General features: G+C 44.3%; 2 protein-coding genes across 3 annotated transcripts; one reads left to right on the top strand and one right to left on the bottom strand.

The window, feature by feature from the left end:
- Positions 1 to 46,301: 46,301 nt before the first annotated feature.
- LOC130356410 (ADP-ribosylation factor-like protein 8A) lies at positions 46,302 to 117,611 on the top strand. 2 transcript variants are annotated; one of them, XM_056557938.1, is made up of 7 exons: positions 46,302 to 46,448; positions 96,816 to 96,896; positions 97,298 to 97,371; positions 103,816 to 103,909; positions 113,343 to 113,410; positions 116,265 to 116,335; positions 116,511 to 117,611. In XM_056557938.1, the coding sequence occupies exons 1-7, from the start codon at positions 46,332 to 46,334 to the stop codon at positions 116,558 to 116,560; spliced, it is 555 nt and encodes a 184-aa protein (XP_056413913.1). In that variant the 5' UTR covers positions 46,302 to 46,331; the 3' UTR covers positions 116,561 to 117,611. The 2 variants fall into 2 exon arrangements, with proteins under 2 accessions (XP_056413913.1, XP_056413912.1); XM_056557937.1 differs by lacking the exon at positions 46,302 to 46,448 and adding an exon at positions 87,929 to 88,436.
- Positions 117,612 to 131,297: 13,686 nt separating this feature from the next.
- On the bottom strand, positions 131,298 to 136,919 carry LOC130357932 (G-protein coupled receptor 37-like 1). Its single transcript, XM_056560688.1, has 2 exons — positions 136,120 to 136,919; positions 131,298 to 132,377 (listed from the first exon to the last, which is right to left on the bottom strand). Exons 1-2 carry the CDS (start codon positions 136,873 to 136,875, stop codon positions 131,604 to 131,606), a joined length of 1,530 nt encoding a protein of 509 aa, XP_056416663.1. The 5' UTR covers positions 136,876 to 136,919; the 3' UTR covers positions 131,298 to 131,603.
- Between the last annotated feature and the right edge of the window lie 7,260 nt (positions 136,920 to 144,179).

The following is a 144,179-nucleotide window of genomic DNA, read 5'->3' as shown; positions in this document are numbered from 1 at the left end:
GTCATTACGCACAGAGCGAACTCGCTCTGTGCAGTAATGATAGCGGGGTGCCGCAGCGGTGATCCCGGGGGACCCCAGTAGCGGGACCGCGGCATCTGACATCTTATCCCCTATCCTTTGGATAGGGGATAAGATGTCTAGGGGCGGGGTACCCCTTTAAGCTTTGACCACCATAATGAATTAGCTTTAGTCAATTCTCGGTCCTCACTTGCCTCTGCGGTTTGCTGCCATGGTATCTGTGGCTCTTCACTTTTCTTGAGCTCCACACAAACTTCCAATCCTGTCGCCCCTTTCAACATTGCTCTTTTGCTGCAAATATAAAGGCAACTATATAATATCCCCTAAAATAATAATAGTTAACATGGTGCATAGTTCCTCCACATTATGACATTCAGAAGTGGATATTGGTTTCAATACTTTAAATAGAACCTGTTGCCAAACCCAAAAAATTTGATTGTATTCTAAATGTTTTTTTTTTTTTTTTTGCCCATTGTGTAATATATAAAAAACAAACCTTTACTCGCCTTCACCGCTCCTTTGGTACCTCTGGTGTCCTGCTTCGGTCCCTGCTGCTGTCCTCGTCCTGCTTCTGGGCATCCACAGAATTTATTTTCAGTTTCTTGATACATCCTTCTGTTTCTGTGATATGTGGGTTTACAGTTTGTCAGGAAATCAGGTAGATGGGTGTGATCAGGTGATGGACAGAATTATACAGGGGACGTGAAATATTTTACATTGAGTGGCGTGAATATCTAATACACACCCCCTGTTAGACAAGCTATAAACGTACATATCTCGGGAATAGGAGGGTATATGAAGAGAGTGTAAAAGGTTGTGGAATCAGGGCACCCTAAGCTATTTAATGATTGCAATATCTTTTTGGGGTTAACTGCTGGTGCATCCTATGTCCAGTCTTGATAACTGAACCTTTGTTTTTGGCTTCCTCCACATGGCAGACCTTGTTGGAGTTCACATGCAATGCAATGTATTTAGACTCTCACTTTTTTCACATTTTGTTCTTATGGTGCCTTGTACTAAAATAAAAAAAATCATGTTTTCTCCCATCATTCCGCAATCAATACCCCACAATGAGAATGTAAAAACTGTTATGTTTGATATTTATTAAAAAAAAATACACTTGAAATGCTGCCTGAAATTTTGCTCCGGGAACCTCCCATTTATCTTGATCATCTCTGAGATGTCTCTACACCTTGTTTGAAGTCACCTGTGGTAAATTCAGTTGACTGGACAGGATTTGGAAAAAGATACTCCTGTTTATGGCTATCAGAGCAAAACAAGTAGGGAATAACAGCATGTAGATCTCAGAGACAGGGTTGTGTTGAGCCACAAATCTGGAGAAGGATACTAATAATTTATGCTGCTTCAAAAGTACCCAAGAGCACAGTGGCCTCCATAATTCTTAAATTAAATAAGTCTGAAACAAACAGGACTCTTTCTAGAGCTGGGCACCCCACCAAACTAAGTAATTAGGGGAGTAGGCCTTTAGTAAGAGAGGTAACCAAGAACCCAATGGTCACTTATGATCAGAAACTTAAAGGAGTAGTCCGGCACGCACTTTTCTTATTTCATCCGAAAAAAAAGGAAACAAACTTTCTCTTACCTGCCGACGAGCCCCCGGAGCTCCGGTACACTCCGGTACAGGTGTTCGGTCACCAGGCTGTTTTCTTCTTACTTCCTGTTAGCCTGGCGCGTCACACGGAGCTTTAGCCTATTACCGGCCGCAGCGATGTCCCACCTCGGCCGGTGATAGGCTGAAGCTCCGTGTGACGTGCCGGGCTAACAGGAAGTAAGAAGCAAACAGCCCGGCGACCGAACACCTGTATCGGAGTGTACCGGGGGTCGTTGGCAGGTAAGAGAGTTTTTTGGTTTTTTTTGCAGCCCGGACCGGATAAAATAAGAAAAGTGCGAGCTGGACTACTCCTTTAAAGGTTATAGGGGTTATCCACCATAAAGTGATTTTAGTATGTACCTGCCAGACAGTAATAGCCATGCTTAGGAAGGATCCATGCTTGTCTTGGGGTTAAATGTTGTGAGATTACCATAAAGCTGAGTCTATTTTTTTTGTGTATTTCCTATTGGAGTTCGTTGTCTCAAACTACAAATCCCAAAGTTCCTTGTTTGCACAAGTGGAAAGAAATCAAAATGGAATTTTATCAAGCGCCAGACATCTCCAGTGGTGGGTTCACAAGACTTGGAAACCAGATTAATAAAATGTAATTTATTGAATGCACATAACGCGTTTCTGGCCTGGAATGGGCGCTTCGTCAGGACAAGGTGCTGATACAAAGGTTGCGAAGTACTGACAATATATGCACACAGAGATTCATTACAAACAGAGATTTCATCAATTAAGATTAGGATATTCACAAACAACTGTTAAGTGAATGACGTAACTACCCTAAAGTTAAAAGGCAGATAGTAGCCACTACACATGTTAAAAACACATACATTTTAGTACTGAGGAGGTTAATATACATATTTCAAAGAATAGGTGACATAGAGTGTAAGAATATAATATGGTATAAAAGATCCCCATTGAGGAGAACGCAACTCCTCATGTATTCAGTGGAGTAGCGCAAGTACCGGAGAGTGTAGTGAGCGCTATATAGTAGGATCGTGGTTCAAAAAGGGCGGAGCAACGGACTGATATTTAGCAGGACCGAAAGGTTTTAATGCTTGTGAATACTATAAGTGATATAACTATAGTTTGTGTGCATATGACCCATGATCACCGCTGACAGCGTTGGCCGTAAGCGCAGCGGCAAGCAATGATATCAGTGTTCATGCAGGGAGCGCTACAGAGCGGTAGGAGAGGCCAATGGGGCGAAGCTATATTGATGCTCCAGGCTGGTATGCGCTTTTAACGAGGCCTTACATGGAGGGATTATTGTCCGAACAGGCCAATATCACGCTTTGTTATAGGGCCAGCTATCATCTGCCTCAACAACTGGTTAACCCCTTAAGGACCCAGGGCGTATGGGTACGCCCTGGCTCCCTGGTACTTAAGGACCCAGGGCATACCTGTACGCCCGTGGGAATTTCAGTTCCTGCCGGGCGGGAACTGGACCGAGATGACTGCTGATATCTATCAGCAAACATCCTGTGCAAATGCTCCCCATGTCGGCAATCAATTCAGACCGGCGATCTGTGGCGATTCCGGGTCATACGGGTCTCCAGTGACCCGGAAAATAAGGGGGATCTGGAGTGTCCAAGACACCCACGATCCCCCCTAAAGGGATAGGAGTGAGGTGGCAGGGGTGCCACCCCTCCTATCCCTACTATTGGTCGGTCAGAAGCGACCGACCAATAGCAGATTGGGGGCGGGGGAGTTAAAGTTCGGTTCTGTCCACCCACAGTAGTGCGGGCAGAACAGGGGAACTGTCCTGTGACCGGCGCCGGAGGTCATTTATCATCGACGGCGACGATCGGTGGCGGCAGCGGGCAGCGATGACGTGCAGCTGGCTCCCTGGTGCAGACTATGGAAGCCGGTAAGTAGCCTAGCAACATCTGGAGGGCTACAGTTTGGAGACCGCTATACAGTGGTCTCTAAACTGTAGCCCTCCAGACATTGCAAAACTAGAACTCTCAGCATGCCCAGACAGCTGTTTATTGTTTGGGCATGCTGGGATTTGTAGTTTTGCAACATCTGGGGGGGGCCACAGTTTGAAGATCACTGTGCGGTGGTTTCTAAACCGTGGTCCTCTAAATTTTGCAAAACTACAACTCCCAGCATGCACGAACAGCAAACAGCTGTCTCGTCATGCTGGGAGTTGTAGTTGTGTACCTCCAGCTGTTGTATAACTACATCTCCCAACATGCACTTTGGCGATCAGTACATGCTGGGAGTTGTAGTTTTGCAACAGCTGGAGGCACACTGGTTGGAAAATACTGAGTTAGGTAACAGAACTTAACACTGGAGGTTTTCCAAACAGTGTTCCTCCAGCTGTTGCACAAAAGTACAACTCCCAGCATAAACGGTCTGTCAGTGCATGTTGGGAATTGTAGTTTAGCAACAGCTGGAGGTTTGCCTTCCTCCCCCCCCCCCCCCCCAAATGTACAGGGTACATTTACACGGGCGGGTTTAAAGTGAGTTTTCCGCTTCAAGTTTGAGCTGCGGCAAATTTTCCGCCACAGCGCAAACTCCTAGCAGGAAACTCACCGTGAACCCCCCACCAGTGTGAATGTTCCCTAAAAACACTACACTACACTAACACATAATAAAGGGTAAAACACTACATATACACCCCCCTTACACTGTCTCCCCCCCCCCCCAATAAAAATGAAAAAGGTATCGTACGGAAGTGTTTCCAAAATGGAGTATCCAGCTGTTGCAACACAACAACTCCCAGCATTTCTGGACAGTCACTGACTGTCCAGGCATACTGGGAGTTTAGCAACAGCTGGAGGCACCCTGTTTGGGAATCACTGCCATAGAATACCCCTATGTCCACCCCTATTCAATCCCTAATTTAGTCCTCAAATGCGCATGTGCTCTCTCACTTTGGAGCCCTGTCGTATTTCCAGGAAACAGTTTAGGGCCACATATGGGGTATTTCTGTACTTGGGAGAAATTGCGTTACAAATTTTGGGGGCCTTTTTTTTCTCCTTTTACCCCTTATGAAAAGGAAAAGTTGGGGTCTACACCAGCCTGTTAGTGTGAAAAAAAAACAAAAAACATTCCACTACCATGCTGGTGTTGTCCCATACTTTTTATTTTCACAAGAGGTAAAAGGAAGAAAAGACCCCCAAAATTTGTAATGCAATTTCTCCTGAGTACGGAAATACCCCATATGTGGGCGTAGAATGCTCTGCGGACGCACAACAAGGCTCAGTAGTGAGAGCTCACTATGTACATTTGAGGCCTAAATTGGTGATTTGCACAGGGGTGGCTAATTTTACAGCGGTTCTGACATGAATGCAAAAAAATAAATACCCACATGTGACCCCATTTTGGAAACTACACCCCTCAAGGAATGTAACAAGGGGTATAGTGAGCCTTAACCCCTTAAGGACCGAGCTATTTTATACCTTAAGGACCGGAGCAATTTTTGCAATTCTGACCACTGTCACTTTAAACATTAATAACTCTGGAATGCTTTTAGTTATCATTCTGATTCCGAGATTGTTTTTTCGTGACATATTCTACTTTAACTTAGTGGTAAAATTTTATGGTAACTTGCATCCTTTCTTGGTGAAAAATCCCAAAATTTGATGAAAAAAATGAAAATTTTGCATTTTTCTAACTTTGAAGCTCTCTGCTTGTAAGGAAAATGGATATTCAAAATATATTTTTGTTGGGTTCACATATACAATATGTCTACTTTATGTTTGCATCATAAAATTTATGAGTTTTTACTTTTGGAAGACACCATAGGGCTTCAAAGTTCAGCAGCAATTTTGACATTTTTCACAAAATTTTCAAACTCACTATTTTTCAGGGACCAGTTCAGTTTTGAAGTGGATTTGAAGGGTCTTCATATTAGAAATACACCATAAAAGACCCCACTATAAAAACTACACCCCCTAAAGTATTCAAAAAAACATTCAGTAAGTGTATTAACCCTTTAGGTGTTTCACAGGAATAGTAGCAAAGTGAAGGAGAAAATTCAAAATCTTCATTTTTTACACTCGCATGTTCTTGTAGACCCAATTTTTGAATTTTTGCAAGGGATAAAAAGGAGAAAATTTTTACTTGTATTTGAAACCCAATTTCTCTCGAGTAAGCACATACCTCATATGTCTATGTTAATTGTTCGGCGGGCGCAGTAGAGGGCTCAGAAGGGAAGGAGCGACAAATGGTTTTTGGGGGGCATGCCGCATTTAGGAAGCCCCTATGGTGCCAGGACAGCAAAAAAAAACACATGGCATACCATTTTGGAAACTAGACCCCTCAGGGAACGTAACAAGGGGTAAAGTGAACCTTAATACCCTACAGGTGATTCACGACTTTTGCATATGTAAAAAAAATATTTATTTTTTTTACCTAAAATGCTTGGTTTCCCAAAAATTTTACATTTTTAAAAAGGGTAATAGCAGAAAATACCCCCCAAAATTTGAAGCCCAATTTCTCCCGATACAGAAAACACCTTGCATGGGGGTGAAAAGTTCTCTGCTGGCGCACTACAGGTCTCAGAAGAGAAGGAGTCACATTTGGCTTTTTGAAAGCAAATTTTGCTCTGGGGGCATGCCGCATTTAGCAAGCCCCTATGGTGCCAGAACAGCAAAAAAAAACACATGGCATACCATTTTGGAAACTAGACCCCTCGGGGAACGTAACAAGGGGTAACGTGAACCTTAATGCCCTACAGGTGTTTCACAACTTTTGCATATGTAAAAAAAAAAAATTTTTTTTTACCTAAAATGCTTGTTTTCCCAAAATGTTTACATTTTTAAAAAGGGTAATAGCGGAAAATACCCCCCAAAATTTGAAGCCCAATTTCTCCCGATTCAGAAAACACCCCATATGGGGGTGAAAAGTGCTCTGCTGGCGCACTACAGGTCTCAGAAGAGAAGGAGTAACATTTGGCTTTTTGAAAGCAAATTTTGCTCTGGGGGCATGCCGCATTTAGGAAGCCCCTATGGTGCCAGAACAGCAAAAAAAAAAACACATGGCATACCATTTTGGAAACTAGACCCCTCGGGGAACGTAACAAGGGGTAATGTGAACCTTAATACCCTACAGGTGTTTCACGACTTTTGCATATGTAAAAAAATATATATTTTTTTTACCTAAAATGCTTGGTTTCCCAAAATTTTTACAATTTTAAAAAGGGTAATAGCAGAAAATACCCCCCAAAATTTGAAGCCCAATTTCTCCCGATTCAGAAAACACCCCATATGGGTGTGAAAAGTGCTCTGCTGGCGCACTACAGGTCTCAGAAGAGAAGGAGTCACATTTGGCTTTTTGAAAGCGAATTTTGCTCTGGGGGCATGCCGCATTTAGGAAGCCCCTATGGTGCCAGGACAGCAAAAAAAAAACACATGGCATACCATTTTGGAAACTAGACCCCTCGGGGAACGTAACAAGGGGTAATTTGAACCTTAATGCCCTACAGGTGTTTCACGACTTTTGCATATGTAAAAAAAATATATTTTTTTTACCTAAAATGCTTGTTTTCCCAAAAATTTTACATTTTTTAAAAGGGTAATAGCAGAAAATACCCCCAAAAATTTGAAGCCCAATTTCTCCCGAGTACGGCGATACCCCATATGTGACCCTAAACTGTTGCCTTGAAATACGACAGGGCTCCAAAGTGAGAGCGCCATGCGCATTTGAGGCCTAAATTAGGGACTTGCATAGGGGTGGACATAGGGGTATTCTACGCCAGTGATTCCCAAACAGGGTGCCTCCAGCTGTTGTAAAACTCCCAGCATGCCTGGACAGTCAACGGCTATCTGGCAATACTGGGAGCAGTTGTTTTGCAACAGCTGGAGGCTCCGTTTTGGAAACAGTGGCGTACCAGACGTTTTTCATTTTTATTGGGGAGGGGGGTTGTATAGGGGTATGTGTATATGTAGTGTTTTTTACTTTTTATTTTATTTTGTGTTAGTGTAGTGTAGTGTTTTTAGGGTACAGTCGCACGGGCGGGGGTTCAAAGTAGTTTCTCGCTGGCAGTTTGAGCTACGGCATAAAATTTGACGCAGCTCAAACTTGCAGCCGGATACTTACTGTAATCCTCCGCCCATGTGAGTGTACCCTGTACGTTCACATTGGGGGGGGGGACATCCAGCTGTTGCAAAACTACAACTCCCAGCATGTACGGTCTATCAGTGCATGCTGGGAGTTGTAGTTTTGCAACCGCTGGAGGCTCCGTTTTGGAAACAGTGGCGTACCAGACGTTTTTCATTTTTATTGGGGAGGGGGGCTGTGTAGGGGTATGTGTATATGTAGTGTTTTTTACTTTTTATTTTATTGTGTGTTAGTGTAGTGTAGTGTTTTTAGGGTACAGTCACACGGGCGGGGGTTCACAGTAGTTTCTCGCTGGCAGTTTGAGCTACGGCAGAAATTTTGCCGCACCTCAAACTTGCAGCCGGATACTTACTGTAATCCTCCGCCCATGTGAGAGTGTACCCTGTACATTCACATTGGGGGGGGGGGGGGGGGGGACATCCAGCTGTTGCATAACTACAACTCCCAGCATGTACGGTCTATCAGTGCATGCTGGGAGTTGTAGTTTTGCAACAGCTGGAGGCACACTGTTTGTGAAACACCGAGTTTGGTAACAAACTCAGTGTTTTGCAACCAGTGTGCCTTCAGCTGTTGCAAAAGCTACAACCCCCAGCATGTACGGACAGCGGAAGGGCATGCTGGGTGTTGTAGTTATGCAACAGCTGGAGGCATACTACTTTGGCTGGGGATGCTGGGGATTGTAGTTATGCAACAGCTGGAGACACACTGGTTTGCTACTTAACTCAGTGTGCCTTCAGCTGTTGCAAAACTACAACTCTCAGCAGTCACCGACAGCCAACGGGCATGCTGGGAGTTGTAGTTATGCAACCACCAGATGCACCACTACAACTCCCAGCATGCACTTTAGCTGATTGTGCAAGCTGGGAGTTGTAGTTACACAACAGCTGAAGGTACACTTTTACATAGAAAGAATGTGCCTCCAGCTGTTGCAAAACTACAAGTCCCAGCATGCCCATAATGGCATGCTGGGAGTTGTGGTGGTCTGCCTCCTGCTGTTGCATAACTACAGCTCCCAGCATGCCCTTTTTGCATGCTGGGAGCTGTTGCTAAGCAACAGCAGGAGGCTGTCACTCACCTCCAACGATCCTCGCCGCACAGGTCAGTCCCTCGTCGTCTCCGCCGCCGCCGCTGCTCCTGGGGCCCCGATCCCAACAGGGGCGCCGGGGATCGGGGTCCCCAGCACCCGGGGTGCACGTCCCGCACCCGCTCACGTCCTCCGGAAGAGGGGCGGAGCGGGTTGCGGGAGTGACCCCCGCAGCAGGCGCCCTGATTGGTCGGCCGGTAATCCGGCCGACGAATCAGGGCGATCGTGAGGTGGCACCAATGCCACCTCACCCCTGCTGGCAATGGCTGTTCGGGGCCGTCTCTGACGGCCCCGATCAGCCAATAATTCCGGGTCACCGGGTCACTGGAGACCCGATTGACCCGGAATCCGCCGCAGATCGCTGGACTGAATTGTCCAGCGATCTGCGGCCATCGTCGACATGGGGGGGTCATAATGACCCCCCTGGGCGATATGCCCCGATGCCTGCTGAACGATTTCAGCAGGCATCGGGGACCGGCTCCGATCCAGATGGTTGCGGGAGGCCGGTAAAACACATGACGTTCTCATACGTCATGTGTCCTTAAGGACTCGGAAATGGAGACGTATGAGAACGTCATGTGTCCTTAACCCCTTCAGGACGGAGCCCATTTTGGCCTTAAGGACCGGAGCGTTTTTTGCACATCTGACCACTGTCACTTTAAACATTAATAACTCTGGAATGCTTTTAGTTATCATTCTGATTCAGAGATTGTTTTTTCGTGACATATTCTACTTTAACATAGTGGTAAATTTTTGTCGATACTTGCATCCTTTTTTGGTGAAAAATCCGTAAATTTGATGAAAAAAATGAAAATTTAGCATTTTTCTAACTTTGAAGCTTTCTGCTTGTAAGGAAAATGGATATTACGAATACATTTTTTTTTGGTTCACATATACAATATGTCTACTTTATATTTGCATCATAAAATTGATGAGTTTTTACTTTTGGAAGACACCAGAGGGCTTCAACGGTCAGCAGCAATTTTCCGATTTTTCACAAAATTTTCAAACTCAGTATTTTTCAGGGACCAGTTCAGGTTTGAAGTGGATTTGAAGGGTCTTCATATTAGAAATACCCCATAAATGACCCCATTATAAAAACTACACCCCCCAAAGTATTCAAAATGACATTCAGTCAGCGTTTTAACCCTTTAGGTGTTTCACACGAATAGCAGCAAAGTGAAGGAGAAAATTCACAATCTTCATTTTTTACACTCACATGTTCTTGTAGACCCAATTTCTGAATTTTTACAAGGGGTAAAAGGACAAAATTTTTACTTGTATTTGTAGCCCAATTTCTCTCGAGTAAGCACATACCTCATATGTCTATGTAAAGTGTTCGGCGGGCGCAGTAGAGGGCTCAGAAGGGAAGGAGCGACAAGGGGATTTTGGAGAGTACGTTTTTCTGAAATGGTTTTTGGGGGGCATGTTACCTTTAGGAAGCCCTTATGGTGCTAGAACAGCAAAAAAAAACCCACATGGCATACCATTTTGGAAACTAGACCCCTCGGGGAATGTAACATGGGATAAAGTGAACCTTAATACCCCACAGGTGTTTCACGACTTTTGCAAATGTAAAAAATAAATAAAAAATTTTACCTAAAATGCTTGTTTTCCCCCAAAAATTTTATTTTTAAAAAGGGTAATAGCAGAAAATACCCCTAAAAATTTGAAGCCCAATTTCTCCCGATTCAGAAAACACCCCATATGGGGGTGAAAAGTGCTCTGCTGGCGCACTACAGGTCTCAGAAGAGAAGGAGTCACATTTGGCTTTTTGAACGCAAATTTTGCTCTGGGGGCATGCCGCATTTAGGAAGCCCCTATGGTGCCAGGATAGCAAAAAAAAACCACATGGCATACCATTTTGGAAACTAGACCCCTCGGGGAACGTAACAAGGGGTTAAGTGAACCTTTATACCCCACAGGTGTTTCACGACTTTTGCATATGTAAAAAAATTTTTTTTTTTTTACCTAAAATGCTTGTTTTCCCAAAAATTTTAAATTTTTAAAAAGGGTAAAAGCAGAAAATACCCCCCAAAATTTGTAACACAATTTCTCCCGAGTACGGCGATACCCCATATGTGACCCTAAACTGTTGCCTTGAAATACGACAGGGCTCCAAAGTGAGAGCGCCATGCGCATTTGAGGCCTAAATTAGGGACTTGCATAGGGGTGGACATAGGGGTATTCTACGCCAGTGATTCCCAAACAGGGTGCCTCCAGCTGTTGCAAAACTCCCAGCATGCCTGGACAGTCAACGGCTGTCCGACAATACTGGGAGTTGTTTTGCAACAGCTGGAGGCTCCGTTCTGGAAACAGTGGTGTACCAGACGTTTTTCATTTTTATTGGGGAGGGGAGGGGGGCTGTGTAGGGGTATGTGTATATGTAGTGTTTTTTACTTTTTATTTTATTTTTTGTGTTAGTGTAGTGTAGTGTTTTTAGGGTACAGTCGCACGGGCGGGGGTTCACAGTAGTTTCTCGCTGGCAATTTGAGCTGCAGCAGAAAGTTTGCGGCAGCTCAAATTTGCAGCCCGATACTTACTGTAAGCCTCCGCCCATGTGAGTGTACCCTGTACGTTCACATTTGGGGGGGACATCCAGCTGTTGCATAACTACAACTCCCAGCATGCCCGTTGGCTGTCGGTGACTGCTGAGAGTTGCAGTTTTGTAACAACTGTAGGCACACTGGTTATGTATCACTGAGTTTGTGACCTAACTCAGTGTTTCACAACCAGTGTGCCTCCAGCTGTTGCAAAACTACAACTCCCAGCATGTACGGTGCATGGTGTACGGTGACTGCTGAGAGTTGTAGTTTGCAACAGCTGGAGGCACACCGGTCGTGAAACACTGAGTTAGGTAAAAAAAAACTCTGAGTTTCACAACCAGTGTGCTTTCAGCTGTTGCAAAACTACAACTCTCAGCAGTCACCGACAGCCAACGGGCATGCTGGGAGTTGTAGTTATGCAACCAGCAGATGCACCACTACAACTCCCAGCATGCACTTTAGCTGTTTGTGCAAGCTGGGAGTTGTAGTTATACAACAGCTGAAGGTACACTTTTCCATAGAAAGAATGTGCCTCCAGCTGTTGCAAAACCATAAGTCCCAGCATGCCCATAAGGGAATGCTGGGAGTTGTGGTGGTCTGCCTCCTGCTGTTGCATAACTACAGCTCCCAGCATGCCCTTTTTGCATGCTGGGAGCTGTTGCTAAGCAACAGCAGGAGGCTGTCACTCACCTCCAACGATCCAGACGCTGCAGGTCAGTCCCGCCGCCGCAGCTGCTCCTGGGGCCCCGATCCCAACAGGGGCGCCGGGGATCGGGGTCCCCAGCACCGGGGGTCGTCTTCCCGCACCCGCTCACGTCCTCCGGAAGAGGGGCGGAGCGGGTGCGGGAGTGACACCCGCAGCAGGCGCCCTGATTGGTCGGCCGGTAATCCGGCCGACGAATCAGGGCGATCGTGAGGTGGCACCAGTGCCACCTCACCCCTGCAGGCTCTGGCTGTTCGGGCCCCGAACAGCCAGTAATTCCGGGTCACCGGGTCACTGGAGACCCGATTGACCCGGAATCGCCGCAGATCGCTGGACTGAATTGTCCAGCGATCTGCGGCGATCGCCGACATGGGGGGGCATAATGACCCCCCTGGGCGATATGCCGGGATGCCTGCTGAACGATTTCAGCAGGCATCCGGCTCCGGTCCCCAACCGGCTAGCGGTGGGGGCCGGAATTCCCACGGGCGTATGGATACGCCCTCGGTCCTTAAGGACTCGGGATTCAGGGCGTATCCATACGCCCTATGTCCTGAAGAGGTTAAGGGGTTAAACGGGTACTCCCGTGGAAAACTTTTTTTTTTTTAAATCAACTGGTGCCAGAAAGTTAAACAGATTTGTAAATCACTTCTATTAAAAAATCTTAATCCTTCCAGTACTTTTTAAAAGCTGTATACTAAAGAGATATCCAAAAAAGAAATGCATTTCCTCTGATTTCATGACCACAGTGCTCTCTGCTGACCTCTGCTGTCCATTTTAGGAACTGTCCAGAGCAGAGGAAAATCCCTTGGGGTGTTAAGGCTCACTGTAACACTTGTTATGTTCCTTGAGGGGTGTAGTTTCCAAAATAGTATTCAATTTTTATTTTTTTTTGCTGTTCTGGCACTACAGGGGCTTCCTAGATGTGACGTGTCCCCCAAAAACCATTTCAGCAAAATTTGCTTTCCAAAAGCCAAATGTGGCTCCTTCTCTTCTGAGCATTGTAGTGCACCCGCAGTGCACTTGACATCCACACATGGGGTATTTCCATACTCAGAAGAGATGGGGTTACAAATTTTGGGGGACATTTTCTCTTATTATCCCTTGTAAAAATGTGGGGGAAAACCAGCATTTTAGTGAAAAAAAAAATTCATTTACACATCCAACTTTAACAAAAAGTCATCAAACACCTGTGGGGTGTTAAGGTTCACTGGACCCCTTGTTACGTTCCTTGAGGGGTATAGCTTCCAAAATAGTATGCCATGTGGTTTATTTTTCTTTGCTGTTCTGGCACCATAGGGGCTTCCTAAATGTGACATGCCCAAACCATTTCAGAAAAACTCACTCTCCAAAATGCCACTGACGCTCCTTCCCTTCTGAGCCCTCTAGTGCATCCGCCGAACACTTGACATACACATATGAGATATTTCCTTACTCGTGAGAAATGAGGTTACAAATTTTAGGGTGATTTCTCTCCTTTTACATCTTATAAAAATTAAAAAGCTGGGTCTACAAGAACATGCGAGAGTAAAAAATGAAGATTTTGAATTTTTTCCTTCACCTTGCTGGTATTCCTGTGAAACACCTAAAGGGTTGACACACTTACTGAATGTCATTTTGAATACTTTAAAGGGGTACAGTTTTTATAATGGGGTCATTTATGGGGTATTTCTAATATGAAGGCCCTTCAGATCCACTTCAAAACTGAACAGGTCCCTGAAAAATTCTGATTTTTAAAAATGTTTTAAAAATTGGAAAAATCGATGCTGAACTTTGAAGCCCTCTGATGTCTTCCAAAATTAAAAACATGTCAATTTTATGATGCAATCATAAAGTAGACATACTGTATATGTGAATCATCATATAATTTATTTGGGATATCCATTTTCCTTATAAGCAGAGAGCTTCAAATAAAAAAATAAAAAATGCTACATTTTCAATTTTTTCATAAAATTTTAGAATTTTTCACCAAGAAATGATGCAAGTATCGACAAAATCTCACCACTAACATAAAGTAGAATATGTCACGAAAAAACAATCTCGGAATCAGAATGAAAAGTAAAAGCATCTAAGAGTTATTAATGCTTAAAGTGACGGTGGTCAGATGTGCAAAAAATGGCTGGGTCCTACACTGAAAATTGGCTGGGTCCTTAACCTGTTCAGGACATAGGGCGTATGCATACGCCCTGCATCCCCAGTGCTTAAGGACGTAGGGCGTATGCATACGCCCATGGGAATTCCGGTCCCCGCCGCTAGCCAGTTGTGGACCGGACCGGGATGCCTGCTGAAATCATTCAGCAGGCATACCGGCACATCGCCGAGGGGGGTCCTGAGACCCCCCCATGTCGGCGATCGGAGAAAATCGCATGTGTATTCAGACATGCGATTTTCTCCTATTTCGGGCTCATCGGGTCTCTGGTGACCCGATCACCCGGAAAATAGGATCATCCACAGTGCCGATCATCCTGAGGGATAGGAGCGAGGTTGCAGCGCTGTGATCTCCTCCTATCCCCTGCCATTAGTTAGAAATGAGTTCTGACCAATGGCAGCGCACGACAGGGGGTTGCCATGGAAACCCCCCGCTCTGCCAACCCCTGGATGTCGGGCAGAACGGTGGGAGAAGATGCCGTGGGGACCGCCGATCATCGGTGGAGATCAGCGGCACAGGTATGGAAGAGACGGTGGGGTGGGGGGGGGAGGGCTGGGGGAAGGAAGGTGGTAGTAAAGCGATCTTTACTGCTGCTCTTCTAGTGGTTGCCAAACTGCAACACCCAGCATGCCCAGACAGCCAAAGGCTGGAATTGTAGTTTTGCAACATCTGGAGGGTCACAGTTTGGAGACCACTATTACAGTGGTGCCCAAATGGTAGCCCTCCAGATGTTGCCAAACTACAACTCTCAGCATGCCTAGACTGCCCAAGCATGCTGGGATTTCTAGTTCTGTAACATCTGTCCCTTCAGATTTTGCAATTTTCATGAAAAATTTTAAAATTGCTGCTATACTTTGAAGCCCTCTAATATTTTCAAAAAGTACAAATATGTCCATTTTATGATGCCAACTAGGGATCGACAGATATCGATTTTTTAGGGCCGATACCGATAATCTGTGGAGGTTATTCCGGTATAAGTTATGGGCTATTATCATCATTGCACACAGCGTACTGCAGGACGCAGCAGGAGCCAGAAGTAGCGTGGACCCCGTCCCCAGGGAACAGGTAATTATAAAACCGGGGATGGGGGAGGCAATGGGGCGGGGCGGTGCGGTGGGGGGATGCGACACAGTGCGGTGGGGGTCGTGGGGGTGGGCCGTCACGGTGCAGGGGGAGGGGCATTATTGGATTATCAGCAAGGTAATTGCCGATACCGATAACGCCCAAAATCGTGAATATCGGCCGATAATATCGGCCAAACCGATAATCGGTCGATCCCTAATGCCAAAATAAACTAGACATATTTATGGACATTTATCAACGGGTTTAGTCAGGTTTTCTTTACTATAATTGTCGCAAAATTGTCGCAACTGCGACTACGTGATTTTTCGTGCAACATTTTGCCTGGAAAACGAGAAAAGCAAGTTTTCCAAAAATGAACTACGTAGTAATAATTTTAAAATGGACTACAGGTAGTCAGGTATTTATTAACTGCGACAGTCACAACTGCGCAAAAAAAAGTCGCAACAGGGTTAAAAATTGACTAAATTTACTCCAGCTCAAACATGGAGCAGAAAAAGCTACTACCAAAGTAAAAAAAGGAAAAATTGCTTACGTGAAAGAAAATTATCAACAGGCTGAAACCAGTTGATAAATAAGTCACACATAAGCAAAAAAAAAAAAAAGTAAGGAAAAAATTACTAAAAAAAAAGAATACATAAACAAACATTGATAAATGTCCCTCATTGTATGTGTGAATCAATATAACATTTATTTGAAATATCAATTTTCCTTACAAGCAGAGAGCTTCAAAGTTAGAAAAATGCTAACATTTTCCAAATTTTCATGAACTATTGGGATTTTTCACCAAGCAAGCATGCAAGTAACAACGAAAATTTACCACTAACATAAAGTAGAATATGTCACGAAAAAACTATCTCAGAATCAGAATATTCGGTAAAAGCATCTCAGAGTTATTAATGCATAAAGTGACAGTGGTCAGAATTGTGAAAAAGGGCTGCGTCCTTTAGGTGAAAATGAGCTGCGTCCTTAAGGGGTTAAGGTGAAAATGGGCTGAGTCCTTAAGTGGGTGGTTCTGACCGCAGGGACCTGGTGTGTTCCTTGGTCCCTTGGCCAATTAGCAGACCGTGGCTGCATGGTTTTCTAATCCACCAGGCCTCCTACCATGCATGCTTTGGGCGTTTCCTGTAGGTTCACTAGACCTTCACAGACCAGCAGCAGTCTCTGTTCCCCTTTCTAAGGGCGTGATGTTGGTCTGCTAATGGCATGTTTATGGCACACCGTAGGTGCTACGACTGTTTTCCATACCGTCGGACTTTTGCTATGTCTGTTGTTTTTTCGTGGCCACGGTCTTGGTACCTCACTACTATTGTGAGGTAGCCGTCTTGTGTCCCTACATATGTTATGGTCACTCTACACATATAGTGCCCACCTCCCCTCCTTTGGTGGGGTGTACCTCGGGCCTTCCTGTGGTTTTGTTTCCACAGGTCTCCTGCGATTGAGCACCTCTGTCCCACCATGGTACCTAATTGGGCAACACTGTATGTTCTGGGGCCCCCCCTATGCCTCCAGGTCTCCTACCTTTTTTCCTATGCTGGGTGCCTCAGTCGTCTGCTCTACTGCCTTAGACTGTGGCCAGGGTGGCTCAGTTACCACAGCTTTAGGCCTTTTTTTCCACAGGGTCCAGGGTTTCGCCCCAATGGGGTGTACCACCCAAGGTTGTATGTTGATACGTGTGCTCCTTACTTGCATTCATGCTCACATTTTTGCTATGTTCACCCAGTTCTTTAACCCATGCCACAGGGTTGTGTGTGCTTCACCACAGGCGGTGTTTGCAGGCTCCTACAGTACCTGGTGTGCTTGGCAATCCCCTTTCCTCAGGAGGTACAGTTATCAGGGGGCTTGACACGGTCTGTGCCGGTGTTTTCAATCTCGACTGCCCCTGGTTTTATCCCCTCCAGTAGGGGGTCTATTTTGCGGAGCATTCTTTACTACCAAGCTGGAGCCATCTCTTTTTCCCCCTACATAGGTGGGGTGCCTTGGGTGGGTCCTTGGTTTGCTGAACGCAATCATAAGAGCATTCACCAGCTTTGTCTGTGTGCTCTGCCCACTCTTGCGGCCTGGCACTCCCCCGTTTTCTTGGTAATCTTCTGCTGCTTATGCCGGCTGGGCTCTCTCCTCTGCTGGAGGAGTTTATGCATTCATGTATGACTCAGCAACACGTTTGGCCACCATCTGTTGTCTTGATACTGCCATTGCTTTTCTCTTTCCTTGGTGCAGTCTCCCTGACAGGGTGTGTTCATCCTTCCCTTTGTCAAGGTCAGTTACGCCACGCTGACGCAACAGTTTTCTGTGTAACCTTCATGTGGCCAAGACCTGGGGTCCCAGCTGGGTTCCCTCTGTCTCCCCCTCTGTTCCTGTCCTGTTGAGATGTTGCTTCAGATTACTCTGGTCCATTTGGACCACTGGGTCCAAGACCGGTTACTCTCCTAGACTGCTGTGGCGTGCCTTATTTTCTGGTTGGCCCTCCTGTTTCTTTGGGCCTTAGTGACAGTGGAGGTCTCGGGCATGTGTAGAGGTCCTGCCCAGACTTCTTCGCGATCACATTTATGGGGCGGTCTTTCCGTAGCGCACTTCTTCTGTCTCGGCACAGATGTTGGTCTCCTAGAGCGTTTCGCGGATGTTGGGTTTCCTTACCCTTTGGATGTAAGTCTTCCAGGAGACTCGAGAACATCCAATTCCCATGTCGGCCGCTCCGATGTTCCAGAATTCTCCTTTTCAGTGTCTTCCATTCCTTTCTTGGCCGTTTATTCTTCCATGTCCGTCCTTCAGGTGACTCAGGAATCTCCATCTCCCATGTCTGTCACTCCCTTGTTCCGGGATGGCCCTTTTCTGGACATTCCGCTCTTTCTTGGCCATTGTTCCCTTCCATCTTTTCCTTCGGGGTCCATGTTCTCTCGAGATGGAGGGCGTTCCGGTCATCTGGATTACACCAGTTTAGGTATGTCCTCCCAGGTGCTCGCGGCGAGCTCCTGGATAGGGTTTTTGGGTCTGCAGATGTTCCTATCTTTGATCTTCCGCACCAGGCCTCTCTAGAGCCGGTTTCTGTCTCTTTTATCCGGTGATTTTTGGGCCTCCACCTCCTGTGCTCGTCTTCTGCTCAGGCGTACATTGCTCTCCCGGGATTCTTCCGCTATGTTCTCTTTTATCTGTTGACTCTTGATGGTGTTCTTTTGTGGCTTCGTTTTAAATTTTTGTTTCCCAGCTGGGGTAGCCCTCTCTCTGATTCTGTATTCCTTAGAGTTGATCCTCCTTCTGGGATGGTTCCGGCCCGTCTGGCTTCCTAGTTGACTTTTCTTGTCTCTCTATGAGGACCATAGGTTTATAGTCTCTGCGACGGATGGTCCCTTCCTTTGGCATCCCAGTCCATCTACATGGACGGGGGATCTTCCACAAGCTCTGTTTCTAGGCCTCGGTTTTCTCTGGCCTGGGGTCTTGTCCGCAGACCTTAAGGTTGAGAAGGGGATCGGTCTCGGGACTGATTCCCTTTCTCTGGTGATTGTTCTTCCCACCCTAGGGGACTGCTTTGGTATGTCCCATCAGTATAGGTGTCCCCCAATGAAGAGCGACCAAGAAAAGCAGATTTTATGTACTCACCGGAAAATCTCTTCCTTGTAGCCTTCATTGGGGGACACCTCACCCACTCATTTCTTCATTTTTTGTCCGGATACTCTTTTCTGGTTCTTGTTTTTTTTTTTATCCGGGATTCTTTTCTAGGGTCCTTCGGACATATTTCTTTGTGACAAAACTGATTACCTCACTTCCAGTGGGTGGGTATATCCTGCTGGGAGGAGCCTACTTTTTTTTCCTAGTGTCAGCGCCTCCTAGTGGCAATAGCATATACCCATCAGTATAGGTGTCCCCCAATGAAGGCTACGAGAAAGAGATTTTACGGTGAGTACAAAAAAATCTGCTTATTTCCTGATTCTGCACTTAATACCCCACAATGAGAATGTAAAAACAAGATGTTATAAATCTTTGCTAAATTATAAAAAAAAAGGGAAAACTAAAATCTTGCATTTAAATAAGTATTTAGACCCTTTACTCAGTACTTAGTTAACGCACCTTTGGCAGCGATTACAGCCTCCAGTCTTCTTGGGTATGATGCCACAAGGTTTGCATACCTGGATCTTGGGATTTTCTGCCATTCTTCTCTGTAGATCATCTCAGGCTCTGTCAGGTTGGATGAGGACCATCAGTAAACAGCCATTTTCAGGATCACTCCAGAAATATTCGAATGGGTTCAAATCAGGGCTCTGGGTGGGCCACTCAAGGGCATTCACAGAGTTGTCCCTAAGCCACTTTTGTATTGCCTTGTCTGTGTGCTTAAGGTCATTGTCTTGTTAGAAGATGAACCCTTGCCCTAGTCTGAGGTCCAGAAGGCTCTAGATCAGGTTTTTATAAAAAAAAAAAATATCTCCATACTTTACCTCAAGTCATACTTTGCCATCAGCTTTACATCATCCTAGACCAGTTTTTCTATCCCAGACAATAGAAAATACCCCCACAGCATGATGCTGCTGCCAACCATGCTTTACTGTATAGTATTAGGCAGGTGATGAGCAGTGCCTAGTTTCCTCCAGGCCGGGCACTGAGAATTGAGGTCAAACAGTTTCTTATTTCATCAGATCAGGAGATGCTGTTATTTTTAACAGCATACAAAATGTTTTTTTCCAGGTCAGTGCGGCCAAGACATTACATCACCCTTCAGGTGTTCAGAGGGAGCTTGTCTTTGCTTCAATGGGTGGAGCGGCCGCTGGGTGGGAGATCATTCTGCAAGAATTTGCAACAGCTGGAGGCACCCTGGTCAGAAAACAGTGGTTTACTGCATTGAAGGCAGCACAGGTTTCTTACTGGGTGGGATGGCTGATGTGTGGGAGGAAGAAAAATGACCTCACACTTACAAACAAGGAACTATGCACATGGAAAGAGGAAAGAAAAAGAGACACACAGGCGCTCCTGGTGAAGTACGACAAGCAATATTGAAATAGTACAGGATAAGGACACTCACCCTGTGACAATGCGCTAAGAGCACAACATCTAATCGCACGTGTATTATAAACTGAGGTCCTTCAGCTTGGTTCCTCCCGATCCAGGATGCCTTCTGGTTCGGTAATAGTGAGCACAAGTGGAAAAAAACGAAAGTGGAACTTTATCAAGCGCCAGATCTCTCCCAGTGGTGGGTTCACAAGACTTGGAAACCAGATTAATAAAATTTAATTTATTGACAGCACATATCAACGCGTTTCTGGCCTGGAATGGGCCCCTCATCAGGACAAAGTGCTGATACAAGGTTGTGAAGTACTGACAATATATGCACACAGAGATTCATTACAAACAGAGATTTCATCAATTAACCACTTAGGGACCCAGGGCGTACAGGTACGCCCTGGTACTTAAGGACCCGGGGCAAACCTGTACACCCCAGGAGCGCTGCTATTGGCTGGATGATCGTCCGACCAATAGCAGCAAGCAGGGGAGGACTTAACATCGCCTTCTCGCAGCTCTGCTAGCCCACAGAGTTCAGTCAGCGGGAAGAGCTGTGAGAAGGAGCCAGAGACCCCCCCCCCCCCCCTGTGAAGATCTAAGCCCCTCAGGGCTGAAGAAGTGTCCTTTTGTCAGGGTGAGTTTGTGAGCAGGGACAGGTAGGAGGTCAAAAATAGAAAAAAAAAAATGTTTTTTCCCCCCTGACCCCCTAATAGGTCCTCAAGGGTCCGCCGCAGTTTTTCCAGCGTGACCCGGGCCCTATTAGGGGTTCAGGGCGCTGCATTTGGCCCCCCATTTTTATTTTATTTTTGGCCGCAGTGTTTTTTTCGTTTTTTTCTTATAACGGTGTGTGACTTATTATTACACACCGTTCTATAAAGTATACACCAAACACACACACACACTACATACTTGGCGACTCAGGAATCCGGATTGACACGGACAGACCCTGAAATAGACTATTTTAGTTATTTTTTCAGTGACAGCTTTGTCTATCATATGGTGGAGCAAACAAACTTGTAAGCCTAGCAGTTCATTGTCCACAACCCTGATTAGTTTTTGGCTAGGTCCAATGAATGATATGCCTTCAGTGCAGCCGAAATGAGGACATTTTGGGGCCTCGTGCTGCATATGGGCCTGGTCAAAAAAAACAGTGTCAGGCAGTACTGATAATGTGGCATGTCCCCACCCCCCCCCCCAACCCCCCCCCCCGGAGTGATCCCAACTATGACCGGCTTTACAAAGTGAGGCCGGTCATAGAACACTTTGGGGCCAAATTTTTGAAGGCCTACGTACCCTTCAGGGAGCTCTCGGTAGATGAGTCTCTTATCAGTTTTAAAGGGGAGATTCATCTTCCGCCAGTATATTCCCTCGAAGCGGGCGCAGTATGGTGTGAAACTCTACAAACTTTGTGAGAGTACCTCCAGGTACACTTATATGTTTAGAGTATATTAGGGACAAGATTCCCGTATTGAACCCCCAGAATTTCCCCCCACTCTGGGATATAGCGGGAAAATCGTTTGGAACCTTGTGCACACATTGCTGGATAAGGGTTACCACCTTTATGTTGACAACTTTTATACCAGCATCCCTCTGTTCACATCCCTTGCTGCCAGATCCACGTCCGCTTGTGGGACCGTGCAGAAGAACCAGATAGGCCTCCCACTAAATTCGATCCAGACACCTATGCCCAAGGGTGAGTCCCGTGCCCTTACCCATGAAAACCTGTTGCTGATCAGGTATAAGGATAAGAGGGATGTCCTTATGCTGACCACAATTCATGGGAACGGCAGCTCACCTGTCCCGGTGCGAGGTACCACAACAATGGTATTCTGGACTACAATCGGTAGGTATATGGGGGGGAGTTGATCTCTCTGATCAAATCCTCAAGCCATACAATGCCATGCGCAAAACACGGATATGGTACCAAAACAGTTGCGGTCTACTTGGTACAGGTTTCCATGTACAACTCTTTTGTACTGTCCCAGTACGCTGGCAACACAGGGACAAACCTTCAGTTCCAAGAAGAAGTCCCAAAGGCCCTGATCTTTGGCGATCGGGAAAGAGCAGGGCGGCGTTCCCAAGGAACTAAAGTTATAGGTGAAGTCCCCCGCACTGGAAAGAAAAGACCATCCCAGAAAAAATGCAGAGTGTGTCACAGGAGGGGGATACGGAAGGACACCACCACTCAATGTGACAATTGCCCTGATCATCCGGGTCTCTGCATTAAAAACTGCTTCAGGGAGTATCACACTTCCATGCAGTACTAAATTTTCCATTTTCATTTTAATTTCCCATAATTTGACCCAATGTACCAAGTCCAGAGTACATTCCAAGTTTTAACCCCATAAACCACTAAATTGCCCCAAAAAATGTTTCATCAAAAAAAAAAAAAAATAAACTGATAAGACCTCTGGGGGTATTTTTCCCAAAAATGGGTCATGGGTCACTTTTGCCTAAAATGCGCAGCACTCTCTTTCCACCTGAGCGGGGTGCGCATTTGAGGCAACAGGTTAGGGACGGCCACACACATCACATTCCCAGAATGATTCAGAGCACAGGGTTTGGGGTGGGCATATTTTTTAGTTTTGGCTATGCTCTGGGTCATCATTCTGGAAACATAACCTGTTTTATGATTTCACGTCCCACAGTACCCCATCTTAGTCATTTACCCCATGTAACGCTCCTTGAGGGGGGGAGGGGGGGGGGGCCTGCTGTTCTGGCTCCATAGGCAGCTATGTAGAAGCTCAAGGCCCCTGACTGCGCTCCTGCTCTTCTGTGACTGGTGTGCACCCAAAGAGCTGTTTACTAGGGATCGGGTGCGGTGGGTGGTGCGATGGGGGCGGGGCATTATTGGATTATCGGCAAGTTAATTGCCGATACCGATAACGCCCAAAATCGGGAATATCGGCCGATAATATCGGCCAGGCCGATAATCGGTTGATCCCTACTGTTTACGCCCAGATATGAGGTATGTCCTTACTCCAAAGAAATGTACTTACAAATTTATGGTGAGATTTTCTCCTGTTACCACTTGTGATTTGGGGTAACCCCAGCATTTTAGTGTAAAAAATCTAATTTTTCCTTTTCACATCCCACTTTAATGAACATTTAACATTTATGTTAAGGCTCACTGTACCCCTTGTTACGTGCCTTGAGGGGTGACTTTGCTGTTCTGGCATCATAGGGGCTTTCTAAATGCGACATGCCCCCCCATTTCAGCAAAATTTGCAAATGTGACTCCTTCTCTTCTGAGCATTGTGGTGCACCCACAGTGCACTTGACGTTCACACGTGGGGTATTTTCATACTCAGAAAAGATGGGGTTACAAATTTTGGGGGGCATTTTCTCCTATTACCCCTTGTATAAATGTAAAATTTGGGGGAAAAAATTAATTTTGGTGAAAAAAAATAAAAAAATAATTTACACATCCAAAGTCGTCAAACACCTGTGGGGTGTTAAGGCTCACTTTAACCCTTGTTACGTTCCTTGAGGGGTGTAGTTTCCAAAATAGTATGCCTTGTGTTTTTTTTTTTTTTTGGTTGCTATGGGCAACTGGGCAATATTTCCTTTGCACAGTCTTTGATAAATCTCCCCCAATGTGTTTGGGACAGAGCATCTGCTTTTCTTTGCACTTTGCTTGCTCTGTGCTCCACTGAAAACTTAAAGCGTACCTTTCATATCTCGGAAAAAGAATAATGCGTATATACAGTGCCTCACATGTGAGTCCTCCCCTCACATTTTTGTAAATATTTTATTACATCTTTAATGTGGCAGCACTAAAGAAATGACACCGTGTACAGTGTAAAGTAGTGAGTGCACGGCCTGTATATCAGTGTTTAATGATGTGTCCCCTCAAACTCAACACACAGTCTTTAAAGGGGTACTCCGCCCCTAGATATCTTATTCCCTATCCAAGGATAGGGGATAAGATGTCTGATCGCGGGGGACCCGCTGCTGGGGACCCACACGAGTCATCAGCTCTGTGGAGCTAAGTTTGCTCCTTAGCTGATGACTCATAATACAGGGTCGGCGGTTCATGACGTCAATGCTCCGCCCCTCGTGATGTCACACCCCACCAACCTTAATGCAAGTCTATGGGAGGGGCGGATCCATGACATCACAAACCGCCGGCCCCTATATCGTGAGTCATCAGACACAGAGCAAACTTAGCTCCGTAGAGTTGATGACTCGGGGGACTGCAGGAGAGATCATGGGGTGGTCCCCCGCGATCAGACATCTTATCCCCTATCCTTGGATAGGGGATAAGATGTCTAGGGGCGGAGTACCCCTTTAAAGTCTAAACCTTGGCAACAAAAGTGAGTACACCCCTAAGTGGAAATGTCCAAATATGGCCCAATTAGCCATTTTCCCTCCCCAGTGTCATGTGACTTGTCAGTGTTACAAGGTCTCAGGTGTGAATGGGGAGCAGGTGTCCTAAATTTTGTGTTATCTCTCTCAAACTCTCTAATACTGGTCACTGGAAGTTCAACATGGCACCTCATGGCAAATAACAAACAAAAAAAGAATTGTTGCTCTACATAGAGGTGACCTAGGCTATAAAAAGATTTCCAAGATGCTGAAACTGAGCTGCAGCATGGTGGGCAAGACCATAAAGGTCTGGCTTCTCTCAGAATAGGCCTCACTATGGTAGACCAGAAAAGTTGAGTGCATGTGCTCAGCATCATATCTAAAAGGTTGTCTTTGGGAAATAGATATATGATAGCTGACTGCATTGTTGCAGAGGTTGAATGGGTGAGGGGGGGGGGGGGTCAGCTTTTCAATGCTCAAGCCATATGCCGCCCACTGCATCAATTGGTCCGCAGCTCAATAGAAAGCTTCTTCTAAAGATGAAGCACAAGAAAGCCTAAAGACAAGCAGACTTAGCATGTGGATAAGCATGTGGATTACAAAAACTATATCCTGTGGTCGGATGAGACGGATAAATTTATTTGGTTCAGATAGTGTCAAGTGTGTGTGGCGGCAACCAGGTGAGGAGTACAAAGACAAGTGTGTCCTGCCTACAGTCAAGCGTTATGTTGGGAGTGTCATGGTCTGGGGCTTTATAAGTGATGCTGGCACTGAGCAGCTTCAGTTCATTGAGGCAACCATAAGTGCCAACATGTCCTGTAGCATACAGAATCATGACATCATCCCCTTCTTTTGGAGACTGGACCACGGCAGTATTCCATCATGATACCGATCCCAAAAACAACTCCAGGACGACCACTGCCATGCTGAAGAAGCTGATGGTAACCGTGATGGACTGGCCAAGCATGTCTCCAGACCTGAACCCTATTGAGCATCTGTGAGGCATCCTCAAACGGAATGTGGGGGAAGCGCAATTTCTCTAACATTCACCAGCTCTGTGATATCACAGAGGAATGGGAATGGATTCCAGTGACAACCTGGGAAGTTCTGGTGAATTCCATGCACAAAAGGCTTGAAGCAGAGCTGGAAAATAATAGTAGTCACACAAAATATTGACACTTTTGGCCCAATCTGGACATTTCCACTTTTGTCATTGCCAAAGTTTAACCCCTTAAGGACCAGGCCATTTTACACCTTAGGACCAGAGCGTTTTTTGCACATCTGACCACTGTCACTTTAAACATTAATAACTCTGGAATGCTTTTAGTTATCATTCTGATTCCGAGATTGTTTTTTCGTGACATATTCTACTTTAACATAGTGGTAACATTTTGTGGTAACTTGCATCCTGTCTTGGTGAAAAATCCCAAAATTTTGTGAAAAATTTGAAAATTTGGCATTTTTCTAACTTTGAAGCTTTCTGCTTGTAAGGAAAATGGATATTCAAAATAATTTTTTTTATTCACATTTCCAATATATCTACTTTATGTTTGCATCATAAAATTGACGTGTTTTTACTTTTGGAAGACACCAGAGGGCTTCAAAGTTCAGCAGCAATTTTCCAATTTTTCACAAAATTTTGAACCTCGCTTTTTTTCAGGGACCAGTTCAGGTTTGAAGTGGATTTGAAGGGTCTTCATATTAGAAATACCCCACAAATGACCCCATTATAAAAACTACCCCCCCCCCCAAAGTATTCAAAATGACAATCAGTAAGTGTTTTAACCCTTTAGGTGTTTCACAGGACTAGCAGCAAAGTGAAGGAGAAAATTCGCAATCTCCATTTTTTACACTCGCATGTTCTTGTAAACCCAATTTTTGAAGTTTTACAAGGGGTAAAAGGAGAAAATGTATACTTATATTTGCAGCCCAATTTCTCTCGAGTAAGGACATACCTCATATGTCTATGTAAATTGTTCGGCGGGCGCAGTAGAGGGCTCAGAAGCGAAGGAGCGACAAGGGGATTTTGGAGAGTACGTTTTTCAGAAATGGTTTTTGGGGGGCATGTTGCATTTAGGAAGCCCCTATGGTGCCAGAACAGCATAAAAAATAACCACATGGCATACCATTTTGGAAACTAGACCCCTTGAGGAACATAACAAGGAATAAAGTGAGCCTTAATACCCCACAGGGGTTTCACGACTTTTACATATGTAAAAAAAAGATATATTTTTTTCACTAAAATGCGTGTTTCCCCCCAAATTTCACATTTTTGCAAGGGTTAATAGCAGAAAATACCCCCCAAAATTTGTAACCCCATCTCTTCTGAGTATGGAGGTACCCCATAAGTTGACCTGAAGTGCACTACGGGCAAACTACAATGCTCAGAAGAGGAGGAGCACCATTGAGCTTTTGGAAAGAGAATTTGTTTGGAATGGTAGTCAGGGGCCATGTGCATTTACTATACCCCTTGTTACGTTCCGTGAGGGGTGTCGTTTCCAAAATGGGGTCACATGTGGGTATTTATTTTTTTGGGTTTATGTCAGAACCGCTGTAAAATCAGCCACCCCTGTGCAAATCACCAATTTAGGCCTCAAATGTACATGGTGCGCTCTCATTCCTGAGCCTTGTTGTGCGTCTGCAGAGCATTTTACGCCCACATATGGGGTATTTCCGTACTCAGGAGAAATTGCGTTACAAATTTTGGTGGTCTTTTTTTCCTATTACCTCCCGTGAAAATAAAAAGTAAAGGACAACACCAGCATGTTAGTGTAAAAAAAATTATTTTTTTTTACACTAACAGGCTGGTGTAGACCCCAACTTTTCTTTTTCATAAGGGGTAAAAGGAAAAAAGCCCACAAAATTAGTAGTGCAATTTCTCCTGAGTACAGAGATACCCCATATGTGGCACTAAACTGTTTCCTTGAAATACGACAGGGCTCTGAAGTGAGAGAGCGCCATGCGCATTTGAGGACTAAATTAGGGATTGCACAGGGGTGGACATAGGGGTATTCTACGCCAGTGATTCCCAAACAGGGTGCCTCCAGCTGTTGCTAAACTACCAGCATGCCTGGACAGTCAGTGGTTGTCCGGAAATGCTGTGAGTTGTTGTTTTGCAACAGCTGGAGGCTCTGTTTTGGAAACACTGCCGTACAATACGTTTTTTATTTTTATTGGGGGGACAGTGTAAGGGGGTGTAAATGTAGTGTTTTACCCTTTATTATGTGTTAGTGTAGAGTAGTGTAGTGTTTTTAGGGTACGTTCACACTGGCGGAGGTTTACAGTGAATTTGCGCTTCGGCGAAAAATTTGCCGCAGCTCATACTTGAAGCAGAAAACTTACTGTAAACCCGCCAGTGTGAATGTACCCTGTACGTTCACATGGGGGGGGCAAACCTCCAGCTGTTTCAAAACTACAACTCCCTGCATGTACTGACAGACCGTGCATGCTGGGAGTTGTACTTTTGCAACAGCTGGAGGCACACTGGTTGGAAAACCTTCAGTTTGGTTGGAAAATACTGAGTTAGGTAACAGAACCTAACTGAAGGTTTTCCAACCAGTGTGCCTCCAGCTGTTGCAAAACTTCAACTCCCAGCATGTACTGATCGCCGAAAGGCATGCTGGGAGATGTAGTTATGCAACAGCTGGAGGGATCACAACTACAACTCCCAGCATGCAGAGACAGCTGTTTGCTGTTTAGGCATGCTGGGAGTTGCAGTTTTGCAACATCTGGAGAGCTATAGTTTAGAGACCACTGCACAGTGGTCTCCAAACTGTGGACCTCCAGATGTTGCAAAACTACAACTCCCAGCATGCCCAGACAGCAAACTGCTGTGTGGGCATGCTGTGAGTTGTAGTTTTACAAGATCTGGAGGTGCACAGTATAGAGATCACTTTGCAGTGGTCTCAAACTGTAGACCTCCAGCTGTTGCAAAACTGCAACTCCCAGCAAGCCTAAACAGCTCTCTGGGCTTGCTGGGAGTTGTAGTTTTGCAACATCTGGAGGGTTACAGTTTAGAGACCACTATAGTGGTTTCAGACTGTAGCCCTCCAGATGTTGCTAAGTAACTCACCATCTTCCGTCGGATCCAGGAAGCTGCGTCGCCGTTCTCTTCTTCCGCCGATCGTCGCCTGCTGCCGCCGCTGATCGTCGCCCGCTGCCGTTGCCGATGGGTAAGTGCATCTTCGGTACGGGTCCCTGTCGGTTTCCCCGTCATTACCCCGCCTATTGTGGGTGGGCAGAACGGGGAAACCGAAAGTAAACCCCTCCGCCCCCGATCTGCTATTGGTGGTCGCGTCTAGACCCCCCTGGGCATTTGCGCGGGGTGCCTACTGATAGATATCAGCAGTCACCCCGGCCCGGCCCGGTCCCCGCCCGGCGGGGCCCGAAATTCCCACGGGCATACAGGTACGCCCTTGGTCCTTAAGTACCAGGGAGCAAAGGTGTACCTGTACGCCCTTGGTCCTTAAGGGGTTAAACATGAATGGCTCTGCGTTAAAGGGGTACTCCCGTGGAAAACTTTTTTTTTTAAATCAACTGGTGCCAGAAAGTTAAACAGATTTGTAAATCACTTCTATTAAAAAAATCTTAATCCTTCAAGTACTTTTTAGGGCCCCGTGTCATAGCGGGTCGGGCCCGGCCTCTAACAACGGCCGGGACCCGTGGCTAAAAGCGCACGGCAGTGATCGCGGTGCAGCGCGCTATTAACCCTTTAGACGCGGCGTTCAAAGTTGAACGCTGCGTTTAAAGTGAAACCATGCTGGTTAGTTCAGGGGGCTGTTCGGGATGTCCGCGGCGAAATCGCGGCATCCCGAACAGCTGTTAGACACAAGGAGAGTCTCCTACCTGCCTCCTGGTGTCCGATCGCCGAATGACTGCTCAGTGCCTGAGATCCAGGCATGAGCAGTCAAGCGGCAGAATCATCGATCACTGGTTTCCTATGGGAGCTATAACACTGCAAAAAAAAAAAAGTGAAAAAAAAATGAATAAAGATCATTTAGCACCTCCCCTATTAAAAGTTTGAATCACCCCCCTTTTCCCATTTAAAAAAAAAAAGTGTAAATAAAAATATGTGGTATCGCCGCGTGCAGAAATGTCCGAATTGTAAAAATATATTGTTAATTAAACCGCACGGTCAATGGCGTACACGCAAAAAAATTCCAAAGTCCAAAATTGTGTATTTTTGGTCACTTTTTATATCATGAAAAAAATGAATAAAAAGTGATCAACAAGTCAGATCAATACAAAAAGGGTACCGCTAAAAGTTTCAGATCACGGCGCAAAAAATGAGCCCTCATACCGACCCATACACAGTAAAATAAAAAAAGTTATAGGGGTCAGAAGATGACAATTTTAAATGTACCACAAAATAAGTAGGGTATCATTTTAATCGTATGGACCTACAGAATAAAGAGAATGTGTCATTTTTACCGAAAAATTTACTGGGTAAAAACAGAAGCCCCCAAAAGATACAAAAAGGAGATTTTTGTTTACTTACCGTAAAATCTCTCTTTCTCGGAGGATCCATTGGGGGACACAGACTGTGGGTGTATGCTGCTGTCTCTAGGAGGTGTGACACTATGGTAATAAAAAAAGGCGGCTCCTCCCAGCAGGATATACCCGCCTTCAGGCCCTGAGCTAATCAGTTTAAGTTCCAGAGCAATAGGAGGAGACCAACAGGTCATGAAAAACCCCAAACTGTCCGAGAACCAGAAGAAAAAAACATAACTGAACACACCCTCGGACAGAGAACCAAAGGAAACCCCAAAAAGGGCGGGAGCTGTGTCCCCCAATGGATCCTCCGAGAAAGAGATTTTAAGGTAAGTAAACAAAAATCTCCTTTTCTCTATCGGCTCCATTGGGGGACACAGACCTTGGGACGTACCAAAGCCGTCCCTTGGGTGGGCAGATAAGCAATCAGGCAGACGGCCGATCCACTGCCGCCTGCAACACTTTACGACCCAGACTGGCATCAGCCGATGCGAAAGTATGAACTCGGTAGAACCTCAAAAAAAGTGTGCAAAGACGACACGGTAGCAGCCTTGCAAATCTGCGAGGCCGAGGCTCTATTCTGGAGAGCCCAGGATGCCCCAACAGAACGGGAAGAAAAAGCCACATCCCTGAAAGGAGGAATCTTCCCCTTACAGCAATAGGCTTCCGAAATGGCAGACCAAATCCACCAAGAAATGGTGGCCTTGGAAGCAGGTTGTCCCTTGCGACGACCTTCTGTAAGGACGAAAAAGGGATCACACTACATCCAGCTTGTGTACTAAGCGATCCTTAGAATGAGAAGGAACAGGACAAAAAGACGGGAGGACAATGTCCTCATTGAGATGAAAGGCCGAAACCACCTTAGGCAAAAAGGAAGGATCTGGCCGGAAAACCAACCTTGTCCTGGTGAATCACCAGAAACGGAGAACGGCAGGAGAGAGCTGCCAATTCAGACACCCTCCGGATGGAGGTGATAGCAACAAGAAACGCCACTTTCCAGAAAAGGAGGCGGAGAGACACCTCTCTAAGGGGCTCAAAGGGTGCACCCTGGAGGGCACTCAGAACCAAATTCAAGTCCCAAGGGGGAGAGGGTGACTGATAAGGAGGAACAGCATGCGCTACTCCTTGAAGGAAGGTCCGGACATGAGAATTAGAAGCCAGGGGCCGCTGGAAAAGAATAGCAAGGGCCGAAACCTGACCTTTAACCCCTTAAGGACGCAGACCATTTTTACCTCTAGGACGAAGCCCTTTTTTTGCAAATCTGACCACTGTCACTTTAAACATTAATAACTCTGGAATGCTTTTACTTATCATTCTGATTCTGAGATAGTTTTTTCGTGACATATTCTACTTTAACATAGTGGTAATTTTTTTGTGGTAACTTGCATCCTTTCTTGGTGAAAAATCCCCAAATTTTATGAAAAAAATTTAAAATTTAGCATTTTTCTAACTTTGAAGCTCTCTGTTTGTAAGGAAAATGGATATTCCAAATAATAATTTTTTTTTGGATTCACATATACAATATGTCTACTTTATGATTGCATCATAAAATTGACGAGTTTTTACTTTTGGAAGACACCAGAGGGCTTCAAAGTTCAGCAGCAATTTTCCAATTTTTCACAAAATTTTCTAACTCACTATTTTTCAGGGACCAGTTCAGGATTGAAGTGGATTTGAAGGGTCTTCATATTAAAAATACCCCATAAAGGACCCCATTATAAAAACTGCACCCCCCCCCCCCAAAGTATTCAAAATGACATTCAGTAAGTGTTTTAACCCTTTAGGTGTTTCACAGGAAAAGCAGCAAAGTGAAGGAGAAAATTCAAAATCTTAATTTTTTACACTCTCTTGTTCTTGTAGACCAAATTTTTGAATTTTTACAAGGGGTGAAAGGAGAAAATGTATACTTGTATGTGTAACCCAATTTCTCTCTAGTAAGCACATACCTCATATGTCTATGTAAAGTGTTCGGCGGGCGCAGTAGAGGGCTCAGAAGCGAAGGAGCGACAAGGGGATTTTGAAGAGTAAGTTTTTCTGAAATGGTTTTTGGGGGGCATGTCGCATTTAGGAAGCCCCTATGGTGCCAGAACAGCAAAAAAAAAAAAAAAAAAACACATGGCATACCATTTTGGAAACTAGACCCATTGAGGAACATAACAAGGAATAAAGTGAGCCTTAATACCCCACAGGTGTTGCACTACTTTTGCATATGTAAAAAAAAAATGTTTTTTTTCACTAAAATGTTGGTTTTCCCCCAAATTTCAAATTTTTTAAAGGGTTAATAGCAGAAAAGACCCCCCAAAATTAGTAACCCCTTCTCTTCTGAGTATGGAAGTACCCCATAAGTGGACCTGAAGTGCACTGCGGACGAACTACAATGCTCAGAAGAGAAGGAGTCATATTTGGCTTTTTGAGAGCAAATTTTGCTCGGGCGGCTTGTTGCATTTAGGAAGCCCCTATGGTGTCAGGACAGCAAAAAAAAAACACATGGCATACCATTTTGGAAACTAGACCCCTTGAGGAACGTAACAAGGGATAAAGTGAGCCTTAATACCCCATAGGTGTTTCACGACTTTTGCATATGTAAAAAAAAAATATTTTTTTTACTAAAATGTGGGTTTCCCCCAAAATGTCACACTTTTGCACGGGTTAATAGCAGAAAAGACCCCCCAAAATTTGTAACCCCATCTCTTCTGAGTGTGGAGGTACCCCATAAGTGGCCCTGAAGTGCACTGCGGGCGAACTACAATGCTCAGAAGAGAAGGCATCATATTTGGCTTTTGGAGAGCAAATTTTGCTCGGGGGGCATGTCGCATTTAGGAAGCCCCTATTGTGCCAGGACAGCAAAAAATAACCACATGGCATACCATTTTGGAAACTACACCCCTCACAGAATGTAATGAGGGGTACAGTGAGCATTTACCCCCCACTGGTGTCTGACAGATCTTTGGAACAGTGGGCTGTGCAACATTTTTCATTTTCACGGACCACTGTTCCAAAGACACCTGTGGGGTGTAAATTCTCACTGCACCCCTTATTACATTCCGTGAGGGGTGTAGTTTCCAAAATGGGGTCACATGTGGGTGTGTTTTTTTTTTTTGCATTTGTCAGAACCGCTGTAACAATCAGCCACTCCTGTGCAAATCACCTCAAATGTACATGGCGCACTCTCCCTTCTGGGCCTTGTTGTGCGCCCCCAGAGCACTTTGCGCCCACATATGGTGTATCTCCGTACTCGGGAGAAATTGCTTTACAAATTTTGGGGGGGCGTTTTTCCCTTTTACCTCTTGTGAAAATGATAAGTATAGGGCAACACCAGCATGTTAGTGTAAAAATGTTTTTTTTTTTACACTAACAAGCTGTGTAGACCCCAACTGTTCCTTTTCATAAGGGGTAAAAGGAGAAAAAAAAACAACATTTGTTAGGCAATTTCTCCCGAGTACGGCGATACCCCGTATGCGACCCTATTTTGTTGCCTTGAAATACAACAGGGCTCCAAAGTAAGAGCGCCATGCGCATTTGAGGCCTGAATTAGGGACTTGCATAGGGGTGGACATAGGGGTATTCTATGCCAGTGATTCCCAAACAGGGTGCCTCCAGCTGTTGTAAAACTCCCAGCATGCTTGGACAGTCAATTGCTGTCCAGAAATGCTGGGAGTATTTGTTTTGCAACAGCTGGAGGCTCCATCTTAGAAACACTGCCATACAATACGCTTTTCATTTTTATTGGGAAAGGGGGGTGGTAGGGGGGGCAGTGTACGTGTGTATATGTAGTGTTTTACCCTTTATTTTAGGTTAGTGTAGTGTTTTTAGGTTACATTCACACTGGAGGCAGATTACACTGAGTCTCCTGCTAGGAGTTTGAGCTGCGGCGTAAAATTTGCCGCAGCTCAAACTTGAAGCGGGGAACTCACTGTAATATGCTGCCAGTGTGAATGTAGCCTGTACATTCACATGGGAGGGGGGGTCAAAACTACAACTCCCAGCATGCACTGATAGACCATACATGCTGGGAGTTGTAGTTTTGCAACAGCTGGAGGCACACTGGTTAGAAAACCTTGAGTTAGGTTCTATGACCTAACCCAGTATTTTCCAACCAGTGTGCCTCCAGCTGTTGCAAAACTACAACTCCCAGAATGTACTGATTGCGGAAGGGCATGCTGGGAGATGTAGTTATGCCACGGCTGGAGGCACGCAAGTACAACTCCCAGCATGCCAAGACAGCCTTATGCTGTTCCTGAATGCTGGGAGTTGTAGTTTTGCAAGATTTAGAGGGGTTTAGGTTGTAAATCACTGTCCAGTGGTCTCAAAACTGTGGCCCTCCAGATGTTGCAAAACTACAACTCGCAGCATGCTCAGACAGCAAACTGCTGTCTGGGCATGCTCAGAGTTCTAGTTTTGCAACATCTGGAGGGCTACAGTTTGAGACCACTGCATAGTGATCTACAACCTGAACCCCTCTAAATATTGCAAAACTACAAGTTCCAGCATGCCCACACAGCAAACAGCGGGGGAACCGAACTTTAACCCCCCCCCCCCCCCCCTCCCTCGGTCTGCTATCGGTCGGTCGCTCGGCCGACCAATAGCAGGGATAGGAGGGGTGGCACCCCTGCCACCAAACGCCTATCCCTTCAGGGGGATCGAGGGTGTCTCGGACACCCCCGATCCCTCTTATTTTCTGGGTCACCAGTGACCAGTTTGACCCGGAATCGCACAGATCGCAGGTCTGAATTGACCTGCGATTTGCGCCCATCAGGGTCATGGGGGGGTCTCAGGACCCCCCTCGGTGATGTGCCGGGATGCCTGCTGTTAGATAACAGCAGTCATCCCGGCCCAATCACCGATACCGGTGATGTGGCGCTCCCGGTACCCCGCGACGTACATGTACATCGCCGTGCGCCAAGTGACACTTTTGCGGCGCCGTACATGTACGTCACTCGTCGTGAAGGGGTTAAGGGAACTGAGAAACAACCCCAGTTTCAAACCCGACTGAAAAAAGGAGAGAAGAGAACCGAGAAGGTTACAGGGGATAAGTCCTGAGCTTCACACCAACGAAAATAAGACCGCCAAGTACGGTGGTAAATTCTTGTGGAGGAGGGCTTACGAGCCCTGAGTATGGTGTGAATGACTTGGGAAGAGAACCCGCAGGCCCTCAAAGCCACGGTCTCAACCGCCACGCCATCAAATGCAGCGACTGTAAATTGGGGTGGCAAAGAGGACCCTGAGAGAGCAAGTCCAGACGGAGCGGAAGGCGCAGTGGAGCATCGTCCAAGAGCCTGACTACGTTGGCGTACCACGACCTTCGGGGCCAATCTGGAGCTACCAGAATGGAGGGGACGTCCTCTGTTTTGAGCTTCCTCAGAACCCTGGGAAGGAGCAGAAGGGGAGGGAACAGATAGGGTAGGGCAAACCCCGCCCAAGGAAACACTAGGGCGTCCACGGCCAGAGCCTGAGGGTCCCGGGACTTGGACACATAAGGAAGGATCTTCCGATTGTGCCAGGACGCGAAGAGGTCCACGTCCGGAATGCCCCAGAGGTCGCAGAGTTGTGCGAAGGTCTCTAGATGTAGAGACCACTCGCTGGGGTCGGGTGAGGACCGACTGAGGAAGTCCGCTTCCCAGTTGACCACTCCCGGAATGTGAATCGCCGAAATGGCCGAAACATTGCTTTCCGCCCAGATGAGAATCTTGGTCTCCTCGGCCATGGCTGCCGAACTGCGAGTGCCGCCTTGTCGATTTGTGTACACCACGGCCATGGCGTTGTCTGGACGCGGACAGGACGGGACTGAAGCCGGGACTCCCAATGAAGAAGACAAAGAGGAATTGCCCGTAGTTACAATATGTTTATCGGAAGAAGGGCCTCTCAGGGAGACCAGAGTCTCTGAACCGTCCAATCCCTGAACACACCGCCCCAGCCCGACAGGCTGGCATCCGTTGTAACTACCTGCCAGTAAAGGCGAAGAAATGACCGCCCTTGGAGAAGAAGGGGGGAGCGGAGCCACCAGAGCAGAGACTGACGGACCCTGCGAGGAAGAACAATCTGACGATCGAGGGACAGAGGAGACCTGTCCCATCGAGAGAGAATCGCCAGTTGAAGGGGGGCGGTAATGAAACTGGGCAAAGGGTACGGGCTCCATAGTTGCCACCATCCGACCCAGGACTTCCATACAAGTGCGGATGGGGACTGAGACCTGGGTCCGAAGGGAGCGGACCCCCGACAGAAGCACCAGACGTTTGTCCGGCGGGAGGCAAATTCGGGCAGAGGCCGTCTCAAAGCGAAGTCCCAAGAAGGTTAGAGACTGGGTAGGACAGAGGACTGACTTGTCCTGGTTGACCATCCACCCGAAGCGATCCAGAGTGTGGAGAGTGACGTCCACATTCTCCAGAGTCTGGGCTCTGGTTGGAGCCTTGATGAGAAGGTCGTCCAGGTAGGGTATCACCGAGACTCCCCTCGACCGTAACGGGCCCATCACTGGCGCAAGGATCTTGGTAAAGACCCGAGGAGCCGTGGCCAGACCAAAGGGGAGGGCTACGAATTGAAAATGCCCCTCCGGAACCGCAAAGCGGAGGTACCGATGATGGTCTGGAAATATTGGCACATGGAGGTAGGCATCTTTGATGTCCACCGATGAAAGAAACTCCCCTTGTTCCAGGACGCCACCACCGAACGGAGAGATTCCATTCGGAAGTGGCGGATAAGAAGATGACGGTTGAGACGTTTGAGGTCTAGGATTGGTCGCACAGAACCGTCCTTCTTGGGAACCACAAAAATATTGGAATAGAAACCCCGAAACCGTTCCCCTGGAGGAACGGGAACGATAACCCCTTGAAGAAACAGAGACTGGAGAGCCTCTCGAAATTGCTTCACCAGAAAAGGAGACCGGGGGGCCCGGGATCGAAAAAAAGCGATCCCTCAGAAGGGAGGCAAATTCAATTCGGTAACCGTTGGACACCACATCCCTGACCCAATGGTCCTGAATGTGTGAGGTCCAGATGTCTTGAAAAAGTAAAAGACGACCTCCCACCCGAGAAAAAAAACTTCATGCAGAAGTGGGTTTGCGGTTGCCTGATTTGGGCACAAAACGGCCAGACCGGTTGGAGTCCGACTTCCAAGACGGGCGCGCCCGAAATGAGGGAGCCTTCTTGTCCCGCGAAGGCGCCTGCCCGGACCCTTTGCTGGAGCCAAAGGTCCGAAGGACCGAAAGGAAGAGGACTTCCTTTGGGAAGTTGGGCGAGCCTTATTTTGAGGCAACAAGGAAATCTTACCTCCCGTCGCTTCAGAGATAATCTCATCAAGGCGCTTGCCAAAAAGACGGCCACCCATAAAACAAAGCTCAGTGAGAGATCCGCATTCCAAGCTTTAAGCCACATAGAGCGGCGGAGAGCCGCTAGGTGACCCACAACAAAGGCAGAACAACGGGCTGGCTGCATGGAAGCTGCGCACAGGAAGTCCCCAGCTTTAGAGCATTGGAGAGCCAGAGCAGATAGATCTTCTGGGGGGGATCCTGCTAAGATATCCTGATGGAGCTTTTGGCACCACTCCGACAGGGCCTTGGACACCCATGTCGAGGCGAAGATGGGAAGAAGAGAAGAGCCAGCTGCTTCAGAGGCAAACTTCCCTAAGGATTCTACCTTCTTGTCCGTGGAATCCTTGAAGGCAGCGGCATCTGCTAGTGGCAGTGTAGTCGCCTTAGAGATCTGGGAGATTGGTGGATCCACTGAGGGAGGGGAACCACCTTAATGACAAAGTCCTTGTCAAATGGACAACGTTCTTGAATCGTCTTGATTCCCGAGAACCTCTTGTCTGGATGTTTCCATGCATTTTCCAGAATGCCGTCAAAGTCAGCGTGAGAGCTGAACCTTGGAGGTACTAGCTTAGCATGATGAAAGGATACTCCTGGAGTGACATCCGAAGATCCTGGGTCCTCTAAGTGAAAGGTGTCTCTTATGGCTGTCACTAATGAGTTCACCGTTTCAACTGAATCCGAGCGGTCCTCTGAGTCAGATGCCGGCTCAGAAGCCTCGTCCGCCAGTTCACCAGGAGAATGTGAGAGGCAATCCTGGAGGGGGGGGCAACCCTGACCAGGTACGCGGCTCTGGCGTGGCAGAGCGGCGACTCCGAGAATTTCCTCTGGAGGAGCGACGTTTGTGCCCAGATGACAGGGGGGGGCGGGACCCATGGGGGGGGAACACCCACATCTATCTGAAGACTCAATGGAAGAGTCAGACGAGGCACCCCTAGTAAGCTTGGAGAGCGTGAAGTATGTGGAGACGAGGAGCGGGCCCTCTCAGAGGCCCTGCGCAAGGAAGGCCCCTTCAAGGAGGACACCACTTCCCGGGAGGCGTCAGCCACCGAACGGGAGACTTGGGTCAAGTCAGCCATATACTGGGTCAGGGAAGAAACCAAGGCTGGTGGAGCAGCTGAATCCACCGGAACCGAAAGGGCATTAGGGGGTATTGGGGGGTCTGGGGGAGCAGTGGAGCAGGCAGGGCAAGTGGGCTCAGTAGAGCCAGGCATCTTGGTATTACAGTGCTTACAGACAAAATGAGTCACTGACGTAACAGGTTTCTGTTTAGAGGGAGGAACAGCTCTGGGTACAAACATAATGAGAAAAGAGACAGGAACTTTCTCACCCTGGTCTGTGACCCCTGGCAGCTGCAGTGAGGAGAACTCGACTCCGTGCAGCTAGAAATTAAGAAACAGGCCAGCCAATAGAGAGAGAGGGGCGTGCCTGAAGCAGAGGCATAAACTAATCGGCCCCTCCTAACCGAAAATCGTGCCCACGGCGCTGATTGGAGGCTACTTCGCGCCTCTGAAGAGCTCCGACAGCCCTGTGGGCGGAGCTATAGACTGGCCGAGAAGAAGCTGTAATGGCGCCCGCTCCTTGTCCCGAGCGCACATGTCAGCCGCATATGCGCTCGGGGAAATAGAGCGGGCAGCCTACACGACGGCAGAGACTGCCGGAGAAAGTGAAAATAAGCCAGTGCTGAGAGCGCCCGGCCCGTACCAGCGCCACGGCTGTGAGCCGCATATAAGGCGCTGCGGACATAGCCGCAAGTAACCACCACACACACATACAGTGAAGTGCCCAATGTAAAACATAGATGACATGCCCCCTAAGATGCCACTGCTCCCCCAGAATAAAAATCCAGCCCCTGTATAAGCCAGCCCCATAACCTGAAAGGTGGGCCAAAAACAGGGGGTTTCCAGAGGTTGCAAGTCCAGTACCTAAGGAGAAAAGGGGGAAAGTACTTACCTCAGTCAGAAGAACTTACCTACTGGAGTCTTCAGTGAAGTCTTCAGTCAGCTTTAGTTACCTGCATCACGCCTGGCTGTTATGCGCGAGCGAGGCGAGCAGGGAAATAGGGGGACCCGGACCCATGAGGTACCAACCCAGGCGCTGACCGTTGGCGAGGGGGGTGAACAGTGCATATACGCAATGTCTGTGCCCCCTTACTCGCAATGGGGAAACAGGGAACCGGAGTCCCTGAGTCCCCACCTGAAAACAGGAAAGAAAAAGGAATAAAAAAAACTAACCCGTCCCTATACTAGGAAAATAAAAAATCAGAAGACCTGGTCTGGAGAATTCCAGACCATGCCCACCTCCTTCAGACACTAAGCTTAAACTGATTAGCTCAGAGCCTGAAGGTGGGTATATCTTGCTGGGAGGAGCCGCCTTTTTTTATTACCATAGTGTCACACCTCCTAGAGACAGCAGCATACACCCATGGTCTGTGTCCCCCAATGGAGCCGATAGAGAAATGGCTTTTTTTTTTTCAATTTTTTCTCAAAATGATTTTTTTTTCTGTTTCGCCATAGATTTTTGGGTAAAATGACTAATGTCACTGCAAAGTAGAATTGGTGGCGCAAAAAATAAGCCATCATATGGATTTTTAGGTGCAAAATTGAAAGGGTTGTGATTTTTTAAAGGTAAGGAGGAAAAAACTAAAGTGCAAAAATGGAAAACCCCCTGGTCCTTAAGGCGTTATGTTATTGTCACATGAATGTTGTCACATGAAAATATATAATAAAATATTTACAAAAATGTGAGGTGAGGACTCACTGTGAGATACTATACATGTCCCAGTTCATGGCATCACCAACACTAATTCTATATATATATATATTTTTTTTTAAATTTAACTCCTTAACGACGCCGGACACATATTTATGCCCTGCGCCGACTCTAGCAACCGAGTCGGTCCCGGTGGCCATCAACGCCCAGGACCTGCGGTTAATACCGGACATCACCGATCGCGGTGATGCCCGGTATTAACCCTTCAGACGCGGCGATCAAAGTTGACTGCCATGTCTGAAGTGAAACTGAAAGCATCCCGGCAGCTCAGTCGGGCTGTTCGGGACCGCTGTGGTGAAAACGTGGCATCCCGAACAGCTTGCAGGACACCTGCCTGCTGCGTGTCCAATCCGTGCCTGAGATCCAGGCAGGAGCAGTCGAGTGGCGATAACACTGATCAGTGCCATGTTAATGCATGGCAGTGATCAGTGTAGGAAATCACTGGGGGCTATAACATTGCAAAAAAAAAAAAGTTAAAAAAGTGTTAATAAATGTGATTTAACCCTTTCCCTAATTAAAGTCAGAATCGCCCCCCTTTTCCCATAAAAAAAAACAAAAAAAAAACGATGTAAATAAAAATAACTATAAAACATATGTGGTATCGCCGCGTGCGTAAATGTCCAAACTATGAAAATATATCGTTAATTAAACCGCACGGTCAATGGCGTACACGTAAAAAAAAATCCAAAGTTCAAAATAGCATATTTTTGGTCACTTTTTAAAACATTAAAAAATGAATAAAAAGAGATTAAAAAGTCTGATCAAAACACAAATGGTACCCATAAAAACTTCAGATCACAGCGCAAAAAATTAGCCCTCATAGATCCCCATATGCCGAAAAATTTAAAAAAGTTATAGGGGTCAGAAGAGGACATTTTTAAACGATTACATTTTCCTGCATGTAGTTATGATTTTTTCCAGAAGTACGACAAAATAAAACCTATATGAGTAGGGTATCATTTTAACCGTATGGACCTACAGAATAATGATAAGGTGTCATTTTTACCGAAATATGTACTGCGTAGAAACGGAAGCCCCCAAAATTACAAAATGGCGTTTTTCCTTTAATTTTGTCGCACAATGATTTTTTCTTCCGTTTCGCTGTGGATTTTTCGGTAAAATGACTGATGTCACTGCAAAGTAGAATAGGTGGCGCAAAAAATAAGCCATAATATCAATTTTTAGGTGGAAAATTTAAAGGGTTATGATTTTTAAAAAGTAAGGAAGAAAAAACGAAAATGCAAAAAACTGAAAAACACTAATCCTTAAGGGGGTTAAGTTTATTTAATATTTATAAAGAAAAGTGTATTATGGGGGCTGCCATTACCAGAGCAAGTGTGCTGACGTCACTTTACGACACCAGCACACTTGCTCTACGGCAATGCAAGTACATAGAGAAGTACAGACGCAGAGCGTTTACTTACATTATGTCATTCTGGAGTATGCGCTTGATCATGCGCACAGGAGAGCGTCTGGTAGTTTTCCTTTAGTCCCCCTGCAGGCTCTGTATGGAGGATTTGCAGAGTACAGGGGAAAGAAAAGCTAGGGGGAGCTGGTGGCCATTTTACTGAGGTCCAGGAACCACCACTATGATCAGAGCGACACTTCCAGACATGAGGAAGGCTCAGGACTCACCTCACTGACTGCTGCTGCCCATGGAACTTGTCTGAGAGAGGCCGGGAGAGCAGGGTGGGGAGACTCGAAACAGCCCCAGGCAGTGTTATAGGACCGAGAGAGGGAGGGACTTGAAACAGATGCAGGCTGTAACGACCAAGAGAGAGGGGAGACTGGACTAGGTGTTTGCTGACAGTGATGGAAGAATCTGTACCAGCATACACACTCAGCTCTGCTGTGTTTAGGTTGTACATATCCATCTCTTGCAGGTAAAGGATCCTCCCTGGTGGTGAGGGCTGCCTATAGTCTGGTGGTAGGGGGTGAGCTGACAGTGATGGAAGAATCTGTACCAGCATACACACTCAGCTCTGCTGTGTTTAGGTTGTACATATCCATCTCTTGCAGGTAAAGGATCCTCCCTGGTGTTGAGGGCTGCCTATAGTCTGGTGGTAGGGGGTGAGCTGACAGTGATGGAAGAATCTGTACCAGCATACACACTCAGCTCTGCTGTGTTTAGGTTGTACATATCCATCTCTTGCAGGTAAAGGATCCTCCCTGGTGGTGAGGGCTGCCTATAGTCTGGTGATAGGGGGTGAGCTGACAGTGATGGAAGAATCTGTACCAGCATACACACTCAGCTCTGCTGTGTTTAGGTTGTACGTATCCAGCTCTTGCAGGTAAAGGCTCCTCCCTGGTGGTGAGGGCTGCCTATAGTCTGGTGATAGTGGGTGAGCGGACAGTGATGGAAGAATCTGTACCAGCATACACACTCAGCTCTGCTGTGTTTAGGTTGTACATATCCATCTATTGCAGGTAAAGGATCCTCCCTGGTGTTGAGGGCTGCCTATAGTCTGGTGATAGGGGGTGAGCGGACAGTGATGGAAGAATCTGTACCAGCATACACACTCAGCTCTGCTGTATTTAGGTTGTACATATCCAGCTCTTGCAGGTAAAGGATCCTCCCTGGTGTTGAGGGCTGCCTATAGTCTGGTGATAGGGGGTGAGCTGACAGTGATGGAAGAATCTGTACCAGGATACACACTCAGCTCTGCTGTGTTTAGGTTGTACATATCCATCTATTGCAGGTAAAGGATCCTCCCTGGTGTTGAGGGCTGCCTATAGTCTGGTGATAGGGGGTGAGCTGACAGTGATGGAAGAATCTGTACCAGCATACACACTCAGCTCTGCTGTGTTTAGGTTGTACGTATCCAGCTCTTGCAGGTAAAGGCTCCTCCCTGGTGGTGAGGGCTGCCTATAGTCTGGTGATAGGGGGTGAGCTGACAGTGATGGAAGAATCTGTACTAGCATACACACTCAGCTCTGCTGTGTTTAGGTTGTACGTATCCAGCTCTTGCAGGTAAAGGCTCCTCCCTGGTGGTGAGGGCTGCCTATAGTCTGGTGATAGGGGGTGAGCTGACAGTGATGGAAGAATCTGTACCAGCATACACACTCAGCTCTGCTGTATTTAGGTTGTACATATCCAGCTCTTGCAGGTAAAGGCTCCTCCCTGGTGGTGAGGGCTGCCTATAGTCTGGTGATAGTGGGTGAGCGGACAGTGATGGAAGAATCTGTACCAGCATACACACTCAGCTCTGCTGTGTTTAGGTTGTACATATCCATCTATTGCAGGTAAAGGATCCTCCCTGGTGTTGAGGGCTGCCTATAGTCTGGTGATAGGGGGTGAGCTGACAGTGATGGAAGAATCTGTACCAGGATACACACTCAGCTCTGCTGTGTTTAGGTTGTACATATCCATCTATTGCAGGTAAAGGATCCTCCCTGGTGTTGAGGGCTGCCTATAGTCTGGTGATAGGGGGTGAGCTGACAGTGATGGAAGAATCTGTACCAGCATACACACTCAGCTCTGCTGTGTTTAGGTTGTACATATCCATCTGTTGCAGGTAAAGGCTCCTCCCTGGTGGTGAGGGCTGCCTATAGTCTGGTGATAGGGGGTGAGCTGACAGTGATGGAAGAATCTGTACCAGCATACACACTCAGCTCTGCTGTGTTTAGGTTGTACATATCCATCTATTGCAGGTAAAGGATCCTCCCTGGTGTTGAGGGCTGCCTATAGTCTGGTGATAGTGGGTGAGCGGACAGTGATGGAAGAATCTGTACCAGCATACACACTCAGCTCTGCTGTGTTTAGGTTGTACATATCCATCTATTGCAGGTAAAGGATCCTCCCTGGTGTTGAGGGCTGCCTATAGTCTGGTGATAGGGGGTGAGCGGACAGTGATGGAAGAATCTGTACCAGCATACACACTCAGCTCTGCTGTATTTAGGTTGTACATATCCAGCTCTTGCAGGTAAAGGATCCTCCCTGGTGTTGAGGGCTGCCTATAGTCTGGTGATAGGGGGTGAGCTGACAGTGATGGAAGAATCTGTACCAGGATACACACTCAGCTCTGCTGTGTTTAGGTTGTACATATCCATCTATTGCAGGTAAAGGATCCTCCCTGGTGTTGAGGGCTGCCTATAGTCTGGTGATAGGGGGTGAGCTGACAGTGATGGAAGAATCTGTACCAGCATACACACTCAGCTCTGCTGTGTTTAGGTTGTACGTATCCAGCTCTTGCAGGTAAAGGCTCCTCCCTGGTGGTGAGGGCTGCCTATAGTCTGGTGATAGGGGGTGAGCTGACAGTGATGGAAGAATCTGTACTAGCATACACACTCAGCTCTGCTGTGTTTAGGTTGTACGTATCCAGCTCTTGCAGGTAAAGGCTCCTCCCTGGTGGTGAGGGCTGCCTATAGTCTGGTGATAGGGGGTGAGCTGACAGTGATGGAAGAATCTGTACCAGCATACACACTCAGCTCTGCTGTATTTAGGTTGTACATATCCAGCTCTTGCAGGTAAAGGCTCCTCCCTGGTGGTGAGGGCTGCCTATAGTCTGGTGATAGTGGGTGAGCGGACAGTGATGGAAGAATCTGTACCAGCATACACACTCAGCTCTGCTGTGTTTAGGTTGTACATATCCATCTATTGCAGGTAAAGGATCCTCCCTGGTGTTGAGGGCTGCCTATAGTCTGGTGATAGGGGGTGAGCTGACAGTGATGGAAGAATCTGTACCAGGATACACACTCAGCTCTGCTGTGTTTAGGTTGTACATATCCATCTATTGCAGGTAAAGGATCCTCCCTGGTGTTGAGGGCTGCCTATAGTCTGGTGATAGGGGGTGAGCTGACAGTGATGGAAGAATCTGTACCAGCATACACACTCAGCTCTGCTGTGTTTAGGTTGTACATATCCATCTGTTGCAGGTAAAGGCTCCTCCCTGGTGGTGAGGGCTGCCTATAGTCTGGTGATAGGGGGTGAGCTGACAGTGATGGAAGAATCTGTACCAGCATACACACTCAGCTCTGCTGTATTTAGGTTGTACATATCCAGCTCTTGCAGGTAAAGGCTCCTCCCTGGTGGTGAGGGCTGCCTATAGTCTGGTGATAGGGGGTGAGCTGACAGTGATGGAAGAATCTGTACCAGCATACGCACTCAGCTCTGCTGTGTTTAGGTTGTACATATCCAGCTCTTGCAGGTAAAGGATCCTCCTTGGTGGTGAGGGCTGCCTATAGTCTGGTGATAGGGGGTGAGCTGACAGTGATGGAAGAATCTGTACCAGCATACACACTCAGCTCTGCTGTGTTTAGGTTGTACATATCCAGCTCTTGCAGGTAAAGGATCCTCCTTGGTGGTGAGGGCTGCCTATAGTCTGGTGGTAGGGGGTGAGCTGACAGTGATGGAAGAATCTGTACCAGCATACACACTCAGCTCTGCTGTGTTTAGGTTGTACATATCCAGCTCTTGCAGGTAAAGGATCCTCCTTGGTGGTGAGGGCTGCCTATAGTCTGGTGATAGTGGGTGAGCTGACAGTGATGGAAGAATCTGTACCAGCATACACACTCAGCTCTGCTGTGTTTAGGTTGTACATATCCATCTCTTGCAGGTAAAGGATCCTCCTTGGTGGTGAGGGCTGCCTGATAGGTGATAGGGGGTGAGCTGACAGCCGGGAGGTCGGTACAGTGTTTATGTGGCCCTGCTGGGGTGGAGAAGTGAATCACAAGTTGTGTCACACACAGCTTTTCCCAGGCTTTGTTTGACATTAAGACTCAGTTTAAAGGAAATCTGTCAGTAGTAGCACCTGCACGAAACCTGTCACACTTGTAGCGCGGGCGATGCTGATTAAAACGGTACTCACATTGTCCAGATTCGCCCGGCTGTTCCACCACAAATTGCGTTTTTCTATTTATGCTAATGAGGGCCTTGGGGCACGGGCGGAGCTCCAATCTGAGCTTGGGGCACGCTGACATCATCTTCCCCAGGCTGCTGCTCCACCCGGCTCATCAATATTCATAAATACCCTCCCTGCTCCTTTGCCCGTGTTAGTGTACGGCGCACGCGCCTCTTACTGTGTACTCCCGGAAGCAGCGTTCCCCTTGGCTTCTTACTAAAGATGGCTGCGGCAGTGAAGCCAAGGGAAACGGGAGTACACAGTAAGAGGCGCATGCGCGATACACTAATTTGGGCGAAGGAGCAGGGAGGGGTGGTTATGAATATTGATGAGCCGGGTGGAGCAGCCGCCCGGCAAAGATGATGTCAGCATGCTCCAAGCTCGGATCGGAGCCCCGCCCGTGCCCCAAGGCCCTCATTAGCATAAATAGAAGAAAACTCGATTTGCGGCGGAATGGCCGGGCGAATCTGGACAATGTGAGTACCGTTTTAATCAGCATCACCCGCACTACAAGCCCGTGTGACAGGTTTAGTGCGGGTGATACAACTGACAGATTTCCTTTAATGACTTATGGCCATGTAATGATTACAGGGTCTGACTGTCACACAGCTTTCCCAGGTTTCTGAATGGCACATGATCTGCTTAGCACTGTCAAATTTCTAGCCATTCAGGTGCCGGAAAAAGCTGGGTGTGACAGTAAGACCCTGTAATCATTACAGAGCCATGAACAATTACAGCGCCTGACTGTCAGACACAACTTTCCAATGGCTTATGAATGGCAAGGAATGTGTCAGTGCTATTCCGATCATGGCAGTTCAGAAGCTTGGGAAAGCTGTGTGTGACATTCAGACCCTATCTAATTAATCATTGCTCGTAATGATTACAGGGTCTCACTGTAACACACAGCTTTCCCAGGCTTCTGAATGTTACATGACCTGCTTAGCACTGACACATTTCTAGCTATTCAGAAGCCTGAAAAAGCTTTGTGTGACATTCAGGCTTTAATGATAATTAAATAAATAATTACAGGGTCTTACTGTCACACACCGCTTTTCCAGGCTTCTGAATGGCAGATGATCTGTTCTATAATGTCTTATCCTCCAGTCACCTCCAAACCTGCAGTCAGTATTCTAATGTTACATCACGTCTTATCCTCCAGTGACTTCCACAGCTATACTCACTATTCTGCTGTTCTATAGCATCTTATCCTCCAGTCACCTCCAAAGTTGCAGTCAGTATTCCAATGTTAAATAACGTTTTATCCTCTTGTCACCTTCAAAGCTGTACTCACTATTCCGCTGTTATATAATGGCTTATCCTCTAGTCACTTCAAGAGCTCTACTCACTGTTCTGCTTTTACATAATGTCTTAGGCTATGTTCACGTCTGAATTTCCGTGGCAGATGTTTCTGGCACGGAAATACATTTTTACGTGTCTGCAGAAAGAATGAACGTGTTCTTTCTTTCTGCGGACTCCACACGAAATGCATAACCGTATATGAGACGGCATATTCTTGTGCAGTTTGTCGGATGTCCGCACAGAGATTCTCCGTGCGGACATTCCGTATGTGTGAACATATCCTTAGTCTGCAATGACCCAGCTCTGGAGGTGACATCCAGTAGTCTGTTCTTTGCCACTCCTTGGACACCAACAAAATGGTGCACACAGTGGAACTGAAAAAACTAAAAAGCCACCCCCCCCCCACCCCCACCCTTATGCACTCAGACAAAAGAGGAAGGTAGACGAGCAAGACCAGGTTTTCAGCAGTCTATTCACAAGCTGCTTGCCTTCCCCAGATTTCTCGTGTTAGCTCCCTCTGCTGGTCAACAGTGGGAAACATGACAAGTTATTATAAAAATTTTCATATTTTGTGACAAGAAAAAATATTTAAAAAATGTAAAAACATTATTTAACCTCTAAAAAAAAAAAAATCTTTTTGGTGACACATTCCCTTTAAGACCAAGGTTGATGCCGAAATGTCCTACCGGATTTAGGCCTCGCTGCCTGCTACACCTCTTAGCCACCTCTCCTTAAGATATTTCACATCCTTCTAACAATTTTTAACAGTCTTGCCAGTTATGTTTGACGACTTGTTGTCCCTCATGCTGATATTGTGTTTTTTTTAGCTGTTTATACAAAAGATGGAAAAGCTGGTGTTGGCCAGGCCAGTGCTGATAACACATAATGTAATGCACAGAACTAGCTTAAAGGGGTACTCTGCTGCTCAGCGTTTGTAACAAACTGTTCCGAACGCTGGAGCCGCTGTGAGGTGGAAATTTGCACCCCATGCAGACTTGCGTCCGCTCCTCCCCTCAGCTCTTCGAGGGTTTCTGAAGCTAGAGCTGGGGGGGAGCGAAGGCAGAGCAGAGGGAGAAGGGAAGGTACACGCCCCCCCTCATCTCCCCTCCCGTAGGACGCAGGTCTGCACAGGAGAAAAGCCACGCCCCCCTCATCTCCCCCTCTCGGAGGACGCAAGTCTGCATGGGAGAAGGAAGCCATGCCCCCCCCCACCCCCTCCCAGAGGATGCAGGTCTGCATTGGAGAAAGAAGCCACACACCCTCACCCCCCCCCCCCTCCCGGAGGACGCAGGGCCTGGGGAATAAATCTCGGATGATTTCTATGTGTGAAAAGGGGGGGGGACTCCTGAATGACATACTGGGAGTTGTAGTCCCACAGGTTTCCTGGGGCTGCAAGGGGAGGATGAACTGCACGGGCTGGTTTCTGCTTTTTCATGGGGTATTCATTAGCCCCATAAAGAGGACATAGAAATGCATGGGGTTTGTACAGGACATGAAGATTACTGTATGAACCCTGTGCATTTCTATGTCAGCGTTCATACAGGGACGTAGAAATGCATGGGGTTCATACAGGGAAGCATAAATGCACTGGGTCCATACAGGGACGTAGAAATGAACAGGGTCTATACAGGGAAGCAGAAATGCACAGGGTTCATACAGGGACATAGAAATGCACGGGGTCTATACAGGGAAGCAGAAATGCACAGGGTTCATACAGGGACGCAGAAATGCACGGGGTCTATACAGGGAAGCAGAAATGCACGGGGTTCTTACAGGGAAGCAGAAATGCACGGGGTTCATACAGGGAAGCAGAAATGCACGGGGTTCATACAGGGAACCAGAAATGCATGGGGTTTATACGGGGAAGCAGAAATGCACTGGGTCTATACGGGGAAGCAGAAATACACAGGGTTCATACAGGGAAGCAGAAATGCACAGGGTTCATACGGGGAAGCAGAAATGCACGGGGTTCATACAGGGAAGCATACAGTAAATGCATAGGGTTCATACAGGGAAGCAGAAATGCACAGGGTCCATACAGGGACGTAGACATGCACAGGGTTCATACAGGAAAGCAGAAATGCACGGGGTTCATACAGGGAAGCAGAAATGCATGGGGTTCATACAGGGACGTAGAAATGCACAGGGTTCATGCAGAGATGCAAGGGGTTCATACAGGGAAGCAGAGATGCATGGGTTTCATACAGGGAAGCAGAAATGCACGGGGTTCATACAGGGAAGCAGAAATGCATGGGGTTCATACAGGGACGTAGAAATGCACAGGGTTCATACAGGGAAGCAGAGATGCAAGGGGTTCATACAGGGAAGCAGAGATGCACGGGTTTCATACAGGGAAGCAGAAATGCACGGGGTTCATACAGGGAAGCAGAAATGCACGGGGTTCATACAGGGAAGCAGAGATGCAAGGGGTTCATACATGGAAGCAAAGATGCAAGGGGTTCATACAGGGAAGCAGAGATGCAAGATGTTCATACAGGGAAGCAGAGATGCACGGGGTTCATACAGGGAAGCAGAAATGCACAGGGTTCATACAGGGAAGCATACAGTAAATGCACTGGGTTCATACAGGGACGCAGAAATGCACGGGGTCTATACAGGGAAGCAGAAATGCACGGGGTTAATACAGGGAAGCATACAGTAAATGCACAGGGTTCATACAGGGAAGCAGAAATGCATGGGGTTCATACAGGGAAGCAGAAATGCACGGGGTTCATACAGGGAAGCAGAAATGCACATGGTTCATACAGGGAAGCATACAGTAAATGCACGGGGTCCATACAGGGACATAGAAATGCACAGGGTTCATACAGGGAAGCAGAAATGCACGGGGTTCATACCGGGAAGCAGAAATGCACTGGGTCTATACGGGGAAGCAGAAATACACAGGGTTCATACAGGGAAGCAGAAATGCACAGGGTTCATACGGGGAAGCAGAAATGCACGGGGTTCATACAGGGAAGCATACAGTAAATGCATAGGGTTCATACAGGGAAGCAGAAAAGCACGGGGTTCATACAGGGAAGCAGAAATGCATGGGGTTCATACAGGGACGTAGAAATGCACAGGGTTCATACAGGGAAGCAGAGATGCAAGGGGTTCATACAGGGAAGCAGAGATGCAAGATGTTCATACAGGGAAGCAGAGATGCACAGGGTTCATACAGGGAAGCATACAGTAAATGCACGGGGTTCATACCGGGAAGCAGAAATGCACGGGGTTCATACAGGGAAGCAGAAATGCACGGGGTTCATACAGGGAAGCAGAAATGCACGGGGTTCATACAGGGAAGCAGAGATGCACGGGGTTCATACAGGGAAGCAGAAATGCATGGGGTTCATACAGGGACGTAGAAATGCACAGGGTTCATACAGGGAAGCAGAGATGCACGGGTTCATACCGGGAAGCAGAAATGCACGGGGTTCATACCGGGAAGCAGAAATGCACGGGGTTCATACAGGGAAGCAGAAATGCACGGGGTTCATACAGGGAAGCAGAAATGCACGGGGTTCATACAGGGAAGCAGAAATGCATGGGGTTCATACAGGGAAGCAGAAATGCACGGGGTTCATACAGGGAAGCAGAAATGCACGGGGTTCATACAGGGAAGCAGAAATGCATGGGGTTCATACAGGGAAGCAGAAATGCACAGGGTTCATACAGGGAAGCAGAGATGCAAGGGGTTCATACAGGGAAGCAGAGATGCACGGGTTTCATACAGGGAAGCAGAAATGCACGGGGTTCATACAGGGAAGCAGAAATGCACGGGGTTCATACAGGGAAGCAGAGATGCAAGATGTTCATACAGGGAAGCAGAGATGCACGGGGTTCATACAGGGAAGCAGAAATGCACAGGGTTCATACAGGGAAGCATACAGTAAATGCACGGGGTTCATACAGGGAAGCAGAAATGCATGGGGTTCATACAGGGACGTAGAAATGCACAGGGTTCATACAGGGAAGCAGAGATGCACGGGTTCATACCGGGAAGCAGAAATGCACGGGGTTCATACCGGGAAGCAGAAATGCACGGGGTTCATACAGGGAAGCAGAAATGCACGGGGTTCATACAGGGAAGCAGAAATGCACGGGGTTCATACAGGGAAGCAGAAATGCATGGGGTTCATACAGGGAAGCAGAAATGCACGGGGTTCATACAGGGAAGCAGAAATGCACGGGGTTCATACAGGGAAGCAGAAATGCATGGGGTTCATACAGGGAAGCAGAAATGCACAGGGTTCATACAGGGAAGCAGAGATGCAAGGGGTTCATACAGGGAAGCAGAGATGCACGGGTTTCATACAGGGAAGCAGAAATGCACGGGGTTCATACAGGGAAGCAGAAATGCACGGGGTTCATACAGGGAAGCAGAGATGCAAGATGTTCATACAGGGAAGCAGAGATGCACGGGGTCTATACAGGGAAGCATACAGTAAATGCACAGGGTTCATACAGGGATGCAGAAATGCACGGGGTCTATACAGGGAAGCAGAAATGCATGGGGTTAATACAGGGAAGCATACAGTAAATGCACAGGGTTCATACAGGGAAGCAGAAATGCATGGGGTTCATACAGGGAAGCAGAAATGCACGGGGTTCATACAGGGAAGCAGAAATGCATGGGGTTCATACAGGGAAGCAGAAATGCACAGGGTTCATACAGGGAAGCAGAGATGCAAGGGGTTCATACAGGGAAGCAGAGATGCACGGGTTTCATACAGGGAAGCAGAAATGCACGGGGTTCATACAGGGAAGCAGAAATGCACGGGGTTCATACAGGGAAGCAGAGATGCAAGATGTTCATACAGGGAAGCAGAGATGCACGGGGTTCATACAGGGAAGCAGAAATGCACAGGGTTCATACAGGGAAGCATACAGTAAATGCACAGGGTTCATACAGGGATGCAGAAATGCACGGGGTCTATACAGGGAAGCAGAAATGCATGGGGTTAATACAGGGAAGCATACAGTAAATGCACAGGGTTCATACAGGGAAGCAGAAATGCATGGGGTTCATACAGGGAAGCAGAAATGCACGGGGTTCATACAGGGAAACAGAAATGCACATGGTTCATACAGGGAAGCATACAGTAAATGCACGGGGTCCATACAGGGACGTAGAAATGCACAGGGTTCATACAGGGAAGCAGAAATGCACGGGGTTTATACCGGGAAGCAGAAATGCACGGGGTTCATACAGGGAAGCAGAAATGCACATGGTTCATACAGGGAAGCAGAAATGCATGGGGTTCATACCGGGAAGCAGAAATGCACGGGGTTCATACAGGGAAGCAGAAATGCACGGGGTTCATACAGGGAAGCAGAAATGCATGGGGTTCATACAGGGAAGCAGAGATGCATGGGTTTCATACAGGGAAGCAGAAATGCACGGGGTTCATACAGGGAAGCAGAGATGCAAGGGGTTCATACATGGAAGCAAAGATGCAAGGGGTTCATACAGGGAAGCAGAGATGCAAGATGTTCATACAGGGAAGCAGAGATGCACGGGGTTCATACAGGGAAGCAGAAATGCACAGGGTTCATACAGGGAAGCATACAGTAAATGCACTGGGTTCATACAGGGACGCAGAAATGCACGGGGTCTATACAGGGAAGCAGAAATGCACGGGGTTAATACAGGGAAGCATACAGTAAATGCACAGGGTTCATACAGGGAAGCAGAAATGCATGGGGTTCATACAGGGAAGCAGAAATGCACGGGGTTCATACAGGGAAGCAGAAATGCACATGGTTCATACAGGGAAGCATACAGTAAATGCACGGGGTCCATACAGGGACATAGAAATGCACAGGGTTCATACAGGGAAGCAGAAATGCACGGGGTTCATACCGGGAAGCAGAAATGCACTGGGTCTATACGGGGAAGCAGAAATACACAGGGTTCATACAGGGAAGCAGAAATGCACAGGGTTCATACGGGGAAGCAGAAATGCACGGGGTTCATACAGGGAAGCATACAGTAAATGCATAGGGTTCATACAGGGAAGCAGAAAAGCACGGGGTTCATACAGGGAAGCAGAAATGCATGGGGTTCATACAGGGACGTAGAAATGCACAGGGTTCATACAGGGAAGCAGAGATGCAAGGGGTTCATACAGGGAAGCAGAGATGCAAGATGTTCATACAGGGAAGCAGAGATGCACAGGGTTCATACAGGGAAGCATACAGTAAATGCACGGGGTTCATACCGGGAAGCAGAAATGCACGGGGTTCATACAGGGAAGCAGAAATGCACGGGGTTCATACAGGGAAGCAGAAATGCACGGGGTTCATACAGGGAAGCAGAGATGCACGGGGTTCATACAGGGAAGCAGAAATGCATGGGGTTCATACAGGGACGTAGAAATGCACAGGGTTCATACAGGGAAGCAGAGATGCACGGGTTCATACCGGGAAGCAGAAATGCACGGGGTTCATACCGGGAAGCAGAAATGCACGGGGTTCATACAGGGAAGCAGAAATGCACGGGGTTCATACAGGGAAGCAGAAATGCACGGGGTTCATACAGGGAAGCAGAAATGCATGGGGTTCATACAGGGAAGCAGAAATGCACGGGGTTCATACAGGGAAGCAGAAATGCACGGGGTTCATACAGGGAAGCAGAGATGCAAGGGGTTCATACAGGGAAGCAGAGATGCACGGGTTTCATACAGGGAAGCAGAAATGCACGGGGTTCATACAGGGAAGCAGAAATGCACGGGGTTCATACAGGGAAGCAGAGATGCAAGATGTTCATACAGGGAAGCAGAGATGCACGGGGTTCATACAGGGAAGCAGAAATGCACAGGGTTCATACAGGGAAGCATACAGTAAATGCACAGGGTTCATACAGGGATGCAGAAATGCACGGGGTCTATACAGGGAAGCAGAAATGCATGGGGTTAATACAGGGAAGCATACAGTAAATGCACAGGGTTCATACAGGGAAGCAGAAATGCATGGGGTTCATACAGGGAAGCAGAAATGCACGGGGTTCATACAGGGAAACAGAAATGCACATGGTTCATACAGGGAAGCATACAGTAAATGCACGGGGTCCATACAGGGACGTAGAAATGCACAGGGTTCATACAGGGAAGCAGAAATGCACGGGGTTTATACCGGGAAGCAGAAATGCACGGGGTTCATACAGGGAAGCAGAAATGCACATGGTTCATACAGGGAAGCAGAAATGCATGGGGTTCATACCGGGAAGCAGAAATGCACGGGGTTCATACAGGGAAGCAGAAATGAACGGGGTTCATACAGGGAAGCAGAAATGCATGGGGTTCATACAGGGAAGCAGAAATGCACGGGGTTCATACAGGGAAGCAGAGATGCACGGGTTTCATACAGGGAAGCAGAAATGCACGGGGTTCATACAGGGAAGCAGAGATGCAAGGGGTTCATACATGGAAGCAAAGATGCACGGGGTTCATACAGGGAAGCAGAAATGCACAGGGTTCATACAGGGAAGCATACAGTAAATGCACAGGGTTCATACAGGGACGCAGAAATGCACGGGGTCTATACAGGGAAGCAAAAATGCACGGGGTTAATACGGGGAAGCATACAGTAAATGCACAGGGTTCATACAGGGAAGCAGAAATGCATGGGGTTCATACAGGGAAGCAGAAATGCACGGGGTTCATACAGGGAAGCAGAAATGCACATGGTTCATACAGGGAAGCATTCAGTAAATGCACGTGGTCCATACACGGACGTAGAAATGCACAGGGTTCATACAGGGAAGCAGAAATGCACGGGGTTCATACCGGGAAGCAGAAATGCACGGGGTTCATACAGGGAAGCAGAAATGCACGGGGTTCATACAGGGAAGGAGAAATGCATGGGGTTCATACAGGGAAGCAGAGAGGCACAGGGTTCATACAGGAAAGCAGAAATGCACGGGGTTCATACAGGGAAGCAGAGATACACGGGGTTCATACAGGGAAGCAGAAATGCATGGGGTTAATACAGGGAAGCATACAGTAAATGCACAGGGTTCATACAGGGAAGCAGAAATGCATGGAGTTCATATAGGGAAGCAGAAATGCACGGGGTTCATACAGGGAAGCAGAGATACACGGGGTTCATACAGGGAAGCAGAAATGCATGGGGTTAATACAGGGAAGCATACAGTAAATGCACAGGGTTCATACAGGGAAGCAGAAATGCATGGAGTTCATATAGGGAAGCAGAAATGCACGGGGTTCATACAGGGAAGCAGAAATGCATGGGGTCCATACAGGGAAGCAGAGATGCACGGGGTTCATACAGGGAAGCAGAGATGAACGGGGTTCATACAGGGAAGCAGAGATGAACGGGGTTCATACAGGGAAGCAGAAATGCATGGAGTTCATATAGGGAAGCAGAAATGCATGGGGTTCATACAGGGAAGCAGAAATGCATGGTGTTCATACAGGGAAGCAGAGATGCACGGGATTCATACAGGGAAGCAGAGATGAACGGGGTTCATACAGGGAAGCAGAGATGAACGGGGTTCATACAGGGAAGCAGAAATGCACGGGGTTCATACAGGGAAGCAGAAATGCATGGGGTTCATACAGGGAAGCAGAGATGCACAGGGTTCATGCAGCGTTCATTGCACAGCAGCTTTGAGAGAAAATCATGTCAGGAGGGACGTACAGGAGAAATAACACTGTAGCATGTACAGCTTCATCCAGGCAAAATTGAGGAGGGGAAAACGGATTTTGGTGGCGGGCACCAATTGAAATCTACACTTGCAAGTGGAGTTTTAGATTAAATAATGAACCTGCCTAGGACCAAGGGCGTACCTGTACGCCTTCAGCGTTTCTGTTCACAGGTAACTGGGCGGTGAACGGAACGGAATGCCTGCTGAAATCGTTCATCCCATGCCAATGCCTGGGGGCTCCTGAAACGGACCCCCCCATGTTGGTCAATTCAGACCGGAGATTTGCGGCGATTACAGGTCATATGGGTCTCCAGTGATCCCGTTCCGTTCACCGCCCGGTGAAAGGAAACTCTGAGGGCGCCCTTGTTCCTAGACAGGTTAATGATTTAATCTAAAACGCCACTTGCAGAATTCAGGAAGTGTATATTTCAATTGGTGGCCGCAGCCAAAATTCGTTTTCCCCTCCTCCTCAATTTCCCCTGGATGAAGCTGTACATGCTACAGTGTTATTTCTCCTGTACGTCCCTCCAGACATGATTTTCTCTCAAAGCTGCTGTGCAATGAACGCTGACATAAAGGCCTCTGTAAAAACCCTGTGCATCTCTGCTTCCCTGTATGAACCCCATGCATCTCTGCTTCCCTGTATGAACCCAGTGCATTTCTGCTTCCCTGTATGAACCCGTGTTTTTCTGCTTTCCTGTATGAACCCCGTGCATCTCTGCTTCCCTGTATGAACACCATGCATTTCTGCTTCCCTGTATGAATCCCGTGCATTTCTGCTTCCCTGTATAGACCCTGTGGAGTTCTACATCCCTGTATGAACCCCGTGCATTTCTGCTTCCCTGTATAGACCCCGTGCATGTCTACGTCCCTGTATGAACCCCATGCATTTCTGCAGTATGTCCTTCCTATTGCAGCCCGAGTAAACCTGCATTACACACAGCACACTAATATAACTCTGGTTGGGATACACTGGCATACACACACAAAAGGGACTACAAGTCCCAGCATGTGTCATTCAGGAGTCTTCAGTCTGTGGTATATCACCAGCATGCTGCCTCTGTAGTCTCCTGGGGGTTGTAGTTTACAACACCTCTATTGTCTCAGTAGTCTCCTGGGAGTTGTAGTTCAGCACACCTCTACAGGGCATACACCAGTCTTTCCCAACCAGGGTGCTTCCAGGTGTTCCAGAACTACAACTCCCAGCATTCCCTGGTTGGGAAACACTAGAATACACACACATAACAGGGACTACAACTCCCAGCATGTGTCATTCAGGAGTCCTGTTCACCCCCCTTCACACATAGAAATCATCCCCAGTCCAAGATTTATTCCCCAGCCTATGCACTTTGCCATCCTCTCCCCTGCTCTGCCTTCTTACTCCCGTGCAGTCCTGCGGCCTCTGGGAGGGGGAGATGAGGGGGCCGTTGCTTCTTTCTCCCAAGCAGACCTGCGTCCTCCGGGAGGGGAGATGAGGGGCGCATGTACCTGCTCTCTCCCCCTGCTCTGCCTTCCCTCCACGCAGCTCTAGCTTCGGAAACCTTCAGAGAGCTGAGGGGAGGAACGGACGCAAGTCTGCATGGGTCGCAAATTTCCACCTCACACCAGAGCTCATGACGTCATAGACCTGCCCCCTCAATGCAAGTGTATGGGAGGGGGCATGACAGCCGGTTCTGAGGTGATTTTTAAGTCTGTGTGCCGTTTTGATACATTTGGCGCACATAAGCCAAAAACACAGCAAAAAAAAAAAAGGCTGTGAAGTTGCTACACACAGACACATGTTGATAAATCTCCCCCTTTGTCTTCCCCATGTAACTATTGACCAGTAAGCTTAACGTCTATTGTCGGAAAACTTCTAAGGGACTTATAAGGGACCACATACAGGGATATGTAGGGGATAATAGTATTATAAGTGATACCTAGCATGGGTTTACTAAAGATAGAAGTTGTCAAACCAACCTAATTTGTTTTTATCAAGAGGTGAGTTGAAGCCTGGATAAAGGGGTGGCTGTGGATAAAGGGGGAAATTTATTGAAACCTGTGATAGGGATGACCCTTATGTTTCTAATGACTGATCAATATACTAATACTAATATGCCATTGCTGCTGGAAAAATATATGTGTTCCCTAGCCCTTAACCCATATACATCAGAATGCTATCTGCTTGTGACTCCGGATTGAGACCTTGCCATGACGCCATGCAGGAGTAGAAAGATAAAATATCTGACGAACAGAAACTTCTGCCAAGAAATTAATGGACACTAGATATGCTAATATATACAGACACAATAATCAAACAACCAATCAAAAAGTAACATGCTAATTGTGATGTCATAACTAACCTTCTTCTTTTTTCGAATGTAAAAAACAAATTTATTTACTGTATTAAACAGAACTCTTTGGTGAACAGCTGAGTTTCCTGCTAAGAAAGAGTGTATACCAACATCCTTTGTGTGGTGTATATTTTGTTATGTCGACACTTAGCAAAATATATATAGCAGCACAGTCAATCGCATTTGAAAGCCTCCCCCCCCCCCCCCCCCCGGACCATCCTTATCATCTGTGCAGAGGAAAAGTGAAGCTGTGCAGAGGAAAAGGCCTCTGAAAAATAAAAGAAGCGATCTGATTGGTTGTATGAACTACTGCTCCACTATTTGTTAGTTTTCTAACTTGACATTGCTCTGTATTTTCTGCTCAGTCAGATTCACAGACTGGGAAGGGACTTTCCCCAGCAGGCATGACATCATATGAAGCTATAAAGGCGAGAACTTCCTCACTCTGCTACACACAGCTCAGAGCAGTTCAGTGTGACATGAGCTATGATTGGCTGCACACAACCCCCCCCCCCCCCAGCACCCCAGACTGCATTCCCTGATTTAGGACTTCTGCCAGTCCAGCAGGAGTCCAAACTCAGTGCAAGAGATAGGGGGAAATGTGCTCTGGACAAGTAGGGAGACGCCTAGTGGCAGCTTTTGTAAACACAAATAAAACATAAAAAACTTCATTTTTTTTTTAAACAAAGTACATTAGAAAGATTTTTTTATTTACCATAAGTGCAATAGCAAAAAAAAAAAAATTTATGACAATGCCTATTTAAGGTTTATAAAGTTTAGTTTTTAACTGGATTGAAAACTGGCTTAAGAACTGTACCCAGAGTGGTGGTCAATAATTCATACTCTTATTGCTCCCTGGTTATTAGTGGTGTACCCCAGGGTTCAGTACTGGGCCCGCTTTTGTTTAACTTATTTATTAAAGGAGAAGTATCATGCATAAAAACGTATTCCCTATCCGCAGGAAAGTGGATACGTTTTAGATTGCAGTGGGTCCGAACCCTGGGACCGCCTGTGATATCCTGCACAGGCCCCCTGTTCTCCCCAAGAAGTGGTGGCCGAGTGTGTCGGACTCCGTTTTGTGTGGGGGTTTGCACACCTCGTTCGTGGGGAGAGCAGGGGGCCAGTGAAGGAGATAGCAGGGGTCCCAGCCCTTTGTATAGGGGATAAGTTTTTATGCATGGTATATCTCCTTTAATGATATAGAGGATATGATTAACAGTTGTTTTTAGATTTGCAGATGACACCAAGCTTTGTAGCACGGTACAATCTAAGGAAGATGTATATAAGTTACAGGCCAACTTAGATAGACTAAGGGGGAGATTTATCAAAACCTGTGAAGAGGAAGAGTTTATAACTTGCCCAAAGCAACCAATCAGATCACAGATTTGCAGAATGTCCGCCCATGTTATCTGGAAATAGCCTTACTGGTAGAGAAGGATCTGGGTGTACTTGTAGATCATAGACTACATAGATGACATTCATTAGCTATATAAAGCAGTTTCCCTCTTTCAGCTGTCCCTTACATGCAGGGAGAGAGATGTCATAATCTGATCTTGCTTGTCTCTTTGGAAACCCCTCAGTGAGACTAGCTCCCACCCTCCTGGAAGACCCACCTCCCCTCCCTGTGTGAAGATCTTGCCAACGTCTCCTGTGAAGATACTGTCACAACTCAGCGCATAATGCTGCTCTTTGCCTGCTGTAGATATAATCACTGACTGCTGCCATTCAGAGCATAGCAGGATTTATTGCTGGGGGAAGTATATTTTGAAAGAAAAGACATGTACAGTGTGTGCTGCTGACAATAACACAGCATGCACACAGATAGTAAGAGCAATTGGCTGGCAGCCATTATGCACTGACTGCTGGGAGTTGTAGTCTGGGCTGCAAGCAAGGAAAAAGAATATTTAGAAGACAACAGGAGCTGGCAAAATCACATGGATAACTACAGGGGAAACAGAACAGGTATAGTGGTGGCTTTGGGGCATTTTTATTTTTCTTAGCTTCCCCGGAGCACTCCTTTAACCCCTACAGGACCCATGAAGTACCGCTACGTCATAACACCCTGGGTCTTAAGGACCCATGACGTACCCGTACGTCCGTGGGAATTTCGGGCCACGCCGCGTGGAGCCCTGTCGTATTTCAAGGCAACAGATTAGGGCCACATATGGGGTATTTCCGTACTCGGGAGAAATTGCACTACAAATTTTAGGGGACTTTTTCTCCTTTTACCCCTTATGAAAAGGAAAAGTTGGGGGCTACACCAGCCTGTTAGTATAAAAATTTTTGCACTTACATGCTGGTGTTGCCCCATACTTTTAATTTCAACAAGCGGTAAAAGGAAAAAAAGACCCCCAAAATTTGTAATGCAATTTCTCCTGAGTATGGAAATACGTGGGCATAAAATGCTCTGGGGCGCACAACAAGGCTCAGAAGTGAGAGCGCACCATGTACAATTGAGGCCTAAATTGGTGATTTGCACAGGGGTGGCTGATTTCACAGCAGTTCTGACATAAACGCAAAAAAATAAATACCCACATGTGACCCCATTTTGGAAACTAAACCCCTCACGAAACGTAACAAGGGGTATAGTGCGCCTTAACACCCCACAGGTTTTAGACGAATTTTCCTTTAAGTTGGATGGGAAAATGCTAAAATGCTGGTGTTACCCAAAGTTTTTCATTTTCACAAGGTAAAATAGGACAAAAAGCCTCCCAAAATTTGTAACCCCATTTCTTCTGAGTAAGAACAGAGCCCATATGTGGATGTTAAGTGCTCTGCGGGTGCACTACAATGTCAGAAGAGAAAGAGCGCTATTGAGCTTTTGAAGAGAAAATTTGTCCGGAATTGAAGGCCATGTGTGTTTACAAAGCCCCCATAGGGCCAGAACAATGGACCCCCCCACATGTGACCCCATTTTGGAAACTACACCCCTCACATTATGTAATAAGGGGTACAGTGAGCAATTACGCCCCACAGGTGTCTGACAGATTTTTGGAACAGTGGTCCGTGAAAATGAAAAATGTAATTTTTCATTTGCACAGCACACTGTTCCAAATACTTTTTCTCCTATTACCCCTTGCAAAAATTCAAAAACAGGTTCTACAAGAACATGCGAGTGTAAAAAATGAAGATATTTATTTTTCTCCTTCACTTTGCTGCTATTCCTGTGAAACAACTAAAGGGTTAACACACTTACTGAATATCATTTTGAATACTTTGAGGGGTGCAGTTTTTATAATGAGGTCATTTATGGGGTATTTCTAATATGAAGGCCCTTCAAATCCACTTCAAAACTGAACCGGTCCCTGAAAAATTCCGATTTTGAAAATGTTGTGAAAGGGTACGTTCATACAAGTGGATTTACAGCGTATTTTATGCTGTGGATCCGCTGGTGAAGGCCCGCTCTATGCTGTCTTTACATGTGCCTGCTCATGTCTGACACACTGCAGCGATGTGTTCGGCGTACTCGCATATCGTGGCCACTCTCCCTGTTCTGAGCTAGGCAGAGAGCTCCCGCGATGTGCGAGCATACGGCGACTCGCACAGCGCAGTGTGTCTGCTTGTAGAGGCATATGGCCGCTATGAGCAGGCACATGTAAAGACAGCATAGAGTGGGCTTTCACCAGCGGATCTACAGCGAAATCCACTGCGAAAATCCGCTCGTGTGAACGTACCCAAAAATTGGAAAATTGCTGCTGAACTTTGAAGCCCTCTGATGTCTTCCAAAAGTTAAAACATGTCAACTTTATGATGCAAACATAAAGTAGACATATTGTATTTGTGAATCAATATATAATTTATTCAGTGAAATAGGAAGGGGGGGGGGGGGGGGAAGCACACAAAAAGGCTCATTTTAATCAGCGTCTCCCGCACTATCCACCAGTACCTGTGGATAGTGCGGGAGAAAACAAGTGACAGTTTTCCTTTAAGGGGTTAATACAGACATAGACCCGCAGGAAGGGACATAATAGTATTGCTTTATATTGCATTGGTGCAGCCTCACCTAGAATATGTTGCTAAAATAAATTATGTACATTTAAAAAGATTGAAACGTCTCTGTACCACAAAAAAATTGGACGCAAGTTTTCTTTTCCCATAGAAGTATATTAGTGACATACAGTGGGGGAAAAAAGTATTTAGTCAGCCACCAATTGTGCAAGTTCTTCCACTTAAAAAGATGAGAGAGGCCTGTAATTTTCATCATAGGAATACCTCAACTATAAGAGACATAATGAGAAAAAAAAATCCATCAAATCACATTATGGTGGAAAATAAGTATTTGGACAATAACAAAAGTTCATCTCAATACTTTGTTATATACCCTTTGTTGGCAATGACAGAGGTCAAACGGTTTTCTGTAAGTCTTCACAAGGTTTTCACACACTGTTGCTGGTATTTGGCCCATTCCTCCATGCAGATCTTCTCTAGAGCAGTGATGTTTTGGGGCTGCCGCTGGGCAACACGGACTTTCAACTCCCTCCAAAGGTTTTCTATGGGGTTGAGATCTGGAGACTGGCTAGGCCACTCCAGGATCTTGAAATGCTTCTTACAAAGCCACTCCTTCGTTGCCCGGGTGGTGTGTTTGGGATCATTGTCTTGCTGAAAGACCCAGCCACATTTCATCTTCAATGCCCTTGCTGATAGAAGGAGGTTTTCACTCAAAATCTCAAGACACATGGCCCTATTCATTCTTTCCTTTGCATGGATCAGACTCCTGGTCCCTTAGCAGTAAAGCAGCCCCAAAGCATGATGTTTCCACCCCCATGCTTCACAGTAGGTATGGTGTTCTTTGGATGCAACTCAGCATTCTTTCTCCTCCAAACACAAGTTGAGTTTTTACCAAAAAGTTCCACTTTGGTTTCATCTGACCATATGACATTCTTCTAATCCTCTTCTGAATCATCCAAATGCTCTCTAGTAAACTTTAGATGGGCCCGGACATGTAGTGGCATAAGCAGGGGGACACGTCTGGCACTGTATGATTTGAGTCCCTGGCAGCGTAGTGTGTTACTGATGGTAGCCTTTGTTACTTTGGTCCCAGCTCTCTGCAGGTCATTCACTAGGTCCCCCCGTGTGGTTCTGGGATTTTTACTCACCGTTCTTGTGATCATTTTGACACCATGGGGTGAGATCTTGTATGGAGCCCCAGATCGAGGGAGATTAACAGTGGTCTTATATGTCTTCCATTTTCTAATAATTGTTCCCACAGTTGATTTCTTCACACAAAGCTGCTTGCCTATTGCAGATCCAGTCTTTTCAGTCAATTTTGTTTCTGGTGTCCTTCGACAGCTCTTTGGTCTTGGCCATAGTGGAGTTTGGAGTATGACTATTTGAGGTTGTGGACAGGTGTGTTTTATACTGATAACAAGTTCAAACAGGTGCCATTAATACAGGTAATGAGTGAAGGACAAAGGAGACTCTTAACCCCTTAAGGACCCAGACAATTTTCAGTGTAGGACCCGGCCATTTTTTGCACATCTGACCACTGTCACTTTAAGCATTAATAACTCTGGGATGCTTTTACCTTTCATTCTGATTCAGAGATTGTTTCTTCGTGACATATTCTACTTTATATTAGTGGTAACATTTTGTCGATACTTGCATCATTTCTTGGTGAAAGATTCCAAAATTTGATGAAAAAATTGAAAATTTTGCATTTTTTTTACTTTGAAGCTCTCTGCTTCCAATTTTTCACCAAATTTTCAGAATCGAAATTTTTCAGGTACCAGTTCAGTTTTGAAGTGGATTTTAGGGGCCTTCTTATTAGAAATAAGCCATATATGACCCCATTATAAAAACTGCAAGTATTCAAAATAACACTCAAAAGGTTTGTTAACCATTTAGGTGTTTCACAGAAATAGCAGCAAATTGAAGGCGAAAATTCAAAATCTTCATTTTTTACACTGGCATGTTCTTGTAGACCCAGTTTTTTTTTATTTTTGCAAGGGGTAATAGGAGAAAAAGCCCCCCCAAAATTTGTAACCCAATTTCTCTCGAGTAAGGAAATACCACATGTGTATATCAAGTGTTCGGCGGGCGCAGTAGAGGGCTCAGAAGGTAGGAGCGACAATGAGATTTTGGAGAGTGAATTTTGCTGAAATGTTTTTTGGGGGGCATGTCGCATATAGGAAGCCCCTATGGTGCCAGAACCGCAGAAAAACTCCCACATGGCATACCATTTTGGAAACTACACCCCTCAAGGCACGTAACAAGTGGTACAGTGAGCCTTAACACCCCCCAGGTGTTTGACGACTTTTCGTTAAAGTCGGATGTGTAAATGAAAAAAAAAAATGTTTTTCACTAAAGTGCAGTTTTTTCCCCAAATTTACCATTTTTACAAAAGGTAATGGGAGAAAATTCCCCCAAAATTTGTAACCCCATCTCTTCTGAATATGGAAATACCCCATGTTAGGATGTAAAATGCTCTGCGGGCGAACTACAATGCTCAGAAGAGAAGGAGTCACATTTGGCTTTTGGAAAGCAAATTTTGCTGAAATGGTTTTTGGTGGGCATGTTGCATTTAGGAAGCCCCATGGCATACTATTTTGGAAACCCCTCAAGGAATGTAACAAGGCATATAGTGAGCCTTAACACCTCACAGGTGTTTCACGACTTTTTGTTAAAGTTGGATGTGTAAATGAAAAAAATAAAATTTTCACTAAAATGCTGGTTTTCCCCCAAATTTTACATTTTTACAAGGGGTAATAGGAGAAAATGACCCCCAAAATTTGTAACCCCATTTCTTCTGAGTATGGAAATACCCCATTTGTGGACGTCAAGTGCTCTGCTGGCGCACTACAATGCTTAGAAGAGGAGGAGCGCCATTGAGCTTTTAAAGAGTGAATTTGTTTGGAATGGGAGTCAGGGCCATGTGTGTTTACAAAGGCCCCTGTGCTGCCAGAAATGGGGTTTCCAAAATGGGGTCACATGTGGGTATTATTATTTTTTTTTGCTTTATGTCAGAACCGCTGTAAAATCAGCCACCCCTGTGCAAATAACCAATTTAGGCCTCAAATGTATATAGTGCACTCTCACTCCTGAGCCTTGTTGTGCGCCCGCAGAGCATTTTATGGCCACATATGGGGTATTTCCGTACTCAGGAGGAATTGCGTTACGAATTTTGGTGGTCTTTTTTTTCCTTTTAACGCTTGTGAAAATGAGTATGGGGCAACACCAGCATGTTAGTGTAAAATGTTTAAATTTTTTTACACTAACAGGCTGGTGTAGCCCCCAACTTTTACTTTTCATAAGGGGTAAAAGGAGAAAAAGCCCCCCAAAATTTATGTTGCAATTTCTCCAGAGTACGGAAATACCCCATATGTGGCCCTAAACTGTTTCCTTGAAATACGACAGGGCTCTGAAGTGAAAGAGCGCTATGCGCATTTAAGGACTAAATTAGGGATTGCATAGGGGTGGACATAGGGGTATTCTATGCCAGTGAATCCCAAACAGGGTGCCTCCAGCTGTTGCTAAACTCCCAGCATGCCTGGACAGTCTGTGGCTGTCCGGAAATGCTGGGAGTTGTTGTTTTACAACAGCTGGAGGCTCCGTTTTGGAAACACTGCCGTACAATACGTTTTTCATTTTTATTGGGGGGGACAGTGTAAGGGGTGTATATGTAGTGTTTTACCCTTTATTATGTGTTAGTGCAGTGTAGTGTAGTGTTTTTAGGGTACATTCCCACTGGCAGCGGTTTACGGTGGGTTTCCCACTAGGAGTTTGTGCTGCGGCGAAACATTTGCCGCAGCTCAAACTTCAAGAAACTTACTGTAAACCTGCCCGTGTGAATGTACCCTGTACATTCACATGGGGGGGGGGGGGGGGGCAAACCTCCAGCTGTTTCAAAACTACAACTCCCAGCATGTACTAACAGACCGTGCATGCTGGGAGTTGTAGTTTTGCAACAGCTGGAGGAACACTGGTTCAGTTAGGTTCTGTTACCTAACTCAATATTTTCCAACCAGTGTGCCTCCAGCTGTTGCAAAACTACAACTCCCAGCACGTACTGATCGCCGAAGGGCATGCTGGGAGATGTAGTTATGCAACAGCTGGAGGTACGCAACTACAACTCCCAGCATGCCGAGACAGCTGTTTGGTGTCTGGGCATGCTGGTATTTGCAGTTTTGCAACATCTGGAGGGCTACAGTTTGAAACCACTATACAGTGATCTCCAAACTGTGACCCTCCAGATGTTACAAAACTACAACACCCAGCATGCCCAGACAGCTGTCTAGGCATGCTGGGAGTTGTAGTTTTGCAACATCTGGATGGTCACAGTTTGGAGATCACTGTATAGTGGTCTGTGCATGCTGGGAGTTGTAGTTTTGCAACATATGGAGGGTCATAGTTTGGAGATAACTATATAGTGGTCTCAAACTGTAGCCCTACAGATGTTGCTAAGCAACTCACCAGCTTCCGTAGGATCCTGGGAGCCAGCCGCACGACATTGCCGCCCGCCGATCTCCACTGTTGATCGTCGCCTCCACCGCTGTTGCCAGCCCTCTGTCGCTTCCCCGTTCCTATTGTGGGTGGGCAGAACAGGGAAACGGAAAGTTGACCCCCCGATCTGCTAATGGTCGTTGCTTCTGACCGACCAATAGCAGGGATAGGAGGGGTGGCACCCCTGCCACCTCACTCCTATGCCTTCAGGGGGATCGTAAGTGTCTTAGACAACACCGATCACCCAGAATTGCGCAAATCGCAGGTGTGAATTCACCTGCATTTGCCGCGATCGTTGACATGGGGGGGGGTCTGATGACCCCCCTGGGCATTTGCACGGGATGCCTGCTGAATGATTTCAGCAGGCATCCCGGTCCGATCCCCGCGCGGCGGGGACCGGAATTCCCCATGAAGCGTACGTCATGGGTCCTTAAGTACCAGGGTGTCATGACGTACGCCTTAAAGAAGTTACAGTTCTGTGAGAGCCAAAAATCTTGCTTGTTTGTAGGTGACCAAATACTTATTTTCCACCGTAATTTGCTAATAAATTCTTAAAAAATCAGACAACGTGATTTTAAGGATTTTTTCTTCTCATTATGTCTCTCATAGTTGAGGTATACCTATGATGAAAATTACAGGCCTCTCTCATCTATTTAAGTGGGATAACTTACACAATTGGTGGCTGACTAAATACTTTTCCCCCCACTGTATAGTGTGGTATAGGTCTACGTGTTTACGTCTGAAATGTTTGCTTTTGTTGTTATTTATTTATTTTTTTTTTTACGTTTTAACAGTTTTCACATAGTTTTACATAAATTTTTCTTTTATTCCTCCTTGGCTTTTAATAGCTATGTCTTTCAATGTATGTAGATTTTTTTTTCACTTTACTACTTTTATTTTTTTATTTTTCTGTATAAGGGGCTATATGAGGGCAAATTTTTTTGCGTTTTCATCTGGACCATTTTTATTTTGATGAGATATTTTGATCACTATTTATAAATTTTTGTTATTGGAAGTGACCGAAAATCAGCAATTCTGGACTTTTTTTTTCCATTTATGCCATTGACCATGTGGTTGTGTTAACCCCTTAAAGGGCTATTCCAGGCCAAAACTTTTTTTTATATATCAACTGGCTCCGGAAAGTTAAACAGATATGTAAATTACTTCTATTAAAAAATCTTAATCCTTCCAATAGTTATTAGCTTCTGAAGTTGAATTGTTGTTTTCTGTCTAACTGCTCCCTGATGACTCACGTCCCGGGAGCTGTGCAGCTCCTATGGGGATATTCTCCCATCATGCACAGCTCCCGGGACGTGACATCATCATTGAGCAGTTAGACAGAAAACTTCAGAAGCTAATAACTATTGGAAGGATTAAGATTTTTTAATAGAAGTAATTTACAAATCTGTTTAACTTTCCAGAGCCAGTTGATATATATAAAAAAAAAGGTTTGGCCTGGAATACCCCTTTAAGGACTAAGCCCATTTGAGCCTTAACCCCTTAAGGTCCGGGGGGGTTTCCGTTTTTGCATTTTCGTTTTTTGCTCCTTGCCTTTAAAAAATCCTAACTCTTTCAATTTTGCACCTAAAAATCCATATGATGGCTTATTTTTTGTGCCACCAATTCTACTTTGTAATGACGTCAGTCATTTTGCCCAAAAATATACGGTGAAACGGAAAAAAAATCATTGTGCGACAAAATTGAAAAAAAAACGCCGTTTTGTAAATTTTGGGGGCTTCCGTTTCTACGTAGTACATTTTTCGGTAAAAATGACACCTTATCTTTATTCTGTAGGTCCATACGGTTAAAATGATACCCTACTTATATAGGTTTGATTTTGTCGGACTTCTGGAAAAAATCATAACTACATGCAGGAAAATTAATACGTTTAAAATTGTCATCTTCTGACCCCTATAACTTTTTTATTTTTCCGTGTATGGGGCGGTATGAGGGCTCTTTTTTTTGCGCCATGATCTGAAGTTTTTAACGGTACCATTTTTGCATTGATAGGACTTATTGATCCACTATTTTGGACATTTGTATTTTTTTGCGCGCACGCCATTGACCGACCGGTTTAATCAATGATATATTTTTATAATTCAGACATTTCCGCACGCGGTGATACCATATATGTTTATTTTTATTTACACCATGTTTTTTTTGTATTGGAAAAGGGGGGTGATTCAAACTTTTAATAGGGGAGGGGTTAAATGATCTTTATTCACTTTTTTTTTCACTTTTTTTTTGCAGTGTTATAGGTCCCATAGGGACCTATAACACTGCACACACTGCTCTTCATCATTGATCACTGGTTTCTCATAAGAAACCAGTGATCAACGATTCTGCCGCATGACTGCTCATGCCTGGATCTCAGGCACTGAGCAGTCATTCGGCGATCGGACAGCATGGAGGCAGGTAGGGGCCCTCCCGCTGTCCTGTCAGCTGTTCGGGATGCCGCGATTAGCTGCGGCTATCCCGAACAGCCCGACTGAGCTAGCCGTCAACTTTCACTTTCGCTTTTAGCCACGCGGCTAAAGGGTTAATAGCGCGCGGCGCCGCTTCACTATGACGCCGGGCCCGCCGTGATATGACGTGGGGTTACTGTGTAACCCCGCGTTATATCAGGAGAGCAGGACCAAGGACGTACCGTTACGTCCTTGGTCCTTAAGGGGTTAAAGGGGTACTCCGGTGGAAAACTTTATTTTTATAAAAAAATTTTAAATCAACTGGTGCCAGAAAGTTAAACAGATTTGTAAATTACTTCTATTAAAAATCTTAATCCTTCCAGGACTTATTAGCTGCTGAATACTACAGAGGAAATTGTTTTCTTTTTTGGAACACAGTGCTCTCTGCTGACATCCCGAGCACCGTGCTCTCTGCTGACACCTCTGTCCATTTTAGGAACTGACCAGAGCAGCATATGTTTGCTATGGGGATTTTCTCCTACTCTGGACAGTTCTTAACCCCTTAAGGACTCAGCCCATTTTGGCCTTAAGGACTCAGACAATTTAATTTTTACGTTTTCATTTTTTCCTCCTCGCCTTCTAAAAATCATAACTCTTTTATATTTTCATCCACAGACTAGTATGAGGGCTTGTTTTTTGCGCGACCAGTTGTCCTTTGTAATGACATCACTCATTATATCATAAAATGTATGGCGCAACCAAAAAACATTATTTTTGTGGGGAAATTAAAACGAAAAACGCAATTTTGCAAATTTTGGAAGGTTTTGTTTTCACGCCGTACAATTTCTGGTAAAAATGACATGTGTTCTTTATTCTGAGGGTCAATACGATTAAAATGATACCCATTATTATATACTTTTATATTATTGTTGCGCTTAAAAAAAATCACAAACTTTTTAACCAAATTAGTACGTTTATAATCCCTTTATTTTGATGACCTATAACTTTTTTATTTTTCCGTATAAGCGGCGGTATGGGGGCTCATTTTTTGCGCCATGATCTGTACTTTTTTTTGATACCACATTTGTATATAAAAAACTTTTAATACATTTTTTATAATTTTTTTTTAATAATATGTATTAAAAAAGTAGGAATTTTGGACTTTTTTAATTTTTTTTCGTTCACGCCGTTCACCGTACGGGATCATTAACATTTTATTTTAATAGTTCGGACATTTACGCACGCGGCGATACCAAATATGTCTATAAAAAATGTTTTTTACGCTTTTTGGGGGTAAAATAGGAAAAAACGGACGTTTTACTTTTTTATTGGGGGAGGGGATTTTTCACTTTTTTTTTACTTTTACTTTTACATTTTTTTTTACTTTTTTTTTACACTTGAATAGTCCCCATAGGGGACTATTCATAGCAATACCATGATTGCTAATACTGATCTGTTCTATGTATAGGACATAGAACAGATCAGTATTATCGGTCATCTCCTGCTCTGGTCTGCTCGATCTCAGACCAGAGCAGGAGACGCCGGGAGCCGCACGGAGGAAGGTGAGGGGACCTCCGTGCGGCGTTATGAATGATCGGATCCCCGCAGCAGCGCTGCGGGCGATCCGATCGTTCATTTTAATCGCGAACTGCCGCAGATGCCGGGATCTGTATTGATCCCGGCACCTGAGGGGTTAATGGCAGACGCCCGCGAGATCGCGGGCGTCGGCCATTGCCGGCGGGTCCCTGGCTGCGATCAGCAGCCGGGATCAGCCGCGCATGACACGGGCATCGCTCCGATGCCCGCGGTTATGCTTAGGACGTAAATGTACGTCCTGGTGCGTTAAGTACCACCTCACCAGGACGTACATTTACGTCCTGCGTCCTTAAGGGGTTAAAATGGACAGAGATGTCAGCAGAGAGCTCTGTGTTCCAAAAAGAAAATAATTTCTTCTGTAGTATTCAGCAGCTAATACGTACTGGAAGGATTGAGTTTTTTTAATAGAAGTAATTTACAAATCTGTTTAACTTTCTGGCACCAGTTGATTTAAAGAAAAAAAGTTTTCCACTGGAGTACCCCTTTAAGGACGGAGCCAGCTTCATTTTTGAATTTTTGTTTTTTCCTCCTCACCTTCTAAAATCCATAACTTTTCCATCCACAGACCCATATGAGGGCTTATTTTTTGCGTGACCAATTGTACTTTGGAATGACACCTTTTATTTTACCATAAAATGTACGGCGCAACAAAAATAATTTATTTTGTGGGAAAATTAAAAAGAAAACCGCAATTTTGCTACTTTTGTTTTTACGCTGTGCACTTTACGGTAAAAATAACGTTTTTTATATTCTGTTTGTCATTATGATTAAAATGTAAATGTAAAAGGTAGATGTTAACACACTTTACTATTATTGTACCAATTTAAAAATCTCAAACTTTTTTAAACAAAATTCGTATTTTTTAGGTCGCCCAGTTATGACCCCTATAGCTTTTTCATTTTTTCGTATACAGGGCTGTTTGAAGGCATATCTTTTTCCTCCATGATCTGTAGTTTTTACTGGTACCATTTTTGCTTACATGTGACTTTTTGATCACTTTTTATTACATTTTTCTGACATGTGATGTAACCAAATTGCAGCAATTTCTGACCTTTTTTTTATTTCACATTTACGCCATTCGCCGTACGGGATCATTAACATTATATTTTGATAGTTTGTACATTTACGCACGCGGCTATACCAGATATGTTCATTCATTTTTTTTTTTTACACTTTTTTTGTAAAAAGGGAAAAGGAGGAATTTTAATTTTTATTGGGGAGGGGCTTATTAAAAAAAAAAAAATGTTAACTTATTTTTACTTTTTTCCCCCCTACTTTTATTACACTTATATAGTCCCCATAGGGGACTATTTATAGCAATCACTTGATTGCTAATACTGTTCAGTGCTATCTACTAGGGCTATCTACTTTTCTGGTCTGCTCGATTGCAGATCAGAGCAGAAGACCCCAGGAGATGGATGGAGGCAGGTGAGGGTGATTGGATACCCGCTGCAGCGCCGCGGGCGATCCGATCACCCATTCAAAGTGCCACACTGCCGTGATCTGTATTGATCACATCATCTGAGGGGTTAATGGCGAACATAAGCGCGATCGCTGATGTCCGCCATTACCAGTGGGTCCCTGGCTGCTGACAGCAGCCGGGACATGACATGAATGATGCGACATTTACGTCCGCGTCATGTATAGGATCATAGGCGTGCGCACAGGGTGTGCCGGGTGTGCCCAGGCACACCCTAATCACCGCGGCCGTGGAGCAAAAGGGGCAGCTGCCCCGGGCCCTGTAATTCCTGGGGGCCCAAAAGCAGCTCTCCCCTTTTGCCCCATAAAGCTGATAAAGGCCTGCGGGCCAGGCGTCAGGGGCCCGGCCAAAATGTTAGTAGGAGGGGGCGGGGGGGCGGGTATTGCGCCGCACGCTACCTTTTTATGTTCGCCGCCGCCGTCACTCATTCCCAGGCTGCCAGTACCGCAATGGCTGTCTGGGAGATGGTCACGTGACGTGACGTGTGGTGCAACGTCACGGGCGGCATCATAGAGAGGAGCGGAGCAGAGAGAGTCTCCCGCTCCTCTCAGTCCCCACACGGCCGCTTCCAGGATCCAGGCCGCAGCAGGGGACCCACCTTCGGATATGTGAGTATGTATAATGTGTGTGTGTGTGTGTGGGGGGGTATTTATTATATAGTGTGTGTGGGGGGGGGGGGGGTAGGGTGGATTTATTATATAATGTGGGGGGGGGGTAGGGTGGATTTATTATATAATGTGGGGGGGGGGGTTATTATATAATGTGGGGGGGGGGTTATTATATAATGTGGGGGGGGGGTTATTATATAGGGTGGGGGGTGGGGAGGTTTATTATATAGTGTGGGGGGGATTTATTATATAATGTGAGGGGGGATTTATTATATAGTGTGGGGGGGATTTATTATATAATGTGAGGGGGGATTTATTATATAATGTGAGGGGGGATTCATTATATAATGTGAGGGGGGGATTCATTATATAATGTGAGGGGGGATTCATTATATAATGTGAGGGGGGATTTATTATATAATGTGAGGGGGGATTCATTATATAATGTGAGGGGGGATTTATTATATAATGTGAGGGGGGATTCATTACATAGTGTGGGGGGGATTTATTATATAATGTGAGGGGGGATTTATTATATAATGTGAGGGGGGATTCATTATATAATGTGAGGGGGGATTCATTATATAATGTGAGGGGGGGATTCATTATATAATGTGAGGGGGGATTCATTATATAGTGTGGGGGGGATTTATTATATAATGTAAGGGGGGATTTATTATATAATGTGAGGGGGGATTTATTATATAATGTGGGGGGGGGATTCATTATATAATGTGAGGGGGGATTCATTATATAATGTGAGGGGGGATTCATTATATAATGTGAGGGGGGATTTATTATATAATGTGAGGGGGGATTCATTATATAATGTGAGGGGGGATTCATTATATAATGTGAGGGGGGATTCATTATATAATGTGAGGGGGGATTCATTATATAATGTGAGGGGGGATTCATTATATAATGCGAGGGGGGATTCATTATATAATGCGAGGGGGATTCATTATATAATGCGAGGGGGGATTTATTATATAATGTGAGGGGGGATTTATTATATAATGTGAGGGGGGATTTATTATATAATGTGAGGGGGGATTCATTATATAATGTGAGGGGGGATTCATTATATAATGTGAGGGGGGATTCATTATATAATGTGAGGGGGGATTTATTATATAATGTGAGGGGGGATTCATTATATAATGTGAGGGGGGATTCATTATATAGTGTGGGGGGTGGGGGGGATTTATTATATAATGTGGGGGGGGTTATTATATAATGTGGGGGGATTTATTATATAATGTGAGGGGGGATTTATTATATAATGTGAGGGGGGATTCATTATATAATGTGAGGGGGGATTTATTATATAATGTGAGGGGGATTTATTATATAATGCGAGGGGGGATTCATTATATAATGCGAGGGGGGATTTATTATATAATGCGAGGGGGGATTTATTATATAATGTGAGGGGGGATTCATTATATAATGTGAGGGGGGATTTATTATATAATGTGAGGGGGGATTTATTATATAATGTGAGGGGGGATTTATTATATAATGTGAGGGGGGATTTATTATATAATGTGAGGGGGGATTTATTATATAATGTGAGGGGGGATTTATTATATAATGTGAGGGGGGATTTATTATATAATGTGAGGGGGGATTCATTATATAATGTGAGGGGGGGATTCATTATATAATGTGAGGGGGGGATTCATTATATAATGTGAGGGGGGGATTCATTATATAATGTGAGGGGGGATTCATTATATAATGTGAGGGGGGATTTATTATATAATGTGAGGGGGATTCATTATATAATGTGAGGGGGGATTATATAATGTGGGAGGGATTTATTATATAATGTGAGGGGGGGGTTATTATATAGTGTGGGGGGGCTATTATATAATGTAAGAAGGGAGGAAATTATGCATGTGAGGGGAGGATAATAATATATGTAACATTACATATATGTAACATCTCCCCCTCACATGTATAATCTGATAATCCCCTCCTCACATTGATTATCCATTCACATATAATCTGATTATGATATTATATGTGAGGGGATTATCAATGTGAGGAGGGGGTTATCAGATTATACATGTGAGGGGGAGATGTTACATATATGTGAGGGGAGGATTATAATCATTATTATCCTCCCCTCACTTGCATAATCTGATAATCCCCTCCCCCGTACGTATCCTGTACTGATCCTGAGTTATATCCTGTATTATTCTAAAGAGCTGTACTCACTATTCTGCTGGTGAGGTCACTATGTACATACATTACATTACTTATCCTGTACTGATCCTGAGTTATATCCTGTATTATACCCCAGAGCTGTACTCACTATTCTACTGGTGAGGTCACTGTGTACATACATTACATTACTTATCCTGTACTGATCCTGAGTTATATCCTGTATTATACTCCAGAGCTGTACTCACTATTCTGCTGGTGGGGTCACTGTGTACATACATCACATTACTTATCCTGTACTGATCCTGAGTTATATCCTGTATTATACACCAGAGCTGTACTCACTATTCTGCTGGTGGAGTCACTGTGTACATACATTACATTACTTATCCTGTACTGATCCTGAGTTATATCCTGTATTATACTGCAGAGCTGTACTCACTATTCTGCTGGTGAGGTCACTGTGTACATACATTACATTACTGATCCTGTACTGATCCCGAGTGTGTGTGGGATGGGGGTGGGGGACCGGGGGGGCCCAAAAAAAATTGCTTGCCCAGGGTCCAATCAAAATTAAAGACGGCCCTGTCCATTATACATACACTGTACAGCAAGCATACCTCCATTATACATACACTGTACAGCAATCATACATCCATTATACATACACTGTACAGCAATCATACATCCATTATACATACACTGTACAGCAATCATACATCCATTATACATACACTGTACAGCAAGCATACCGCCATTATACTTACACTGTACAGCAATAATACATCCATTATACATACACTGTACAGCAATCATACATCCATTATACATACACTGTACAGCAATCATACCACCATTATACATACACTGTACAGCAATAATACCACCATTATACATACACTGTACAGCAATCATACATCCATTATACTTACACTGTACAGCAATCATACATCCATTATACATACACTGTACAACAATCATACATCCATTATACTTACACTGTACAGCAATCATACATCCATTATACATACACTGTACAACAATCATACATCCATTATGCATACACTGTACAGCAATCATACATCCATTATACATACACTGTACAGCAATCATACCGCCATTATACATACACTGTACAGCAATCATACATCCATTATACATACACTGTGTCTGTGACTGTACAACAATCATACATCCAATCCATTATTAATGGATTGGATGTATGATTGCTGTACAGTCACAGTGTATGTATAATGGAGGTATGCTTGCTGTACAGTGTATGTATAATGGAGGTATGATTGCTGTACAGTGTATGTATAATGGAGGTATGATTGCTGTACAGTGTATGTATAATGGTGGTATGATTGCTGTACAGTGTATGTATAATGGATGTATGATTGCTGTACAGTGTATGTATAATGGATGTATGATTGCTGTACAGTGTATGTATAATGGATGTATGATTGCTGTACAGTGTATGTATAATGGATGTATGATTGCTGTACAGTGTATGTATAATGGAGGTATGCTTGCTGTACAGTGTATGTATAATGGATGTATGATTGCTGTACAGTCACAGTGTATGTATAATGGAGGTATGCTTGCTGTACAGTGTATGTATAATGGATGTATGATTGCTGTACAGTCACAGTGTATGTATAATGGAGGTATGCTTGCTGTACAGTGTATGTATAATGGATGTATGATTGCTGTACAGTCGCAGTGTATGTATAATGGATGTATGATTGCTGTACAGTCAGTGTATGTATAATGGATGTATGATTGCTGTACAGTGTATGTATAATGGATGTATGATTGCTGTACAGTCACAGTGTATGTATAATGGAGGTATGCTTGCTGTACAGTGTATGTATAATGGATGTATGATTGCTGTACAGTCAGTGTATGTATAATGGAGGTATGCTTGCTGTACAGTGTATGTATAATGGATATATGATTGCTGTACAGTGTATGTATAATGGATGTATGATTGCTGTACAGTGTATGTATAATGGATGTATGATTGCTGTACAGTATGTATAATGGAGGTATGCTTGCTGTACAGTGTATGTATAATGGATGTATGATTGCTGTACAGTCAGTGTATGTATAATGGAGGTATGCTTGCTGTACAGTGTATGTATAATGGATGTATGATTGCTGTACAGTCACAGTGTATGTATAATGGATGTATGATTGCTGTACAGTCAGTGTATGTATAATGGATGTATGATTGCTGTACAGTGTATGTATAATGGATGTATGATTGCTGTACAGTCACAGTGTATGTATAATGGATGTATGATTGCTGTACAGTGTATGTATAATGGATGTATGATTGCTGTACAGTGTATGTATAATGGAGGTATGATTGCTGTACAGTGTTTGTATAATGGAGGTATGATTGCTGTACAGTGTATGTATAATGGAGGTATGATTGCTGTACAGTGTATGTATAATGGAGGTATGATTGCTGTACAGTGTATGTATAATGTAGGTATGATTGCTGTACAGTGTATGTATAATGGAGGTATGATTGCTGTACAGTGTATGTATACTGAATGTATGATTGCTGTACAGTGTATGTATAATGGATGTATGATTACTGTACAGTGTATGTATAATGGAGGTATGATTGCTGTACAGTGTATGTATAATGGTGGTATGCTTGCTGTACAGTGTATGTATAATGGATGTATGATTGCTGTACAGTGTATGTATAATGGAGGTATGATTGCTGTACAGTGTATGTATAATGGAGGTATGATTGCTGTACAGTGTATGTATAATGGAGGTATGATTGCTGTACAGTGTATGTATAATGGATGTATGATTGCTGTACAGTGTATGTATAATGGTGGTATGATTTCTGTACAGTGTATGTATAATGGTGGTATGATTGTTGTACAGTGTATGTATAATGGATGTATGATTGCTGTACAGTGTATGTATACTGAATGTATGATTGTTGTACAGTGTATGTATAATGGATGTATGGTTGCTGTACAATGTATGTATAATGGATGTATGATTGCTGTACAGTGTATGTATACTGAATGTATGATTGCTGTACAGTGTATGTATAATGGAGGTATGATTGCTGTACAGTGTATGTATAATGGATGTATGATTGCTGTACAGTGTATGTATAATGGATGTATGATTGCTGTACAGTGTATGTATAATGGATGTATGCTTGCTGTACAGTGTATGTATAATGGATGTATGATTGCTGTACAGTGTATGTATAATGGAGGTATGATTGCTGTACAGTGTATGTATAATGGAGGTATGATTGCTGTACAGTGTATGTATAATGGAGCCTCCAATCCCCAAAAAAGTTTTAATAAAGTTTTTCATTTTGTTTGTATTGATATTTATATGAGTGTAGGTCTGTTTATGTATGTGTGCATGCAAGCAAGAGTGTGTGTGTGTATATGTATATATATATATATATATATATATATATATATCTATATAAACACACACACGCGTGTGCGGCATGAGTTTGTGCTTTAGGGTGCACACCCTAATGCAATAGTCTGCGCACGCCTATGTATAGGATGTAAATGTACGTCCTGGTGCGCTAAGTACCACCGCACCAGGACGTACTTTTACATCCAAAGTCGTTAGGGGATTAACCCCTTAAGGACGCAGGACGTAAATGTACGTCCTGGTGCGGTGGTACTTAACGCACCAGGACGTACATTTACGTCCTGTGCATAACCGTGGGCATCGTAGTGATGCCCGTGTCATGCGCGGCTGATCCCTGCTGCTGATCGCATCCAGGGATCCGCCGGCAATGACCGACACCCGCGATCTCGCGGGCGTCCGCCATTAACCCCTCAGGTGCCGGGATCAATACAGATCCCGGCATCTGCGGCAGTGCGCGATTTCAATGAATGAACGGATCGCCCGCAGCGCTGCTGCGGGGATCCGATCATTCAGAACGCCGCACGGAGGTCCCCTCACCTTCCTCCGTCCGGCTCCCGGAAAAATCCCCTCCCCCAATAAAAAAGTTAAACGTCCGTTTTTTCCTATTTTACCCCCAAAAAGCGTAAAAAATAAATTTTATAGACATATTTGGTATCGCCGCGTGCGTAAATGTCCGATCTATTAAAATAAAATGTTAATGATCCCGTACGGTGAACGGCGTGAATATGTAAAAAAAAAAAATCCAAAATTGCTACTTTTTTTAATACATTTTATTTAAAAAAAATTATAAAAAATGTATTAAAAGTTTTTTATATGCAAATGTGGTATCAAAAAAAAGTACAGATCATGGCGCAAAAAATGAGCCCTCGTACCGCTGCTTATACGGAAAAATAAAAAAGTTAGAGGTCATCAAAATAAAGGGATTATAAACGTACTAATTTGGTTAAAAAGTTTGTGATTTTTTTTAAGCGCAACAATAATAGAAAAGTACGTAATAATGGGTATCATTTTAATCGTATTGACCCTCAGAATAAAGAACACACGTCATTTTTACCGTAAATTGTACGGCGTGAAAACAAAACCTTCCAAAATTAGCAAAATTGCGTTTTTCTTTTTAATTTCCCCACAAAAATAGTGTTTTATGGTTGCGCCATACATTTTATGATATAATGAGTTATGTCATTACAAAGGACAACTGGTCGCGCAAAAAACAAGCCCTCATACTAGTCTGTGGATGAAAATATAAAAGAGTTATGATTTTTAGAAGGCGAGGAGGAAAAAATGAAAACGTAAAAATTAAATTGTCCTTAAGGCCAAAATGGGCTGAGTCCTTAAGGGGTTAAACCGATACTCCAGTAAAAAACTATTTTTTTCTAATCAACTGTTGCCAAAAAGTTAAGCAGATTTGTAAATTACTTCTATATAAAAATCTTAAATCTTCCAGTACTTATCAGCTGTTTTATTCTCCACAGGAAGTTGTATAGTTCTCTTCTGTCTGACCAAATTGCTCTCTGCTGACACCTCTGTCCATGTCAGTAACTGTTCAGAGCATGAGGGGTTTGCTATAGGGATTTGTTCCTGCTCTGGACAGTTCCTGACTTGGGCAGATGTGTCAGCAGAGAGCACTGTGGTCAGACAGAAAAGAACAACTCAACTTCCTCTGGAGCATACAGCAGCTGATAAGTACTGGAAGGATTGAGATTTTTAATAGATGTAATTTACTAATCTGTTTAACTTTTTAGCACCAGTTGATTTTAAAAAGATGTTTTCCACCGAGTACTCCTTTAAAGGAGAACTCCAGCTAAACTAAACGTATCCCTTATCCACAGGAACGGAATGCGGCTTTGGTCTGGCAGGAGGTGGTTTTCAAATTCCCCTGTCGGATCTAGCTGCTTTTTGCTCCAAACATGATGTGAATGCAGCCTAAGGGTAAGGTTACACATACAGTATTTTGCTGCTGTGTATTTTCCTACCCATTGAAGTCAATGGGTAGCAATATCTGCTGCGTATTTTTCTACCCCTTGACTTCAAAGGGTAGGAAAATATGAAGCAGAAAATATGCAGCAAAAATAAGGCACGTGTGACCCTAACCTTATGATGTTAAAAAAAAAAACAGATACATTTGAAATCCATTTTTGAATTAGGCCGAAATCTTGTAGTCAACCATGAATTTACATCCCACAGAAATAGTAGAAAAAACCTTAACCCCTTAACGACGAAGGACGTAAATGTATGTCCTGGTGATGCGGTACTTAACGCACCAGGACGTACATTTACGTCCTAAGCATAACCGCGGGCATCGGAGCGATGCCCGGATCATGCGCGGCAGGTCCTGGCGGTTGATCGCAGCCAGGGACTCGCCGGTAATGGCGGACATCCGCGATCCCGCGGATGTCCGCCATTAACCCCTCAGATACCGTGATCAATACCGATCACTATTAACCAAACCCTGGGCAAAAGCCTCAGATGCCACAACATACCTCTTGAAGAAGCCGTGTTAATGGTGAAACATGTAGGGGATGGCATGTTGATTTATTTTAAAAGACACTAAGACAGGGGTGCTGAGCAGCGGTATTCTGCAGGCCCGCTGCGAGAGATCATATGAGAGAGCACGGAGTGCCTCAAAAAAATATATAACATAACACCACTATCACCACCTGCCGGTGTCAATTTTAAACATTCTTTTTGGGGACATTTTATATGATACAATAAATAAAAGTGTTTTTAGGGGTTGATTAATCAGGGGGTTTTCACCCCGGGCTTTTGCCCAGGGTTTGGTTAATAGTTGAGATTACCCCTGGCTACCCTGTGGGTTGTCAGTTAATAGCGCAATACCGATCACGGCATCTGCAGCATTGCGGTCACTTAATTGGATGATCGGATCGCCCGCAGCGATGCCGCGGCGATCCGATCATCCAGCACGGCAGCCGGAGGTCCCCTCACCTGCCTCCGCTGTCTTCCAGGAGTCTTCTGCTCTGATCTGCTTTCCCGCAGACCAGAGCAGAAGATGACCGATAACCCTTATCAGTGCTGTGTCCTATACAGCACTGAACAGGATTAGCAATCGAATGATTGCTTTAAATAGTCCCCTATGGGGACTATTAAAGTGTAAAAATAAAAGTAAAAAAAAAAAGCAAAAAAAATTTGAAAAACCCCCTCCCTCAATAAAAATGTAAATTGCCCCATTTTCCCTATTTCACCCCCAAAAAGTGTTAAAAAAATCTTTTATATACATATTTGGTATCGCCCCGTGCATAAATATCTGAACTATTAAAATAAAATGTTAATGATACCGTACGGTGAACGGCGTGAACGTAAAAAAAAAAATCCAAAATAGCTGCTTTTTTATTACATTTTATTCCCAAAAAAATGAATAAAAAATGTATTAAAAGTTTTATATAAGCAAATATGGTATCAATAAAAAGTACAGATCACGGCGCAAAAAATTAGCCCCATACCGCCGCTTATACGGAAAAATGAAAAAGTTATAGGTCTTCAAAATAGGGGGATCTTAAACGTACTAATTTGGTTAAAAAGTTTGTGATTTTTTTTAAGTGCAACAGTAATAGAAAAGTATGTTATCACAGGTATCATTTTAATCGTATTGACCCAAAGAATAAAGAACATGTCATTTTTACCATAAATTGTACGGCGTGAAAACGAAACCTTCCAAAATTAGCAAAATTGCGGTTTTCTTTTTAATTTCCCCACACAAATAGTATTTTTTTGGTCGCGCCATACATTTTATGGTAAAGTGAGTGATGGCATTACAACGGACAACTGGTCGTGCAAAAAACAAGCGCCATACTAGTCTGTGGATGAAAATATAAAAGAGTTATGATTTTTTTGAAGGCGAGGAGGAAAAAATGAAAACGTAAAAATTAAATTTTCTGCGTCCTTAAGGCCAAAGTGGGCTGCGTCCTTAAGGGGTTAAACAGACCACAATGGCCTCATTTACTAAGCTGAAATCACCAGTTTTTGTCACGTTATTTTGGCGCAGAGTGTCTGTGACACTTCTGTGCCAGGAAAATCTGACAAAGAGTGCATTCACACCACGTTTTGTACATACGGGTGCCGGATCCTGCGGGGGGAGGGGCAAACCGGGCGCTTCCGTACCCCGGCCGGATCAGCCCGTAACTCCATTTACTTTAATGACCCAACCAGAGTCAAGCGGTGACTCCGGTCGGCTCAGTTTTGACCCGTATGCGGTTTCCTGACCGGACCTAAAACCGTAGTTTATTACGGTTTTAGGTCCGGTCCAAAACCGCATACGGGTCAAAAATGATCTGACCGGAGTCACCGTTTGACTCCAGTCGGGTAATTAACCCCTTGGGGACGGAGCCCATTATAACCCTAAGGACGGGAGCATTTTTTGCAAATCTGACCACTGTCACTTTAAGCATTAATAACTCTGGGATGCTTTTACTTATAAATTTGATTCCGAGATTGTTTTTTTCATGACATATTCTACTTTATGGTAGTGGTAAATTTTCGTCGATACTTACATCATTTCTTGGTGAAAAATTCAAAAATTTCATGAAAAATTTTACAATTTTGCATTTTTCTAACTTTGAAGCTCTCTGCTTATAAGGAATATGGATATTCCAAATAAATAATATTTTGATTCACATATACAATATGTCTACTTTATGTTTGCATCATAAAGTTGACGTGTTTTTACTTTTGGATGACATCAGAGGGCTTAAAAGTTCAGCAGCAATTTTCCAATTTTTCGCAACATTTTCAAAATCGGAATTTTTCAGGGACCAGGTTTGAAGTGGATTTGAAGGGTCTTCATATTAGAAATACCCCATAAATGACCCCATTATAAAAACTGCACCCCTCAAAGTATTCAAAATCACATTCAGTAAGTGTGTTAACCCTTTAGGTGTTTCACAGGAATAGCAGCAAAGTGAAGGAGAAAATTCTAAATCTTCATTTTTTACACTCGCATGTTCTTGTAGACCCAGTTTTTGAATTTTTACAAGGGGTAAAAGGAAAAAAATCCTCTCAAAATTTGTAACCCAATTTCTCTCGAGTAAGAAAATACCTCATGTGTATGTCAAGTGCGGGTGCACTAGAGGGCTCAGAAGCGAAGGAGCAACAATGGGATTTAGGAGTGAGTTTTTCTGAAATGGTTTTTGGGGGGCATGTCCCATTTAAGAAGCCCCTATGGTGCCAGGACAGCAAAACCCGCACACTATTATGGAAACTACACCCCTCAAGGAACGTAACAAGGGGTACGGGGAGCCTTAACACCCCACAGGTGTTTGACAACTTTTTGTTAAAGTCGGATGTGTAAATGAAAAAAAAATGTTTTCACTAAAATGCAGTTTTTTCCCCCAAATTTTACTTTTTTACAAGGGGTAATAGGAGTAAATGCCCCCCCAAATTTGTAACCCCCATTTCTTCTGAGTATGGAAATACCCCATGTTTGGACGTCAAGTGCACTGCGAGCGAACTACAATGCTCAGAAGAGAAGGAGCTTTTAGAGAGATAAATTTGTTTGGAATGGAAGTCGGGGGCCATGTGCATTTACAAAGCCCCCCGTGGTGCCAGAACAGTGGACCCCCCCACATGTGACCCCATTTTGGAAAATACACCACTCACGGAATGTAATTAGGGGTACAGTGAGCATTTACACCCTACTGGCGTTTGACAGATCTTTGGAACAGTGGGCTGAGCAAACAAAAAAATATAATTTTTCATTTTCACGTACCACTGTTCCAAAAATCTGTCAGACACTTGTGGGGCGTAAATGCTCACTGTACCCCTTATTACATTCCGTGAGGGGTGTATTTTCCAAAATGGGGTCACATGTGAGTATTTATTTTTTTGGGTTTATGTCAGAACCGCTGTAAAATCAGCCACCCCTGTGCAAATCACCAATTTAGGCCTCAAATGTACATAGTGCGCTCTCACTCCTGAGCCTTGTTGTGCGCCCGCAGAGCATTTTACACCCACATATGGGGTATTTCCGTACTCAGGAGGTATTGCGTTACAAATTTTGGGGGTCTTTTTTTCCTTTTACCTCTTGTGAAAATAAAAAGTAAAGGGCAACACCAGCATGTTAGTGTAAAAAAATTTTTTTTTTTAACTAACAGGCTGGTGTAGACCCCAACTTTTCCTTTTCATAAGGGGTAAAAGGAGAAAAAGCCCCCAAAATTTGTAGTGCAATATCTCCCTCAGTACGGAAATACCCGATATATGGCACTAAACTGTTTCCTTGAAATACGACAGGGCTCTGAAGTGAGAGAGTGCCATGAGCATTTGAGGACTAAATTAGGGATTGCATAGGGGTGGACATAGGGGTAGTCTACGCCAGTGATTCCCAAACAGGGTGCCTCCAGCTGTTGCTAAACTCCCAGCATGCCTGGACAGTCAGTGGCTGTCCGGAAATGCTGGGAGTTGTTGTTTTGCAACAGCTGGAGGCTCCGTTTTGGAAACACTGCCGTACAATACGTTCTTCATTTTTATTGGGGGGGGGGGGGGGGGGGAACAGTGTAAGGGGGTGTATATGTAGTGTTTTACCCTTTATTATGTGTTATTGTAGTGTAGTGTTTTTAGGGTACATTCACACTGGTGGGTTACGGTGAGTTTCCCGCTAGGAATTTGCGCTGCGGCAAAAAATTTGCCGCACCTCATACTTGAAGCAGGAAACTTACTGTAAACCCGTCCGTGTGAATGTACCCTGTACGTTCACATGGGGGGCAAACCCCCAGCTGTTTCAAAACTACAACTCCCAGCATGTACTGACCACAGAAGGGCATGCTGGGAGATGTAGTTATGCAACAGCTGGAGGTACACAACTACAACTCCCAGCATGCTGAGACAGCTGTATGCTGTGTGGGCATGCTGGAATTTGTAGTTTTGCAACATCTGGAGTGCTACAATTTAGAGACCACTGAACAGTGATCTCCAAACCGTGCATGCTGGGAGTTGTAGTTTTGCAACAGCTGGAGGCACACTGGTTGGAAAACCTTCAGTTAGGTTCTGTTACCTAACTCAGTATTTTCCAACCAGTGTGCCTCCAGCTGTTGCAAAACTACAACTCCCAGCATGCACGGTCTGTCAGTACATGCTGGGAGTTGTAGTTTTGCAACAGCTGGAGGCACACTGGTTGGAAAACCTTCAGTTAGGTTCTGTTACCTCAGTATTTTCCAACCAGTGTGCCTCCAGCTGTTGCAAAACTACAACTCCCAGCATGCACGGTCTGTGAATACATGCTGGGAGTTGTAGTTTTGCAACAGCTGGAGGCACACTGGTTGGAAAACCTTCAGTTAGGTTCTGTTACCTAACTCAGTATTTTCCAACCAGTTTGCCTCCAGCTGTTGCAAAACTACAATTCCCAGCATGTACTGATCACAGAAGGGCATGCTGAGAGATGTAGTTATGCAACAGCTGGAGGTACGCAACTACAACTCCCAGCATGCCGAGACAGCTGTTTGCTGTGTGGGCATGCTGGAATTTGTAGTTTTGCAACATCTGGAATGCTACAATTTAGAGACCACTGAACAGTGATCTCCAAACTGTGGACCTCCAGATGTTGCAAAACTACAACTCCCAGCATGCACGGTCTGTCAGTACATGCTGGGAGTTGTAGTTTTGCAACAGCTGGAGGCACACTGGTTGGAAAACCTTCAGTTAGGTTGTTACCTAACTCAGTATTTTCCAACCAGTGTGCCTCCAGCTGTTGCAAAACTACAATTCCCAGCGTGTACTGATCACAGAAGGGCATGCTGGGAGATGTAGTTATGCAACAGCTGGAGGTACACAACTACAACTCCCAGCATGCCGAGACAGCTGTATGCTGTGTGGGCATGCTGGAATTTGTAGTTTTGCAACATCTGGAGTGCTACAATTTAGAGACCACTGAACAGTGATCTCCAAACTGTGGACCTCCAGATGTTGCAAAACTACAACTCCCAGCATGCCCAGACAGCAAACAGCTGTGTGGGCATGCTAGGAGTTGTAGTTTTGCAAGATCTAGAGGGCAGTATAGAGATCACTGTGCAGTGGCCTCTAAACTGCAGACCTCCAGCTGTTGCAAAACTACAAATTCCAGCATGCCCACACAGCAAACAGCTGTCTGGGCATGCTGGGAGTTACAGTTTTGCAACATCTGGAGGGCTACAGTCTAGAGACCACTATAGTGGTCTCAGACTGTAGCCCTCTAGATGTTGCTAAGCAACTCACCGGCTTTTGTCGCATCCAGGGAGCCGTCCTCTTCTGCCGCACGCCGCCCACAGATCTCCGTCGACGCCCGCCGATCGCCCCGCTGCCTCCGGACGGGTAAGTGATCTTCGGCGCCGCTCCTCTTTGCTTTCCCCGTTCTGGCCCGCCTATTGTGGGTGGGCAGGACAGGGAAAACAAAAGTAAACCCCCCCGCCCCCGATCTGCTATTGGTGGTTGTGTCTAGACCACCAATAGCAGGGATAGGAGGGGTGGCACCCGTGCCACCTCACTCCTATCGCTTCAGGGGGATCGTGGGTGTCTTAGACACCCGCGATCCCCCTTATATTCCGGGTCACCAGGTCACCATAGACCCGTAAAGACCCAGAATCGGCGCAAATCGCAAGTGTGTATTCACTTGCGATTTGCGCTGATTGCCGAAATGGGGGGGGTTTGCACGGGGTGTCTGCTGATAGATATCAGCAGTTACCCAGTTCCCCGCCCGGCGGGGACCGAAATTCCCACGGGCGTATGGATACGCCCTTCGTCCTTAAGTACCAGGACGCAAGGGCGTATGCATGCGCCCTTCGTCCCCAACAGGTTAAAGTAAATGGAGTTACGGGCTGATCCGGCCGGGGTATGGGAGCGCCCGGTTTGCCCCTCCCCCCGCCGGATCCGGCATCCGTATGTACAAAACGTGGTGTGAATGCACCCAAACCCGACATTGCACTGGAAAATGCCAAAAAGGGGCATGGTCTGTCGCAGAGGCGTGGCTGGTCCAAAAGGGGCGTGGTTTCACAACCCAACATATTTACTATTGAATTCACAGAAAATCCTGTAAATAAATGGCTGGAAATCTCCACCTAGAAAAAGCTGGTCAGAACATTTTCCCGACTTGTAAATCTGTGATCCCCATAGTAAATATGGTGGAATCCTGCAAGTCTGAAACAAGATTTCACACTATGAAAAACCCAAAACTCTTAGTAAATGAGGCCCAATGGCCCAGATTTATCAAACTGTGAGAGAAAAACTGGAGGGATTTTCCCACAGCAGCCAATCACAGCTCAGCTAATGATCTCTGGTAAAGTGAAAGCTGAGCTGTGATTGGCTGCTGTGGGAAAATCTCTCCAGTTTCTCTCCCACAGTTTGATAAATCTGGGCCTATGTGTTGGATACAATTTGTCAATGGCTACGTCCATATGTACATTTCTATACGATTTTCAAGCACAGAAACGTATAAATGCGACTTGATGCATAAATCGTGGTGTGAATACGGCCAATGGTTCGTGGTGTGAATACGGCCTTAAGCCAATGGTTATGATAGGGCTATAGGCCTCAAGAACTGCGGCAGAAGCCATATAGAGTCGTAAAGCTATGCCAAGGATTTCTGCCACCTCTTCAGCTGCGGACACTGGCACAAGGTGCTGGCAGGTCCCTATGGAGGCGGCCCGGTCCCGTGTTCCTCCAGCACAGAGGGGCGGCGCCATGTCTCTCTCATCCTCCTTTGTCTGTGATGAGGCAGGAGGAGGGGCAGTGATGGGTACCGCTCCTCGCCCCACCCATCCATGACCAGCGCTCCATACTACAGCCTGGGCTCCGAGCACTGGACCAGCACCGCCGGCTGTGCCCTCCGTGCCCATCACTGCCAGCTGAGCCTCGTGCACCCCCGTCCGCAGCGGCGGCACTGAGAGAGGACGCCTCGGGCCGGTAGCGGGCACAGATACAGACATGTTGGCCCTATTTAACAAGCTGCTGGACTGGTTCAAGGCTCTGTTCTGGAAAGAGGAGATGGAGCTCACCCTGGTGGGGCTGCAGTACTCCGGGAAGACCACCTTTGTCAACGTGATCGCGGTGAGAGGGGGCTGCTGCTATGGGTGTATACATGGGGAAGGGGCCCACTGTGTGTGTACATCTCTGGGATGGAGTGCAGCCATCTTGTTGTGTACCATACATACAGCTGTGTGTTGCCAGGCCCTGGCTGCTGAGCTCCCCCTCGGCATGTGCCTAACATACAATGCCCTGTATCATATCTACTGGGATACATCCACTGATACTGTATAGCTATCACAGTGGTCTCCAAACTGTAAACCTCCAGATGTTGCAAAACTACAACTCCCAGCATGCCCGAACAGCCTTTGGCTGTTCGGGCATGCTGGGAGTTGTAGTTTTGCAACATCTGGAGGTCTTCCATTTGGAGACCCCTCACTTATCTGGTTGGCACACTTGGCTGTGTATATCAGGGCGGGGGGCAATCCAGTCTCTGCTTTTATTTGTAAAGGATGATAAAAGCTGGAATGTGATTGGCTGCTATGGTAGCTCCGCCTTAGTAGATGAGACCTGGCCCCTTGTGGGTAAGTGGCTACCCCTTAATGGGGCCCCCCCACACACAACACCCCTCCCTCTGAGATGGATCGCCTGACCGGTTCCAAGACGCTACTTCCCTGAAGGAGATATAGGCCCCATGGGAATCTGCCTTGAGCCATACCGACAAAACCGCGCTTCCTGTAAATGCACACATCGCCAAAATGTGGCGCACTACAGTCCCAGACATGTGACCCGGGGTGCAGGTTCTTAAATCCACAGCATGTTGGTTTCTCTCCTGGATTTCCAATATGGATTTTTACCTCTTCCTCTATGTAGGGCTAAAATGTGCGTGCGAAACACTTGTGTCAAATTCTGTCGTTTTTGCAATACGGGTCCCCTATCCCATTTCTGTAGAAAAAACTTATGTCTCCAAACCGTATGCAACCGTATATGCCTCCTCACGTTTTTATACCGTATACGGTTTGAAAACGGATGTATGTTTGCATACGTTTTCCTTGAAAAAAAAACAGATACGGTTTTGTTTGTCAACATTTTAAATAAAGTTCTTTTTTTATTGAATTTCCCCCCCCCCCAAAAAAAAGTGAAAAACAGTATTGTGCAAACCGGGTGTAACCGTACGCACATATGGTTCAATTCGGTTACCGTAGAACTCCAGTTTAAAATAACCGTATACAGGTTTGATACGGTTTTTGACCGGGACACAAAACCGTGATGTACCATTAAATACTGTATAAACATGTAAATGATGCAAAACGTACACCACCTGATGCTACGGTAGGCATACGGTTTACAATGAAATGTCTATATATACGGTTTGCAATACGGTTCGATACGTTTTTTTTTTCAATGAAACCGGATACGGCAACCGTATTGCAAAAACGAGATGTGAATGCAGCCTTAGCAGAATTCCGGTGAAATAATCCACGGCGCCTGTACCGGGGAGCGAGGGGCATTGAGTGGGCGCTCAGCCTTTTTGTCTGTTTTTTCAGAGCTAATTTAGTCCTAGTGCTTTAAAGGGAATGTGTCATCAGAAAGTGACCTAATGTTTACATCATATTTTTTTAAAGAATTTTTTAGTGATTTTTATTTCTTTATTTTTGCAATTTTCCATTTTAATATTATAGAGTAATCTTGAAATCTTTCCGTTTTCATTCTGACATCTAACCGACACTTCCTGTTCTGTACAGATTACTTCCCGGCATCGCCCTCCCTATTATCCCAGACTACACTGAAAGGTGACACCAGTATATAGATAACAGTGATTCAATGCTAACCCCCTCCATGCAGAATGACCTATGCACAGGTCACAGAGAATGCTCAGAAAAGATTTCCATTCTGGAAAATAGGGTCTGGGACAGTCTATTGCAGTGGTCTTCAATCTGCGGACCTCCAGATGTTGCAAAACTACAACTCCCAGCATGCCCGGACAGCCGCTGGCTGTCCGGGCATGCTGGGAGTTGTAGTTTTGCAACATCTGGAGGTCCGCAGGTTGAAGACCACTGGTCTATTAGGTCTGTTCTATGCCCATGGTTCCTGCTGTAAAGCATATCTCTAAATGCTGTAAAACACAGCTCAGGCAAGATAATAATGTACAAAAAAGTGAAATAAAAAAATTACACTTGGAAAATAGAAATGGATGAGAAAAAAGAAAATGCTTCAGTATTTGGCTGTATTTTGGTGACAAATTGAATGAAAATGTAACATACATTGGTGTTATTTAACAACCACCATAGCCTATCAGGGGTTGACTCCCCATGCTAAGTTACCTTTGTCATACATTTTTTAGTCTTTATTTTCCCCCAATTTAAAGGGGTATTCCAGGCCAAAACGTTGTTTTATATATCAACTGGCTCCGGAAAGTTAAACAGATTTGTAAATTACTTCTATTATAAAATCTTAATCCTTCCAATAGTTATTAGCTTCTGAAGTTGAGCTGTTGTTTTCTGTCTGCTCCCTGATGACTCACGTCCCGGGAGCGAGTTCGCTCTGTGCGTAATGATGGGCGATACAGGGGCCGGAGCATCGCTACATCATGGCTCCGCCCCTCGTGATGTCTAGGGGCGGAGTACCCCTTTAAGCTAACAATCGAGTTTACACGTTTTTATAGCCTTAGCTGAATGGCAGCAGTTTTTCCAATGGTTTACAGCTTCAGTCTTGAACTATTGACCCTCCATTCCCTTCACTTATGCAAGTGTCTCTAGTCCTGCAAAAAACATATTTCCTTAATCCCTTATCAGTGAGAGGCTAGGTTACCCATGGGTTCCCTGTAACTATGGAAAGTATAAGTATTGCTACTCCTAATTGTGCGTTGTGTGCCAAATAGTAAAGCACATGAAAAGAATGCTTCTTCACGGTCACTTAACGTGTTCGTTTTGCGGTTACATGAGGCACTGCATGCATTGATCTTTATTCTTATAGTAGAGAATTCATTAATTATAACTTTTTGTGAATTGGGACATTTAAACTTGCTTTTTTTTTTTTTTATTCCAATCTAAATTTAGTCGGAGTCGGTGCATTGTTTGCCGACTCCGACTCCAGGTACCCAAAATTTTGTCCGACTCTGACTCCGACTCCACAGCCCTGATTTTATATACAGTGGGGCAAAAAAGTATTTAGTCAGCCACCAATTGTGCAAGTTCTTCCACTTAAAAAGATGAGAGAGGCCTGTAATTTTCATCATAGGTATACCTCAACTATGAGAGACATAATGAGAAAAAAATATTTGCAGCGATTCCGGGTCAATTGGGTCTCTGGGGACCCGGAAAAAAAGGGTGAATGGGGCTGTCCGAGACAGCCCCATTCACCCTTACCCAGCAGGAGTGAGGTGGCATGGGTAAGGGTGAATGGTGCTGTCTCGGACGACCGACCAATCACTGCCCTGCTGGGCGGTGATCTGGGCGGCGGGAGTCTCTTACCTCTCCCTGGACCCGGTGGCAGTGGCGGCGGCGGTCCCAGCAGCAGGATACAGCAGGAGGTGAGGCCTGTTCACCTCCTGCTGTTGCTTAGCAACAACTCTCAGCATGCACAGCCAAAGGGCATGCTGGGAGTTGTAGTTTTGCAACAGCTTGAGTTTCAACTACAACTCCCAGCATGCCCTTTGGTATTTTGTGCATGCTGGGAGTTCTAGTTTTGCAACAGCTGGAGGCACATTGGTTGCGAAACACTGAGTTAAGTAACAAACTCTATGTTGTGCAACCAATGTGCCTCCCGCTGTTGCATAACTACAACTCCCAGCAGGTATGGTTTGCTAGTGCATGCTGGGAATGTACAGGGTACATTCACACAGGCGGGGGTTTACAGGGAGTTTTCTTCGGCAAGTTTGAGCTGCGGCAAATTTTTTCAAACTCCCAGCAAGAAACTCACTGTAAACCCCTGCCCGTGTGAATGTACCCTAAAAACACTACACTACACAATATAAAAAGTAAAACACTACATATACACATACCCTTATACAGTCCCGTCCCCCACCAAAAAAAAATAAAATACAAAGTCCTGTACGGCACTGTTTCCAAAACGGAGCCTCCAGCTGTTGAAAAACAACAACTCACAGTATTGCCAGACAGCCACTGACTGTCAAGGCATGCTGGGAGTTTTGCAACAGCTGGAAGCACCCTGTTTGGGAAACAGTGCTGTAGGGTATTTTGGTGGCGGATGCAAATCCCCAAAATAGGCCTTAAATGCGCATGGTTCTCTCTCGCTTTGAAGCCCTGTCATATTTCAAGGAAACAGTTTAGGGCCACATATGGGGTATTTCTGTACTCGGGAGAAATTGTGTTACAAATTTTGGGGGGGCTTTTTCTCCTTTTACCCCTTATGAAAAGGTAAAGTTGGGGTCTACACCATCATGTTGGTGTAAACATTTTAAATTGTTTACACTAACATGCTGGTGTTGCCCTATACTTTTAATTTTCACAAGTGGTAAAAGCAAAACCCCCAAAATTTGTAACACAATTTCTCCACAGTAGGGAAATACCCCATATGTGGGTGTAAAATGCTCTGCAGGCATAATGAGCCTTAACACCCCACAGGTGTTTGACACATTTTTGTTAAAGTTGGATGTGAAAATGAAAAAAAAATTTTTTCCAGTAAAATGCTGGTTTTACCGTACATTTTTTTATTTCACAAGGGAGAATAGGAGAAAAGCCCCCCAAAATTTGTAGCCCCATTTCTTCTGAGTGTGGGAAACCCCATATGTGGATGTAAAGTGCTCTGCGGGCAAACTACAATGGTCAGAAGAGAAGGAGCGTTATTGAGCTTTTGGAGAGAGAATGTGTCCGAAATTGAAGGCCATGTATTTTTCCAAAGCCCCCATAGTGCCAGAACAGTGGACCCCCCCCTCCCACATGTGACATGTTTCCAAAATGGGATCACATGTGGGGGGGGGGGGGTCCACTGTTCTGGCACCACGGGGGGCTTTGTAAACACACATGGCCCCCGACTTTCATTCCAACCAAATTCTCTCTCCAAAAGCTCAATGGCGCTTCCTCTCTTCTGAGCGTTGTAGTGCGCCCGCAGAGCACTTTACATCCACATATGGGGTTACAAATTTTGTGAGGCTTTTTCCTCGTATTATCCCTTTTGAAAATGAAAAATTTGGGGTAACACCAGCATCTTAGTGGAAAAAAAAATTACATTTTTCATTTTCACGTCCAAATTTAGCGGACATTTGTCAAACACTTGTGAGGTATTAAGGCTCACTATACCCCTTGTTACTTTCTTTGAGGGGTGTAGTTTCCAAAATAGTATGCCATGTGTTTTTTTTTTTGTTTTTTTTTTTTTTTGCTGTTCTGGCACCATAGGGGCTTCCCAAATGGGACATGCCCCCCAAAACCCATTTCAGCAAAATTTGCTTTCCAAAAGCCAAATGTGACTCCTTCTCTTCTGAGCATTGTAGTGCGCCAACAGAGCACTTGACATCCACACATGGGGTATTTCCATACTCAGAAGAGATGGGGTTACAAATTTTGGGGGGCATTTTCTCCTATTACCCCTTGAAATTTTTGGGGGGAAACCAGCATTTTAGTGAAAAATAAAAAATGTATTTACTCATCTGACTTTAACGAAAAGTCGTCAAACACGTGTGGGGTGTTAAGGCTCACTGCACCAGGGATGTGGAATTCCTATCGCCCGACGCCCGGGACAAGCAGTTTTGGGCACCGGGCAGGTGAATTTGCTTCGGGCAAGCAGGGCCGGACCTGACAAGCGTGGCTGCGCTCTGCAGACTGTATGGAGCGGGCTCCCGACTCCTGCCCGCTCCATACTCTGCCGCCCCCGGCTGTAAAAACCTGTTTCCTCGGAAACAGAGCAGGGGAGATGAGAAGCTGTGTATTTGTCTTCTCTCCCCTGCTCTGCAGATGTGCGGGGGGAGATGAGGGGCGTGGCTTCTTGCTCCCCATGCAGACCTGCGTCCTCTGCCTTCACTCCCCCCAGCTGTAGATTCGGAGAGCTGGGGGGAGGAGCGGACACACGTCTGCACGGTAAGATGCATGCGGCGCTCACAGGGGAGTGTGGAGCAGGCTCGGGATTCCTGCCCGCTCCGTACTCTGCAGCCCCTGGCTGTTCTCAGTAGTCGGGGGCCGCCGCTAATAGCCAGCATGCGGCGATCGCCGCGGCTGGCTATTAACCCTTTAGATCGCCGCTGTCAAAGCTGACAGCGGCGTCTAAAGGGAGATGGGGGGCGATCCACTATAGAGGTAGCCGGAGGACTTACCTCTGCTTCCTCCTGTTCCGGCTCTGTCATTGATAGATCCTGGCTGGACCAGGCTCTATCAATGGATCACAGAGCATAGAGATTAATAGAGTTCAATAGAATCTATTCATCTGTCTGAGGAATCCTAATGATTCCTCATAAGTCTAATAAAGTGTAAAAAAAAAAAAAAAAAGTTTTAATATAAGTTTGAAAGACACACATTAACCCAGTGGTCTCCAAACTGGCCCTCCAGATGTTGCAAAACTACAATTCCCAGCATGCCAGGACAGCTGTTGGCTGTCCGGGCATGCTGGGAGTTGTAGTTTTGCAACATCTGGAGGGCCACAGTTTGAAGACCGCTGCATTAACTCCTTCCTTTTTAAAAGTTCAAATCACCCCCTTTTCCTATATAAAAACATGTAAACATAATAAAAATAAACATATTAGGTATCGCTTCGTGCGTAAATGTACGACCGATTAAAATATAACATTATGTATCCCGTACGGTAAATGTAAAAAAATACCAAACCACTGAATTGCAATTTTTATAATATCCCAGAAAAAAAGTTAAAAGCGATTAAAAAGTCAGATCAATGCCAAAATGGTGCAGATACAAAAAACTGATTATGGCGCAAAAAATGAGCCCTCATACAGCCTGGTATGCGGAAAAAATATAAAGCTACAGGGGTTAAAAAATGGCAATTATAAAAATTAGAAAAAGTCCAGAATTAGTAAAACATGACGTAAACGATACAAATCTGGCATTGCTGTAATCAGGCGCCTAAAGTATAAAACTAACAGGTAAATGGCGCAGAAAAGAAAACCACCAAATCTGCTAAATTATCTTTTACTATTTCAATTTCACTTCATATATATATATATATATATATATATATATATATATATTATTATTATTTTTATTTTTTTGTTTTGTTCAGAGAATATGTTATTGAAAAATGAAAAGGTATCATTATAGTAGGTAGTTATGGCTATTTTAGGGCGAGGAGGAAAAAATTTGAGCGTAAAAGCGAAAATTGGCCCGGACAAGTGGATCGTCATGAGGGACAAGTAGATTTTGCTCCATTTTAGTCCCGTGAACAAGTAGTTTTTATAAAATGTCCACACCCCTGCTGCACCCCTTGTTATGTTTCTTGAGGGGTGTAGTTTCCAAAATAGTATGCCATGTTGTGTTTTTTTTTTTTTTTTTCTGTCCTGGCACCATAGGGGCTTCCTAAATGTGACATGCCCTCAAAAACCATTTCAGAAAAACTCACTCTCCAAAATCCCATTGTCGCTCCTTCCCTTCTGAGTCCTCTATTGCGCCCGCCGAACACTTGACATACACATATGAGATATTTTCTTACTCAAGAGAAATTGGGTTACACATTTTAGGAAGATTCCTCTCCTTTTACCCCTTGTAAAATTTCAAAAACTGGGTCTACAAGAACATGCCAGTGTAAAAAATGAAGATTTTGAATTTTCTCCTTCACTTTGCTGCTATTCCTGTGAAACACCTAAAGGGTTAACACACTTTCTGAATGTCATTTTGGATACTTTGAGGGGTGCAGTTTTTATAATGGGGTCATTTATGGGGTATTTCTAATATGAAAGCCCTTCAAATCCACTTCAAACCTGAACTGGTCCCTGAAAAATTCAGAAAATTGCTGCTGAACTTTGAAGCCCTCTGATGTCTTCCAAAAGTACAAACCTATCAACTTTATGATGGAAACATAAAGTAGACATATTGTATTTGTAAATCAATATATCATTTATTTGTTACGTCTACTTTCCTTACAAGCAGAGAGCTTCAAAGTTAAGTCATAGGTTTGCTATGAGGATTTTCTCCTGCTCTGGAAAGTTCCTGATACGAGCATCAGGTGTCAGCAGAGAGCACCGTGGACGAGACAAAAAAGAAATTCAATAAGAAAAGAATTTCCTCTGTAGCATACAGCTGCTAAAAAGAACTGGCAGGATAAAGATGTTTTAATAGAAGTCATTTACAGATCTGTTTAACTTTCTGGCACCAATTGATTTAAAAATAAAAATGTTTTCCACCGGAGTACCCCTTTAATATTCATAGCCTAGCCTTAGTCATCCATTTCAGCTCTGTGACGCACTAAATTGTTAAAATGATTAAAGTGCCTGTTGTGGGTCAAAGATTCAGACTTCACTAAACATTGTGATTCATGATGATCTCTTTGCTCTGTTTCTTTCAGTCTGGACAGTTTAATGAAGACATGATCCCAACCGTTGGTTTTAATATGCGGAAAATCACCAAAGGAAACGTAACCATCAAGGTACGACCTATTACTGCACACAGATTGTAGCAATAACATTACTCAAGCAAGTGCATCCCATATAGAATTAAATACAATATCTAGGGCCGTGTTTCCCAACCAGGGTGCATCCAGCTGTTGCAAAACTACAACTCCCAGCATGCCCGGACAGCCTTCGGCTGTCCGGGCATGCTGGGAGTTGTAGTTTTGAAACAGCTGGAGACACCCTGGTTGGGAAACACTGATCTAGAGTTTGGAGTGGTAATCATGCCTCACTGGTTAGTTCTGCCTCACAGTTTGATGCTCATCTTTTATATCTGTTTATTATCATGTAGTAGAATAAACATAGATAAACCATCCAACAAGTAAAAGGTCATAAGCTTATTTTGTTCTTTACCTTTACATGCACTCTTTCTGTTTAGCTCTGGGACATTGGAGGTCAGCCACGCTTTCGAAGCATGTGGGAAAGGTATTGCCGAGGTGTGAGTGCCATTGTGTAAGTATCACAATGTATGCAGGAGATATTCGTATTTTATTGCATAATGCCTTATGTGTCAGCTTGCAGGAATTCCTTCCAGTTTTAAAGCAAACCCATCACCATGAAAATGCTATGTAATCTATCTGCACCATGTTATACAGCAGGAAAAGCTGAGCAGATTGATATATATCTTTGTGGGAAAAGATTCAGTAAAATCCCTGCTCTTTCTATTCTTAGGAGTCCAGAGGGCGGTGTCTCTCAATGATAGAATCACCCACTGGACTCCTAACCAAGGAAACATCACAGATTGTCTACAAATGACAAGTTCTACTGAATCTTTCCCCTCAAAGATATCAATGTCAATCTGCTCAGCTGTTCTTCCTCTATAACATGATGTTTAGAGATTAGCGAACTTACAGTAAATTCGATTCGTCACAAACTTCTCGGCTCGTCAGTTGATGACTTATCCTGCGTAAATTAGTTCAGCTTTCAGGTGCTCCGGTGGGCTGGAAAAGGTGGATACATTCCTAGGAAAGAGTCTCCTAAGACTGTATCCATCTTTTCCAGCCCACCGGAGCACCTGAAAGCTGAACTAATTTATGCAGGAAAAGTCATCAACTGCCGAGCCGAGAAGTTAGTGACGAATCGAATTTACTGTAAGTTCGCTCATCTCTAATGATGTTGATAGATAGGATAGCATGTTCATGGCTTCAGGTTCCCTTAAAGGGGTACTCCAATGGAAATAAAAAAGTGGTGCCAGAAAGTTAAACAGATTTGTAAATTGCTTCGATTAAAAAATCTTAATCCTTCCAGTACTTATTGGCTGCTATTTTCTCCACAGGAAGTTCTTTTCTTTTTGAATTTCCTATCTGTCTGACCACAGTGCTCTCTGCTGACACCTCTGTCCATTTGAGGAACTGTCCAGAGTAGGAGAAAATCTCCATAGCAACCCTATCCTGCTCTGGACAGTTCCTAAAATGGACAGAAGTGTCAGCAGAGAGCACTGTGGTCAGACAGAAAAGAAATTCAAAAGGAAAAGAACTTTCTGTGGAGCATATAGCAGCTGATAAGTACTGGAAGGATTAATATTTTTTTAATGGCAGTAATTTACAAATCTGTTTAACTTTCTGGCACCAGTTGATTTAAAAAAAAAAAAAAAGTTTTCCAGTGGAGTACCCGTTTAAACGCCCACGCACTCCAGCCTCTAGGTGGTGTTCACATAGATTCTGCTGTAGTATATTTTCATAGCAGCCAGTTACTTATCTGAAGTGAATAGGATTTAGGTATGTTCACATAATGTGGTCACATACATTTTTTTTTCCTGTAGCAATTGTGCATATAACACACTGGGACAAACTTACTTAAACTGATTAATTCTTAGACAGTGTAAATTTCAGCTACACAGTCTAAGAATGCACCTGGTTTACTGTTCAGATCAACTATTAGTTGGCTTAAAGGGAGCCTGTCACTAGATTTTACCCTATAAAACTGGTGGCCACATGCCAGAATGACTACTTGGGACTCATTTTAAAACTACTTTTCTTCACTATCATGTATGCTCAGTAGAACATCAGGATATGGTAAGAAAACTTATTTTACCCTATATAACACAGTGCCACCTGTAGCTTCTGCCTCCCCGTGACAGGTCCCTTTCAAAAAGCACCAGAATTTGGCACAATTTTGGCTCAAGTGCTGCATTTTAAGATATTTTATTATCCATTTCCCACTTGCTGCATTATAAATAAGTCCAACACAGGTATAGAATAATCTGGCACTGCTGGGATCAGGAATGCAGCACTTCCCTCCACTGCTCCGCTATCCTTATACAGAAGTATATCGTGGTGCAGACACTTGTATAGAACAGTCCAAGGGATATATCAAGTAGAAAAGAAGGATGTCGTACTCCCCAATACTGCAAACTTCTTCCTTATTACATTGCGGGAACATTGCATTATAAATAAGCCTTCACTTTCATTCAAAAAATTTGGTACACATCTTAGAGTTTAGGGATGTCCCACAGCCCAAGAGTACAACAGAAAGTGCCATGCAAGTCTGTAGGACTTCCGGTTCATCTCCTGATATAGTTACAGATCAGATTGCCAGAGAGTTCCTGCCATCAGTCCAACGTCTTGGTAAAGTATGATTTAGACTAAGGGGTGGACGGGGTGAGAAGTTGTATAGCGGGCTGAAAGTAGAGTTCGGCTGCATTCACACCATGTTTTTGCAATACAGTTCCCATATCAGGTTTTTGATGAAAAACTGATTCCTCAAAACCGAGCTAAACTTTATCAAAACGTGTGTACAAATTTTAACCTGTATACTGTTAAAAACCGTATACAGTTTGAAAAAATGATGTCCGGTTGCATCAGTTTTTTAAGGAAAAACCGTATATGTTTTTAACTTTTCACTCCATTATGAATAAAGTTTCACTTGTTTAACCCCTTAAGGACGCAGGACGTAAATGTACGTCCTGGTGAGGTGGTACTTAACGCACCAGGACGTACATTTACGTCCTGTGCATAACCGCGGGCATCGGAGCGATGCCCGTGTCATGCGCGGCTGATCCCGGCTGCTGATCGCAGCCAGGGACCCGCCGGCAATGGCCGACGCCCGCGATCTCGCGGGCGTCCGCCATTAACCCCTCAGGTGTCGGGATCAATACAGATCCCGGCATCTGCGGCAGTGCGCGATTTGAATGAATGATCGGATCGCCCGCAGCGCTGCTGCGGGGATCCGATCATTCATAACGCCGCACGGAGGTCCCCTCTCCTTCCTCCGTCCGGCTCCCGGCGTCTCCTGCTCTGGTCTGAGATCGAGCAGACCAGAGCAGAAGATCACCGAAAACACTGATCTGTTCTATGTCCTATACATAGAACAGATCAGTATTAGCAATCATGGTATTGCTATGAATAGTCCCCTATGGGGACCATTCAAGTGTAAAAAAAATGTAAAAAAATTTAAAAGTAAAAAAAAAAGTGAAAAATCCCCTCCCCCAATAAAAAAGTAAAACGTCAGTTTTTTCCTATTTTACCCCCAAAAAGCGTAAAAAAACATTTTTTATAGACATATTTGGTATTGCCGCGTGCGTAAATGTCCGAACTATTAAAATAAAATGTTAATGATCCCGTACGGTGAACGGCGTGAACGAAAAAAAAAAAAAAGTCCAAAATTCCTACTTTTTTAATACATTTTATTAAAAAAAAAAATTATAAAAAATGTATTAAAAGTTTTTTATATGCAAATGTGGTATCAAAAAAAAAGTACAGATCATGGCGCAAAAAATGAGCCCCCATACCGCCGCTTATACGGAAAAATAAAAAAGTTATAGGTCATCAAAATAAAGGGATTATAAACGTACTAATTTGGTTAAAAAGTTTTGTGATTTTTTTTAAGCACAACAATAATAGAAAAGTATATAATAATGGGTATCATTTTAATCGTATTGACCCTCAGAATAAAGAACACACGTCATTTTTACCATAAATTGTACGGCGTGAAAACAAAACCTTCCAAAATTAGCAAAATTGCGTTTTTCATTTTAATTTCCCCACAAAAATAGTGTTTTTTGGTTGCGCCATACATTTTATGATATAATGAGTGATGTCATTACAAAGGACAACTGGTCGCGCAAAAAACAAGCCCTCATACTAGTCTGTGGATGAAAATATAAAAGAGTTATGATTTTTAGAAGGCGAGGAGGAAAAAATGAAAACGTAAAAATTTAATTGTCTGAGTCCTTAAGGCCAAAATGGGCTGAGTCCTTAAGGGGTTAATTGAAATTCCATGAAAAAAAAAATGTGCAAAGTCAAGAAACCGTATGGTGCAAAGCGGAGGGAACTGTACGCACATACGGTTCTCTATGGTTTCCATTGACCCCTAAGTTTTAAAAAAACATATACGGTTTTTCATCCGAACCAAAACCCGTGGTAGGCTACTCATATGGGTACGGGGGAAAAAAACGGACAAAACCGTACAAGACGCAAAACGGATACAAACGGATGCATCGTTTGGCATACAGTTTTCAATGGAGAGTCATTGCATATGGTTTTCAATATGGTCCCATACGGTTTTCAAATTGAAAACGTATACAAGAACTGTATTGCTAAAACGTGGTGTGAATGCATCCTTAGCTGGGTTAGATGACATCAGTGTGGGGTGCAAGGAGGATGAGCAACCTATCATTGTTGGGGCTTCAGGAGACCACTCCGGTGCCACTCAGTTTTCCCAGCCTCCTGAAGAGTCCCAATATGTCTGCTTTACCTGACAGATTATCAGGAAACTGGGAAAGCTGGGTTGACATTTAAGTAACTGTTACACATATATATAAAATGTATCACTTATCACAATTTTTATTTGCGAATATGTTAATCTGTTTGATAATACAATAAGCACATTAGATGAATATGCTGATATTTCTCATAAGAATCTGACACTATGTAATAATTCACATGTAATATTACTCATACCCAACAACTGTGATGCCCACAATTTACCGAATAAGCTCTTACTGCCCTGGCTCTTTGTAATTCCCTCCACTTCATTTTGCCATGTAAACATTACCGATGTATAGTGAAGGAAGGAGCTTGGAAATCTTGAAGGCTAAATGCTTCATACAGCAGTAGTCTTCCGGGGAGCTGTGTGTGCATTCTTTACTGTATAACAAGCTGTCAGGTCTATAAGCAGACATAGGTGATGGCTTTAGGTCAGTGTTTCCCAACCAAGGTGCCTCCAGATGTTGAAAAACTACAACTCCCAGCATGCCCGGACAGCCGTTGGCTGTCCGGGCATGCTGGGAGTTGTAGTTTTGCAACAGCTGGAGGCGCACTGGTTGGGAAATACTGCTTTAGGTTATAAGAAAAGATATGTCTCTTATATACCTTCCCTGTAAGAGGATGACCTTCATCCTAGACAAGAATTTAAAGGGGTTATTCAGGAAAAACCTTTTTTTTTATATCTATCTATATATATATATATATATATATATATATATATATATATATATATATAATATAATCAACTGGCTCCAGAAAGTTAAACAGATTTGTAAATTAGAATAAAAATAGTAGGTGCAGATCACAATTTATTGGCCGAGGTATATTATGGTTGGACACCTACACCTTAGGTGTAAAGTATATTTGTAAAAGAAAAGAAATTGTAACCATAAACTTCAAGGACGATATCAGATAAACTGATATATGATGAATAGAAATGAACCGTGCTTCAAATATATGGTGAAAAAATTAGAAATATTTTTATTAAAACACATTTAGTAGTCATATACTTAGATTAGATGGTAATATCTCCTATCACAGGGCCCTTGTGAGGAGATAAATATAGTATAAATAGCAAAATTCAAATAAAATGTAATCACACCACTGCATAATTGTTGATACTCTCAATAGTCCAGCATTTGCTAGTTCAGAATAGCATTATTTGACATAGTCCACACATTAAAGTAGTATGGGTGTATATACCCAGGTCCATATGTTAGACACCAAAGGTGGGTATATATTTACCAGCCAGATGTATTTGGATGTAGATAATGCTCCAAAGAAACCGATGCCAGCAAGCACCCGTCCGTGCCGAGGTCTGCGTGCGCTTCTGCGGCTGGTCTGCCTGCCACAGACCCGATGGATGCTGCTGTGATAAAGGAGGCAGCTAGCAGATTACCGGTGGCCGGACCTCGTGGAGTTTCTTGGCGTCTAACGTCAATGGTATGAAAGGGGGCTGGATGAGTAGAAGCTGCGGCTGTTGTAAGCAGTGGATGTTGCGGTAGTTGAAGGACTTTCAGCTTGCGCTGGTGGACATCTCAAGCAGTAGGGTCATTGACATATCTAAGTACCCTGAAATGTGTTCAGAAATCACAAGTAACGCATTGATAACGCACCACTACTGCTTGAGATTTCCACCAGAGCAAACTGAAAGTCCTTCAACAGCCGCAACATCTACTGCTTACAACAGCCGCAGCTGCTGAAATTGAGTTGTTCTTTTCTGTCTAAGTGCTCTCTGAGGACACCTGTCTCGGGAACTGTCCAGAGTAGAAGCAAATCCCCATAGCAAACCTATTCTACTCTGTGTAGTTCCCAAGACAGACAGAGGTGTCAGCAGAGAGCACTGTTGCCAGACAGAAAAGAGCAACTCAACTTCAGCAGCTGATTATTATTGGAAGAATTAAGTTTTAAGATAATTAATTTACAAATCTGTTTAACTTTCTGGAGCCAGTTGTGTGTATATATATATATATATATATATATATATATATATATATATATATTTTTTATCCTAGAATACCCCTTTAAGAATTAACATTTGAATGAATTTACACCCAATGTATACTGCCCCCTTTAGATGACCATTTGGTTAGCAATTTAAAGTTGTCATTTGAAAAAAGGTGTTACTGTATTGTGCTGTAGTAGATGAACAGTGTATTAGCCTGTACTGATATCAAGGGTCTTTCCATAGATACATGGTGGATGCTGCAGATCAAGAGAAAATTGAGGCTTCAAAAAATGAGCTCCATAATTTACTGGATAAGGCTCAACTGCAAGGTATTCCGGTAAGTTTACTCCTTGTCACTATTCCCTATTCTGTTAGATCCTATGGGCCAAGCTCCCTCCTAATGTAACATTTCGGGTATGTTGATACAGGGTAAGATGTCAATCCATATTGAGGGGCATTTACTAAGGGGTTTAGTCATTTTTTTCGGACTATTTTTGGCGCAAAATTGTCGCAATTGCGTCTACCCTATTTTTCGTGCGACTTTCTCTAGCAAGAGCTAGAAAGTAAAAAAAAAATTCACGCTAGATTTACGCAAAGAAAGGGACACTGCAGTGATTTACATCCCCCCTCTCACCTGCCAACCCGGTAACAGGTAATTATAAAGCCGGCAATGGGGCCGGGGCGGTGCGGTGGGGCGGTAGGGGGTGCGGAGCGGTGGCTCAGGACCCTCGGACAGGCAGGGGGAGAGAAGCAGGCGGTGGCGGCAGTCTATGGCACCGCAAAAGCCGCTGCAGTTCATTGATTTAAAGCGCCCGCTTTAAATCAATGATCTGCAGCGGTGTGGGGGGGGGGGGGGGGGGGGTAAATAGCCGATAACTTATACCGGAATATCGGCATAAGTTATCGGCTATCGCCCCTAACCTCCACAGATTATCGGTATTGGGCGATCCCTAGTTTGGATCCGTTATTGTTCAGTTAATATGCTCAGAAGTAAAAACGGATTGAAAAAACGGATGCAAACGGATGACATTAAAGGCTCATCCCTTTTCCATAGGCTTCAAAGTTGAATTTACTGTATACGTTTTTTTCTTGCATTTTTTGGATGGGAGAAAAAATACTGCATGTGCAGTGATGAGTGCAGACTGGTGCAAACGGATGTAAACGGATTGTAAAAAGAATCCCATTGACATGAATTGGATTTTTTTTAAACAGTTTTTAATCCGTTTACAGCCTGCAAGAACGGAACCGATAAGGGGGATAAAAAAAACGGACGGCCGTGTGAACGCACCCTTACTTGTACTTTTTATTGCAGAAACCCTGCAAATCACTTGCAAAATCTGCAGATTTTGAACACAATTAGGGGACATATTTAAAAACTACTATAATTTCTGTTACAGCGACATTAATTACCCTTTTTTCCCCTCACATTTTCAAAGTTCTCTTGTGTTGCTTTGAAAACACGCAAGAGTTCATTTTCGTGCCACTTTTGTTTTTTTCGCTGCAAAATTGCAGAGTTGGCGCCCAAAAAATAGCTTTGCGTCAAAATTATCAATCCCGAAAATTCGAGCAAAAGCATCTGACATAATAATTCCATGATTACTAGTGCCCAGACAAGCGATAACAGTGTGGGTAAAACATGTCCAGGGGTTAAATGCGAGTACAGGCGCAGTGACCACAATTATTTTTCTCTAATTAATATTTTCCAATAATTAATATTTTTACTTCAATAACGAATTAAATAACACCACACGTGTCCTAAGGTTGTGTGTGTGGTATTACAGCTCAGTTCCGTTGAAGTCAATGAAGCAAAGTTGTGTTACCAAACACAACCTGAGGACAGGTGTGGTACTGTTTTTAAAAGAAATAGCTCTGTTTTTCTTTTCCTAGATAACCCCTTTAGGGTGCGTTCACAAGTTAGTAGCTAGCAGAGAGTTTCCCACTGTGAGTTACGCTGCCATTTATTTAAATGGGTCCGCGGACAGTCTGCAAATCTGACACTATTGCGGACTGTCTGTGGACCCATTCAAATCAATGGTAGCGTAACTAGCAGCAGGTTTCCCGCAGCATGAAACCTGCTGCTAGTAATAGCGTGTGAACGCAGCCTAAGGACGTTTGATATAAATGTACGTCCTGATCCGCTGGGACTTAGAGCATCAAGATGTACATTTATGTCCTGTACATGACGCAAGCACTAGGTGCTAGCATCATATACGGCAGGGACCCGCCCGTAATGGCGGACATGAACGATCGTGCTAATGTCCGCCATTAACCCCTCAGATGCTGTGATCAATACATCTGTGGCAATCTGGCAGTTTAAATGGATGATCAGATCGGCTGCAGTAAGGTCGCGGAGATCCAATCATCCAGGACTGTGGACGGAAGTCCCCTCACCTGCCTCCACCGTTCTCCCGGGGTCTTCTTCTCTGGTCTGACATCGAGCAGACCAGAGAAAAAGATTGTTGATAATACTGATCATTACTATGCATAGCACTGAACAGTATTAGCAATCTATTGATTGCTCTAAATAGTCCCCCATGGGGACATAAAAAGTGTAAAAAATAAATAAATAAAAGTTAAATGTGAAATAGCCCCTCCCCCAATAAGAATGTAAATCACCCCTTTTTTCACATTTAACTCCCAGAAAGCGTAAAAATGATCATTAACATTTGACATCGCGACATGCGTAAATGTCCAAACTATAAAAATATAATGTAAATGATCCCATACGGTGAACAGCGTAAAAATTGCTGCGTTTTGGTCACATTTAAAAAAATAAAAAAAGTGATCAAAAAACCTACAGATCACGGCGCAACAAATGAGCCATCATACAGCCCTGTATAGGGGAAAATGGGAAAGTTATAGGTGGTCAAAATAGGGCAATTTTATCCCCTTAAGGACCAGGCCCATTTTGACCACAAGCACCAGGCCAATTTTATTTTTGCATTTTCGTTTTTTCCTCCTCGCCTTCGAAAAATTGTAACTCTTTTATATTTTCATCCAAAGACTAGTATGAGGGCTTGTTTCTTGTGCGACGAGTTGTTTTTTGTAATGACATCACTAATTTTACCATAAAATGTATGGTGCAACCAATAATACTATTTGTGTGGGGAAATTAATAAGAAACCTGCAATTTAGAAAATTTTGGAAAGTTTTGTTTTCACGCTGTACTATTTACGGTAAATAGACATATTTTCTTTATTCTGTGGGTCAATATGATTAAAATGATACCCATGATTACATACTTTTCTATTATTGTACCGCTTTAAAAAAATCACAAATGTTTTAACCAAGTTAGTACATTTAAAATCCCTCAATTTTGCTGACCTATAACTTTTTATTTTTCTGTATAAGCGGTGATATTAGGGCTCATTTTTTGTGCCCTGATCTGTACTTTTTATTGATACAATATTTGTGTATATAAAGCTTTCATAAAAAAAAAAAAATCAATAAATATATATATATATATATATATATATATATATATATATATATGTGACATAGAATGCAGCACACCACTGTTGCAGTCAAACCAAATAGATTTATTCCATAGCGTGCAGAGGACTACGTTTCACCGTTCTCACACCGGTGTGAGACCGGTGAAACGTAGTCCTCTGCACGCTATGGAATAAATCTATTTGTTTTGACTGCAACAGTGGTGTGCTGTATTCTATTTCACCTATTTGGATTGAGGAACCGGTGGACCCAGGCTCCAATTATGCGAGCACCCCATACTGACTATCACCTGATTCTACTTGATGCGCTGCTTCTATTTGGATTTTATATATATATATATATATATATATATATATATATATATATATATATATATATAAAAAAATTTCCTTAATAAAATGTGACATAAAAAGCAGCAATTTTTCATGTATAGATTTTTTTTTTTAACACTCACGCTGTTCACCATATGGGATCATTAACATTATATTTTAATAGTTCGGACATTTATACACGCGGCGATACCAAATACTATTTACTATTTATAGCAATTAGTTGATTGCTAATACTGTTCAGTGCTATGCATAGGGCATAGCACTGATCAGTGTTATTGGTTATCTTCTGCTCTGGTCTGCTCGATCTCAGACCAGAGCAGAAGAAGCCTGGAAGGCGGCGGAGGCAGGTGAGGGGACCTCCATCCGCCATGTTAGATGATCTGATCTCCGCGGCGTGCCGCAGGCGATCAGATCATCATAAAATGCTGCTGCAGATGTCGTGATCTGTATTGATCACGGCATCTGAGGGATTAATGGCAGACATCCATGCGATCGCTGATGTCCGCCATCACCGGCGGGTCCCTGGCAATCAGCAGCCGGGAATTGCCGCGCATGACCCGATCGTCGCTCCGATGCTCACGGTCATGTACAGGACGTAAATGTACATCCTGGTGCGCTAAGTACCGCCGTACATTAAGGTCTGTGGCCTTTAACCGTTTGGGGACGCAGGGCGTATGCATACACCCTCCACCCCCTCCTATCCCCTGCCATTAGTCAGTAATGACTACTGACCAATGGCAGTTGAAGGCGGGGGGTTACTATGGCAATCCCCCGCTCTGTCCGCCCCTGGATGTCGGGCAGAGCGGGGGAGAGAAGATGGCGGCCGGTACCTGGGGACTTGCGGCGGGGATCGGTGGCATCAGCGAAGATCAGCGGCGGAGGTAGGGAGACGACATGATCTTTACTGTTGCCTTCTAGGGGTTGCCAAACTGCAACTCCCAGCATGCTGGGAGTTGTAGTTTTGCAACTACTGTAGGGCCACAGTTTGGAGACCACTATACAGTGGTGTTCAAACGGTAGCCCTCCAGATGTTGAAAAACTACAACTCCCAGCATGCTGAGACTGTCCAGGCATGCTGGGAGTTGTAGTACTGCAACATCTGAAGGGACAGAAGTTACAGAACTACAACTCCCAGCATGCCTGGGCAGTCTGGGCATGCTTGGAGTTGTAGTTTTGCAACATCTGGAGCACTACCGTTTGGGCACCACTGTATAGTGGTTTCCAAACTGTGCTCTTCCAGATGTTGCAAAACTACAACTCCCAGCATGCCTGTCGGCAGTCTGGGTATGCTGGGAGCTGTAGTTTTGAACAACTGGAGGCACACTGGTTGGGAAACATTGTCTGTTTCCCAAATCAGTGTTTCCCAACCAGTGTGCCTCCAGCTGTTGCAAAACTATAACTCCCAGCAGGCACTGACAGACCATGCATGCTGGGAATTGTAGTTTTGCAACAGCTGGAGGAACACTGGTTGGGAAACACTTAGTTAGGAAACAGACAATGTTTCCCAACCTAACTCAGTGTTTTGCAACAAGTGTGCCTCCAGCTGTTGCATAACCACAACCCTCAGCATGCACGGACAGCCACAGGGCATGCTGGGAACTGTATTTTTTCAAAAGCTGGAGGTCTGAGGGTACAGGGTACATTCACACAGGCGGGGGTTTACAGTTAGTCTCTCGCTGCAAGTTAGAGATGCAGGAAATTTTCCGCTGCACAAAATAAAGGGGAAAAACGCTACATATACACATACCCCTACACAGTTACCCCCCCCCACTTCCCCAATAAAAATGAGAAACCTCTGGTACGGCACGGTTTCTAAAGCCTCCAGCTGTTGCAAAACAACAACTCCCAGTATTGCCGGACATCCATTGACTGTCCAGGCATGCTGGGAGTTTTGCAACAGCTGGAGGCACCCTGTTTGGGAAACACTGCCATAGGGTAATTTTGGAATCCAAAGCAAGTCTAATTCTTGCATCCGGGTCAGTCCCTATGCAAATATCTAATTTAGGCCTCAAATGCGTATGGCTCTCTCTCACTTCGGAGCCCTATCGTATTTCAAGGCAACAGTATAGGGCCACATATGGGGTATTTCCGTACTCGAGAAAAATTGCCCAACAAATTTTGGGAGCTTTTTCTCCTTTTACCCCTTATGCAAATGTAAAGTTAGGGGCTACACCAGCCTGTTAGTGTAAAAAAAAAGAAAAATGTTTACACTTATATGCTGGTGCTGGCCCACACTTTTAATTTTCACAAAAAGGAAAAGGAAAAAAAGACCCCAAAATTTGTAACGCAAAATGCGGAAATACCCCATATGTGGACGTAAAATGCTCTGCGGATGCACAACAAGGCTCAGGAGTGAGAGCGCATTATGTACATTTGAGGCCTAAATTGGTGATTTGCACAGGGGTGGATGATTTTACAGCGGTTCTGACATAAACGCAAAAAAATAGGGGTATAGTGAGCCTTAATACCCCACAGGTGTTTGACGAATTTTCATTAAAGTTGGACGTGAAAATGAATTTAATTTTATTTTCTTCACTAAAATGCTGGTGTTATCCCAAATTTTTCATTTTCACAAGGGGTAATAGGAAAAAAGCCCCGCAAAATTTTGTAACCCCATTTTTCTGAGTATATAAATACCACATGTGTGGATGTTAAATGCTCTGCGGGCGAACTACAATGCTCAGAAGAGAAGGAGCGCCATTGGGCTTTTGGAGAGAGAATGTGTCTGGAATTGAAGGGGGGGTCCACTGTTCTGGCACCATGGGGGCTTTCTAAATGTACATGGCCCCCGATTTAAATTCTAGCTAAATTCTATCTCCAAAAGTCCAATGGCGCTCCTTCTGTTCTGAGACCTGTAGTGCGCCAGCAGAGCACTTAACATCAACATATGGGGTATTTTCTTAACCGGGAGAAATTGGGCTTCAAATTTTGGGGTCCATTTTCTCCTATTACACCATGTGAAAATGAAAAATTTGCAGTAACACTATCATTTTAGTGTTAAAAAAATCTAATTTTCCATTTTCACGTCCAACTTCAACGCAAAGTCGTCAAACACCTGTGGGGTGTTAAAGGAGAACTCCAGAATATAAAAATTGTCCTCCATACTGGCGTCAGTAAAAAAAAAATAAAGATGTACATACCTTCCTCCGCTCCCCTGGGGCCTCCGGTAACCGGCTCCGGTCTCCGCCGCGATCCTCTTCCTGGTTGCCGGTGGTCGGTGAGTCATACAGCGCTCATCCAATCACCGGCCGCAGCGAAGTCCCGACTTGGCTGGCGATATGCTGAGCGGCAGTGTGAGAACGCTTCAGGACACAAAATTCTTAGACCGGGGGCCAAAAAAAGGTCACACTGCCGCTCAGTCTATCACCGGCCGAGTCGGGACTTCACTGCGGCCGGTGATTGGATGAGTGCAGCATGACTCGCCGACCACCAGCAACCAGGAAGAGGATCGCGGCGGAGACCGAAGCCGGTTACCGGAGGCCCCGGGGGAGCGGCGGAAGGTAGGTACATCTTTATTTTTATACTGCCGGCAGTATGGGGGACAATTTTTTAATTCTGTAGTTCTCCTTTAAGGCTAACTATACCCCTTGTTACGTTCCTTGAGGGGTGTAGTTTCCAAAATAGTATGCCATGTGTTTTTTTTTTTTTTTTGCTGTTCTAGCACCATGGGGACTTCCTAAATGCAACATGGCCCCCAAAAACCATGACAGCAAAATTTTTTTAAAAAATCCCACAGTTGCTCTTTCCCTCTTGAGCCGTGTTGTGAGCCTGCAGAGCACTTTATGTCAATATATGAGGTATTTCCATACTCGAGAGAAATTGGCTACAAATTTTGGGGGCTTTTTCCCCCTTTTACCACTTTTAAAAATGAAAAAAATGGGGCTACAAGAACATGTTAGGGTAAAAAATGCAGTTTTAGATTTTTCTCCTCCACTTTGCTGCAATTCTTGTGAAACACCTAAAGGGTTAACGTACTTTTTGAATGTCATTTTGAAAACTTTGAGGGGTTTAGTTTCTATAAAGGGGGTCATTTATGGGATATTTCTCACGGAAAGGCCCCTCAAATCCAGTTCAAACTTAAAGGGGTATTCCAGGCCAAAACTTTTTAATATATATCAACTGGCTCTGGAAAGTTAAACAGATTTGTAAATAACTTCTATTAAAAAATCTTAATCCTTCCAATAGTTATCAGCTTCTGAAGTTGAGTTGTTGTTTTCTGTCTAACTGCTCTCTGATGACTCACGTCCTGGGAGCTGTGCAATTCCTATGGGGATATTCTCCCATCATGCACAGCTCCCAGGACGTGACATCATCATTGAGCAGTTAGACAGAAAACTTCAGAAGCTAATAACTATTGGAAGGATTAAGATTTTTTTAATAGAAGTAATTTACAAATCTGTTTAACTTTCCAGAGCCAGTTGATATATATAAAAAAGGTTTTGCCTGGAATACCCCTTTAACCGGTCCCTGAAAAATTCAGAGTTTGACACTTTCATGAACATTTTGGAAATTGCTGCTATACTTTGAAGCCCTCTAATGTCTTCAAAAAGTTAAAATGTCCATTTTATGATGCCAACATAAAGTAGACATATATTGTTTTTGTGAATCAATATAAAATTTATTTGGAATTTCCATTTTCCTTACAAGCTATGCTCTTTCACTTTGTGTTTTGGTGAATTATTTTACCCGGTGTTGCCTGTTTTTTCCTTCCTAATCCATGTTGGGGAGGAAAATCAACAAAGGAGGAAGCTCTTGACTTCATATCCCGTCCTCATATATTGTTGTCATATCCCAACCCCATATCCCGTCCTCATATTCCGTCATCATATCTCGACCTCATATCCTGACCTCCTATCCCGACCTCCTATCCCGTCCTCCTATCCCGTCCTCCTATCCCGACCTCCTATCCTGTCCTCCTATCCCATCCTCATATCTCGACCTCCTATCCCGTCCTCATATTCCATCCTCATATCTCAACCTCATATCCCATCTTCATATCCCGACCTCCTATCTCAACCTCATTAGTTGAGTACACAAATTAGTCTCATTGCTCCTCAAAACATTTTTCAGTATTTGTTGTATATTACAGATATGCCATTATGTGTCTTTTTCTTGCCAATGATTTCTTTTTAGTTTTTTGGTAAACCTTTGTTTATAAGGGAACCATTTAGCATATTTGAGCATATATAACACTTAGAAATGCGTTATATATGCTAAAATCATTACCCTCACCACCTCCGGGGGACGTTTGTGCACCCAGGTGAAGATATTAAGTAATAAATCGTCCAATTACCCCCCCCCCCCCCCACAGCAAGTAGTCCCCTGGGCGGGACTTACACTTATCAGCTCCATTCTCTGCAGCCGTGGCCCCACCCTGACGGCTTTAATGACGGCTCACGTCATTGTTCTGCTCCGTCTGCTTAGGGAGCAGAACAATGACGCAAGCCATCATTCAAGCCGTCGGGGCAGGGCCACGGCTGCAGCGAACGGAGCTGGTAAGTATAAGTCCCGCACAGGGGACTACTTGCTAGGCGGTCGGGGGGATCTTTATATCTTAACATCTTTACCACCCCTGAGGCCCCCAAACGTCCCCCGGGGATGTGAGGATAACAATTTTAGCATATATAACACATTGCCAAGCGTTATATATGCTAAAATATGCTGATTGGTTCCCTTCAAAGCAGATTTTGTGCATTTTTGTATTTAGCGTGTACGTGGATAACCTCCTAATGCTATGCCAGGAAGATTGCCTGGCATTTATCTACTTTCCTTTGCAATATGATGCACTTTACTAAACAGTAGAAAAAAAGGTATACCAGTCTAGTCGAGGAAAAACAAACACTTTTCGTGGTGTATGGCAGGTAAATGGAGCCCATTGATGTTTAAGATATAGACTGGGAGCTTTTCCCACCATATGCACCATTATGTAGACCTTCCAAAAGGTCCCAAATGTTGATTTTGACCAGTTTTCTAATTCTGTTACAGGTTCTTGTCCTTGGAAACAAGAGAGACATTGCTGGGGCTCTAGATGAGAAAGAATTAATTGAAAGAATGTGAGTATATGGATCCTGCTGTCCTTATTATAATAGGCCATTGTTTCCTGGAAGGTCCACAATGCTCCCACAAACACCCTGAGGGAGATTTATCAAAACCTGTCCAGAGGAAAAGTTGCCGAGTTGCTCATAGCAACCAATCAGATCGCTTCTTTCATTTTTTGAAAAAGCCTCTGAAAAATTAAAGAAGTGATCTAATTGGTTGCTAAGGGGAAACTCAGCAACTTTTTTCTCAGAACAGGTTTGACAAATCTCTCCCCCCCCCCCCCCCGTCTGTAAAATAGCTATGCGGTCTCCTCTCTTTCACTGGCTTGTTGAGTAGATGGACAATTTGTCTCAAACATTGTATGCTGTTCTTTTCCTCAGTACATAACAGGATGTAAGCTGGAACTTTACCACCATTACGTAGACCCAGGAGGACCATGATGCCAGAAGATGACTCTATCTGTTCATTAGGAGGCAGGGTACACTGCTGTGCTTGCATTTAGCTCTAGTGAATTTTAGATATTGCACAGATTGTGTCTTTCACTGCTGCTATATCCACATAACAGCAGTGTTTATGAGCCAATAACATTAACATTTTCAATACAAATCCCATACAGATCTCAAATACTTTATTGTGTAGGAGGACCTAGAGTTACTTGGTCTGATACATTGTATATTCATTCTCCATCTTGTGAATTCTATTCTTTATCCCTGTCACTGGAGCTGTTGTATAGTCATTCTCAGCCATGAATCCATGCTGGACCTGCCTTCCCCCTCTAGACATTGGATATATTCAGCTTTCTGTGTTAACTTTCACGTCGTCTCTCCTGCTTTAGTTCATGGCAGAGATTTATCAAAAGATTTAGTGCTCTTTTTTTGAGTCGCTCAAAAAGTCGCTTGTTTGCCTAAGCAATTCTTTGTGCAACTTTTGGCTTTAATCAAAAAATTACAGAAGAGCTTACCAAAGCGAATTTCAGTTTTCACTTTGCAGTGGTCAGGGATTGATCAATTGCGAAAGTCGCACATAATATAGCAACCGCCTCCAAAGCACCGTAAATGTAAGCCAGCCCGGACCTGGCTTACAAAATCTGCTTTGTAGAGTGGCATTTCATATTTCTCACCGGGAGCCGAGATCACGGCTCCAGCGGGAAATATGAACACACAGCTGTATATAGGAGCCCGGGCACCTGATCATCTCATATCTCCCCTCCCATATCCCCCACACACTCATCTCCCTTGTAATCTTAACCCGCCACCGCTCATCTCTCCCCTGCCACCGCTCATCTCTCCCCTGCCGCTGCTCATCTCCTCCCCGCCGTCGCTCATCCACCGACAGACCCCCCCATCCCCCCGCCACCACTCAACCTCTCCCCGCCACCGCTCATCTCTCCCCGAGAGATGAGCGGTGGCTGGGGGAAGACGAGCGGCTGCTGGGGAGATGAGCGTCAGCGGTGGGGGGTAGATGAGCATCAGCGACGGGGGGTAGATCAGCGGCGGCTGGGGGAGCTGAGCGTCAGCGGCGGGTGGTAGATGAGCAGCGGCTGGGGGGCAATGATCGGCGGGTTAAGTTTACGAGGGGAGAAGAGATGAGGGGCCAGGGCAGCGGAGGGCTCCCAGAAATATGAAACTACACTGTTATTTCATATTTCCTGGGCGGTGCTGTGATTGGCCAACCGGCCAATCATGGCACCGCCTGGGAAATATGAAATAAAAGTGTAGTTTCATATTTCTGGGTGCTGGCCGGCTCCGCTGCCATGAATGTTTTTTGGAATAAAAGTTTTTTAAACGTGTTGTTTTGTATTTTATTTTATTTACTTTACAGGCTTAGAAATGGAAGCCGTCTTATAGACAGAATACATTACCAAGCCAGGGCTTAGAGTAAGCCTCAAAGCAGCTAGCGCTAATCCCCAATTAATACTCCAACACTCACCGCCACAGGGGTGCAGGGAAGAGCCGCTACCAACAAAATGGCATTATTTAGGCTGGGGAGGGCCAGTAACAATGGTCCTCGCCCACCCAGGTAACGTCAGGCTGTTACTACTTGGTTGGTATCTGGCTGTGAATAAAAATACAGGGAACCACATACTTGTTTTTTTTTTATTATTTCCAAAAGATGTGTGGGGTTCCCTATATTTTCATTCTCAGCCAGATATCAACCAAGCAGCAACAGCCTGACATTACCAGGGTGGGTGAGGACCATTGTTACTGGCCCTCCCCTGCCTAAATAACAATAGTGTGTTACTGCCTAGGCACAGGAGCGCCATTTTTGACACTACGGGCCTGTTGGTACTGACTCTTCCCGGCACCCCTGTGGTGGTGGGTACCAGGGCAATAATTGGGGCTTGGCGCCAGCTGTTTTTGAGGCTAACACTAAGCCCTGATTTAGTAATGAATTCTGTCTAGACGACTTAATCTAAATTTTCTAAATTTACAAGCCCTCTTTAAGCATTTTATTAATTAAAAAACATCTACGTAGTCCACTGAAGACAAAGAAGTCCTCTGCATACATGGATCTGAGAAGTAAAAGACACAAAAAATACATTTAGGGGGGAAAAAAGTGGTAAAAAGGAGGTGGTGTTTCCCAGTGGTGTTCTGAAGTTATTTGTTGTTTTTTGCTTATGTGTGCTAAAAAAAATTGCATTCTAAAGTAATTTATTGTTTTTTGCTTATGTAAGCCAAATTTATCAACCCCTGTGATAGTATGAAAAATATGTCATACAGAAGCAAAACCAAAGCAAGAGAAAAATGCCTACAGAACTTGCTTACCAAAGCAACGATGATAAATGTCCCAAATGACTTAGCACAACCATGCCAAGAATGTTTCTTTACAGGCCTAGTTTTTCTGATGTCTTTTATTTTTTTTGTTTAGGAACCTATCTGCCATCCAAGATCGGGAGATCTGCTGCTACTCCATTTCCTGCAAAGAAAAGGACAACATTGGTAGGTACCCCATTGAAGTGTGCGTGCACTTACAGCAGAGTGTGCATCTTCTCTTTGTGTCTGTTAACTCACAAACCTACAGTTCTTCAGCTGTTCTTCTAGATATGCACATGCATTCTATATATGGTACATACATATTTGTGTTGTAATCTTTTGTATTGTCCAATTCTTTCAGACATCACTCTACAGTGGCTTATCCAGCACTCTAAGTCCCGGAGGAGCTGAAAACACCAAATCCCTGGCTACCACTTTTAAATATCCTGGAGAATGTGTTACTTCGAGGACTTACCACAAACACTGAGATGAAGGAAATGTGTTCAAGTCCTTGGAATTCTCTCTTTCTCCTCCTTATCTTTTTGGATATTCCCTCCTTCTTCTCATCTCCTTACGTCTCTATTTTAATGGTATTTTTACACTATTCTCACTTCCATTGTAAGATATTGTCCACCTCCTAGCTCATGCAGCCATCTCTCTGATACCCCTTTCTTGTTGTTGGAGTGTGTGTATATATCTATACCGTGTACATGTATATAATTTGATTTTTATTTAATTGTAAGAATTTAGTTATCTGCTGGTTGACTGATAACGTATTTACATTAATTTATAAAGACCACCTTGTCAATATATATATATGTATGTATGTATTATGTGTGAAATATCATATAGTTGTACGCAGAAGGTACGCAGACTGGTATGTCTAAACTAATGTCTCAGTTCTCAACAGAAATGAACAGGCCATGTTCTAGACTATACAGTATATATAAACCTGCTACAAAAGATAAAATATATTGGCAATAATGGCCTGTGTTCTCCTCGCTCCAGTATAGTCACCTGAAGACACATCAGCTATCTTAAGGAGAAAAACTAAAGGTGGAGAAACCTTTTTAATCATTTTTTTTTTTTTTTTTTTTTTTTGTGTGAAATTATTTTATAAAACTTAGTTTTAAATTTTTAAAAGGTTTTGGATGGTTTTATTCAAGGTGCTTACCGCCTATTATAATAAAATGCATCTTTAATGAAGTACTTGTCTCATGTAGAAATACAGAAAAGCTGCATTCTTTATGTAAGTATCTAAGTATTTTAAGTGCTGCTCAAGTCCAAGACAACAGCAAATGTTTGTTAATAGTAAATATTAAGAACAATTTGCCATATCCTAGTCAGTGCCGTCTTTGGCGCTGTATATACAGCCTACTAATTACAAAGACTTTGTTTCTTGAAGTTTGTTTCTTGTGTATATTTTATTTTTTGCTGTCTAATAAATGAATAACTTTGTCAACATTGAAACCCTTCTTTCTTTATTGTATTATTATAAGAAAGTTGAAAAGAATTGAAATCATATGTAGGGGCAGCATGATACTGAGAGGTTTGTTATATAAGCCCAAATGGTACACAAATATTTAGTTAGAAATGTGGCTAATAGGAACAAACATAAAAATAGAGATGAGTGGGCATTCTTCTTATGAATAAGGCAGACTCATGGCTGTGAGTCTGCTGTACTTATCCTATTAGCCAAATATTTTATTATGCCATTTGGCCTGGTGGTAGAGTAGGCCTGAACTTGTAATATGCTGCTTTGATATAAACCACTGACAGTTGAATTAAACTACATTCTAATGACAATAGTGCCTGCCAAGCATAAGACATATTAGGCAGCTAGTGACCAGACAGTTTTTAAAGGGGTACTCCACTTTTTTTTTTTTTATCAACTGGTGCCGGAATGTTAAACAGATTTGAAAAATCTTAAGCCTTCCAGTACTTATGAGCTTCTATATGTTGCACAGCAAGTTCTTTTCTTTTTGAATTTCCTTTCTGTCTGACCACAGTGCTCTCCACTGACACCTCTATCCATTTTAGGAACTGTCCAGAGTAGAAGCAAATCCCCATAGCAAACCTCTCATGCTCCGGACACTTCCTAAAATGGACAGAGATGTCAGCAGAGAACACTGTGGTCTGACAAAGGAAATGTAAAAAGAAAAGAACTTCCTGTGGAGCATCTAGCAGCTGATAAGTACTGAAAGGATTAAGATTTTTAAATAGAAGTAATTTACAAATCTGCTTAACTTTCTGGCACCAGTTGATAAAAAAAAAAAAAATGTTTTCCAGGGGAGTACCCCTATAATTTATATCCTAATTTTTTTTCAGATTAGAGAAAGAAAATAAGAAAACATGTCCTTTTTTTTCTAATAGTTTTTTCTTTTTTTGTATGTAACTTTTTTTTATTTCTATTTTTCTACATTATTAAGGGGGCTGCCATTTTGCCTGAACAGCTTTTTGCAGCATTTGAAGAGTTGCTTCAGAGCAAATCCCATGGACATTAGCAGCAATAGACAGGGGCTTCCCCTATTGACATAAATGGCAGAGGTTGCTGGGTGTGCTGTATGACCTTTGCAAAGGTCATTCCACAAGGAAAGGCTGAGCTGTGAGCTTCATCCATTGTCTTCCCTATCTACCAGTTTCATGTTTCACTGTAATGCTGTATATTTTAAAATATACATAGTAAAATAATAAAGTAATAAAAAATAATAATAATAAAGTAAAGTAAAAAGTTTGAAAAAAAAATCATAGGACCTATAGGAACTATAGGCTTGCTAGTTTAACCCCTTAACGGCATGGGTTTGTTTTTATTTGCACTTTGTTTTATTTGTTCCTTTTCGTCTTCTAAAATCCACTTTAAATTTTCCACTGACAATGTTTTTTTGCACCACCAACTGTACTTTCTTATGACATCACTCATTTTACCACAAAATGTACAGTGAAATTAAAAATATATATTTGTGGGAATCCTCTCCATATCAGCATGTGTTTATGAGGGATCGGTCCTCTCAAACTAACAGATTTTATGAGGAGGTGATCAGGGTCAGTGTCATACAATGCTACTGGAAAGTCTTTAGACCATTTTACTTTTTCATATTTTGTTAGGGTTCAGGCTTGTGCTTAAAAAAGAAAAGTGAAAACAATGTTTGCTTATTTATTGAAAAAAATATTGCTTGGACTAAAGTATTTAGACCCTTTACTCAGTACTAAGATGAAGCACCTTTTACAGGGATTACAGCTTCCAGTCTTCTTAGTTTATGATGCCACAAGGTTTGCACATCTGGATTTGGGGATTTCCTTTCATTTTTCTTTGCAAATCCTCTGAAGCTTAGCTTGTATTGGGACTATTGGTGGACAGTCATTTTCAAGCTCCTCTAAGGCCATGTTCACGCAAACTGGATTTTCCGTGCACGATTGCAATGTGGAATCCAGCATGGAAATTCTGAGGTGTGAACATGGCCTAAGCCTCTCCCCCCCCCACACACACACACATAGGGTACATGTAAATCATATATATTAACACATAAGACAATTTACTTTTCATGATAATACTGTATACCTAAATATAATATAATATTACCAAAGTTACCAAATAAGACTGCTATAGAAGGAGCAAATATAGTAAAGGAAAAATGATTTTATCCTACAAAACATCACTAAGATGGGTTTCAAGACCATCACCAAGCTGCTCTGTGAGAAGTTTACAACAGTTGGTGCAAATAGAAGAAACAGACAACTATCAATCTCCATTGGTCGTGGGCTCCCTGCAAGATCTCATCTCAAGGCATTTGAGACCATAGTCACCAAGAAAACAATTGGTAACACCATTTGCTATGAAGGACTAAAATCCTGCGGTACAGGCCATCTGAAGTTTGCACATGTACAGGCCATCTGAAGCTTGCCAATGAACCTCCTTCAGATGTTCATTGGCATATTTCAGACGGGCATTCTAAAGTAGAGGGAACTTGCGGACACTGCAGGATTTCAATCCTTCACGGCATGGTGTGTTACCAATTGTTTGCTTGGTGACTGCCCCCATATAGTATAGACCCATAAAGGTCCCCTACACTGCCCCCATGTAGTAGTTTGGTCGCCTTTTGTGCGCCTATATAGTAGTTAGGCGTCGTTGTGCCCCATGTAGTAGTTAGGCCCCCCCATATAGTACTAACTATGCCCCACACTGCACCATATAGTAGTTAGGCCCCCTCGGTGCTTGTGTATAATTGATAGGCCCCCTACACTGTCCCCATGTAGTAGTTAGGCCCCCTCGGTGCTTATGTATAATAGATAGGCCCCCTATACTGTCCCCATGTAGTAGTTAGGCCCCCTCGGTGTTCCTGTATAATAGATAGGCCCCCTACACTGTCCCCATGTAGTAGTTAGGCCCCCTCGGTGTTCCTGTATAATAGATAGGCCCCCTACACTGTCCCCATGTAGTAGTTAGGCCCCCTCGGTGCTCCTGTATAATAGATAGGCCCCCTACACTGTCCCCATGTTGTAGTTAGGACTCCTACACCATCATGAAGCAAAGGGTCGGACTAGTTATGTGCAAGTGACATTTTTTCACTTTTAATAAATTTGCAAATGTTTAAAATCTTGCTTTTACATTGAAACTTGATATGTTTTTGCTCTGTGCTAAAATAAATAAAATTAACAAAATGTGAAAAAAGTGAAAGGGCCTGAAGACTTTCTGAATGCAGTGTATCTTGATTTTCTAAAGTATTTGATACTAGGCCACATAAAAAGTTAGTACAGAAAATGTAAATACTTGAGCTGGGGGAAAAGGCTATGTTTATACAGTGTAAAATCTGCAGTATGTCTGCCCAGAAAACACAAGCAGACATTCTGGAAATCTGTATGTTCCGTTGGTTGGCGCTAGGACTGCTCGAAAATGCACCGTCTCCACAGATGGCAATGCATATCCAAGCCGAATCCGAAGAAACAAAGAATAGCTTTATTGTTACTGCAGATGCCAAAATCAGGGTTTCTGTTGTGTGCACAGTGCAACAAAATCCCATTGAAATCAATGGGACTCTGCTGCAGCGGAATTTCCAAGCAGAATATATCCTGCCAAATTCCTCTCAGAAATTCTGCTGTGTGAACATGGCCTAAGTGGGTAAGTAACTGGCTCAGTGATAGGAAACAAAGGGTGGTAATTAAAGGTACATACTCTAATTGGGTGACTGTTACTAGTGGGGTACCACAGGGGTCAGTTTTGGGCTCTATTCTCTTTAATATATTTATTAATGGCCTTGTAGAGGGGTTGCACAGATAAGTATAATTTTTTTTGCAGATGATGCTAAACTGTATAAAGAAGTTAAAGGGGTACTCCAGTATTTAAATACATCCCGCATTCTCATGTACTCTTTTATCTTGTGTATCTGTGCGCGTACTCGTGTATCTTCGGTGCTCCCATAGAGAATGCATAAAGCGCATGCCAACCCTGCGCTCCATGCAGCAGAGAGATTTGAGGCCCAGAATATGGGGATGGTTGGATTTCCTTTGATCAGAAACTTATTCCCTATCCTGTGTAAGGTTATGGACATGGGGAGGACATCTCCGGGTTGGGATTGTGTACCAAATAGGACAACAATTGGTGACATGGAAACTGACAAATAAAATCAGGGGGCTGAGATCCCTCCCATGATCTACTTACACCCAGGAAGATCTCATGTTAAATACAATAAAATAGTTAAAAAGCGGTCTAGATGCCTTTCTGGAAGTAATAATTTTACAGGTTATAGGAGAAGATTTATCAAAACCTGTTCAGAGGAAAAGTTGCTGAGTTGCCCATGGCAACCAATCATATCGCTTTTTACATTTTTTTTTATAAGGCCTCTGAAAAATGAAAGAAGCAATATGATTGGTTGCTATGGGCAAATCAGCAACTTTTCCTCTGGACAGGTTTTGATAAATCTTCCTAATAGTCACTAGAATCTGGAGGTGGGACGTTGGTCCGGGAATTTATTCCGAGTCAGGAAGCAATTTTTCCACCAAAAATGGAAAATTGGCTTCCACCTCATAAAGTTTATTTTCTCTGGATAACCATTATAGGGTGCTATGTGGAACACCATAGTGTCATAGGCTGAAATGGATGGACAAATGTCTTTTTTTTCAGCCTTACAAACTATGGGGAAGAACAAGACCTGTTATGAGGAAAAGTTGACCAGTTGTCCATAGCAGCCAATCAGATTGCTTCTTTTATTTTTCCGAGGTCTTAAAAAAATAAAATAAAAAAAAAGGCGACCTAAGTAACTATATAAACTGTGTGGGACCAAAGCTACAGTGCTGATTTTGCAATCACAATCTTTTGAATTAGACATTAAAAGGCACAGGATTTATGCAAACCTCGTCCAAAAGTGGATAGCATTCCAAGGGCAGAACTTAGTGGCCTGATTTAGAATTCTTCAATGTTGGCAAGTATGCTGCTAACTGAACAGGATTTATGAAAAGTGTAGTAGTACCCTTCGGTAACCAACCAGGTTCCTCTTTTCATTTACTTATAAGCTTCTATAAATGAGAGGTGGAAATCCATTGTTTGCTATGGGGAATTTATCAAAACAAATGGAATGTGGAATAGTTGCCCATAACAACCAATCAAATTTCAGTTTTCATTTTTAAAAAGACCTCTGAAAAATGAAAGCGGGAATCTTTATTTATTTTTTTTTTTCAACTGTAAATTTTTTATTAATGTATTTTTGATAAACCAAAGTACACAATGGCAGAATAAAGCAAACGAATCGCAAAAGGCAGCAGTAACATGTGAACAACCGTATACATCAACAAAGTCAGTCAACAGGAGTAAGGCTAAGAGAGAAACAATCCCTCTCAAGGGAAATAATGGTAGAAAAAATAAACAAAGTTCACCCATTAAGTAAAGGGGAACACTACCCGCAAAGGTAACCAGACAAAAAAAACAGACAAATATAAAGGGGGAAGGGAAAGGGAACAAATCACAAGACAAACATAAAGAAAGAAAGCCAGAGAGGCAGAGAAAAGGAAAAAGCCCAGCAGAAAAAAGGCTAAAGGAACAGGCAAATAAAGGTAGGTCACTGAGGCTGTCGATCTACGAATCTATCCCAGGGCTCCCAGACAGACACGAACCGAGGGATCGTGTTGTTTAGAGAGGCTGTGAGAGATTCCAAAAAGAGCGAATATCACGGACTCGGGCCATCAGATCATCCTCCGATGGCGGAAGGGTATGTTTCCAATATTTGGCAATAAGAGTCTTAGCGGCCAATGTAACATGCAAAAATAGCTTGAATGGCTTCTTCGGGAGAGCCCTAGTCGAAAGGTGCAAAAGATAGACGAAAGGGTCCAAGGGACCCAGGACAGCATGAAGGTGCCGCTGCACCATCATCCAGTAGACCACAATTTGTGGACAAGACCAAAATATGTAAAAAATAATGCCTAAACCCCCTAAAATCAGGATTCAGTTTGTTCAACAGGACAGGAGTATGATACCAGCCCATAAGCATCTTAAATTGGGTCTCCTTATATGTGTACATATGGATGCCTTGGAAGCCCGTTCAAAGCAGAATAAATGCTAGAAAGGAGTCCCTTGAGGCCCACTCCTACACAGCGGGTCAAAACTCGTGGGGAGGGATACAGTCAACGTCCTCTGTTTAGAGGAGAAATAGTGATGGAGCACAGTATAATGGGTCTCCTCAGAGGAAGGAAGGTCCTGACGAGCAGACAATTGGTCGAAAGACAAAAGAGAGTGAGAAAGGGGTTCTACAACATCTGCCCAGCAAAAAAGACCTTGGGGGCCCCACATACTAGAAATTAAGCCCGGGGAGAAATAAGGATGATAGAGAAAGCACTGTAGCGGGGAAAAGGAGGAGAAAAGCTTAAACCTTCTAGAGCAGTAATCCCAAACATAGCGAGAGAATGACATCGGGTCCAGGAGAGGACATGGGGGGGGGGGGGGGGGGCGATGACCAAAGAAGGGTGTTAGGCTGAACCGGAGCCAACCATAATTTCTCCAGTTCCATCCACTGTATGCATGGTAGGACAACCAGGCAGCCAAATGGCGCAAATGAGCAGCCCAATAATATTTGGTAACATCAGGGACCCCCAGGCCTCCCATGTGTCTGCTGGCCAGCATAACGGACATAGGAAGACGGTGACGTTTAGCGTCCCAAATAAAACTAAAAAAAGGGGACTGAAATGATCAAAGAATGGCTAGCGGTACTCATACTGGTAAGGTCTAAAAGCGGGAATGTTATTGGTTGCTAAGGGCAACTGCTCCATTGTTTTGATTCTTCCCCAATATACTCTTAAAGGGGTACTCCAGTGGTCAACGTGTTTTTCCGTTTTTGACTTACCCTATTTGTTTTGTCTCATTTCTATTCTTGTTGTTTAGGCTACTCTATTTCCGTTCTTTGTTGTCTTTTTATCCCCCACTTTGTTTTCCTATCTTTGCGTCTATTTCCTGTTTCTTGCTCTGCTGAAAACCACAAATCCCAGCATGCCACATGCCCTGCTGGTTTGGGGCGGCACCTTTTTTTTTTGTTCCGCCCTTTACCCACCCTACTATTTTACCAGGTCGGACCCCTTATACACAGCACCCTAATATAATCAGCCCTGGTTGGGATACACTGGCATACACACACAGAAGGGACTACAACTCCTAGCATGTGTCATTCAGGAGTCTTTAGTCTGTCGTATAACACCAGCATGCTGCCTCTGTAGTCACCTGGAGGATGTAGTTCACCACACCGCTATGGGGCATACACCAGTGTTTCCCAACCAGGGTGCTTCCAGGGGTTGCAAAACTACTACTACCAGCATGCCCGGACAGCCAAAAGCTGTCGGGGCATGCTGGGAGTTGTAGTTTTGATACAGCTGAAGACACCCTGGTTGGGAAACACTGCACTTTGTTTGTAATATACTGAATAGGCTAGGCTAGTGTTTCCCAATCAGTGTGCCTCCAGCTGTTGCAAATCTACAACTCCCAGCATGCCCAAAGTCTGTCCAGGCATGCTGGGAGTTGTAGTTTTGCAACAGCTGGAGGCATACTGGTTTGTAAACACTAGCATACGCACACATAACAGGGACTACAACTCCCAGCATGTGTCATTCAGAAGTCCCCCCCCCCCCATCACACATAGAAATCATCCCCAGTCCGAGATTTATTCCCCTGCAGTCTATACATCCCCAGCCCATGCACTTTGTCATCCTCCCCTTCAGATAACACTCTTATCTTCTCTGTCTTCTTTCAGTGCAGACCTGCGTCCTCAGAAGACAGAGCAGGGGGAGGGGAGATGAGGAGCTGTGTACGTCCTCTCTCTACCACTGCTCTAGTTTATTTCTCTCATGCACACCTGCGTCCTCTGGGAGGGGGAGATGAGGGGGCGTGGCTTCTTTCTCTCATGCAGACTTGCGTCCCCTCCGGGAGAGGGAGATGAGGGGGCGTGGCTACTTTCTCTCATGCAGACTTACGTCCCCTCCAGGAGAGGGAGATGAGGGGGCGTGGCTTCTTTCTCTCATGCACACCTGCGTCCTCCGGGAGAGGGAGATGAGGGGGCGTGGCTACTTTCTCTCATGCAGACTTGCGTCCCCTCTGGGAGAGGGAGATGAGGGGGCGTGGCTTCTTTCTCTCATGCAGACTTACGTCCCCTCCGGGAGAGGGAGATGAGGGGGCGTGGCTACTTTCTCTCATGCAGACCTGCGTCCTCCGGGAGGGGGAGATTAGGGGGCGTGGCTTCTTTCTCTCATGCACACTTGTGTCCCCTCCGGGAGAGGGAGATGAGGGGGCGTGGCTACTTTCTCTCATGCACACTTGCGTCCCCTCCGGGAGAGGGAGATGAGGGGGCGTGGCTACTTTCTCTCATGCAGACCTGCGTCCTCCGGGAGGGGGAGATGAGGGGGCGTGGCTTCTTTCTCTCATGCACACTTGTGTCCCCTCCGGGAGAGGGAGATGAGGGGGCGTGGCTACTTTCTCTCATGCACACTTGCGTCCCCTCCGGGAGAGGGAGATGAGGGGGCGTGGCTACTTTCTCTCATGCAGACCTGCGTCCTCCGGGAGGGGGAGATTAGGGGGCGTGGCTTCTTTCTCTCATGCACACTTGTGTCCCCTCCGGGAGAGGGAGATGAGGGGGCGTGGCTACTTTCTCTCATGCACACTTGCGTCCCCTCCGGGAGAGGGAGATGAGGGGGCGTGGCTACTTTCTCTCATGCAGACCTGCGTCCTCCGGGCTCTGAAAGAACAGAGGAAAAGAATGCCCTGACATGTTGTCCACAGCCTAATCCTAACATGGCCGACGTTGTGGACAACAGTAAGAGATCGAACACAGAACTACAGAACTTCCTGGCCCAGAAGCAGGTAAGAAAAAAGAGACATATGCTACACAAACATATAATTCATATCAATTGCAAAAAACATGACCATTAAAAGAAGATGCAACGTAGCCAAAAATCTTAACCACCGGAGTACCCCTTTAATTTGCACTAGTTTTGAAGCAACCTACTGGACACACAATATTCCTCATCATGTCAGAATTAAGTAACAAATGAGACTTTTAACTTCTCTTTTTTTCCGTTCCCAGGACACGGAAATTATTTTTTGTAGCCATTCCCCGTCTGGTTTCCATAGCGACAACTGCGTCCCCATGCTTCTCTCTCTTTTCACAACAGTAAAATTGTTCCCCACTCCCACACAGCCAAAAGAAAACAAAGAGACCTTTCTCACTCACAATAAAGAAGAAAAGATGAGGCCGCCTTTGACCAGCAGGAGGACTTTATTCCACAGAATAACCTTTTATCTAATTCTAATACATGGAAATCTGTTTGCAATCCGAAATAGACAACTAGTCGGGGGCAGAGAAACGTTAAAAAAGAAAGAGGTTCATAATAGGTGGATAACTTCAGGCTATGAATAGAAGAATTATCAGTGTAAGAATGTAAAGTAGATGCGGGTCACAAGCTTCATTATGTTAGGTATATATTACTGTATATAGGGCAGTTAGTAGGTTAGCAGTTGCACTAGTACTACAGCTTTTTCTCAGGCTCCTTTCACACCACATTTTGAACATCCAGCAAGGTATAGGTCAGTGGTCTTCAACCTGCGGACCTCCAGATGTTGCAAAACTACAACACCCAGCATGCCCGGACAGCCGTTGGCTGTCCGGGCATGCTGGGAGTTGTAGTTTTGCAACATCTGGAGGTCCGCAGGTTGGAGATCACTGGTATAGGTTGTTCTACTTGCTGAAAAACACTTTTATACAGATCCATCTAAAAAACAGATCTGTCCTATGCCGTTTTTCAAGGTTGACTTGCATAGAAACTTAAAGGGATTATCCAGGATAACAAAAACATAGTAGTTTTCCTCCAGAAACAGCGCCACTCTTGTTTGTGTGGTATATTACAACTCAATGGAGCAAAGCTGTAATACCACACATAACCTGAAGACAGGGGTGGCACTTTTGGATAAAAGCAGCTATGTTTCTGTAATCCTAAATAACCCTTTTAGGGTACATTGAAATGTACAGGATCTGCTACATATTTTGCTGAAAATTTTCTGCTGCTGATTTCTCTACCCATTGAATTCAATGGGTAGCAAAAGCAGCTGCAGAAAATAGGCAGCAGATCCTGTACGTGTGAACGTACACTTAAAGGGGTACTCCGCCCCTGGCATCTTATCCCCTATCCAAAGGATAAGGGGATAAGATGTTAGATCGCTGCGGTCCCGCTGCTGGGGACCCCGGGGATCGCCGCTGCGGCACCCCGCCATCATTACTGCACAGAGCGAGTTCGCTCTGTGCGTAATGACGGGCGATACAGGGGCCGGAGCAGCGTGATGTCATGGCTCCGCCCCTCATGACATCTCGGCCCGTCCCCTTAATGCAAGTCTATGGCCGGGGGCGTGACGACCGCCATGCCCCCTTCCCATAGACTTGTATTGACGGGGGCGGGCCATGACATCACGAGGGGCGGAGCCGTGACATAACGATGCTCCGGCCCCTGTACTGCCCATCATTACGTGCAGAGCGATCTCGCTCTGCGCAGTAATGATAGCGGGGTGCTGCAGCAGTGATCCCTGGGGTCCCCAGCAGCGGGACCCCGGCAATCTGACATGTTATCCCCTATCCTTTGGATAGGGATAAGATGTCTAGGGGCGGAGTACCCCTTTAAAATGGATTAAGACAGAAAGTGACCAGAGGTCTGTGTTATCTTATCCTGCTATAAATAAAAGTACATAATGCGACATAAACTGCAGAAAATGAAGCTATTTTGACATCTGCTTTCTTATAAAAACTTGAAGCCTATAAATATGTTCACACTGTAAATTGAGACGGATTTGAGCCTGAAAATCAACACAGAATATAAGCTCCATTGATTTCCCTGGAAAATCTGCAAACATGTCCACATGACATTTTTTTTTATCAGAAAATTCTGGATTCCAGTCCCACTTTAACAATTTTTGATGAAGATTTCATGTGAAATGACGCCCTTTGATAGGGATTTGATAAGGATTTTTGACAAAGATTTTAATAATGGTTTCTAAATCAATTCCTCAGTGTGGACGGGATGTCTTAATACACGTGTGGTAAAAAATGTGGTGTAAAAAGAGTCTTAAATGGTATGTTTCATCAAAAAAACTTTTGATTTATTATAGATTAATGTATGCATAATAACTTTCCAATAGCATGTTATAAAAAAATATGCTTCTTTCTATTTAATTTTCCACTTTGAAAAAATGACCACTAGGGGTCTCCCTACCAGTCCTTTTTTATAGATTTCAGACTCATGCTGGAGTCCTAAATCTCAGACTGCAGCCGGGACACAGACAAACTCCCTGGCAGGGAGCAGTGCTGAGCTTGTCTGTGTCCCGGCTGCAGTCTGAGATTTAGGACTCCAGCATAAATCTGAAATCTATAAAAAAAGGACTGGTATGGAGACTCCTAGTGGTAATTTTTTTCAAAGTGGAAAATTAAATAGAAGCATATTTTTTAATAACATGCTATTGGAAAGTTATTCTGCATACATTAATCTATAATACATCAAAAGTTTTTTTGATGAAAGGTACCCTTTAACTGATTTGGTTAGCTGTGAAAAACACTTAGGAGAAATGAAATCATATATACGTAGCATACTTATCTATAATGTATTTGCTCAAAATAAGGCTGGAAATGATGTGTTAACATAGCCTTAAAGCGATAACCCAGCTTTAAATAAATACAGTTATGGTCTATTCACATGTACAGTATTCTGTATTTACTTCAATGGGTCAGCCGGCAATCTGCAAATCTGCCACTATTGCAGACTTTTGGCAGACCCATTGAAGTGAATGATAGTGTAACTCTCAGAGGGTAACCTACCTGCGGCTAGTTACGATTGTGTGAACACACCCCAAGACTACGTTTACCTGTGCATATTGTGCTGTATTTTTCTGCAGCTTATTTTGCTATCCATTTACTTTAATGGGCAGCAAAATCTATTGCAGAAAATCTGCAGCAAAATACACAAATATGAACGTAACTTAAGGTCCTTTTCACATGGCGTAATTTTTGTGGAAAGTCTGGCTAGAAAACTTCCGGATGGGCATTCCATCCGCAGCAGTCCGCAACAGTCAGCTATAGGACTGCTCCGAAATCTGCCGTCTCCATAGACTGCAATGCATTTCCTAGTCCATTCTGGCAAAAGACACATCAGTTCTTTCTCTGGAATTTCCACTCTAGATGTTCCCGGCATGGAAATTCTGCCTTGAATGATCAATACATTGTGTGTCTTCTGTATGGCAGGGTCATTAGATCAGCTTTGTATTCATTATTAGGTAGACACCTTCTTTTCAAGTTACAACAAATACAAAATACCTAGAATTTACTATGTTTATAATATTTTCACTTTTGGCATGAGCTGAATGTAAGCACATTGGGGCAGATTTAGCGAAACCTGTGTAGAGGAAAATAGGAGCAGTTGCCCATAGCAACCAATCTGATCGCTTCTTTCATTTTTAACAGGCATCTTTAAGCGATCTGCGCCACTCTATCTCAGCACAGGTTTTGATAAATCTCCCCTATTTTCTATGTTAGTTTATTTGTGTCCCAGCACCTGGCCATGGTACATAGGGCAGCAGTACAAGCATATAAACTGTATATATAAGTGTATTTAAGAAAAAAAAAAAAAAAAAGCATCACAGCAATTTAAAATGTATTTTCAAACTTTGGTCAAGAAATTTGTGCTAAATAAAGAGAACAGTTTCCTATAAGGGTATGTTCACAGACAACAGATTTGTTGCAGTCATTTCAGAAGCAAAAGGGGTACTCTGGTAGAAAACCTTTTTTTTTTTTTTTTAATCAACTGGTGCCAGAAAGTTAAACAGATTTGTAAATGACTTCTATATAAAAATCTTAATCCTTCCAGTACTTATCAGCTGCTGTATACTACTGTTTTCTTTTTTCATTTCCTTTTTGTCTGAACACAGCGCTCTCTGCTGACACCTCTGTCCATATCCTGTCCAGAGCAGGATAGGTTTGCTATGGGGATTTTCTCCTACTCTGTCCTGACATAGACAGAGGTGAACTGTGGTCAGACAGAAAGGAAATTCAAAAAGAAAAGAACTTCCTGTGGTGCACACAGCAGCTGATAAGTACTGGAAGGATTACAATTTTTAAATTGAAGTAATTCATAATTTTTAAAAATTTAAAAATATATTTTTACACCGGAGTACCCCTTTAATATGGATTGGAATTGCAAAAATCCATGGGATTCTTACAGAATAAACCCTATTCAGATGCTTTTTCAACAATACTGCTACCTGATAATATAACCCTAGTGGGGTAGGCTCCTAATGCTGTGTTTTAGCTGTCTGCATACTCTCGTCCTCTAGTTTGTCTTGTGTTATTTAGACTAATCCTACATTACTTGTTCACAAAGAGGGAAATCTGGCACCGCTACTGCGATATGGAGAGCTATATTCTGAACAAAATAATACAGCTGATATCCACTTCTGTCTGCTATATAGCTGCTATGGGGGATGGCGGTGCTAATACGGTATCAAAGAGGTCCAGTAACAACAGAAAGTTGGCAAGTAGAGCATGTAGATAAAGCACTCACTGCATCAGAGGTTCAGCAGAGGGGGGTGGCAACCGGTTTCACGCGTGGGCCAGAGGAAGCGCCTCAGTGCGTGAAACCGGTTGCCACCCCCCTGTCACGCCCATGCCTCACCTGTTCCATCCATTCTCCCTGTGTGTCTGTCTGCTCTGTTTTACCGGCTCTAGTCTGGAATAAAGTTCTATGTTGCTTAACCTCTGATGTGGTGAGTGCTTCATCTGCATTATCCTACATTACAATTCACTTTTTTTTATCCATTCAGCTTAGTCTTTTCACCTCAAACGTTCTCAGTTTTGTTCCAGTTGTCTTCTATTTACCATGTACCACCTTCCCTTCTTGTTAGGTTAGGATGGGATCGCTACCGGTATCTACATAATACGCATTCACTATCCCTTACTTAGCAGGGGGTGCCCAGCTGTCGTGCGGAATCATTTGCACTGTATGGGGGGTTAAGAGGTTCCAGTTTTGCACTGTTTTCTTCAGCATTATGTGTAGAGGTGGCTTGTTTAGGATCATCATCACAGCAACAACAGCAACAATCCAAAAAGGCCTGTCCTAGTGGTTTAGAGATGCATAAGAGGAGGACAGGTGTTGCTGCCGACTTTAGGAATAAGAAGAACTGAGTGATGAGAGTCAGGAGATTCTCAGGGAGATCCAGACTGGTATAGGCCACCAAGATATTTACGATGTTTTCAGGGAGTATGCACACTCCATAGACAATAGCCAGACCTGCCATTATCCAGCTCAGCTGGCGTTGACATTGGCTATTTTTCATGTTCTTTGTGTTTCCAACAATTCGCAGAGTCACCAGTAGTGATGTCATAGTAAAAAAGAGGGGCAGGCAGAAGTAGCAGCCAAGGAACCACCACATTCGGGCATGTTTGTATGTTAAGACTAAGGAGTGCAGAACAGGAAGAAGATCAGGAGAAGGATTCATCACACAGGAATCAACGATCAGCCCCGATACTGGAGAGTGCTCCTGATTCAGCTGCCACAAAAGGATTTCGGGGAGAGCAAGAATCAAGGATCCAATCCAGATAACCGATACCTTTCCTAGGATGGACTGGCAATGTTCCACTGGTCTTGGAGGCAACTGTGATGAAGTTATTGACTGGAAGCGGTCTATCCCCAATGCACATAAGGAGAATGTCGTAACACCAAGGGAAGAAACCTGCGCCAAAAGAGAAACACAAAATAAACCATTTCCCAGCAATGTTAGTTTCATTAGACTCTTTAGATGTTTACAGCAGATATAAAATCTCTGCTATCACCTGGTTTATAGGTATCTCACGGCCCATAGACAGACCAGCTAGTTGCATGGTGCACTCCGGCAGGAAAATAGGTAACTGATACACAATAGACCGGAACTCAAAGGTTTAAAAATGTTGTGTACTATTAAGCATTGATGGGATTGTTGACGTTTCCACTTGATGGGTGTGAGGATGAAGACAGTGATGGTGATGTTAAATAAGAATAAAGTTTTCAAAACATACAAATCCATATCTTCTCAGTTCAATTCTAATCTGGACAACACATAGCAAGTTTAGCGTAATACACAATATGACCTACATTCAACTTTACTCTGAAATCATTGTCGGTATTACATTAAACATGAAGAATCACAATATCATGAAATTCCAATCTGCATATTCTGTATATTTTTCCACTTAAAAATGGTCACGCTGGTAATAAATGCTATAAGGGTATGTCTATACCATGCATGACACTGCCTATCTACATTCCTTTGTGTCATTCATAAGGACAATATGTCATATGACCGATCACAGTGGCCAATTGTCACCATATGCTGCTCCAAAGCTATATGTTATGATTATTATGCATTATTCTGTCACTAAAGGGCACCATTCCTAGTTCTTTCTTATGGTGCATTAACACAGAGAGAACAGTGAGATGTGCAAAGCTCTGATACACTCTATATACCTGAATATATATACATACATGTATATACATTGATATACATTAATGTTTTAATTCAGCAGCCAGATCTAAAAAATTAGCTGATGCGAACTGAAAAGTTGCATAACTTTTTACTATTCAGGGATTAAGATTATGTTAAATCTCCTTAGTTTCTGTCCAGGGCCCACTTATCTAAAAAATGTGCACTGACCAGAGATGGTTTTGATGATCCAATCCTTTAAACGGGGTACTCCGGCCCTAATACGTCTTATCCCCTATCCAAAGGATAGGGGATAAGATTTCTGATCTCGGCGGTTCCGCAGCTGGGGACCCCTGCAATCTGTCATTCAGCACCCACCCTTGCGAGCTCTCAGCAGTGCTGGAGGCTCCGAGTGTGCAGCGTGATGACCACGGGGCCAGAGTATCGTGACGTCACAACTCCGCCCCCTGTGACGTCACACCTCGCCCCCTCAATGCAAGTCTATGGGGCTTGCTTTGAGGGGGTGGGGTGTGACGTCATACGGGGACGGAGTGGACTAATTAAATATACAGGCGGTACATATGCAAATAACAGACATAGTGTAACATTCCCAACTGAGAGTGTCATGAGCAGTGTTCAGTGATAAAGAATGTAAAAACTCACAGAGGGCGGCGCTGGATACAGGGGACTCACTATTCGTGAGTTCCAATCCCCTCCCCTGATGTCACATAAACGACCAGCCAATCTACAGGACAAAGTTGTCAAGTCCAACATATCCAACAAACCAGCCACTTCTCAACGTTATTTGACTGTACAAGCTAGGGGTTCCTACCCCTGCTGCAACTGCACAAATTGCCCATGCATGATTAAGGGCACCCATTTTACACATCCTTCCACTGGCCAACAATTTCCTATTAAACATTACCTAACCTGTTCTTCCAGATTTGTAGTGTATATTCTTCTCTGCCCAAGTAAACTCCTGTACTTGGGAGAGAAGACTGGTGAGTTCAAGGTGAAGTTGAATCAACACAGATACACGATCCGCAAATCCAGGGCAGACCTACCGGTCTCCAAACATTTTATGGAGGCTAGTCATACTGAACTCGACTTGAATTTCATTCTCATTGACTACATCCCCCACCTAAAAGAGGTGATGACCTTACTCTACTACTCCTGAAACAAGGACTTATGTGGATACATAAACTTAACACCTTACGTCCATATGGTCTGAACGTGGACTTCACTATTCCACACAATCTCATCTAATCACATCTATGCTGTTAGCAGTAGAATGTTCCCAGGTCGGATAGGTTGGACTTTTTTCTATCTTGTCTCTACCATGCTTTTAATTTTTTTTCCCTTTTCCCTTTCCCTAGAGGTGGCGCTGCATCCCTCACTATATATGGGGACTTTTACCTTCACCTACCCAGAACCACAAGTGGAGGACCACTTTTTTCTCCTCTCATTGCATCTTTCATTGCTCAAGCATTGCCACAGGTTATGTCACTTTCTCACACCAACTAGTTGTGACATGTAACCTTTTGATCTGCTGTTATATCATTGCTTCATGCCTTGTCTGGTCAACAATGTATTTATGCCTCTTTATGTGCCTGGCCATTAACATATTCATGTCTCTTTTCCCTCGGTGACGGTATGTATGCACGTGTCGATGCGGAGGTGGGGATACTCTGTGGCCCATGGGGACATTGGTGGTTCATTGGTGTGACCTCTTCGCCAGTTGCTCCTCAGCCATGCAACTGGCGTGGTCGTCGGGTGGCTACTTTCACCCCTGGGTGCCCAGAGCCCACCCTCAATATGTTTGATCTGAGTGTAACCTACCAATATACAGACTTAGAATTGTCCTTACTTATCATTATGGACCTAGTGTTGTCCTTGCCACCACCATTATTTGGCTCCAGTATTGGCAATATGTCCTTGTACATGTTACCTTTGCCATTTATGTTGCACCTAGCCATTAATACTCTCTCTATGATCCCTATCCATATTCTGGCTAGTTTGCCAGTCCACAATATGGCCGCCAGTATTCCTTTATATCACTGAGGCTGCGCAGCATCTGATTCCCTTGCCCATTCACCCGCCGGCTTTGCGGCGCATTTTGCGCATGCGCAAACACACGCAAAAATGTGCACGCATGCGCAACCTCATTTTCGATTCCTCCAGCCCTCTGCTCCTCCCGACACAGGTGCAGTACAGCCCATGCCCTCCACATAATGGCGCCAATGGCGTCTGTCTCCATAGGAGTCCCATGAATCCAGCGCTACCCTCTGTGAGCTTTTACATACTTTATCACTGTACACTGCTCACGGCACTCTCCCTTGGGGATGTTACACTGTGTCTGTTATTTGCATATGTACCGCCTGTATATTTAATCACTCCACTGTTTATGCATCAACTGTATTGTGTAAATCAATTGACCAATCACTTGTGTACACACACACATATATATATATATATATATATATATATATATATATATACCACCATTTGTTCACTTGCTTGTTGCTTGATAATGGCTGCAATTGCGTCGCCATTTAGTTGTGATAGAATAAAGCTACTCCTTCACCTCACCTCGTGAATGCTATGGTCGTATTTTGTTTATGCACCTATATTACATCAATAGGAGACAGCAACTGGCTAGAACCAATTTGTCTGAAATTTATTTGGCCAGTATAAAGCAATGCAAATATATAGGCCCAAATTTATCAAACTGTGAGAGATGTGTTGGGATTTTCCCACAGCAGCCAATCACAGCTCAGCTAATGATCTCTGGTAAAGTGAAAGCTGAGCTGTGATTGGTTGCTGTGGGAAAATCCCTCGATTTTTTCTCTCTCACAGTTTGATAAATCTTGGCCTATATATTAACTATGACTAGGATTAGAAGTTACTCCCTCAGGAATAAAAAAAAATTTGGGTTTGGCATCTTTCCGAATGACTTTTGCTGCTTTCGGTTTTCTGTTTGTATAAACATACATGTAAAAAAAAAGAAAATTCTCACCTCCATATACGGTATAATGCGACAGGAGAGGAACCCCAGAAGTCTTCGATGTGTGATCTCTTGGAAAACAACTACAGGCAAACATAAGAAGAGTAGCATAAAGTCCCAGAGTGCGACACCGGCTAGGATGGAATCCCAAGCACTCTTCATAGACATGCTATGCCACACAATGCACATGATGGACAGGTTGCCAACAATGCCCACAGCAAATACAACTAGTGAGAGCAGAAGCACCCCGTAAGCACTCAGTGAGTTCTCGCTCAGAGGATATAGTGAGTTTTTCAGCTTTGGTCCCCAGGTGGGTGACTGTGAAGAGTCATTTTGCATCCGATTCACGTCTGGTAATCCAGTTGTCGGCGAGTAGATAAGCCTTGGGTAGCCTAGGTTTCCAGCATCTTTCTTGGAGCCTTCTCCTTGTGACCCTCTCCTCACTCTAGGTTTGGCAGCTCCATGTTTTACCCTCTGAACTGCAGTTGTGTGTCTGGGTTCTTCATGACATGCACTGTTCTTGATGTTTAAAAAATGAAAAAACAAAAGAAACAAAAAAGAATCTAATAAAACCCTTGAAAGTTTCATACTTTTGAAAGACAAAAATACCCTTCTTAACAGCAGAGAGGAGAGGGCTGAGATAAAGCAGAGATACTGTGGGGAGAGACTCCACTCTATAGAGTCACACAAAGAGCCACTTATCCCTCTGTGAATGCTCCACAATGTCTTTCCCACATGACCTGATACTGTGCCAGACACTTTCCTCATTCCCTATTTACATACATTGTGTACCAGTCTCCGCTTTCTGCTCTCTGGCACCTCCTAGTGAGTGACTTAGAGGAGTTGCCTGTAACCCATAGTGAGATGTGTTTTAGCCAATGTTTTTCTAAATAAATATGACATAGGCCTTGCTATCATAGGATACATGCTTCCATAGCAATATAGATAGTCACCCATCATTTATAGACTTATCACAGATACAACAGCAAACAATGAGGCAATTTACTTTTGTTTGCCCACAACTGCATTGCGGGAGATGTATTTGTTGTGGTATTTACTATTTGGCGTTAGTAAAGGTTAGTAAATCCAGATGTCATATGAACAGTTTATGCCCCCGCTTTGTTTATTTGGTATAGCTTGTGAGAAATAAGTCTTTTTCATTAGTAAATTTATCAGGAAATCCCTTAAAGGAGAACTCCATCCAGAACTCCTGTGGACAGAGGATAAGTAGCTGATTGCAGGGGGATAGACTGGGACCTCCTGCGATCTCTGGAATGGGACCCCGGCTGTCAGTGAGGAGCACGTGTTGTCTACTGTTAACCCCCCCACCGCTACTTATCCATTCTCCTGTGAATAGGGAATACGTTTGTTTTGGCTGGAGTTCTCCTTTAAGCCATGCCCCCTTTTTGGAAACTAAACACGATCTCCAGAACAGGACCCCGGCTTTCAGTGAGTAGCGCATATCATCTACCATTAGACGGCATCTGCTCCATTCATTTCTACGGACGTGCCGGTGATGCCTGAGTGCTGAACTCGGGTCTTTTCGGCACTCCCATAAAAATGAATAGAGCGTGTGCCATCTGCAGCACGTGCTCTTCACTGAGAGCCGGGTCCCATTCCATAGATCATGGGGGGTCCCAGTGGTCGGACCCCCTGCGATCAGCTACTTATTACTTATCCTGTGAATAGGGGATAAGTTAGTTTTTGCTGGAGTTCTACTTTAAGCCATGCCCTCTTTTTGGGAACTAAACCTCAGAACATGAACATGTTGAAAAAATGCCGCACAAACAGTGTACATTAATAGTAAATAACATGTACCTGCTGTGTGCCAAACTTTGGCACTTGAAAGGACAAAAATGTGGCAAATGAGGAAGTAAATTTTCTCAAATGTTTGTTTAACCCCTTAAGGACGCAGCCCTTTTTCACCTTAAGGACTGAGCCCTTTTTCGCAATTCTGACCACCGTCATTTTACGAATTAATAACTCGAAAACGCTGATTCTGAGATAGTTTTTTCGTGACATGTTCTACTTTATTTTGGTGGTAAATTTTCGGCGTTACTTGCATCCTTTTTTGGTGAAAAATCCCCAAATTTCATGAAAATTTTTCCTTGTAAGGAAAATGGATATTCCAAATAAATATTATTTTTATTCACAAATACAATGGGGGACATTTACTAATCTAGTCTATTTTGGGTACGCTTATAGACCAGCGTATGTGGTAGTCTCCTGTCTATTGTGCTCCTAATTTAGCAAAGGTCTCACAGCCCTTGATAAATTCTGTGCTCAGACTTCAGGGTCTACAGCTTAAACTGCATTTAGACCTGCTCCAACATGGTCTGACATTTCAGCGTATTTTGGGCAGATGCGACTTGTCGCACAAAAGTCGCACTTGATAAGTTCAGCACCAATGCATTTTCCAATGCATTTCCATTTAAAATAGGCTTGCATGCATCATGTTCTAAAAATCCTCTACAGCAAAAGTCGCAGAAAAGTCGCACATATTTAGACTGCGACTTTCTGTGCGACAAATTTAGACAGGAAAAAACAGTCTAAATCCTTTGATAAATCTCCCCCAATATGTCTACTTTATGTTGGCATCATAAAATAGACATATTTTTGCTTTTTGAAAAAATTAGAGGGCTTCAAAGTAGAGCAGCAATTTTCAAAAATGTCATGAAAATTGCTAAATCTGAAGGGACAGATGTTACAGAACTACAACTCCCAGCATGCCTGGGCAGTCTAGGCATGCTGAGAGTTGTAGTTTGGCAACATCTGGAGGGCTACTGTTTGGGCACCACTGTAACAGTGGTCTCCAAACTGTGACCCTCCAGATGTCCTCCAGAGTTGCAGTTTGGCCTTCCTAGTGGTTGCCACAGTAAAGATCACTTTACTTTCACTTTCATTCCCCCCCCCCGCCCCACCGTCGTTTACCTACCTGAGCCAGGATCTTTGCAGTCTCCAGCGATGATCAGCGGTTCCCAGGCATCTTCTACTCCAGGTACCGGCCTCCATCTTCTCCCCATGTTCCCCTCGACATCCAGGGGTGGGCAGAATGGGGGTTGCCATGGCAACCCACTGTCCTGCTCTGCCCTTGGTCAGAATCAGTTCTGACCAATGGCAGGGGATAGGAGGAGATCGCAGCACTGCAACCTCACTCCTACCCTCAGGATGATCTGGGCTGTCACTGACAGCTCCGATCATCCCTATTTTCCGGGTGATCGGGTCACCAGAGACCCGATCAGCCCGGAATAGCAGAAAATGGCTTGCCTGAATTGACATGCGATTTTCTGCGATCGCCGACATGGGCGATGTGCAGGGATGCCTGCTGAATGATTTCAGCAGGCATTCCGGTCCGGTCCGGTCCCCAACCGGCTAGCGGCAGGGACCGGAATTCCCACGGGCGTATGCGTATGCCCCACGTTCTTAAGGACTCGGGATGCAGGGCATATGCATACACCCGACACCCTGAAGAGTTTATAGGTTTTGACAAAAATTCTTGTCAGCCAAGCCACATCTGATTGGCTGAGACTCGCACACCCGCCCCATACTATTGGTTGTTGGGGAGGGGGGGCAGTCTCGTTCTACTCACTATGTTGCAGCCTTGCTGTGCCTGGACACATTTCTCTGCAAACCCTACAGATCAGGGGAACAATTCTCTACAGCCTCCCTCCTTCCTTCCCCTTCAGACAACCAGCAGCAGAATATGTCCTTTATCATGTCCCCGATCTCTATGCTCGCTCTGGCAGCTGTCAGGGAACATTTATTGATAGTGTCTTCTTGCACCAATTCAGCATTTCTGCGATGTGTGGCCATACCCTTAGGGCAGTGGTCTCTAAATTGTTGACCTCCAGCTACTGAAAAACTACAACTCCCAGCATGTCCAGACAGCCATTGTAGTTGTAGTTTTGAAACATCTGGAGACCCACAGTTTGCAGATCACTGTGCATAGCTCTCTAAACTGTGGCCATCCACATCTTGCAAAACTACAACTCCTAGCATGCCCAGTCAGCCATTTGCTGTCTGGACATGCTGGGAGTTGTAGTTTTGCAAGATCTGGAGGGCCACAGTTTGCAGATCACTGCTCATAGCTCCCTAAACTGTGGCCATCCACATCTTGCAAAACTACAACTCCCAGCATGCCCTTCAGCGATCAGTACATGCTGGGAGTTGTAGTTTACAACAGCTGGAGGTACACTGGTTGGAAAATACTGAGTTTGGTAACAGAACCTAACTCAAGGTTTTCCAAGTGTGCCTCCAGCTGTTGCAAAAGTACAACTCCCAGCATGTATGGTCTGTCAGTGCATGCTGGGAGTTGTAGTTTTGCAACAGTTGGAGGTATTCCCCCCATGTGAATGTACAGAGTACATTCACACGGGCGGGGGTTTACAGTGAGTTTCCTGCTTCAAGTTTGAGCTGTGGCAAATTTTCCACCCAGGTCAAACTCCTAGCGGGAAACTCACCACAAACCCCTGTCTGTGTGAATGTACCCTAAAAACACTACACTACACCTACACAAAATAAAGGATTAAACACTACACTACACTAACTGTCCAAGCATGCTGGGAGTTTAGCAACAGCTGGAGGCACCCTGTTTGGGAATCACTGGCGTAGAATATTTTTGATAGCGGAGCCAATTGTAATGCTTGCATCCGAGTCCACCCCTATGCAAATCCCTAATATAGGCCTCAAATGTGCATGGCGCTCTCTCACTTCAGGGCCCTGTCGTATTTCAATGCAGGGCCAGTTTAGGGCCACATATGGGGTATTTCCGTACTCAGGAAAAATAGCTTTACACATTTTGGTGGGCTTTTTCTCCTTTTACCCCATATGAAAAGGAAAAGTTGGGGTCCACACCAGCATGTTAGTGTAAAAAAATAAAAAAAATTACACTAATATGCTGTTGTTGCCCCATACTTTTCATTTTCACAAGAGGTAAAAGGAAAAAAAGACCCCCAAAATTTGTAACGCAATTTCTCCTGAATAAGGAAATACCCCTTATGTGGACGTAAAATACTCTGCGGGCGCACAACAGGGCTCAGGAATGAGAGCGCACTATGTACATTTGAGGCTAAATTGGTGATTTGCACAGGGGTGGCTGATTTGCAGCAGTTCTGACATAAACTCAAAAAAATAAATCCCCATGTGTGACCCCATTTTGGAAACTACACCCCTCATGGAATGTAACAAGGGGTGCAGTGAGCATTTAAGCCCCAAAGGTGTCTGACAGATTTTTGGAACAGTGGTCCGTGAAAATGAAAAATGTAATTTTTAATTTGCACAGCCCACCGTTCCAAAGATCTGTCAAACGCCAGTGGGGTGTAAATGCTCACTGCACCCCTTATTGAATTCTGTGAGGGGTGTAGTTTCTAAAATGGCGTCACATGTGGGGGGGTGGGTCCATTGTTCTGGCACTATGGGGGCTTTGTAAACACACATGGCCTTCAATTCCAGACAAATTTTCTCTCCAAAAGCCCAATGGAGCTCCTTCTCTTCTGAGCAGTGTAGTTCGCCCGCAGAGCACTTTACATCCACATATGGGGTATTTCCATACTCAGAGGAAATGGGGTTACAGATTTTGGGGGGCTTTTTTCCAATTTTCCCTTGTGAAGATGAAAAATGTAAAGTAACACCAGCATTTTAGTGAAAATGTTTTTTTTTCATTTTCCCATCCAAATTTGACAAAAATTTGTCAAACACCTGTGGGGTCTTAAGGCTCACTATACCCCTTGTTACCTTCCGTGAGGGGTGTAGTTTCCAAAATGGGGTCACACGTGGGGATTTATTTTTTTGTGTTTATGTCAGAACCGCTGTAAAATCAGACACCCCTGTGCAAATCACCAATTTAGGCCTGAAATTTACATAGTGCGCTGTCACTCCTGAGCCATGTTGTGCATCCGCAGAGCATTTTACGCCCACATATGGGGAATTTACGTACTCAGGAGAAATTGCATTGCAAATTTTGGGGGTCTTTTTTCCTTTTACCTCTTGTGAAAATGAAAAGTATGGGGCAACACCAGCATGTTAGTGTAATTTTTTTTATTTTTTTACACTAACGCCGGTGTGGACCCCAACTTTTCCTTTTCATATGTGGTATAAGGAGAAAAAGCCCTCCAAAATTTTTAAAGTAATTGCTCCCGAGTACGGAAATACCCCATATGTGGCCATAAACTGTTTCCTTAAATACGACAGGACTCCGAAGTGAGAGAGTGCCATGCGCATTTGAGGCCTACATTAAGGATTTGCATAGGGGTGGACTCAGATGCAAGCATTACAATTGGCTCCGCTATCAAAAATATTCTACAGACCTTGAGAAAGGCTACACAGCCGAAACGCGTCGGTCCATGTTTTTAACATGATTTGCTACCCTGATGTTTTTTAAAAAGACAAAATAAAAGCTTGTGTTTTATATCTACTGATGGGTCTGAGGGATCTTCACTCCAAGTGAGTTACTCCTTTCCACTATGTACCTTGTCCATGGCAGCAACGCCCTGACAGTACCTGGAGCAATCAGGGCAGCTACAATTCGCATTGAGAGGTGAGCAGACTTTTACTTCTTTTTGCTAAAAATATTCTACACCAGTGATTCCCCTGATGGCAGTCAGGCAGGTGGGAGGATCAGAGGCCGCAGCAGCACACACGCAGTAGTCAGTAATACAGAGCGGGGAGGTAGAGGCAAGTTATGTATATTGAAGAGCTGGTTTGGAAATGTCCAGAGACCTGAGGGGAGGAGTGGATGCAAATTTGTCTGGGGTGCATGGAACTCCATCACACCACCCTTACCACCTTAGGATAAGGCGCGATGGTGGTGGTGCCCTCTGCCACAAAGAGAAGTGGCTGCTTGTAATGGTGATGAGTAGCAGGTATGCCGTGTCATACCACACACTGGTTCAGAACCTCAATATTACAACTCCATTTTGTATATGTTGGGGGGCACTTGTTTCTACGCAGTGCATCTTTCGGTAAAAACGACACACTATCTCTATTTTGTAGGTCCATACGGTTACAACAATACCCAATTTATATCGTTTTTTCTTTACTACTTTAGTTTTTGTACAAAAATAAGTATGCTTAAAATTGTACTATTCTGATCCCTATAACTCTTTTATTTTTCTGTATATGGGGATGTATGAGGGTCATTTTTGCGCTGTGATTTGTAGTTTTTATCTGTGCCATTTTTGTTTTGATGGGACTTTTTAATTGCCTTTTATATATTTTTTATGGTATTTGAAGTGTATAGTGCAAATCTGGTTAGTGCACTATTACGGCTTACAGTAGGGGTTACAGTATTTGGAATAAATCCATGTGTGGAGCTTAAGGTGTATGGAATACATTTATATAAAGGGGAACAGTGTATTATTAATTCATTTGTGGGGCATGGTGTATATTGTAAATCATTTCTGGGGTGGCACGGTTTCAGGGGCTACAGTATTATATTGTGTGGTAGTATTATATTCAGTAAATACTGTGTGTGGCAGGGTTATATTCAGAGGGCACAGTGAGGGCAGGGTTATATTAAAGGAGTTATCCAGTAAAAAACTTTTTTTTATATATCAACTGGCTCCAGAAAGTTAAACAGATTTGTAAATTACTTCTCTTAAAAAATCTTAATCCTTTCAGTACTTATGAGCTTCTGAAGTTAAGGTTGTTCTCTGATGACACGTGTCTCGGGAAACGCCCAGTTTAGAAGCAAATCCCCAGAGCAAACCTCTTCGAAACTGGGCGGTTCCCAAGACACGTGTCATCAGAGAGCACTTAGACAGAAAAGAACAACCTTAACTTCAGAAGCTCATAAGTACTGAAAGGATTAAGATTTTTTAATAGAAGTAATTTACAAATCTGTTTAACTTTCTGGAGCCAGTTCAAAAAAAAAAGTTTTTTCCTGGATAACCCCTTTAACCCCTTAACGACGCAGGACGTATATTTACGTCCTGCGCCGGCTCCCGCGATATGAAGCAGGATCGCGCCGCGATCCCGCATCATATCGCATCGGTCCCGGCGCTAATCAACGGCCGGGACCCGCGGCTAATACCACACATCGCCGATCGCGGCGATGTGCGGTATTAACCCTTTAG

The sequence above is a fragment of the Hyla sarda genome, chromosome 2 (genome assembly GCF_029499605.1).
Source record: "Hyla sarda isolate aHylSar1 chromosome 2, aHylSar1.hap1, whole genome shotgun sequence".
Lineage (NCBI taxonomy): Eukaryota > Metazoa > Chordata > Amphibia > Anura > Hylidae > Hyla > Hyla sarda.
Note: the sequence above shows the minus strand (reverse complement) of the source record. Positions and strands in the feature narration are given on the sequence as shown.

Excerpts from the sequence above, each read along its gene's own strand:
- LOC130356410 (XM_056557937.1), top strand. The coding sequence starts at position 88,314 with ATGTTGGCCCTATTTAACAAGCTGCTGGACTGGTTCAAGGCTCTGTTC. Across the intron at positions 97,372-103,815 it reads CGAGGTGTGAGTGCCATTGT|ATACATGGTGGATGCTGCAG; the intron begins GTAAGTATCACA and ends GTCTTTCCATAG. Across the intron at positions 116,336-116,510 it reads CAAAGAAAAGGACAACATTG|ACATCACTCTACAGTGGCTT; the intron begins GTAGGTACCCCA and ends CAATTCTTTCAG.
- LOC130357932 (XM_056560688.1), bottom strand. The coding sequence starts at position 136,875 with ATGAGGAAAGTGTCTGGCACAGTATCAGGTCATGTGGGAAAGACATTG. Across the intron at positions 132,378-136,119 it reads GCATTATACCGTATATGGAG|GTTTCTTCCCTTGGTGTTAC; the intron begins GTGAGAATTTTC and ends CTTTTGGCGCAG.